General features: G+C 40.8%; 2 protein-coding genes and 1 long non-coding RNA gene across 7 annotated transcripts in view; 2 read left to right on the top strand and 1 right to left on the bottom strand.

The window, feature by feature from the left end:
• The first annotated feature begins 19786 nt into the window (after window positions 1–19786).
• NPEPPS (aminopeptidase puromycin sensitive) lies at window positions 19787–104967 on the top strand. Of its 4 annotated transcripts, none has more exons than XM_032871414.1 (23): window positions 19787–19846; window positions 34186–34270; window positions 62893–62970; window positions 72172–72293; window positions 76579–76686; window positions 77887–78087; window positions 78536–78632; window positions 78744–78777; window positions 79627–79741; window positions 81834–81998; window positions 82838–82942; window positions 83373–83433; window positions 85845–85954; window positions 86855–86918; window positions 88627–88766; window positions 90310–90444; window positions 91829–92048; window positions 96294–96436; window positions 96886–96942; window positions 100625–100732; window positions 101238–101393; window positions 101706–101753; window positions 104082–104967. In XM_032871414.1, the coding sequence occupies exons 2-23, from the start codon at window positions 34213–34215 to the stop codon at window positions 104232–104234; spliced, it is 2478 nt and encodes an 825-aa protein (XP_032727305.1). In that variant the 5' UTR covers window positions 19787–19846; window positions 34186–34212; the 3' UTR covers window positions 104235–104967. The 4 variants fall into 4 exon arrangements, with proteins under 4 accessions (XP_032727305.1, XP_032727304.1, XP_032727306.1 ...); XM_032871413.1 differs by lacking the exon at window positions 19787–19846 and adding an exon at window positions 24391–24726; XM_032871415.1 differs by lacking the exon at window positions 19787–19846 and adding an exon at window positions 36844–36964 and having other exon boundaries at window positions 34184–34270.
• Window positions 104968–108124: 3157 nt separating this feature from the next.
• Window positions 108125–136288, bottom strand: LOC116875756. The gene is made up of 3 exons (XR_004384274.1): window positions 135689–136288; window positions 119208–119295; window positions 108125–108496 (listed from the first exon to the last, which is right to left on the bottom strand). It is a non-coding gene; the product is annotated as an uncharacterized LOC116875756 (long non-coding RNA).
• Window positions 136289–136460: 172 nt separating this feature from the next.
• KPNB1 (karyopherin subunit beta 1) overlaps window positions 136461–140617 on the top strand; it is a 25619-nt gene continuing 21462 nt past the window's right edge. Inside the window, exons 1-3 of one of the 2 annotated variants that reach the window (XM_032871411.1) lie at window positions 136461–136803; window positions 136906–136964; window positions 139136–139318. In XM_032871411.1, the coding sequence (XP_032727302.1) occupies window positions 136764–136803; window positions 136906–136964; window positions 139136–139318 (282 nt within the window). In that variant the 5' untranslated portion in view covers window positions 136461–136763. The remainder of the gene's footprint in view (window positions 136804–136905; window positions 136965–139135; window positions 139319–140617) is intronic. The other variant, XM_032871412.1, reaches the window with a different exon arrangement.

Below are 140617 nucleotides of genomic sequence, written 5' to 3'. Positions count from 1 at the left end.
CTGCTAGCTGTTCTTTCTCATCCATTCTTCCACTCATCCCTGCTGCTGAGGACAAAGGCCGTTTCCTTTACCTTTTTCTGCCTTCCTCAGACTCCTTATTTCTAAAGGTATATGTAAGAAGAGATATTGCTCATTGGGTGCAGCCAGAAAAGAAGTCCATGTCGCCTGCTGTTCAAGCCGGGTCTAGAATTAATCCCTTGCCTCTTGCTCCCCTTTCACTCCAGCTGGCTAAATCAAGCAATAATCCTAAAAGGGAATTTCAGGCTATTTGTGACATGCCCTGCTCCCTTCCCCCTCCCCTCTGCCCCCGCCACGTGCCACGTTCAGGGAGGAGAGGGCAAAGCCCCTGGATCAGAGTAATCTGTTTCTAACCCACTTCCATGCCCAGGGATTACCTCTGCAGGAGGAAGGAGACAGAAATAACACCTTAGCATTGGAAACGCCCCAGGGGGGCCACCTGGAGGGCTGTAACCATGGGGTTCAGGGCTTGGAAGCCTATCCTCTTGTGCTGGGGCACCCTGGGAAAGGGTCCACAAATCTGAAAAGCAGTGCCTTGAGTAATGTTTGGCAATAATTGGGATCTATAAACGTGTAGAACAAAAGAACACAAAGTGTACAGATTGCAGGCAGGAAGTAAATTGTGGGCAAAAGCAATTCTTTGATTATACATACGACCTCATATCCTTATATGCACACCGACTTATGGCTAAAATCAATCAAACCACAAATAGAGGAGTGTGATAAAGCACAAAGAGTTCTGGGTTGAGAGGCAGGAGACAAGGATGTAGTCCCTTCATTGCTGACATTGACTTCCCCTGTGGCCTCAGGCAAGTCACTTTGTGTCTCGGATCACTAGTTTTGCCCACTATCAAGTAGGCTCTTTCTAGAGCTGTAAAAGCTGAATCCCATGTGATGTGTACTGAGCTCCTATTAATCATACAAAGGCCTGAGTTCATGTATATATCAGCAAGGACTCCCTTTAGAGCCCCTTGTGAACCAAGGGCTCAGAACCCCTCCCTTCCAGCCTGTGTTCTTTTTTCTGCGCCTCACAGACCCTGACAATAGAAACATGTATCTTCCATTCTTCTGGGACGCTCTCCAGGGACTGAATGAGGGCTCTCCTCCCAGCAGTTCCGGGTTGAAACCAGGAAAGCTGTGTGAATGCAGAAAACTTCCACTAGAGGGTATCAAGGCTGCACTGAGACCTCAGGCTGCAGGGAGGCCTAGCGATCCTAACCATTCCAGGATTTTCAAATACCTCCACTCAAAGATTTAGAGATCTCTGCTCATTGTTCCTTACCTGGTCTGCTCCTGCCTGCTCCTTGGAAGGCTTAAGAAGTCTCTACCTTTGGTATCATTTTGATTTGATTTGATGTCAAATCAAAGGCAGCTTGAGGTAGTGGAATCCATGAGGGCTCTGGCAATGGATACAGACCTGGACCCACTACTTTCAAACTCGGTGTACCCATCTGTGAAATGGGGATCATAGACCTGACCTCATCAGGTTGCTGTGAGCCCTGAGTGAACTCATACAGGGAAGGGTGACCGGTATAGACAGTAGGTGACTAACACTGCTCTCATCCTGGAGGAGTTCTAAGAATTGCCACAAACTGGAAAAGGTGCTGAGGAAAGAGAAATGGATTTGTCAGAGCTGAGTACCTCCAAACGAGAAATATCCATTTTGTTTGGAGGCTTAGCAGGTTTCCAGGCGGGTGCTGCTGGGTCCTCCTCAGGCTTAGCCCTCAGTCCTGTTCTAAACTACATCCCCCCATCCCCCATGTCACCCAGCCACGGTACCCTTTTTGGCTTCACCTCTGAGACAAAAGTCTCTTGCACTCTGCCCTGTGTTTTGATTTTGTTTTAAAGATTTTATTTATTTACTTGACAGACAAAGATCACAAGTAGGCAGAGAGAGGAGGGGAAGCAGGCTCCCTGCTGAGCAGAGAGCCCTATGCGGGGCTCAATCCCAGGAAGCTGGGATCATGACCTGAGCCAAAGGCAGGGGCTTTAACCCACTGAGCCACCCAGGTGCCCCATGCCCTGTGTTTTCTGAAGTATCCCTTCTCCACCTGGTTCTCTTCTTCCCTTGTCCTCTCTTTTCTCCCATAGTCCCTTGTAGGGTGGAACGTGCCATCTGTTTCTGGGTCAGAGCCGAAGTCTGGGAAAGAGGGAGGGAAGAGGCCTGTCAGGGCTTGCGTGTCAGGAGACACGTTACAGCTGCAGGGCAAACCAGGGTGAAACCACAAGCCAGAGGCTTCAGGGCAGGCAGCCGGAGGCCCGCCCCTCAGCAACTCTCTCATCTGTCTCACCCAGAGCTTTCCTGGCAGGAGTGGGAGAGGTTGGTATCGAGTCCTTGAGCCCTGACTCATTCCCTGACCTAGCTGGGTGTTACCCAGTTATCTCCAAATCTCTCACCAGAAGCCTTCCTTAGCAAGAGCACCGTGTCATCCCAGAAGGCAGAAGAGACAGAAGAGGAAAGCAGACCACCTACCTCCTTCATCCCGGTCTGGGGACCCGCCAAACAAAGAAGAGGTTTTGGGTCCTCGTGGCTTTATGTTGTAGCACCCAGGAGGCTACACTGGTTACAAAATGAATCAAATCATCGTATATTGCTATACGAAGTGGTTGGCTATTTTCCAGATTGTTTTTCTAGAAACAATCATGCTTCGCTTTCTCAAGAAAGAAGAAAAGTGTTCTTTGATTTTATTCGGACAGCGACAGGGGCTGGGGAGAAGGGGCCTGGAACGCTGAGGCAGGGAGTGACTGGTCATTATCTACATAGTGAGTCAGGGGCCCATCTAGGGACTGAAGTCAGGTTGCCTACCTCACCCCAAATTCCATTCTCTTTCCCTCGGCCTAGTTACCGATGGCCTATGGCAATGTTCTGGGCTTTCTGGACTTTATGGGAGTTCTTATGACCCCCAAATTCACGAGGGTTCAATAGGAAATCGATTATAATGTGCTTCTGGGCTTCATACGTGTCCCTTTCAATATCTGTCCCGTGGAAATGTGAGCTAGATTTGTTGTTTCCTCCACAGATTGTTGGAAACACTTTTAGTTATCTAAGATTCGAAGAAGACCAACGCAGTTGTCTGTGTGAGGTTACATCTCAAGACCGAAGATTCCATTTTTAAATCTTTTTTTTTTTTGGTATTCAGATCCTAATATCCTTGTGAATCACTGTGCCAGTGGATGTTGGACATTATTTTCTTACCCTCCCCTTTAGTCAAAGATCCCAATCTCTCCCTAACTAGGGTCATGCTTCCTAAAGACATTAGCTGGTTTCCAAGAAAGCAGATTTTAGCTCTATCCCTTGGCAGAGAGAATGGAGTCATTGCATACAGGCCAGAACATTCTGCCAGAGCTCCCCATCTGGAAGAAAAGAGAAAAAGAGTTTCAGAGTTTCCATAAGGGCTGCCTACAGGGAGGAAGGGAGAGTGCGCCATAGGGAGGGAAGAAGAAAGCTACAGGGTTATAACCCCAAGCTCCATAGTCTCAATATCAGATCTTCAAGCCTAAAATCCTGGCCCAGCAGAACCACACCTACCCCCTCTTCCTCACCCTTAGCCAGGATTTATTTTCCTTCCCATTCCTGTATCTTTCATGTGTGGTTATCTGTCCTGGCTGTCCCACCTCAGAATTTTCCCTTTATTCTTTGTTCTTGATGCACCTCCCCCCTCCAATTTTGTGCTCTCCCGTATGGATGACTCAGAATGCAATGTGGCCAGGGTGCTCAGGAATCTGGTGCACTGTCCCTATACTGTGGGGACTAGCTAGAGAGGTTGGAGACTCAGGCTGGATCACGGAGCATCTCCCACAAAAATACAGAAATTCTGCATATCCCCAATAGACTGTCACCCGGCTCCACCTCGGCTCTCTCAGTGACAGGGAACCCAGAATTGGGCAAGGCAGTTAATTCTCCTCTCGATCATCTGATTGTGACAAATGCCTTTCTATATTGATGTTATATTTGCTCCCCCTTTTCACCCAACGACTCTCATGGGCTCTCTGCTACATTAGAAAATGAGGCTACATCCTCTTCTACTTAGGTTGATTCACATGAAATTGCCATTTTTATAGATTAAAATGGTTGAACATTGTCAATTTCCTATTGTTAGCCTTATACTTGACAAAGTAAGCTTTTTGAGGACAGCTTTTTTTTTTTTTTAAGATTTTATTTATTTATTTGACAGAGAGAGACACAGTGAGAGAGGGAACACAAGCAGGGGGAGTGGTGGAGGGAGAAGTAGGCTTTTCACAGAGCAGGGAGCCTGATGCGGGGCTTGATCCCAGAACCCTGGGATCATAACCAGAGCCAAAGGCAGACAACGACTGAGCCACACAGGCACCCCAGGGACAGGTATTATTTTTCCACATATCTAATATCTCTGAACTCCACTAATTCTTCCTCCCCTGGTAAAGTTACCGGATTCTTCTCCAATCTGTTCTCTAAGTGGGCATACACTAGTTCATTGATGTCTTTTTCCATATGGGGCACCCAGAACCGTGCAATTTAATACACAATAAGACGGTTACCTGTCTTGATAGGACACTGTGTTTTTTTCATGAAACTGTGACTACCTTGGGTTTGGTGAGTCCTAAACCTTTTTCACATAAAATGCTGTCAAGCCAGTACCACTACTTCCTGTACTATTGATTTTGTTTTTTTTTAAAACCTAAATGTAGGTCTTCACTTGATCCCTGTCAAATTTCATCTTGTCAATGTTGGCTCTTTGCTCCAGTCTGTCAAGATGATTTTAAATCTCACTGCTATCATCCATCCTATTAATTATCTTTCCCAGCTAGATCATCATGCAAGTTATTGATTTTTTAAAATGTTTAATAGGACAGAGAGGGCTCTTTTTGTTGATATCAATCTTTTAATCAATATCCTTTGAGTTCAGTATCCTTTGAAAGGCTAGTTAAAAATCTACATAACTGATTATCTACCCACAACTCCCTTGTCTCATTTGCTTAGCCCCATCTTCCTGCTCCTTTACTAGCTTTATCTGATCTTCCCCTGGCCCATTAAGCCCACCAAACCCACCGAGGCACCACACAACTACGAATTTCTATATGGATAGTCACAAGCACTAGCTGTTTTTTAAAGGAATCCTCAAAGACCTTCCCTCTTGCTAATCCCCCAACTGCTGTCATGGGGCTTGTTCCTCCATGCAACTCTTAAGGCTTTGTGATTCCTAATCTTCATCACCCCCATCAGCCCCTCCAAACATGATCGAGCCCAACTCGGGGCTCAATCCCCACCAGGAGATCAAGACCTGAGCTGAAACCAAGAGTTGGACACTTAACTGACTGAGCTAGCCCAGCTGAACATTTTTAAGGCTCTTAACACACATTGCCCAACCGACCTCCAGAAATGTACTGATTTCTGTATATTCCTCTAGAAATGTATATTCCTCTAGGAATATAGATAGTCTAGAATATAGACTCTAGTAAATGTATATTTCTCAAGAATATAGACTCTAGTTTGGACTTTGGCTTCTCTCATTGGCTTCTGGGTCCTTCCCCTCTGCCTACAATAGAACTGTCTTTTTTAGCTTGGGTATTATTCCGTGAATAGTATTATAACCTTGCCTTGACCTTTGTAGTGACTACATAATATTCCATTTCGTAGATACACTATGTTGATAGGCCCTTAGGTGGTTCTCAAGCTTTTGGTATCACAAACAAAGAGGCCATGAATCTGTTTGCAAGTGCTAAGGTCTATCCTTTGACCCTTTGACCTTTGACCCTTTTGAAGGGTCAAAAGAAATGTACATTTTAATTTAGATAGTACCAAATTGCTCTCCAAGGAGTTGTACCATTTTACTTTCATGGTGGTTTAGATCCCAGCAACATCAGGAATTTCGAATTAAATATGCCCATTCTTAAAAGATGTCTTGGTATTAGTGAAAATTTGAAGTTGCTTTTAATTTTCCCCTTCTCTCTCATTTCTCCTCTTTACGCTCTCCTGTGATTGCTCCCCTACCCTGAAATCCAAATTCTTCTCAATCATTTGTGCAAAGTAATTCTTCTATCTCCAGACCCCACTACTTAACTCTGCCCCAGCCCTGTATTTGCACACGCAAACCTCAACAGGGTAAACTTGTTACCATCCAAAGCCATCCTCCCTAGGCATAACAATATCGGGCACTAACATGTTAAACTATTTAATCCTTTCAACAACTGTATGATGCAGGTGTTATTATGATCCCTACTTCATGGGTGAGAAAATTGAGGTATAGAGAAGTTAAGTAGCTTTTCTAAGGTCACACCGTTTAAAAAGTGCAAAAACTGTTCGAACCTAGATGGTAGACCTCTGGAGATCATGCTCTTAACCCCTGCATACATATAGATACGCTCTTGGGAGATTAGTCCTATTTAGGTCCTCATCAAATTCTAACCTTTCTTAGCAATGCCCGTGATACAATTCAGGCTCTGGTATTTACCCTGATCCCTATCTAGCTCACAGCCTGTTCTATTAGCAGCTGTGCCCTGGAAAAAACAAGTTTCGGGACTGCTTGACTTCGCCTGCAGCAGAGGAAAAAGTATGGGGTGGGATCGCAGGCAGAAGGGGACACCAGTCAAGACCTTTCCCTTTGCAGAGGTGTGGCTGACCCCGTTAGGGTCTCTGGGTGGGTCTCCCCAGACAGGAAGGGAGCAGTTGGCTTAGTGAGTCTCATTTTCCCTGGAACTCGGCACACTGGGAAATTCAGGAAATGCCTAAGGCCAATTTAAGCAAGTTCCATCCAACAATCCTTCATTGAGTCCCAACAATGGGCCAGGCACCATGGTGTGTTTGGGTACAACATAAATGAGTCACATGCTTTGGAGGTGAAGATAAGCTTCCATTGCCAGTTACTTCCGTGTGAGAAGTACCTCAGTACTAAGGACCTGAGTGTATTGTCTAGAGTGAGAGAGGACAAGAAGTGAAAGGGAAAGTATGGACAAGGCGCTTGTCCCTGGGAGTTTTGATTTTAAGAAAACAATCCTAGATGAGGAAAAGAAATACGAACTCGGTCTCAATAAGGATTTCTGACAGGAGGGAAGCACCTCCATGAGTACTGAGTTCTTCAAACGCAGGTGAGGTCAAATACCTTGCCAGTTTATCTGGAATGGTGTGGGGTGGGTGGCGGTGGGGGGAGGGCGGGGGAATGAAGGCATGAGGGCAAGGGGCAATGGGGGGGGAAAGTTCCAAGGTCCATAATAACGTGGGGGAGGGGTTATATGAAATGTGAATTCCTGCTTTTTCTTGGCAGTTTTTCTGGAAATTGTGATGACAGCTAGTGGAACAATTACCAAAATCGCCAGTGACTATGGCCATTTCTCTGCGTCCAGGTGGCTGGCTGTCACCTGAGCCATTCCCGATGGCAGGCTGCTACAGATTCTTTATAAATTTTCTCCTGCTTATTTAGTAAAGTGAGGGTATTATTGACCTTTTTTTTTAAGAGGTAAAAGGTGGGAAGGAGGAGAGAGGTTCATTTTCCAAGAGCAATGAATAATCCAAGTCACATCCTCTACACGAGTCAGGTGGCTTCTGGGAGGAGGATGAAAAGCTCGGGAATGAGAGACTCAGCCAGCAGAGAGACCCAGTTTCTGGTTTCACCAACCGACTGAATGCTTTGGAAATTCAAAACTGATCTGCACATCCAGTTTCTCTTTGGCGCTGTGGGAATAATAAATTCTTGTCTCTCAGTGATATTGTGAACAAAGGAAAGAAAGGAACGACAGATAAACATTTAAAGGCCTCAGGAAGTAGTACTCTGCAGAGAGATATTTTATTGTTTTTAATAATTTCTCAGATTGTTTCGGAAAAGTAAAATGTCCGTGGCTTATAGGCTATTTTTTAAATGGATGCTGAGTGTTGCTAAGGGGCCTCTCTTGAGCAACTTCCTCCTCTTAATTGGAACAGAAATTCTGGACCTTGACAGATACATAGCAGGGCCAAAATAGAACTGAGCTGTTCTACAACTTCTGGTTCTCAACAGACTCCACTTAAGTGGCTGGTTCCGTCTGCAAAGTTAAATCGTTATAACAAGGGCCAGTTCTAAGGAAGAGGATGCTTATGAAGATATGGATAACATAGAAAAGGCAAGGAAAAAATCCACTGATGAACTGCAAGTGGTCATAAAACCTGGAAACCGGCAAATATACATAATAAAAGGCTTATAGATATCGCAATCCATGCTATGTTCAATAACATTACATCATATGGTCAATGTCCCTCGTTAGGAACGCTTCGTTCAATGCGATGGGTGGGTCCACAGGGCTTGCAGGACTAATTGAGGTTCTATCAGTGCTTGAAATGAGTCTGTGATGCCTTGTCTTGTGTAACTGACCTTTGATTTTCATTTTCACGGAATAACCTACAAACCCCAGAAGAAGCAATCAAGGAGATTTGATCTGTTAAAAGTAAGCCAGGCTTTATGGCTATCTTGCAGCTGCCACAGAGAAGAACATAGAGAACAGTAAAGAACAGTAAAGCAAGGAAAATGGTAAAGAGTCTAGAGAATGATAGAGGGTAAAAGTAGAAACACAGAATGTGACCATGGAAACAAAACTGGGGTGGGGAGGGGCGGATATCCCAACCCAGGGAACAGAGAGACAAAGAGAGAGAGAAACATCCTCTGGAAAATAAGGCAGCATATCAAGGGGAAAGGAAAGGACAGTGAGAAGGACAGAAAGGCAGGTCAGAAAGGAAAAAGAATTCCTTTTTTTTTTCTTTTTTTGGTAGTAATTTAGGATTTACTTTTGTAAAAGCAAGTTGACAAATATTAAAATGTTATACCTACCTTTTGAACATCATAATATAAATATAAAACACAAAACATCCAATGTTAAACACTGATCTCCCATGCCTGACTTGGATTTAGATATTGAGTATACGATATTTTGCAGAAAGAAACTTTGAAAATTTTCTCAATGCTTGCAATATGTATTACTATTAAGGAGAATTTCCTAGACCTCACAAACTGTTAGATGCAGCCCTCATTAGCCAAAGCTGGTAGATGGGAGCATACTAACTTTTTCTACAGAAAATTAATAGAAAAATGTAATTTAAGACCTAGAAAGAACTTGGGGTACCTGACTGGCTTAGTTGCTGGAGTGTGCAACTCTTGATCTCAGGGTTGTGAGTTCGAGCCCCACGTTGGGGACGACTTAAAAATAAAATCTTGAAAGGGGCGCCTGGGTGGCTCAGTGGGTTAAAGCCTCTGCCTTCGGCTCAGGTCATGATCCCAGGGTCCTGGGATTGAGCCCTCTACTTTTGGCTCAGGTCATGATCCCAGGGTCCTGGGATCAAGCCCCGTATTGGGCTCTCTGCTCAGCAGGGAGCCTGCATCCTCCTTCTCTCTCTCTGCCTACCTCTCTGCCTACTTATGATCTCTGTCAAATAAATAAATATTTTTTTTAAATCTTGAAAAAAGAGAGAAAAAGAAAGAACTTTAAGATTTTGTTTTATGGGGCGCCTGGGTGGCTCAGTGGGTTAAGCCGCTGCCTTCAGCTCAGGTCATGATCTCAGAGTCCTGGGATCGAGCCCCGCATCGGGCTCTCTGCTCAGCAGGGAGCCTGCTTCCTCCTCTCTCTGCCTGCCTCTCTGCCTGCTTGTGATCTCTCTGTCAAATAAATAAATAAAATCTTAAAAAAAAAAAGATTTTGTTTTATTTGTTTATTTGAGGGAGAGAGAGAGAGACTGAGAGAGACCACAAGCAGGGCAGACGAAGAGGGACAAGTAGACTCCCAGCTGAACAGGGAGCCCGACATGGAGCTTGATCCCAGGACTCTCGGATCATGACCAGAGCCAAAGACAGATGCCCAACCAACTAAGCCACCCAAGGGCCCCTAGAAAGAACTTTAAAGATGATCCAGTCCAACACTTAATTTTACGATTGAAGAAACTAAGGCTTTGAGAGGTTGTAGAGACAGATAAAGAATTTGGGTGGCACTGCTGGAAAACCGGAAGATTCTGATGGCCATCAAGAGAAAATAAGTTCTGTTCATAAGTTTTTAATACTTAACCCACTGAGCCACCCAGGCATCCAGTTTTTAATATTCAAATGGAACAGGTGATAAAAACTCGTCTGCTCTTCTGGGGCCAAGTTATGCACCATGTGTTAGGGAAGAGTGAGATGGGAATCCGAGCTCTAGTCTTTTCTTGTGCCAGCCATTCTTTGGGTTGAATTCTATCAGCCCTGGAGTTTACAGAAAAAGATCACGAAAAGTGGAGGAGAAAAGAGTGCCGGTTCAAAGTCAAGCAAACTTGGGTTCTTGCCCTGGTTCTGCCAGTCACCAGCCGCTGAGATCCCAGGCAAGTTAATCCACGCACTTCTCAGTTTTCAAAAATGAGAATAGTAACATCTGCTTCATGTGATACTTGGGGGTGGAAGTGACAGAATAGAGTATGAGGTGCACAACAATTCCCCAAAGCAATAAAAATGGCCAATAGGAAAAAAAAATTCTTCCTCAAGTGCACTTCAAAGAAATGCAAAATAAAGAGCGAGGAGGTACCATTTTCATCTACCAAATTGGCACAGATGAAAAGAAAACAGAGCTAATAACACTCTGGGGGTGTGGAAGCAGATACTCTCATATAACACTGGAAGGGGTATAAATCAGTACATTTCTGGAGGTCGGTTGGGCTATGTGTATTAAGAGCCTTAAAAATGTTCAGCTGGGCTGGCTCCATTGGTTAAGTGTCCAATTCTTGGTTTCAGCTCAGGTCTTGATCTCCTGGTGGGGATCAAGCCCCGAGTTGGGCTCTACGCTCAGCATGGAGTCTGCTTGCGATTCTTCCCCTCTCCCTTTGTCCCCCCACCCCCACTCTCTCACTCTCTCAAATAAATAAATAAAATATTTTTTAAAATATTCACACTCTGGGGGGCACCTGGCTGACTTGTTCAAAACAGTATGTGACTCTTGATCTCGGGGTCAGGAGTCAAGCCCCACTTCGAGTGTAGAGATTACTACAAAAAATAGATGAACATAAAATAAAATAAAAATAGATGAAATCCTTTAAAAAATGGTCGTGCTCTTTGATTTAGGGTTTTACTCTAGGCATTTAGTCTAAGCAAACAATCACGTGTTGTGGGAGTTATAGCTATCTATAAGTTTGCTCATATGGGTGCTTTATATGTAAGGAAAAAAATACAGTAAGGATGAGTTTTCACAACTTTCCTCTATCCCACATGGCAAGAAGAATGTTTTGCTGCTAGATGAGTAAAATGAGGGTCCTGGGGAAAATTAGATACAGCTTTAATTTAATTGACATTTGAGAAGGTAGATATTCACAGAAACATGACAGGAATCCTCTCTGAACATTTTGGGGGTGGGGAGGAAGAGATGATGGGAAAAGGAAGGAAGGGAAGGGGGAAGCAGGAGAAAAGGGGCTGGTTGAGAGAAGTTTCAAACCATCAACCTCTGCATAAGGTATTAAGAGAAAGAAGGATTTTGAGAAGTGCTATGTCTTATTAACACAATCTGGTTTCATTTTGTCTTTTCTTTTTTTTAAAGATTTACTTATTTTTGGGACAGCTGGGTGGCTCAGTTGGTTAAGCATCAATTCCTGGTTTCAGCTCAGGTAATGGTGTCAGGGTTGTGAGACTGAGCCTTTCAATCTCTAGCCCTAGTTATAATAGCCCCAAATTGGAAATAACCCAATGTCTATCAATAAGAGAAGGGATAAATATATTATAGTCCTATAATGCTACTCAGAAATATAAAGGAATGAACCACTGATACATACAACACATGTAGGCACCACGTTCTGCATGGAGTCTGCTTGGGATTCTTTCCCTCTTCCTCTCCCTCCCTCCAACTTGTGCCCTCTCTCTCTCTCAAATAAATAAATAAAATCCTTAAGAAAAAGGATTTTATTTTGAAGTAATCTCTACGTCCAATGTGGGGCTCAAACTCTAAAAGCCCAAGATTAAGAGTCATGAGTTTTACCAATTGAGCTAACCAGGTGCCTCTCCTTTTTGTTTTCTTATTGCTCATCTAAAATTTCTGAATTCACTATGCTGATCAAGTAATTTTATATGCAGAAACTCCCTCACCGTAAACTTTGCTTTTGAAAGTGAGTAGCACAAGAACTACCCGGCTTCTAGAAAAAAATACAGAAAAATATCTTTGCAATCTTGAGAGAGGCAAAGATTTCTTGGCAGAATACTGAAAACAGTAACCATAAAAGAAAAAACTAAAAAATTGGACTTCATAAAAATTAAAAATGTCTCTTCATCAAAAGATACCTCATGTTCTTAAATGAGTAGACGGGATGCCTGGGTGGCTCAGTTGGTTGAGCATCTGCATTCAGTTCAGGTCATGATCTCCAGGTCCTGGGATGGAGCCCCATGTTGGCTCCCTGCTCAGTGGGGAGTCTGCTTCTCCCTCTGTTCCTCCCCACCCCGCTTGTGCTCTCTTTCTCACTCTCTCTCTTTCAAATAAATAAATAAAATCTTAAGAAAAAGAAGAAATGAGTAGACAAGTGAGAGACTGGGAAAAAATATTCATAGTGTATATACTTGACCAAGGATTCATACCCAGATAATATAAGGAATGCTTATAAATCAACAACAAAATATGAACTACCGAATTAAAAAATGGGCAAAACACGTAAGTAAACACCTCTCAAAAAAAAAGAAATATAGGGGTGCCTGGGTGGCTCAGTGGGTTAAAGCCTCTGCGTTTGGCTCAGGTCATGATATCTAGGTCCTGGGATGGAGCCCCCATGTTGGCTCCTTGCTCAGCGGGGAGCCTACTTCGCACCCCCCACCCCGCCTTCTACCTGCCCTCTGTCTGTTAAATAAATAAATAAAATCTTAAAAAAAAGAAAAGAAACATAAATGGCCAATTAGCCATGAAGGGGTGCTTGTGGTAAACACTACGATATATCACCCAGATTTTCCTTGGGGATTAAACAATTTATTCCTCAGCTGTTAAAAAGGCTGCCAACAGACAGCCATTGACTACCAGTCCATCTCAATGCTTGATTGCCTTAGTTGAAGAGTCCTGATCTGCCTAAGGTCACTCCTTTACATGGTGGCGTGCATAGAGTGACTAATCATCCCGGCCCTTGCTCAAACTCAAAATATTTTTAAAGGGTCATCCCAGTTTCAGTGCTTCTATAGGGTTAGCTGAAGCCTCGGAGACTACATCAGAGCTCAGCTTTTCCTCTGTCCAATCATACTTTTTTCTTCCATGTCACAGGGGTTGAGCCCAAGTACACTCCAGAAAAAAACCTCCTGCTAACTAATCTCCCTCTCAGAGTCTGCTTCCAAGGTAACCCAACCTATGACAATGCTCAACACAGTAATCATCAGGAAAATGCAAATGAAAACCATAAGGAGATGCCATTTCACATCAGCCCAAAGGGCTTTGAAGAAAGACTGATGACACCAAATGCTGGTGAAGATGTGGAAAAACTGGAGCTCTCATACACTGGTGGTGAGGGTACAAAATTGTACCCTCATGTTGGAGAATTGTTTGGCAGCTTCTAAGAAGGTCAAATACACATCTAACCTATGACCCGGCAATTCCATCCTTAACCATCCTTACCCAAGAGAAATGAAGATATATAACCAAAAAATTGTACAAGAATGCTCATAGCTAGCCCTAGTTATAATAACCCCAAATTGGAAATAACCCAACGTCTATCAATAAGAGAAGGGATAAATATATTATAGTTCTATAATGCTACTCAGAAATATAAAGGAATGAACCATTGATATAACACATGTAGATCAAAAACATTAGGTTGTATAAAAGAAGCCAGAAGTGTGTGTATGCGTGCACACACACACACCCCAAACACATACTGACTGGTTCCATTGATACGAAGTACAACAATAGGCAAAACAAATCTGTGGTGACAGAAACCAGGAAGTAGTTGCTTGGGTGAACTGGGGACAGAGATGGGGATTGACCGAAAAGGGCCATGAGGAAACTTTCTAGGGTGATGAAAAGATTCTGTGCCTTATTTTGAGTGGTGGTTACATAGAGGTTACAATTGTCAGTAGGCACTGACCTGCAAGTTTAGAATTATTTACCCATTTTATTGTATGTAAATTTTACTTCAGTAAAAGCTTTTATACACTGAGAGGAGCGTGCGCACACACACACACACACACAATCAATAAATGTTTAATAAGCAAGTAGAGATGATTTTTCTAAAGACCCAAATTATTATTAATTACAGAAAAGATTTCCTTCTGCTAGGTTATGGTACAATGTGAGAGTCTCTTGGGATACTCCTTGATTAAAATCTTGTGAATATTTATTCTTCACAGTGGGTTTTTTTCCCTCCACCATTAAAATGGTTAAGCTTTGATAACTACAGGAGTGGCAGAATTGGGTCTATAATGTCTGCCTGCATCATTTGCAGGTGAGTGGAAACACTAAAAGTGTATCAAGATAGTAACAGTGGTGAGAGAAAGAAGTCAGAAACCATCACCGGTTTCCCAGGCTTGTAGATCAGCATTTGGCTGCCATTCTACACAGTCCTGCCAACACCACTCTCAAAGCAATTTCTCTTACAAAATATGGCACAATCCCCACCCTATTTTGAACATGGGTATTTAATCTCAGAAAAAGTATTTAAAGTATTTGAAATGTTTGAAGAGGCAAGCTGATTTTTGATGGAGTTCGTTGGTATGAACCTATCCTGTTTTCCACGAAGGTTAATACCTCAGGGTACACGGAAATTAGAAGGGAGAGAGAGAATCCGTTTGGGGGTTTCAGAGCCTAAAAAACAAAACAAAACAAAAAAAACCCAAAACACTAAACATGACAGAATGCCAATCAACTCTCAAGAAAAAAAGATTTTTGCAAACACACAGAGCTATTTTAAAATTCCCTTTTATAAAATCAAACAGTTCAAAAGCCTTTGGTGGCCATCTTTAAAATCTGAAAGTAGACTACTTGGTGGATTTGCCAGATTTAGCAAATAAAAATACAGGATGTTCAATTAAATTTGACTTTCAGATGAAACAATGAATAGCGTTCAGTATAAGCATTCCCTCCAAATATTGTATATTTTTAGTATGAGCATGTCTCACGAAATATCTGAGACAGATTTATACTAAAAAAAACTATGTATTATCTGAAAATCAAATTTAACTAGGCATCCTATATTTTCTCTGGCAGCCCTAGCCCTCGGGAACGCTACTGCTCTGCAGAACAAGATACCCAACCTGGCTGGGGCTAATGTGTCTTCAGGGTTCCTACATGGAATTCCAAGGTTAGTAGTTGTGGGAAAAGGAGAACTGAATCTTTCTTGTGCTCCTGGATCTCTACTCTCTCTGTCCCACTGAAAAATACTGCTAAAAGCATTTAAACGTCTTTCCAATTATTTAAAGCCGTAATGAACTAGTTGTACTAAATACAGCCTGTATTTGCTATTGGGGCTGTACGGTTTGTTTGCGTAGGGGCTGAGAGCCTAGGATTAACCCTATGGATGTGCAAAACCAGAGAACTCATTTGCTAGGTTCGCTTTTCCGAGTGAGCAATGAACAGACCTGACTTTGTAAAGCGATTTGAAGACTTCAAAATTGCTGCATGAAAATATCTTTTTCTAAGGAAGTTATTCCTCCACTCCTTTCACACTGTTTTGGTTTATAAGACTAGTTCTGTGTCTGAGAGTTCTCATATATTATGCTTCCAAGGTGGAAGCCTGCTTCTGATGGAGGCTGGAGTACTAGTACTCCAGAGGTGGGGTGAAAACAGCAACATTGCTGAGTCTGTTTTAAACACTTGGGGCGCCTAGGTGGCTCAGTGGGTTAAAGCCTCTGCTTTCGGCTCAGGTCATGATCGATCCCAGGGTCCTTGGATCGAGCCCCACATCTGGCTGTCTGCTCAGCAGGGAGCCTGCTTCCTCCTCTCTCTTCTGCCTACTTGTGATCTGTCTGTCAAATAAATAAATTTAAAAAAAAATCTTTAAACACTTATGGAGGGATGCTTAGGTGGCTCAGTCGGTTAAGTGGCCGCCTCCAGCTCAAGTCATGATCCCAAGGTCCTGGGATGGAGTTCTGCTGCATTAGGCTCCCTGCTCCTCAGGGAGGCTTCTTCTCCCTCTCCCACTCCCCCTGCTTGTGTTCCCTCTCTTGCTGTGTGTCTTTCAAATAAAGAAATAAAATCTTGAAAAAAACATTGAAAATCCTCATCTTAATTAATTAATTAATTAATTAAAATAAATGCTCATGGAGAAAGCATTCTTTTCAGCCTCAGCTTATGCTTGACAGCACAGGATTCTGTTACCGTCATTTGAGCTACCTCGTTATTCTAGCAATCAGATCTTTCTGTCTCCTTCCTGTCACCCGGCCTTGACACCAGCTCTCAAGTGCCCTCTTCTCCTTGACTCCCAGACACACAATTCTTTCTTTTTCTTTAAACTCCAATGCCAGAATATTGGAATTTCTAGGACAGTTACATGGCTATAACAACAGTAGAGAATATGTGAAATCAGGACAGTCCTGTAAAATCTAGGACCTGTGATCTCCCTAATATTTCAACACTTGTCCTCTGACAGTTACCCATGATGACAAGGATATTTGGCAAGGAGACAGGACCGACAGTCAGAAATGCTTCTTGTTGTGGCTTTAAAATCACGGTTTTGCAGGTAACCTTGGGAAAATATTACTGCACCTCTCTCTGTCCTGTGCCAGTTTCTGAACCTCTTTTATTTGAAGCCCCCTCTACCAATAATTAAAAAAAAAAAAAAAAGAACAGAGCAGAAAGGAACTCATCTCCAACTTAATTTGCCTATCCTTGAAATTTAAGGTCAAATACTAGTGTTCGTAACCTGGTTTACTAGGTTTCTCTGTCCCTTTACCATGAATGGGGAGAAGCTATGGAAAACAAAAGTCTTAAAGATTTCACCATTTTATTTCCTTGTTTAGGAGAATGAAACTTGTGCCTGCTTTCAAGACAACTAATTTGTAAACTTCAAATCTGAATCTGGCCTGGCTAGAACCCACAGTATTCTAAATCCTGGAAAAAATTAAAAGGGGCTTATAAATTTTTTAAAAAGATTTTATTTACTTATTTGACAGAGAGAGAGATCACAAGTAGGCAGAGAGGAAGGCGGGGGTGGGGGGGAAGCAGGATCCCTGCTGAGCAGAGAGCCCGACACGGGGCTCGATCTCAGGACCCTGAGCTGAAGGCAGAGGCTTAACCCACTGAGCCACCCAGGAACCCCAAAAGGGGCTTATAAATTAAAGTGATTTACCGCCTCAGACAGTAAGAACAGTCTTTCTGTGAGGTAGTGACTTGTTTTCCTGCCCTGCAAGTTCTCATTTCCTTTGATCCTGTTACCGCCCCTCCATATAGTGATGTCCTCTTAAATTGACGTAAGACAGTCATCAATCACTTTAGCAAAAGTACACAGGGCTAAACAAAGATGTCTTGTTTTGGCATCTCTTGTCACTAAGACACATCAGGAGAGGACACAGCAAGAGTTCAGGGCTTCTTGCTGCAGAGTTCCTAAAATTGTGGTCTCTATGTCATAGTTAATGCACGTTCAGGACAGGACAAATAGAAATCTTTCTTGAATGTTTGAATTGTGCCTTGTTGCCTAAAGAGTTTTGTCCTTTTTTTTTTTTTTGGCCTGCCCTAATTCCTGATGTCAGGTCCCTAGGGTATCTGCTATGTCTCATTCTCAGTGAATGTATATTTTATACAGTGTGATCGCACTTTGAGCTAAAATAGATCATATCTAGAAATCCGCTGGTATGGCTTCCCAGGATGAAAGAATATGAGCAGTTTGAATGCCTTTGTGTCTCTTTGGCTTCTTCCTGAGTCAATCCACAATACAGAAATGTCACCATATAGATTTTATTTGGGGAGGAAAAAAAAAAAAAGGCACCATATCCCCAAAGGCTAGTCTCCACGCTGAGACTATTTTCCCAGAAAATACAGAACATCTGAAAATGGAAGAGGCTTAGATACACGCCTTACAGTCTCTGCTGTTCCTCGTTTATTGGGGACAAGATAACTTTCAGTTCAGTTCTGTGCATAAGCAGGCCACAAGCCAATTTCTAGCTCTCCCTATACTTCTCAAGAGTTTATTAATCTTGGTTCCTATGCAAATTCTGTAGGAAGGCTGGCAGCAGCAGATTTTTTTTTTATCCTCACTCATTTAAGATATGTGGCTGAAACTCCAAAGCAAATCGCTCTCATAAAATCTCACTCTACAGGATGTGAGTCCCCCATATTGGCAGGTCTTAATGTCTTGGGTCTCTTCCCCTTAATCTAGGGAAAGACAGAGGTTGAGATTATTAATCTCTTTGGTAGGCATGGCATCAGGTATTGAGTGAGGATGAAGCCTGACGTCCATTGTTTTTGTCAGGGATTTGAAAAGCAAACAGAATTAGAGCCAAGGGTGGAGAAACTGAGGCTGACTGATGCCAGGCTGCTCAGACTTCTAACCCTCTTGGCTACTCCACCGGTCTCGTTCAACGTGAGCCCTCACTTACTTTTCTAGATGTGCAGTCAAGGCAACAACATTGCTAAGTCAATTCTGGTGTGCCAGCTCCAGAACACTCCAACCTTTAAAGACTTGGGATTCCATGAGAAATGTTGTTGCAGCATTCCAGAGACCCACGCATCATCAGTCCCAGACATATGCATTCTTGCCTGAGGCAGAGGGTGTCGGTTTCACAAACTCATAATCCTGCCGGACTGGTGGCTAACCCTTCCTAAGAGTACACCGCCAGAGAAGCTCATCGCAATAAAGACCGCCAACAGAGGGCTTGGGTTTAGTCATGTAGCTGTCAGTCATTTGGGATTGGTAACTAATCCTGGAGTAGTGCTTGGGGAAAAGGAAGTAGAAGTAGGGGAGGGGGGGTGGGCGGAGCTAGGAAAGAGGTAAGGTAGGTGGAAATGTATGACTTTTTCAACTTCCTGATGGAAAGATACCAAGAGAAATAGAACTCTTTCTGACTCTGAGGACCTTTTTTTTTCTTTTTGGCCACATTTGGATGGACATAATGTCCTATTGCTACCGACACTTATTTGTATCGTTGACCCTTGAACAACACAGGTTTGAACTGTGTGGGTACACTTATACATGGATTTTTTTTTCCCAATAAATACAGTACTGTAAGTGTATTTCCTCTTCCTTATGGTTTTCTTAACATTTCCTTTTCTCTAGCTTTAGTGTAAAACTGTAGTATGTAATATAGACAACAGGCAAAATACATGTTGATCGACTTTGGTATCAGTAAGGCTTCCAGTCAATGGTAAGCTATTAGTAGTTAAGTTTGGGGGGAATTGAAAGTTACATGCAGATTTGTAACTCACAGGAGTCTGTGGCTCAGTCCCTGCATTGTTCAAGAGTCAGCTGTATTTGGGGGCGCCTGGGTGGCTCAGTTGGTTGAGCGACTGCCTTCAGCTCGGGGCATGATCCTGGAGTATCAGGATCAAGTCCCACATCGTGCTCCCTGCTCAGCAAGGAGTCTGCTTCTCCTGCTGACCTCTCCTCTCTCATGTTCTCTCTCTCTCTCTCTCAAGTAAATAAATAAAATCTTGAGGAAAAAAAAGAGTCAGCTGTATTTAGATCCATATGCAGACACACACACACACATCACCTTTTATATATAGTATCCGTCAGTATCATATTCACTTTTTTAAAATATAGTATACATTTTAAAACATATGGAATTAATCTGCTTTCCCTTCGTGGAAAACACAGGAGAGGCAGGCAACATTCCGTCTACTCCCCACTTTTCCAACAGTCATTCCAACAGCCATTTTAAGTTACAAAGAGTCAAAGCTGGGATCTCATGGGATCAGCCTCCTATGGATTGCTTTCTAGCTTTCTGTGTCCCTGGTTTTCGGAACCCCCCACTATCATCAGCAGTTAAGACTCACATTAGTGAAATTACAGTTATAATTTCCATGCTTGAAATTGACATCGAAGGCCATAATTTCTACGTCAGGGAGGCTATATATTAACAGCTATGCTTAGTTTTGATCTAATACGGTGGGTTTTGTAATGGTCTCCCAAATTCGTCCACATCTTTCTCTTCCCTTTTCAATGTTCCACAGCCAGGATGTGTTTCCCTCCTCCATGAATATTTTGGCTTTCTGTCCCAATTCCTTTATATTCTCTTTGCTTCAAAACATCTCTTTCAACGATTTACATTTGTTCTACATATCCTTTACTCCAACTCTTTATCTAGCACTCCTGCTATGAAGTCCATTCTGACACTAAGAACATGAAAGCCTTCTTTTAGAAATTCCTGAACCACAGGTCACATAATTTTTTTTGAGGAAAGTGTGCACTATGCACTTAACTGATTTACAAATGGGGAAAGCACAGAAAGGAAATTATAAGATTTGTTCTAGGCCATAGATAAAGTTAGTGGTAAGATTGGGACTGTGTCCTCAGACTCTGAGACTAGTTAGTGCCTAAAACCTTAAAACAAAAGTACCTAAGATTAGAAAGACTTTATTTTTTTAAGATTTCTTTATTTAAGTAATCTCTGTACCCAACGTGGGGCTCCAACTCACAACCCTGAGATCAAGAGTCACATGCTCTACTGATTGAGCCAGCCAGGTGACCCTAGAATGACTTTAATTAGTTTTTACTTTCTTAACTTTTTATTGAAGTATGCGATTTGCATAGGATTTTGAATTTAGATTTTCAAGGGCTTCGTGAAACAGAGAAGCCTAGAAATCTGTTAGAAGTAAGACTAATGACCTTGAGACATTACTCAATCCCCCCCATTCCCTTTTTATTTTATTTTTAAAAGATTTTATTTATTTATTTGCCAGATAGAGATCACAAGTAGGCAGAGAGGCAGGCGGGTGGGGGAGGGGGGAAGCAGTCTCCCTGCTGAGCAGAGATCCCGATGTTGGGCTCGATTCCAGAACCCTGGGATCATGACCGGAGCCGAAGGCAGAGGCTTTAACCTGCTGAGCCACCCAGGTGCCCTCCTTTTTTATTTTAAAGACTTACTTATTTGAGAGAGAGAGAGAACACATGCAGGTGCACATAGGAGAGGGGCAGAGGGAGAGTCTCTCAAGTGGACTCTTAAGCTGACTTGGGGCTCGATCTCATGATCCTGAGATCATGACCTGAGCCAGTCCTTAAAGGACTGTGCCATCCAGTGGGGGTGCACACTGCACCCCCACCCCCACCTCCTTTTGAAGCATCATGGAGGGAAATGAATTTCCAAGAAACCTGGGTTTTTCATTTCAGTTATTCCAGAAAAGACTGCCTGGAGCATATCTGATCGCTAGCCAGTCTTCTTTTTGAGAACTGTACCTACAACCTTCCGTTCCCCAATCCAAATCTATAGGTAGTAGGTCTGAGTCCATTCCTGACTTGCTGCATTGGAAAGTCCTGGGTCATGGGACTAGGGATAGGGCCAAGTAAGTTCCTTTTTTCCTCAGCAGGGGGACATCTACTGCTGTTATGAAGTCTATGGCCTTTGTGATTGTTATTTGCTTTTTTTTTTTTTTTAAGTAGGCTCCTTGACCAATGCAGGGTTTGAACTCACAATCCTGAGATTGAGAGTTGCATGCTCTACTGACTGAATCAGGCAGCTGCCTCTAGGTCTTCTTTTTGTTTTTTAAACCATTTCTGGGATTTTATTAAAAAAAAAAAAAAAGGTTACCCCTAGTCTTATGTTCACATAATTTCTCTGTGGGACACATACCTTGTACATAAAGAAAAGGCTGCAGACTGGGTAAAATATTTTCTTGGTCAATGGGTTAGCTGGGTCAATAACTGAGATGTACTTGGATCAGGGCTCTGTTCCGACAGTTATAAAGGAATTAGAAGTACGTCTTAAAAAGAAATCCATAAAAAACAAATTAAAAGTATAATTACAGGGGGGGCACCCGGGTGGCTCAGTCGGTTAAGTGTCTCCCTCCAGCTCAGGTCATGATCCCAGGGTCCTGGGATCATGCCCCATATGGGGCTCCCAGCAGGGAGCCAGCTTTTCCTTCTCCTTCTGCCTTCTACTTCCCCAGCTTGTGCTTTCTCTCTCTGTCAAACGAATAAATAAAATCTTTTTTTTTTTAAAAAGTATAATTACAGAACAAGTACAAATAAATCAGCCAAAACCAGTACTTGGGAACCGACAGGAAAGGATTGGAGTTGAGTAGAGTTAGTCAATGAGGACTTTCTGGAAAAGGTGAGTTTTGAAGGAAGGGGATAAGGAGGATATCCAAGAGGATAAGGAGGTCTTTCCAGCAATAATGCATGACAACAGTAGAGAAGAGAAAATGAGCAAACTGTAAGGGCCAAATGGCGAACAGGTTAGCTTTCTAAGACAGGACAATCTATGTTAAAGGGTAAAAAAAAAAAGTCTAAGGACAGTTTACGGAGTGCCTTAAATGGTTATAAATCAAATACGCTTTAACAGACAAGACGGAGCCTTATGGGTGCTTGTATAATGAGAATAACTCTGTAAGAAGCCGAGATACAGATGGACTGGAATAAAACAAAACTGAGAGAGGGGCGCCTGGGTGGCTCAGTGGGTTAAGCCGCTGCCTTCGGCTCAGGTCACGATCTCAGGTCATGATCTCAGGGTCCTGGGATCGAGCCCCGCATCGGGCTCTCTGCTCAGCAGGAGCTTGCTTCCTCCTCTCTCTCTGCCTGCCTCTCTGCCTGCTTGTGATCTCTCTCTGTCAAATAAATAAATAAAATCTTAAAAAAAAAAAACCTGAGAGAAAAATAGGGAAGCTGCTGCAAAATTTTTCAGGAGAGGGGAAAAAAAAAAAAGGCTGGGTCCTGATGCCAGCTCTGCCATTTATTAGCTGTATGATCCTGGGCAAGTCACTGAATCTATGTGTGCTTGTTTTCTCATCTGTAAAATGGGAATAATGGTGTATGCCTAAAAGAGCTGTTGAGAGGATTAAATGAATTAAAATATGAAAAGTGTCTAGTAAGCACTCAATACATTATTATTCAAATATTAATTTGATTGACATATTATTAAAATTCTTATTTCTATGACCTAAAAGTGGTCTGCATGTAACAAAAGCCTCCATCTCACATCTTAGTTTGAAAGGATTGCCGTTGTTCAGTGTGTCCTAAAGAGGTATGCAGGATTCAGAGGACTAGAAGGGAGGCCCAGTGTCCAAGACAACAGCCACTGGTCTCACATGGCAACTGAGCACCAGAAATGTGGCTAGTCAGAATTGAGATGTGCTATGAATGTAAAATACACACTGGAATACCAAAAAAAAAAAAAAATACACACTGGATTTCAGAGCCTTGGTACAGAAAAAAAATCTCATTTTTCATTTGATTGCACGTTGAAATGATACTTTGGATATGTTACATTAAATATGATGTATCAATTTCACTTGTTTCCTTTTTTTATGTTGTACTAGAAAATTTAAAGTTACTTGGTTGGCTTGATTATGTTTCTGTTGTACAGTGCTGGTCCAGTATATCATTCAGCATTGAGTTTTGGAAATTCAAAGGTTCTACATGAGAAGGTCTATAAAGGAATATGGGGATTATGGATAAATCTCTTGCCCTTGACACTTTAAGAAATATAAATATGTAGTACATATTTATATATAATTAGAACACATTTATGTTAAAATGTATATAACCCCAACTCGTGAGTTATCTACAGCACTGACGGAAGGAACCACAGCTAGTTTAAAGAGGCCATAATTGGTAAAGGTCTTTTAGTTCAAAAAAACAGAAATAAAGATGTAACGGGAAAAAGGTGAAGCATACCTTATTTTGAACATTAAATTATGGAAACAAAAATCTTCCTAACTTCTGAAATCACTACCTCAAAGGTTCAGATCGCACTGGTTTAAGAAACCTGGATTATTAAGGGTTTTCTGACAAATCTTTTCATAACCATCTCCTGAAGTTGCTACTTAAAATAGGAATAATTACTGCCAAAGAGCCTCCAGTCAGGGCTTTCTGCTGATCTGGAGGTAAAAGTCCAATGTGGGATTTCGCTCTGAATTGATATTTTAACATTTTACCCTGACTCGTACCGGCCAGTTGCACAAGCTTCAACTTCAAAATACTGCTGGGGGTTGGAGGGGGTCCTCACACGCCTTCCCTCTGCTTCTCAAACCCTTCTGGGGTCCTTCCCGCCCGCCAGGAGTCGGCACTCCCCAGTGGCGCTGACAGGTGCAGCGCCGCGAGCCGCCTCCCGCCCCCAGCACGCGCCCGCGACCCCGCACCCTCTCCCCAAGCGGGCCGCGCCCTCACCGCTCCGCCCCCAATCCCGGCGCGCGCGCGCACACCGGCGGGGCGCGCCCGGCCGGCGGGGCCGCGCACGCAGCTGCCGCCGCCACCGCCTCCTTCCCTCCCTGCAGGCCCTCCTCCCCTGCCCTCCCCTCCGCCCCCTTCCCCGTAGGCAGCCAGCCCGCCCGCACAGCCTCCCTCCCGGCCCCGAGCGCTCCGGCTGGGTCTCTCCCCCGCCCCCGCCCCCCTACCCCCCCAGGCTCCCGGGTCGCTCTCCTCAGGCGGTCGCCCGCACTCGGTGGATGTGGCTGGCAGCCGCCGCCCCCTCCCTCGCTCGCCGCCTGCTCTTCCTCGGCCCTCCGCCTCCTCCCCTCCTCCTTCTCCTCCTCAGCCGCTCTTCTCGCCGCCGCCGCCGCCGCCTCCACAGCCTGGGCCTCGCCGCGATGCCGGAGAAGAGGCCCTTCGAGCGGCTGCCTGCCGATGTCTCCCCCATCAACTACAGCCTTTGCCTCAAGCCTGACTTGCTGGACTTCACCTTCGAGGGCAAGCTGGAGGCCGCCGCCCAGGTACGGCGACCCTCGGGCGCCGGGGGCGAGCTTCGGGGCAAGCAGTTAGGCCGCGGGCTGGGCGAGGGCGGGCGGGCCGGCCGGCCTGGACGCTGCAGGCCTGGGGTTGGCGAGGCCGGCTCGGGGACAGGCGCGCCCCTCTGGGGCTGCCGCGGGGCGCCCGGGCCGATGTGCTCTGTCCTGCTGGGCTGGGGCCCGGGCCGCGCTGCGGGGAGCAGCGAGGGAGCTGGCGGGCCCTGCCCGAGGGCCCCCCCATCCCCGCAGCCGCAGCGAGCACACCTGTGCGGGGCTTCCCCTCCCCGACCACCCGGCCCTTCCGGGCTTGGTAGTGTTCTGGGCGAGGCTGGAGGCTGTAGGAGGAGGCCAGAGGGGTCATCGGAGTCCACGCTCTTGTCTCAGCCTCCTGACTCAGTTCTTTTCTCTGGTTCTCCCTACGCCCCACGGAGGACACATTGGAAGGGGGCGGTCATCTGGGACTCCGGCCGCCGCGCGTTAGCGAGGAGGGGAGATTCTAGAAGGGGGGAGAGGGTGAGAAGGAGAATGCTAATCCCAGGCAGCCTTGCTGAGTTCTCCCCGCCTGCTCCGGCCCAGGGGCTGGGTTTCCAAGATGATCCGCCCCCTCCCCCTTCCCCTCAAGTGACAGTGCAGCAGTGACTTTGTTCTCTCCTAACCTCTAGAGAAGCTGAAGGAGGACCCCATCTCTGCTTTTCCTCCCCTCTTCCTAGCTTTGCTGCCTGTGAAGCAGGTGGATTTATTGTTACAGCGATGGTTGCTTAGCAGTACTCTTCTCTGAAAGAAGCTGCTAGTTTTAGCATACCACTGTTGAAAATATTCCATTACTCTTCATTGCAGTTTTTGGTGAATCATGCTCCCCCCCCCAACGTTATCTGAAGTATTGTTTGATTTCGGAGACTATTAGTACTGATGCCCTACAAAGGTCCCAAACAATAGACATTTGTGACATACCTTGTTATATGATGTATTATGTGAAGTCTGATGAAAAATGGGAACTATTTAGTAGTTATTTTTCAAGAGAAGAGTGGTAAATATATTGTGTCTTTTTCTACTGTAGTCAGAGAGGAAAAACCAGTAGGCCTCAACCTTAAAGACAGGGTGGATAGAGCAGTAAAATGAAAGAAACGTATAGTGTTGGAATGAATTGAAAGTTTGAAGTTGTCTTTGAAAGCTGAGTACTCAGATTGAAATTATGTCTGAAAGTGTAGAATTAAAAAGTATACTGTCATATATGGAGTGCTTGTGTGAAAACAGGAGGGCCCTAGGGTCCGGCTGCATCACAAGGCAAAACTTACTTACCCCTTGGAAAGTCAAGTGATTTAAAAATTTCCCATTAAGAATGTGAATCAGAATGAGTGTATCTTCAGTCTAAATTAGGATTTGAGAGGGTTATTTCGTAGACTGTTTGTTTAAGCCAAGTGACTAGAGTGTTTGATATATATTGGCAGGGGGCAGATGGGAGGGATTGTGAACAGTAGTGTGTCTTGTGACTTGGCAAACCTTGGGGAAGAAGGACCTGTGATGAATGAGTTCGCATTATGTGAAAAGACTAAGATGTGAAAAAAAATAATTTATTTATTTACCTCATTAGCTGGTGTTACCGGTTCATAATTTTGAGAAATATCTATTTAGGGAAAAATTGCAGGAAAAAAAATTGTCAATAAAGATTTTTAAGTGATTATTAGGAAGTGACGGTTTTATTTAAGTGTTAGGACAGAGCAAGAGGCAATGACATGCTTCTCCTTCCTCCTTTTCTCCTTGTTTTTCCAAAGTGATGAGAAATATGTGGAAGGCTGCTTCGGGCCATTGAGGGAGCACATGGTAATGTACTAGACATGAACAGGGAATTGTTAATTTGGTGTAAGGAAATAAATCTTTTTTAGTAACAGGAGCTTTTCAAAGCAGTTGTTTCCAGAAATTCTTTTCAGGCTAGAGGGCAACACAAATGAAAGATGGTAGTAGAGTGAATTCTAACAGGTTTTATTAAAGAATGATTGCACTTTTTAATTGTACACATTGCCACCTTTGGAAGAATAAAGGAATTCAGGTTGGTGAAAAGTTAACATTACTAAAAAAGCATATATTCATATTTTTGAGATCCATGATTTGGAGCAGTAAGTCTAAACTGTGGCATTATAAGGTATCTTATTGTGGAAATCTAAAAATGTGGACAGGATTGTATCTCTAGAAATCTAGATTTATAACTGGTATTGGGTCAGTTTCCTAACAGTTGGAATCATATTACACAAAGTATACAAATTGCTTGGTTGCTTGAGTTGCAAAATTTTATGATAAGCCCAGAGTATTTGTACAGGTTACATATTAGAAACTTAGTGGATTTTTAACCTGGTCTGGGGTGTGGACTCCTGGGGAAGGTGAAGAAATTAGTCAGTGTGCACTGACTTTATAAGTAGTTGTCTTTTACATAAGTGTGTGTGGTCTAGGTCAGCAGGTTTTGCAAAAGTGCTACCATGGGCCTAGAGAAATGGGGCATTGCCACCCCTCCTGTGCACTCCCCCCTTTACATCAGGATATTTGAGAGCAATGGATTTTTGTAGCTATTTTGAATTCTGATACTCTTGCTTTGTGGATAATTAGTTAAAAAATAGATAAGGTTTATGTAAGTGGCTACAATGCCTTGTTATGAGTGCATTGTGGTTTATACAGTAATTGGACTTTCTCTTATGGAAATATTTAGCCTGAGCCAAAGAAATTAACTTCATCCTTCAAGGCCAGAAGTCAGGATATAGTAGACAATCCCTGGCCTTTGCCAACAAAATATTCATGTTGGTGATGACTAAATTGGCACTTAGAGGAGAGTTACAGATATAGTAGTTTGTTTGGCAGGCTAAAACTTGGCACCTAAATGGATGTTATTGTCAATCCTGTGTTATGGAATTTTCTGCCCAAATTTTGCATATTTTCTTTCTGTTTTTATTTATTTATTTATTTTTTAAGATTTATTTGTTTATTGGAGAGTGGGTAGTGTAAGTGTGCAGGGTTAGAGGGAGTGAGAGAGAGAAACTTGAGCAGATTCTGCACTGAACGTGGAGCCCCACATGGGATCGATCTCCTGACCCCAAGATCATGACTTGAACGGAAATCAAGAACCCATGCTTAACTGACTGAGCCACCTAGGCACCCCTTGAGTATTTTCTATGCAGTCATTTTGGTTGTTTTTTTATTACTTAAAGAAGTGGTAAAATTAATAATTTGTGCCACATTTTGCTAGATCACTACATGGTCTTGAGAAATTAAATTTGAAAGATTGATGATAAATTGAACTTGTTTAGATCTTCTATTGTTTCTTGAAATGTATGTATGATGAAACACCTCAATATAAGAAGCTTTTATATGTTAAGCTTTATCTACTATCATCTGGCAATGAATTTTCCAGTGAATTTTCCAGATAAATGAATCTTACCCTTTGAGGCACTTAGACTTTAAAAAATATTTACTGATTTGGATGGAAATATTCCAAAAATGTATTATTTTTTTAAACTCTAGTTCCTTACAATCGAGTCTTGTTTCTTTTCTTCTTTTTAAAAATACTGGACATCATTCTGGATATCTGTCATTGATACCTATAACCACAGATTACCCCAAACTGGGCACTATAATTTGTTAGTTTCATATTTGTTTGTTTTTCTTACTGTTGGGTGATTACTTCTTGCTGCTTATTGTGCTTTGTTGCTGCCTATTGTGCAATTTATTCCCTCTTCTGTCTTACTGAGCTTGATCTGAAGAGGTCTAAGTAACCAGAAAAAAGCTTGTGTGGCCTTAAAAAGAAATTTCTAAGTGTGGGTTTGACGGACTCTCTTCTGAGTGAAGGGAATGAGCTTTATTGTATGGACTTTGTATCATCTATTCTGGCTTTTAAACAGGCTCTTTTTTCTTTTTCTTTTTTTAACTTCCTGGTTCTGGATAATTGATATTGTCCATCAATACAGTCTGGACAAATGTGATCTTGAGTAGTAAATTATGAAGCTTCTCTGAACTTTGCTACATAAATGAGCCTGTTCTTATTGTAAAGTAGATCTTATTCTAATCTGTATGTGAGTCAGTGGCAAAGGACTGAGTCTTTTGATAGCTCTCTTGTTAACTGAGATTAATTCTCCAGATCTTAGAGATACAGTTTTGAACATCATTTAAGTATGTAGCTCATAGTTTATTTGGCCACTTGTAATCACTTTAAAAATTTACTTTAAATTAGGAAATACTTTAGAAATACAGAAAAGTAACCCACCACACAGATTTAGCATATATTAAAGTTTTCCCCCATTTGCTTCAGACTGCGCCTGATGTTTTTTGGGAAATAAAATGTCACAGATACCACTGAAGTCCATTTCCATCTCTTCCTACCCCCACTCCCAGAGGTAACTTCTCTGTAGGTAGGTGAGTATTATGCCTATATATGTAGTTTTACTGTGTATGTAAGTAGCCATAAGCAATAAACAGCAATGTTCTGTATGTTTAACATTTTTACATTTGGGGTGCTACATTTGACTTTCTGCATCTTGCTCTTTTCAGTGTCTCTTTTGTTAGAAAACTTGGCTCAGTTTGTGTTTACTAATTAATTGCTCCTTATTGTCTCTAGAAATTACAGCCCTATTCCACAAAGACAATGATTATTTCAAAATTTTAACGATGAAGTTGCTTGTAAGGCAAAGTGACTCAGGCTTCAGACTGGTGTTTGGAGTTGTCACACTGGAGATTTCCTTTTACTAAAATCTGAGGGCTTTGGTAATCACAGAAAAGCTTCTTGGGTCTTATAGTACCTGTAAGATGTATTTCTGAGTGATCATAATAAAGACTCATTCAGGGGAAAAAAAAAAATCTCACATTGCTGCCTTCCTAACTCATAGGAAACTTCCATTGTAAAATTGTTACCAGCGGTCAAGCTGCCTCTTCAATAGAGCCATTACTTGGTGTTTGGTTGAGTTGCAGTGCAGTCTGTACGGGCTCTGAGAGGACTTAACCCTGGGTTTGAAACAAGGAAAGGAAACACTGTGTTCCATTCTTTAGTAGCATCAAATGGAGATGTTGAAAGTGAGCTTGTTATCTACAAGATATATATATGCCTACTTTAACATTTTGCTTCTATTTTAAGCTTGCAAACTGTGAAGATCTTAATGCTGAAATTCCTTTGAATTATTACCTGTATTTTTGGTAGTGGAAAGTATCCCTAATGGTGATGTTAGATGTGAGAATTCATGTACTGAATCATCAGGTCAGTGCTATTGTGGGGAAAACATAAAAAAGAGCAGTGTTACAGTGTGGCACTGAAGTACTTAAATCTATGTAGGTATTTAAAATCTGTACATGTATGCTGACCTCCGAAGTACTATATAATGTAGCACAAAGCTTTGAAATTTTCCTGTCATTCTGATAGACACTTTATAAACTGTTAGGTGAATGCTGTTAGATGATATTTGGAGGAACATCTTTATGATTACAGCACATTTAATCTTGGTCTCTGTGTATGCCTTTTTTTTTTTTTTTTAAGTAAACTCTGTGCCCAGTGTGGGGCTTGAACTCACAACCCTGAGATCAAGAGTTGCATGCTTTACCGCCTGAGGTAGCCACATGCCCCTCTGTGTGTGTGTCTTAATAACAATATCTATTAACTGATTACTGTGAATCAGGTACTAAGTACTAAAACAAACACTTTCTATCCTGTTTAAAGGACATGGTTAAGATGAGGCAGAGTATACAGTGAGATTTTTAAAAATTTGAGTAGCGTTCTATTACTAAGATAAGTATTTTTATTCCTTTGGTTCTTCCCTCCCACCCTTCCAGAAATGGCAGCGTCTTGGAAAAAAAAAATTATTAGCTATTCAACAAGCAGCTTAACTCAGTAGTATAAACAGGTGGGTTTCCCCTAAATACAGGAGGAATTAGAATGTACTTGTAAATGGATGTTGTAGACTGTGCCTTTCCAAAGTATGCAAACTCTTTCCCTCAGAATGTTAAGTAGTAGTGAGGTGAATGTCAATTGGCGTATGTAGTGTTGTACAGCTCTCTTGACATTGGCAGATTAACTGCTTAAATTCCCTGTAGATGTTGTTGGATGAAAATATGCTCGCCTCAATAGAGATGAAGATGTGTAACTAAACTGCTGTTATTATCCTGTTGGCATAAACTTCAAACTCTGGAAGGTTTTTATTCATTTTTACTTTTTGGAGATACCTCCCTGCAGCCCACCCCAGCCTCATTAAGTGCTTCATTTCTCTGTGTTGCTGAATTTTTTAAAAGTGAATTTATAAATAGGCACAGGGATCTTTTTTGCTTTATTTGTTCAAATGCAGTGCTATAAATGGCCAGTTGGGACAGAAAGGTTTTGTTACTATTTAGGAATGTTCTTGATGAAATAAACGGTGTGAAGGAATATTACCACTTACAAAAATTATTTGTTTATTTATATATTTAAAGATTAGTTTAATTTATTTTTTAATTAAAGATTTTATTTTTAAGTAATCTCTGTATGTAACATGGGGCTGGAACTCACAACCCCAAGATCAAGAGTTGCATGCTCTATGGACTGAGCCAGCCAGGTGCTCCTGCCACTTAAAAAAAAATTTTTTTAAGTTCATTGAATTACATTTTTGTTTAGAAACAGAAAGATTTATGAAAAAGGATTTTTTTTTTTTTTTTAAACTAAGCTCTACACCCAGTGTGGGGCTTGAACTCATATCCCCAAAATCAAGAGTCTCATGCTCTACCAACTGACCTAGCAAGTCTCTGAAAAGGATTGTTTTTTAATGAGCCAAAATAGTTTCACATTATATGTTAGCAATTTTTACAGGCTTACTAATATGTATCTGTAACTTAGGTAATTTTAGTTTGAGATTAATCGTGTTTATTTATTGGTTATTAATAAAATGATTACTCTTTGGTATAGCTTTTTCATATAGACATTATATTACTCTTGTGTCCTTACCTGGTTCTGTGTTCTGTTAGTGATCTCGAGGCAGTATTGACCTACTGTGGGTTTTGTTTGGACTGCACAGTGTTCTTGCAAATTTTGTGTTAGTTGCCATCAGTTACAATTTGGGAGATCGTACATGAAATCTGAAATTTGTGGCTTTTTTTTTTTTTTTTTTTAAATATCTTTCTGTCCAGTGTGGGGCTCGACTCAGACCCAGAGATCAAGAGTTGCACATGCCCTACCAAAAGAGCCAAGTAGGAACCCCTGTGGGGTTTGTTTTTGTTTTTTTGTAGTTGGAAGATCTGTCAATATGGAGTTTGCTTTTCAATATAGCAGTAATTGGTTAGCTCCAAGAAATGACTACTTCCCCTTCCTTTATCCATAGCCTTCACCTGGCCTACTCTACTCACCTGCTTGGCTGGCCTCTGTAGACATTTGTTTGTGATTTAGGGCATCTGTACTTTTGTTATTTTATTTTTAGATTTTATTTATTTATTTGAGAGGGAAAGAGGGTGTGTCTGCCCGTGAGCAGGGAGGGACTGAGGGGGAGGGAGAGGCTGAAGGGGATAGAAAAACTATTTTCTTCAAAACTGCCACATTCAGATCTAGAAAGATCTGAAGCGCACTCCACCTTGAGTAGGGGAGCCCCATGTAGGGCTCCATCTCACAACCATGAGAGCATGACCTGAACTGAAACCAATGAAACCAATAACCGAATGAGCCACCCAGGAGCCCCAGATTTTTGTTATTTTAAATTCAGACCATTCAAATGAATGGTCTGAAAATGAATCTGAGGTTCTGTTTAAATGCAGCAAGTATATAAAATCAAGTCTACAACCAAATAGAAAAGTGGGCAAGGGTTATAAATGAACAATTTGCAGAGAAAAAGCAATGGCTAAAAAAAAAAGGGGGGGAGAAAGAAACTAAGTAGAGAAGATGCTTACTTAACCAGTGCTACTATTAATCAGGAAAATTCTAATTAAAGCAATGGTGGAATAGAATTTAATACCCATCAGATTGTCAAAGATATTTTAAGTTTTTTAGAGGATGATGAACATGGTATTTCCTTTTTTTTTTTTTTAAAGATTTTATTTATTTATTTGACAGAGATCACAAGTAGGCAGAGAGGCAGGCGAGAGAGAGAGGGAAGCAGACTCCCCGCCGGGCAGAGAGCCCAATGCAGGGCTTGATCCCAGGACCCTGAGATCATGACCTGAGTCTGAGGCAGGGGCTTAACCCACTGAGCCACCCAGGCACCCTGAACATGGTATTTCTTCACTCTTTGCTCATGGGAGTGTTAATTGAAACTACTCTAGAGCATAATTGGGATATTCTTGGTAAAGAAAAATATGCATAAGAAAACATGGACCAAGATATTTGTTACAGTACTATTTTAAAAAACAAAAAAAGTGGAAACAATCTAACTTCCTTTAGGAAGGAAATGGATAAATAACTGGTTTATTTTTATAATGGAATACTATATAGGAGTTAAAATTAATGAATTAGATCTATATCTGTCTACATTTACCCATCTCAGAAACAATGTTAAATGAAAAAAGCAGGTGCAAAGGTATTTGTATAAAACTAAAAACATTGCTTACTGATCTTTATATATGTAGCAGAAGTACTGTATATACATGATAAAGAGCTACATTAGCCTTAGGAGGTGGTTATCTCCATGTAATGAGGAAGCGAGGATGGAGCTTTCATTATATCTATATTTTATTGGGGGGGATCTGAAGTAAGTAAGACAAAATCTTAAAAAGTTTATTTAATCTTGGTGGTGAGTCATTAGTGTCTGTTATATCCAAAATGTTACTTTGATAAGAGAAAAAAATTTAAAGAGTGTCTTATGAAGTTTTTTTTTTTTTTAAAGATTTTATTTATTTAATTGACAGATAGGTAGAACACAAGTAGGCAGAGAGGCAGGCAGAGGGAGAGGGAGAAACAGGCTCTCCGCTGAGCAGGGAACCCGATGTGGGACTCGATCCCAGAACCTTGGGATCATGACCTGAGCTGAAGGCAGCCGCTTAACCAACTGAGCCACCCAGGCGCCCCTCTTACGAAGTTTTGACATGATTTATGATACCACTTTTCTTCCTCTATCCTTAAAGAAGGTCTTATGATGGGTTTGATGTGTAGGTTGAAATACATAATTAATTGCAACATACAAGAAATGTTTCCTAATTAATTTTTAATTTGGAAAGTTTTAATTGTTTTAAATAAAAGCTTAAGTAGGAAAAAATGCTTTTATTTAGCTCATTGGTCAGATGCTTAAAGTCTAAAATACTTAAGTGTTTATGGTTGCTTTTAATATAATTCGGAAAACGTGAATTGCCTTAGATTACTTAAAACTACTAATTTATTTTTACCATTGAGGTATAAATACTCAGTCTAGGTTTTAGTGATGTCTGGGCTTAAAAAAATGCCCTGTGCCATACATTAGGCCAAGATGAAGATGTACATGTTATTAATCTTGGCTATTCTGACACCGCTGGTTTTTCTTTTCCCCTTAGGTGAGGCAGGCAACCAATCAGATTGTGATGAATTGTGCTGATATTGACATTATTACAGCTTCATATGCACCAGAGGGAGATGAAGGTAAGAGCTGTTTTCCATTTAATTTGCTGTCTCTCTGTGTGTGTCATGTATGTGTGGTGGCATATACATTTTCAGATTAAAGTAGCAGTGTTTGTTACTTTAGAAATAGGAAATATTTTTAGATGTTCGTGGGAAATATTTTAATAATCTGTACTATGAGATAAAGGAGATGCCACATTCTAATTCTACTTCAAACATTAACATATTTTGTAACCCTAGGCAGATTACATTTCCATAAATGTAAAATGAATATAATACCATGCATATAAAGCTAAAGAGTTATTTTTTTTAATTAATTTATTTATTTTAGAGAGAGAGAGAGAGAGAGAGAGAGAGCTTGAGTGGGAGGGGCAGAGAGAATCCCAAGTATACTCTGCACTGACCGTGGAGCCCGACTCAGGGCTTGATCCCACGACCCTGAGGTCACAACCTGAGCTGAAACCAAGAGTCACTCGCCCAACTGACCACACCACCAAGGCACCCAAAACTGAAGAGATATTTTTAAAATAAGTGCTTTGAACATGAAAGACTGGTTTATCAAGGTGGCTTAGTTCATATGTGGTTTTCTTAAAGATTTTTTTTTTCCCTCTTGAATAGTAGATTGAAATTGGAATAATGAATTTTATTCACAATTGAGAGAAAAATATTTGTCCTGCGGGATGGAATGTGGAGGTTAGAAGCTAGATGACCAAGTTAGTTACAAAGTAAGAAAATGTTAAAAGGAAATATATAGAATGCCTGGGAACTCAATTAGCATCTTCAAAATGAGAACTATTTTAGACCTTGTAATTGTAACAATGAATTAAATTGAGTAGTCTGTTTTGGCCTGAAATCTTATTCCCACATAAGCTCCATTTTAAAAAGTTGTCATGTTTGGCATGAAGTCACAAGTGTATTAATACTGGAACTGAAGTGCTTTTTACTTTTGACAGAATGATCTTTTGGTTAGTCTTCACTACTATGAGACTTCTGTTAGAAAATTTTTGGTTTGCTATCAGGGTGCCTGGCTGGCTCAGCTAGTAGAGCATGCAGCTCTTGATCTCAGGGTTGTGAGTTCAAGCCCCACTTGGCATGTAGAGCTTACTTTAAAAAAAAAAAAAAAGGAAAGAAAAGAAAAAATCTTTTCATTTGATATCAAATAAGTTAAGAATTTGGCCTTTTAGTTCACATTTTTTATTGCTCTTACCCCTCTCCTTTACACTGAAAAGAAGCATACAAGTAATATTTTAAGGCCGAGCTGTATTTATTTCATGAATTTTTCTTAAATTATCTTGTCCATAGAATCACCCCCCCCCAAAAAAAAAGTAGCAGTTGAGCAGAGTATTGCCAAGAAGTACTTATTGTTCGATTGTTTGTAAATGAGATCAAATTGCTGTGATTTTAAGCTAGAGGAACAGATCCTTCAAATGGACTTCGGATGAGTGCCAACATTAAAAAATTGTTTGGGTAAATGAGAGAGGGGTTATTTAATTTCTTTATCTGTGAAGAAAAATGTAAGCATTTTAGCCAAGCGTATCAAGGCAAGCTTGCTCTGTTGTAGGTAGAGAACATTTAAATTTGATGTAGTTTTAAAATGGTGCCACTATAGATAGGAAGAGATTGTAAAATATACTCACACCCTCCAGTTGGCATGGTTTCAGCTCAGGTTTGTTTTTATCTTCCTCTACTAAAATGCCAGGGAAGAATTCAGAGAACTCAAATGCTTTGAGTATGCATAACTGAATGGTGCCAAGCTCCTAATAGTTAGAATAGCAGTGTTTGTGTTCTAAGAGGGTCAGAAGAGAAAAGAAAGCTTGTAGAAGTGAAGGGGATTTGGAGAGAGATTCAGATAAAACATTACTCTTTCTTAGGTACATAAAATATTTTCTTCAAAACTAGCTAAAGGGTATTTTTCAACTCATTTCTCCTACAGCAATGGGAAAAACCTAGAGTCATGTGTAAGCTCGTCTAATTTGAGAGTATAAGAGAATGGGAAATTGTATTAATGTGGCATTTTAAGGTTTCAGTCAGAAACAGTTTGGCCTTCCAGATACATACACAGTGTAATTTTATCCTTGGGCATAGTAGCATTTCTTGATTTTTACTGTATGGAAGAGTACAACATGTTGTTCTTTAGAAATTAGTAGTTGCAAATTTGATTACCAGCTCCTTCCAGGGTGGTATGGTTTGACAGGGGAATAACTGAGTCAATAGGAAAGGTACCATTTTTTAACTCGGCTGATCTCCTTTAGTACAGTACCTATTAATAGTTATGATTGCCTTCTGTAAGACCGAGTTACATATGTGTAGCCACTAAATCTTGGTACTTTACAGTAAAATCAGAAAGTCGTTCGAAGGCATGAAATTGTTGCTTCTTTGTGTAAATTTTTAATTGATGAAAAAGAAGCTGTCTTGTGGTTTGTGCAGTGACCCAGAAAGACCTATTGGCGTGTGTCTCTTTAAACTAAGGCACTGCCTTTTCAACAAAAATAACTTATTTTAAAACCTAATTGAGATCTTTGTAATATTTAAAAAATGAGAACTCAGTAAGAAAAACGGCTGAAAACTGTTTTTTTACTGTTCTGCACTTCAAGGGTTGGTGAAATCACTAGCACTTAAGCCCCAGTGCAAGGAGTGCACCTCCCTACACAGTGAGTGCAGGGGTTAGTATTGTCACCAGCTTCCGCAGGAGTGCCTGAACTCAGGTCCTGACAGGTAACGAGACTTTTAATTTATCATTAATAGATGGCTTGGGCATAACCACACGGACATTGATCACTTGAAAGTTTTGTATTAACTTTTCCCTTAGTATACTCTCTTAGGTATGTTTGTAGCATTAGCTGTGTAAGGAAGAAATTTTCCCTGTTCCATTCAAAGTTCTGATTCTAGCCTCAGATCCACCAGCATCACTCTGCCTTATCCATGCAAGGCATGTAAATCTTAACACGTTTCTTCTTGAAGCAGAGGTACATTTTTCAGTGTGCAGATGAGTGCATGTATGTGTTTAATGAGAGGATGAAGCAGCTAGTCAGAAATACTGCCAAATAGTAACAATTTTGAGCAAAACTATTAACTTGAGAAAAAGGAATCGTTCTCACACTCAATCAGAGGCCTTTATCATGAGCTTCAGTAGGCCTTTATAAGCCCATCAGTGATCTATATTCTGTCTTCATGCAGTTAAGTGTAGATTAGGAATAGCAATAAACCACCATCTCTTTGCAAGAGTTGTTTTTGTCATCATTCTGAAAATACATGCATGACTAATTAAGTGCTAGCTCTGAAATGTGGAAAATTGAAAGAGAAGAGGAAATACCCGTTTCTGATACAAATGTATTGGAATATGATGCAGAATTTCATAAGGAAATTTTAAATGAAAGGAATCAAAGTATAAGTTTAGTAATACAAAAACAATATAGGGTAGGGGGCCTCAAACCAAAGTTATGGTTGGGATTAAGGAAATTACAAACACGAGTGAATTGGACTGGATGTAGCAAAGCGAGAATGTTGGGACAGAGGCCAGACCAAAGAAAGTATTAAAGAATACTTAAATGTATTCAGATTTTAAAGAACTTTTCAGGCCAACATTTTTTTGGGCTATAGTGACATCTGTTGAATTTGCAACCTACCAGGGAACTGTGTGTTATGCATATTTTTTATCACTTGGACATGAAGATAGGACTTGAGCATAGCTGTCTCGTTAAAAAGAGCAAAAAGCCCGGGGCGCCTGGGTGGCTCAGTGGGTTAAGCCGCTGCCTTCGGCTCGGGTCATGATCTCAGGATCCTGGGATCGAGCCCCGCATTGGGCTCTCTGCTCAGCGGGGAGCCTGCTTCCTCCTCTCTCTCTGTCTGCCTCTCTGCCTGCTTGTGATCTCTCTCTGTCAGATAAATAAATAAAATCTTAAAAAAAAAAAAAAGAGCAAAAAGCCTTTTGAGAGTTTTCTAGATTCTTAATTGAAACTGGCATATAATATGCTATATTACTATTTAATATATTTAGCAGATTATTTTAGTTTGCTGTACATGTTCCAGTATATCCTTTTAAAAATTCAGAATACCTCTTTTCAGGAAGCTTTTAAAGTTTTTTGGGCACTACAGTGGCCTTATTTCTGAGCTCTTGTTTTTATTTTGCCTCCACTTTATTTACAAGTTCTGAGTATATTGAGTTTTGGGGATTTCAAACATAAAGTCTATTATGTGCTATTGTTCTTCGTGTTAATGCATGAGCTAACCACTACTCCGGGCTATATTGAGGAACCAGGTGTTTTCCCAGGTCTTTGGTAACTTTCAGGGCATTCTGTTTTCTGAGTTAAATGGTGATTTTAGGGGCACCTGGGTGGCTCAGTTGGTTAAGTGTCTGCCTTCGGCTCAAGTTATAATCCCAGGATATTGGGATTGAGCCCCATGTCAGGTTCCTTGCTCAGCGGGAGCCTGCTTCCCCCTCTGCCTACTCCCCCTGCTGTGTGCACTCTCTCTCTCCCTCTCTCAGTCAAATAAATAAGACTCTTTTTAAAAAATGCTGATTCTATTTTTCCTACTAATAAACTTTATTTTTCAGAGCAGTTTGGAGTAAAAAGTACAGAGATTTCCTCCGTATTCCTTGTCCCACCCACCCTTCTCTTCCCTCATTATCAATATCCTGAACCAAAGTGGTACAATTGTTACAGTCAGTGAAACTTACCTTGGCACCTCATTAACAAAGTCCATAGTTTACATTAGGGTTCACGCTTGGTGTTATACATGCTGTGGGTTTTGTTTTGTTTGTTTTTTATTTTATTTATTTATTTGACAGAGAGGTTCAGTGAGAGAGGGAACACAAGCAGGGATTGTGGGAGAGAGAGAAGCAGGCTCCCTGCTGAGCAGTGAGCCTGATGCGGGGCTGGATGCCAGGACCCTGGGATCAGGACCTGAGTTGAAGGCAGACGCTTAATGACTGAGCCACACAGACACCCCTGCATATAAAGTTTAGAATCAGTTTTTCAGTATCCATGAAATAACTTTCTGGGATTTTTATTGGGATTGGGATTGAATCTATAGATCAAGTTGGGAGGAACTGATGTCTTGACAATATGGAATCTTAACCCATGAACATGGATTATCTCTCCATTTATTTAGTTCTTTAATATCTATTATGAGAATTTAGTAGTTTTTCTCCTGGATCTTACATATATTTTGTTAGATTTATACCTAAGTATTTTGTTTTTGAGTATGATAATGTAAATGATAAAGAGTTTTCAATTTCAAATACCACTTATTCATTGCTGGTATGTAGAAAAGTGATTGATTTATATATATTTATCTTATATCCTGCAACCTTATTATAATTGCTCATTAGTTCCAGGAGTTTTTTTGCTGATTCCTTTGAATTTTCTACATGACCACATCTTCTGTGAACAAGGACAGTTTTATTTCTACTATCCCAATATGTATACCTTTTATTTCCTTTTCTCATCTTATTACATTAGCTAGGACTTTTCAGTACAATGTTGAAAAGCAGTGGTGAGACATCTTTGCTTTGTTCCTCATCTTAGCTGAAAAGCTTGGACTTTCTCACCATGAAATATGATGTTAGTCGTAGGGTTTTTGTAGATGTTCTATCTCAAGTTGAAGAAATTCATCTTTATTCCTACTTTGCTGAGAGATTTTATCATGAATGGGTATTGGATTTTGTTAGATGCTTTTTCTGCATCTTCTGATAGTTGTGTGATATTTCTACTTTAGACTGTTGACGTGATGAAGTATGTTGATTGATTTTTGTGTGTTGAAACTGCCTTGCATAATAGGATAAATCCCACTTGGTCATGGCATATAATTAATACTTTTTATATATTGTTGTATTCGATTTGCTAATATTTTGTTGAGGATTTTTGTATTTATGTTAATAAGAGACGCTGGTCTATAGTTTTCTTATGTGTCTTTTGTTTTGATAGTAGGGTAATGCAGGCTTCATAAAATGAATTAGGAAGTATTCTTTCTGCTTCAGTGCTCTGGAACAGATTGGATTGTAGAAAATACATACCATTTCTTACTTAAATGTTTGGTAGAATTCACAAGTGAACCTGTCTGAGCCTATGCTTCCTGTCTTGGAAGATCATTATTGATTCAGTTTCTTCTTTTTTTTTTTTTTTTAAATTTTTAAAGACTTATTTATTTATTTTAGAGAGCATGTGCTTATGAGTGGGTGGGGAAGGGGCAGAGAGAGAATCTAAAGCAGACTCCCCATTGAATGTGGAGCCCAATATAGGGCTTGAACTCACCATCCTAAGATGACCTGAGCTGAAACCAGGAGTCAGACACTCAACCAACTGAAGCACCCAGGCGCCCTGATTCAACTTCCTTAAAAGATACATAGCTATTTAGATGATCTCTTTTCTTCTTCTTTTAGTTTTAGTAGATTGTGTTTTAGTAGATTGTGTGTTTCAAGGAATTGGTCCATTTGATTGAGGTTTTTAGATTTGGGGCAGAGATTTATTTATAATATTCCTGTATTATTTTTAAATTTAATTTAACTTATTCATTTTTTTGAGTGGGGGGAGAGGCAGAATGAGAGGGACTCTTAAGCAGGCTCCATGCCCAGCACAGAGCCCAATACAGGGCTATTATCATGACCCTGAGATCCTGACCTGAACCAAAATCAAGAATTGGTGGCTTAACTGACTAAGCCACGCAGGTGCCCCTCCTGTATCATTTTTTTAATGTCCATGGGATCTGTAGTGATGTTCTCTCTTTCAGTTCTTTTCTTTAAAAAAGAAAAAAAAAAGATTTATTTTCTTTAGAGAGAGAAAGGGGACGGGAGGGGCAGAGGGGAAGGGAGAGAGAGAGAGACTCCCAAGCAGACTCCATGCTGAGTATGGAGCCTGGTGTGGACCTGGATCCCATGACTTTGAGACATGACCTGAGCGAAAACCAAGAGTCAGGAGGTTTAACTGACTGAGCCATCTAGGCTCCTGATTTTAGTAATTGTTTTTTCTCCCTTTTCTCTTAACCTGGCTTGAGGCTTATTGATTTTGTTGATTTTTTTTTTTTTCCCCCAAAGAATCAACTTTTGTTTTTGTTGGGTTTTTTTTTTTTTTTTTAGATTTTATTTATTGATTTATTTGACAGAGAGAGACAGCGAGAGAGGGAACACAGGCCGGGAGAGTGGGAGAAGTAAAAGCAGGCTTCCTACTGAGCAGGGAGCCTGACGAGGGGCTCAATTCCAGGACCCTGGGATCATGACCTGAGCCAAAAGTAGCCCCTTAACCAACTGAGCCAACCAAGCACCCCTGCTCTAATTTTAATTATTTTTTTTCCAGTGCCTTATTTTGGATTTAATTTGTTCTTTTTCTAGTTTCCTAAGATGGAAGCTTAGATAATTTATTTGATTTATTTTTAATTTTGAAGTAAGCTCTATGCCCTGTGGGGCTAGATCTTAAGCTCTACTGATTGAGCCAGCCAGGTACCCCTAGATGATTGATTTTGTGGTATAGGGTTGCAGTACTGTAAATTTCCCTATAAACACCGCTCTCCCTGAATCTCACAAACTTTGCAAGTTGTATTTTCATTTTCATTTAGTTGAAAATATTTAAAGATTTCTCTTGAGGGTTCTTCTTTGACCTATGTGTTATTTAGAAGTATTATAGGGGCGCCTGGGTGGCTCAGTGGGTTAAAGCCTCTGCCTTCCGCTTGGGTTATGGTCCTGGGGTCCTGGGATCGAGCCCCACATTGGGCTCTCCGCTCAGCAGGGAGTCTGCTTCCCTTCCTCTCTCTCGGCCTACTTGTGATCTCTGTCAAATAAAGAAATAAAATCTTAAAAAAAAAAAGAAGTATTATAATTATTTAATGTCTAATTGTTTGAGGATTTTTCCAGCTGTAGTTCTGTTACTGATTTCTAGTTTAATTCCTTTGTGGTCAGAGAGCAGACATTTTATGATTTCTTTCTTTTTTTTTTTTTTTTTAATTAGTTCAAGTGTGTCTGTGATCAAGAATATGGTCTGTCTTGGTGAATGGTCCAAATGAGCTTGAGTAAAATGTGTAACACAAGCTGTTGTTTGATGAAATCATCAAGAGATCCCCAATTGGTTGGTGGTGCTATTGAGTTCAAATATATCCTTACGGATTTCTGCTGCTGAATCTGTTTATTTCTGATAGAAGGCTGTTAAAGTCTCCAGCTCTAATAGTAGATTCATCTGTTCCTCCTTGCCATTCTGTCAGTTTTTGCCTCATGTATTTTGATGCTTTATTATTAGATGCATCCACATTAAGAATTGTTACGTCTTGGGGCGCCTGGGTGGCTCAGTGGGTTAAAGCCTCTGCCTTCGGCTCAGGTCATGATCCCAGGGTCTTGGGATCGAGCCCCCCGTCAGGCTCTCTGCTCAGCAGGGAGTCTGCTTCCTCCTCTCTCTGACTGCCTCTCTGCCTACTTGTAATCTCTGTCAAATAAATAAATAAAATCTTAAAAAAAAAAAAAGAATTGTTATGTCTTGCTGGAGTATTGCCCCCCTTCTCATTATGTAACGTTCCTTTTAACTTCTCTTGCTTTAAAGTCAGCTCTGTCTGAAATTAATGCAGCTACTCCCACTTTCTTTTGATTAGTGTTAGTATATCTTTTTCTGTTCCTTTACTTTTAATCTGCAAAGGTTTTTTTAATGGTTGCCCTAGAGTTTGCAATATATATTTATAATTAATCCAGTCACTCTCGGATAATACCATAATGCTTCACAAATAGTACCAAGTACCTTATAATAACAAAATATGACCAGTTTCTTCCTGCCATCCCTTGTTTCATTGCTGTCATTCATTTCACTTATGCATAAACATACACAGAAGCCAACATAATCAAATACATTGTTACTATTAATACTTAAAAACAGTTACCTTTTAGATAAATTAAAAATAACAAACATAAACATTTTTATTTTACCTTCTTTTATTCATTCTCTGATGCTCTCTTTATGTAGATCCAAGTTTCTAATCTGTGTCATTTTCCTTTTCTCTAAAGAACTTCTTTTAACATATCTTGCAAAAGCATATCTACTTGCAACAAATTCCCCCAATTTTTCTTTGTCTGACAAAAGTCTATTTCTCCCTACTTAAAAAAAAAATGTATTTTATTTATTTATTTATCTATCTGAGGGAGAGAACATGAGCAGGCAGAGGAGCAGAGTGGGAGGGAGGGGAAAAAATCTTAAACAGATTACACATTGAGCATGGAGCCCCATGTGGGGCTATGTCTTACAACCCTGAGATCATGACCTGAGCCGAGCCGAGAGTTGGACGCTTAACAACTGAGCCACCCATGTGTTCCTCTCCCCATTTTTTTTTTTTTTTGAAGACTTAATGTTTTCAGAGCAGTTTAGGTTCACAGCAAGATTGAGAGGAACATTCTCTTTCACTTTTGAAAGATCAATTTGAAGGATACAGAATTCTAGTTAGTTTTTCTTTCTCAGCCCTTTAAATATTTCATTCCATTGTCTTCTTGCTTGCGTGGTTTCTGAGAAGTTGAATTTAATTCTTATCTTGCTCTTCGATAAAGTGTTTTTTCCCTCTGGCTTCTTTCAAGACTTTTTCTTTATGTTTGATTTTTCCAGAGTTTGAATATGGTATGCTTACGTTTGGAGTTTTTGGCATTTATCCTACTTGGTTTTCTCTGAGCTTCCTGGATCTGTGGTTTGGTGTCTGACGTTAATTTGGGGGCATTCTTAGCCATCTGCTCCAAATACTGCTTCTCTTCCTTTCTTTTTCTTGTCCTTCTGGTCATCCCGTTGTGTATATGTTATACTTCTTGTAGTTTTCCCACAGTTCTTGGATATTTTGTTCTGGTCCCTCCCACCCCCCAGTCTCCCCCCCGCCCCCCAGTTTTGGAGGTTTCTTTTGTCATGTCTGCAAGCTCAGAGATTGTTTGTACAGCCTTGAGCGGTCTAACAATTAGTGCATGAAAGGCATTCTACATTTCTGTTACTGTGCTTTTAATTTCTGTCGTTTTTTAAAATTCTTTTTTAGAATCTCTCTCTACTTGCATTATCAATCCCTTCTTGATGTGTCTATTTTCTCATTTAAGATCTTAGCATATTAATCATAGTTTTAAAAATCTAGTCTGAGAGTTACAACATTCCCACCATAACTGGCTCTGGTTTTGATGCTTGTTTAGTGTCTCCAAATTGCATTTTCTGCCTTTTAGTATGCTTTCCGGTATTTTTTGAGAAGCAGACATGATGTACTGGATAAAAGGAACTACAGTAAAATAGGCCTTTAATAATGCTATGGTGAGGTGAAGGGGTAAGGGGAGTATGTATGAATCTCTTACTAGGTCTCAATCTTTTGGTGTCTCTGGTCTGTGAACTTCACCAGTACTTTCAGGTTTTCTCCCCCACTGGTGGGACAGGATGGCTGGTGGCGCTGGAGTTTGTTCTTTCCCTTTCCCCAAGTAGGTTAGGCTCTGACAAAACCCAGCAGGTTAAGCTCTGGTAAAATAGTTTTTCTTGAAGGCAGGTTTTGTTGAGAACAGAACGCCCTATCGTATTTCAGAATACTCCTTTTTCTCTCCTCCTGCCAGAAGCATGAGGGGATTTTTCTCTGATATTCACTGTTAGGACCTGGTAACTCTCAGAGGTAAAACTCACAAGACTTTTGGGGGAGTCCCCCCATGACCGGTTCTCCTGGAATTTTTACTTATTTTTTAAAAGACTTTATTTATTTGACTGAAAGAGAGTACATGCACATGTACACAAGCAGGGGGAGCGGCAGGCAGAGGGAGGAGGAGGCTCCCCCCTGAGCAGGGAGCCTGATATAGGGACTCCATCCCAGGACCCTGAGATCATGACCTGAGCCGCAGGCAGATGCTTAACTGACTGAGCCACCCAGGGGCCCCATCTCCTGGAATTTTTAACTTTCAGACTTGTCCACACTGAGCCTCCTGCCCTTCACCAGGTACTGCCCAGTTCTTCCTACCCCAGCAGTGGTTGCTAGAGGTAGTTTTTGCTTGTGGGTTTTTGCTCAAGTAAGTTATGATTCTTTGTATCTGCTAACAGTGGTTTATCTTGTGACCTCACGTCTCTGACAGATCTAAGGAGAGTTGTTGATTTTTCAGTTTTAGCTTTTTACTTGTTGGTAGGATGGAGTGGCAACTTCTGAACTTATTATATGCAAGACCAGAAATTCTGGCAATTTTATTTTTATTTCCAATATAAAAGGTTGTGTTTTAAAAATATACAAGCAATCTGTGCCCTTTTTGTGGGCATATGCTTTCAATTCTTTGGGTAGATAATTGGGAATACAATGGCTGCATCATATGGTAAATGGAGAATTTTTTTTTTTAAGATTTTATTTATTTATTTGAGAGAGAGACAGTGAGAGAGAGCATGAGCGAGGAGAAGGTCAGAGAGAGAAGCAGACTCCCCGTGGAGCTGGGAGCCCGATGTGGGACTCGATCCCGGGACTCCAGGATCATGACCCGAGCTGAAGGCAGTCATCCAACCAACTGAGCCACCCAGGCGTCCCTAAATGGAGAATTTTTAAAGAAACTACCAGTTTTCTAAAGTGGTTGTACCATTTTCTTTTCTTTTCTTTTTTTTTTTTTAAGATTTTATTTATTTATTCGACAGAGAGAGAGATATCACAAGTAGGCAGAGAGGCAGGCAGAGGGGGAGGGGAAGCAGGCTCCCTGCCGAGCAGAGAGCCGATGCGGGGCTCAATCCCATGACCCTGGGATCATGACCTGAGCTGAACCCAGAGGCCTCAACCCACTGAGACACCCAGGCGCCCCGTACCATTTTATTTTCTCATTAACTGTGTTTGAGAGTTCCAGTTGCTCCATATCCTTGTTATTTTTAAATGCTAACACTTTTTAATTTTAACTATTCAAGTGATTATCTAATGGTATCTTGTTATGGTTTTAATTTACATTTCCCTAATAGCTAATGATGTCAAACATCTTTTCATGCCCTTATTTATTTACCATCCTTATCTCTTCTTTGGTCAACTGTCTATTCAGAACCTTTGCCATTTGTCTGGGGGGTTTGTTTATCTTCTTAGTGCATTTTAAGAGTTCTATATATGTTCCAGATACAAGCGTTTGTTGGTCAAATAGTTTTGCAAATACTCTCTCCCAGTGTTGTGGCTTGCCTTTTCATTTTTGTTAGTGGTTTTTTTTTTTTTTTTGATGAATATAAGTTTTCAATTTCAGTGAATTCCAATTTATGCATGTCTGTATGTATGTATGCAAACTCTACTCTGAATGTGGGGCACAACCCTGAGATCAAATGTTACATGTTCTATTGACTGAGCCAGCCGAGCACCTTGATGAATTCTATTGATTGAATTTTTCTTTTATTGTCATATATTTTTCAAAGATTTCATTTATTTATTTGTCAGTGAGAGAGAGGAGAGAGTACAAGCAGGGGGAGTAGCAGGCAGAGGGAGAAGTAGGCTCCCTGCTGAGCAAGGAGCTAGATGAGGGACTCCATCCTAGGACCCTGGGATCAAGACCTGAGCCAAAGGCAGACACTTAACTGACTGAGCCATCCATGCGTTTCCTAGTCTTTTTTTTTTTTTTAAGATTTTATTTATTTGACAGAGATCACAAGTAGGCAGAGAGATAGGCAGAGAGAGAGAGGGAAGCAGGCTCCCTGCTGAGCAGAGAGCCCGATGCGGGGCTCAATCCCAGGACCCTGAGATCATGACCTGAGCCGAAGGCAGAGGCTTGAACCCACTGAGCCACCCAGGCGCCCCCCTAGTCATTTTTTTGTGACCCATTTAAGATGTTACAAAATTTAAGAACATTGAGAATATTTTCTGTGTTTTCTTCTAGAAGTTTTATAATTTAATTTTTTACAGTTAGGCCTTTGATCTATTTTGAGATAAATTTTGTATATGGTATGAGATATAAGGGTAGAGGTTCTGTGCGTTTCTTAATAATTTATTTACTGTTGTATAGCTGTTCACTTTTTCTAGAGCCATGTGTTAAAAAGATTACTCTTGGGGCGTCTGGGTGGCTCAGTCATTAAGTGTCTGCCTTCAGCTTAGGTCATGATTTCAGGGTCCTGGGATTGAGTCACTCAGTGGGCTCCTTGTTCAGCGGGAAGCCTGTTTCTCCCTCTTCCACTCCCCCTGCTTGAGTTCCCTCTCTTGCTGTGTCTCTCTCTGTCAAATAAATAAATAAAATCTTTTAAAGAAATAAAAAATAAAAAGATAACTCTTCCCCTATTGAACTTCTGCACTCTCTGTTCTGTTCTAAGTCTTGAAATTAGGTAATATAAGTCCTCTATCTTTGTTCTTTTTAAAAAATGATTTTGCCTATTCTGGGTCCCTTTAATTTTCATATGAATTTTAGGATCAGCTTGTCAAGTCCTACAATAAAACCTGCTGGTATTGTTACAGGTATTGCACTGACTCCATTGGGGAGAGCAAATTGAACCTTCTCATTCATGAAGAATATATATTTTTCTACTTACTCAGATCTTTCTTAATTTGTCTCAGATTGAGGGGTTTCTACTTAACTTTAGCTCGTTCCAGAGAAAAATTTAATTCTCTGTTTCCTTAGGGGAGAGGACAGACAGAAAACAGCCAAATCAGTTTTTCTTTTAATTGTGGTAAAATGCATATAATGTAAGATGGTAACATGTAATTTACCATCATAACCATTTATAATTGTATGGTTCATTGGTACATATTCACATTATTGAGCTACTATCACTACCACCCATCTGTAGAACTCTTCATCTTAGAAAACCGAACTCTGTATCCATTAAAATAACTAATTCATCCCTCTGCCCCTGGCAACCATCATTCTACACCATTATACTCCATTTTGTTTCTATGAATTTGGCTATTCTAGATATCTCATTTAAGTGGAATCATACAGTATTTGCCATTTTATAATTGACTTGTTTCATTTAGCATAATGTTCAAGATCATCGATGTTGTAGCTTGTTTCAGAATTTCTCTTTTAAGGCTGGATAATATTCCATTGTATGTATATACCACATTTTGTTTATCCATTTGCATGTCAGTGAAACTTTTTTTTTTTTTAAGGGTACAGTTATTTATTTTAGAGAAAGAGCATGCACTACAAATAGGCAGGGGCAGAGGCCAAGGAAGAGAGAGAGAGAGAATCTCAAGCAGACCCTACTGAGCACGGAGCCCAACACAGGGCTCAGTCCCATGACCCTGAGATCACAACTGAACCGAAACCAAGAGTTGGACACTTAACCGGCTGTACTACCTAGGCTTTCTCGGTTGTTTCCGCCTTTTAAGTGTTGTTAGTAATGCTGCTGTCAACATGGGTGTCCTAATATCTCCTTGAGACTATTTCACTTCATTTGAATATATACCCGAAATGGAATGGCTGGATCATATGGTTTGTTTTATTTTTAATTTTTTGAAGAATCACCATACTTTTTATCTGTGGCAGCTGCACCTTTTTACATTCCCATCAATTGTACAGAAGGGTACCAGTTTCTCCACATCTGTTACATCTTGTTATTTTCTTCTATTGTTAGTAGCCTTCCTAATAGGGATGAAGTGGTGTCTCCTCGTGGCTTGGATTTGTATTTACCTAATGATTAGTGATTTTTCCATGAGCTTATTGGCCATTTATATATCTTAGGAAAAATATCTAAGTCCTTTGTCCATTTTTTAAAAAGATTTATTTATTGGGGTGCCTGGGTGGCTCAGTGGGTTAAAGCCTCTGCCTTCGGCTCGGGTCATGATCCTGGGGTCCTGGGATCAAGCCCCACGTCGGGCTCTCTGATTGGCGGGGAGCCTGCTTCCTCCTTTCTCTCTCTCTGCCTGCCTCTCTGCCTACATATGATCTCTATCTGTCAAATAAATAAGTAAAATCTTAAAAAAAAAAGGGATTTTATTTATTTATTTATTTTAGAGAGAGGAAGTATGTGCATGTATGCAGTGGGAAGGAAGGAGAGACGGCGGTGGGGGGGGGGGAAACAGACTTCCTGCTGAGCATGGAGCTCAGTATGGCGCTTGATCCCAGGACCCTGAAATCATGACCTGGCTGAAATCAAGAGTCAGATGCTTAACTGACTGAGCTACCGAGGCATCCCATTACCCATATTTTAATTGGGTTTTTTGCTTTTTTATTGTTGAGTATAGGAGTTCTTAATATATTCTGGATATATTACCAGTACCACACTTTTTTTTATTATTTTACCTTTGTAATCAGGAAATGTGAAACTTTGTTCTTTTCTCAAGATTATTTTGGCTCTGGGAGCACCTGGGTGGCTCAATTGATAAGTGTCTGCCTTTGGCTCAAGTCGTAATGCTGGGGACCTGGGATCGAGCTCCTCATCGTGTCCCTGCTTGGTGGGGTCCTCCTGCTGCTGCTGCTCCCCCTACTTGTGCTCTCTCTCTATCAAATAAATGAAAACAATCTTTAAAAAAAAAAAAAGATTGTTTTGGCTCTAAAGTGACTTCTGAGATTCTATATGAACTTTCGGTGGACTTTTAAATTTCTGCAAAAAACATTGTTGGGTTTTTGAGTGGGATTGTACCGAATCTATAGATTGCTTTGGATATTATGAACTTTTTCTTAAGTTTTTAAAAATTTTTAAAGATTTTATTTATTTATTTGAGAGAGAGAGAGAGTGAGAAGCAAGCATGAGTGGGGTGAGGGGCAGAGGGAGAGACTGTCAAGCAGACTCCTTGCAGGGCATGGAGCCTGACTCAGGGCTCAGTCTCATAACCCATGAGATCATGACCTGAGCTGAAACCAAGATTGGATGCAGATGATGGATCCATCCACAAGCCCTAAGTTTTAAAACATTTTTTAAGTAATCTCTGCACCCAATGTGGGGCTCAAACCCAGAACTCTGAGATCAAGAGTTGCATGTTCTGCCAAATGAGCCAGCTGGGCTGCCCTGCCCCATGGATATTATGAACCTCTTTTTTTTTTTTTTTTAAAGATTTTATTTATTTATTTGTCAGAGAGAGAGGGAGAGAGAGCGAGCACAGGCAGACAGAATGGCAGGCAGAGGCAGAGGGAGAAGCAGGCTCCCCGCCAAGCAAGGAGCCCGATGTGGGACTCGATCCCAGGACGCTGGGATCATGACCCGAGCCGAAGGCAGCTGCTTAACCAACTGAGCCACCCAGGCGTCCCGGATATTATGAACCTCTTAATACTGACTTCTAATCCATAAACAAATGATGTCTTTCTTTTTCTTTTTTTTTTTTTTAAGATTTTATTTATTTATTTGACAGATAGAGATCACAAGTAGGCAGAGAGGCAGGCAGAGAGAGAGAGGGGGAAGCAGGCTCCCTGCTGAGCAGGGAGCCTGATGTGGGGCTCGATCCCATGACTCTGAGATCATGACCTGAGCCAAAGGCAGAGGCTTAACCCACTGAGCCACCCAGGTGCCCCCAAAGGATGTCTTTCTATTTGTTGTTTGTTTCTATCTTCTTTAACTTCTTTCAACAACATTTTTTAGTTTTCAGTGTACAAGTCTTTCACTTCCATAGTTAAATTTGTTCCTGAGTATGTTATATTATTTTTGATGTTATTGCAAATGGAATGGTTTTGTTAATTTCCTTTTGAAGTTGTTCATTTTTAGTGTATAGAAACGCAACTGATTTCTGTACATTGATTTTGTATCCTACAACTTTGCTGAATTCATTTATTCTAACAATTTGGCAGGGGGGAACCTTGAGATTTTCCTACATACAAGATTTTGGTATTTTGTCTGTGAACAGAGATAACTTACTTTTCCTTTGCAGTCTGAATGCTTTTTATTTCTCTTTCTTGCCTAATTACTCTGACTAAAACTTCTAGTACTATGTGATTAGAAGTGGCAAAAGCAGGCATCCTGTTTTATTCCTGATCTGAAGGAGAAAGCTTTCATTCTTTCATTAAGTGAGATCGTCTTGATCAGGTTGAATCTGTTTGTTTTTTCCAAGCTGTTCTTATTCCTGGTTTGTAGTTTGGTCAAGGGTGTTTACTAAGGTTTTCCCTTCCTTTCTGGGCCCTGAAATCCAGTATTTAGTTCCCTCCCATCATAAAACTGCTGAAATCTAGGAGTCAGCAAATTCTTGAAGGAAAAGTCAGAAAATGTCTTGAATGAAGAATATTAGACTTTATCTGTCATTCCATTTTTCTGGGATGTTGGCCATTTGAATCCTGGCAGCTTTGGTAGCCTGAATTCCAATTTTTGTGTCATCAGCCCCGCAAGACAACTACAAGCTTTATGATTATTCTTTCTTCATTAGCCTCTGTGTTCTGCTTTGAAGTCAGAAAATGCAGCAAGGGAATAAGGAACCATAAACATAGAGCTGATCTTTTTGTGATTCCCATTCAAACACTTAAATTTTTTTTTATCTGGTTTTTATAATTGTTCTGATACCACCTAAGCTGTCATAGCCAGAAGCAGAAATCTAGATGCATCATTTAAAAATGTGAAACATATGGGGCGCCTGGGTGGCACAGTGGGTTAAGCCTCTGCCTTCGGCTCAGGTCATGATCTCAGGGACCTGGGATCAAGCCCTGCATTGGGCTCTCTGCTCAACAGGGAGCCTGCTTCCCTCTCTCTCTCTGCCTGCCTCTCTGCCCAATTGTGATATCTATCTCTAGTCAAATAAATAAGCAAAATCTTAAAAAAAAAAAAAAAGTGTGAAACATAATTGGGGCCTGGCTAGCTCAGTCCATTGAGTGTGCAACTCTTGATCTTGGGGTTGTGAGTTCAAGTACCATGTTGGACGTAGAGCTTACTTTAAAAAAAAAAGGTGAAACATAATTCATTATGAGATCTGTAGTAGAAAATGTTATTTCATTCAACTGTTTGTAGGTATGACAGTTACTGGCCTTAAACCAGATACACATTATCATTAACAGGTATTTAGAGGATGGTTTAATGATCTGAAGAGTGTTATTAAAGCTTAAAATACTTTTGTAAACATTTTATAGGAATTCTTTTTAATATGTGAAGAATTATAAAACAGTTACAGGTTATCTTCATTGCATGGTATTTAATATATTGTTTTGCTTATTTTTTTTTAATTATAAAAGAAATACATGTTTGTTGTCATAAAATCAAGCAGAAGAAGTCTGATGTGGGGCCTAATCTTATGACCCTGAGACCATGACCTGAGCTGAAATCAAGAGTTGGACCCTTAACCAGACTGAGCCACCCAGGCACCCCGGCTATTGTATTATCTTAAAATAAGAGAACAATTAAGTGTGCTGTATCAGTTGACTCTTCCTTTTATGAATACTTTCTTTGTAGCTTGTGATACTGTTTGATAGCATTTTACCCAGAATAGAACTTCTTTCAAAATTGGAGTCAGTCCTCACAAATCCTGTTGTTGCTTTATCAGTGAAGTCTATGTAATATTCTAAATCTTTGTTGTTATTTCAACAGTCTTCAAGGTGTCTTCACCAGGAATAGATTCTGTCTCAAGAAACCACTTTCTTTGCTTATCTGTAAAAAGGAACTCTTCAGCTGTTCACATTTCATCATGAGGTTATAGTAGTTCAGTCATATCTTCAGGAACCTCTTCTAGTTCTTTTGCTATTTACATCACATCTGCGTTCAGAACATATACAACATTTATAAAGTTTGTAGTCTTATATGGGCACAGTTCATGGTACCCCAAAACAATTACCATGGTAACATCAGAGATCATTGTAACAAATAAAATGATAAGAAGTTCAGAAATACTTAGGGAATTATCAAAATGTGATACAGAAACATGAAATGAGCAAATGCCTTTGGGGAAAAATGGCACCGGTAGACTTGTTCGACACAGGGTTGCCACAAACCTTCAATTTGTAAAGAAAACACATTATCTGTGAAGCACAATAAAATGAGATATACCTGTATATGATTTCAGTCATTTGGGATTTAAGACTTGCTTTTGGTTTATGGCCTAAGTTATGGTCATTTTTTAAATGCTTGTGTGTGCTTGAAAAGAGTGTGATTTTATAATTGTTGGATGTAATGTTTACATATATAATACATATGTCTTACTAAATCAAGTTTGTTAATTCTGTTTAAATCTTTATTTTTACTGATTTTTTTCCTGCTTGTTTTATGAGTTATTGGTTAGTGTTTGCATGTCACATTTTTTTCAAATTCTTTACCTTTAACCTCTCTGAATTATTATGTTGTAGGTATAGCTCATGTAAACAGCTCATTGTACTCTTTTTACTTTTAGTTCTAATCTGGAAATCTTTGTCTTCTAAATAAAGCATCTTATCCATTTATATTTAATATAATTGTTGTTACCTGTCTTTAAATCTACTGTATTTTATATGCTTTCTCAGTCTTTTAATTATAAAGGTTTTTTATTTTATGTTTATGGTTTTTATTTATTTATTTTTAAAGATTTTATTTATTTATTTGAGAGAGACAGTGAGAGAGAACATGAGCGAGGAGAAGGTCAGAGGGAGAAGCAGACTCCCCATGGAGCTGGGAGCCCGATGTGGGACTCGATCCCGGGACTCCGGGGTCATGACCTGAGCCGAAGGCAGTCGTCCAACCAACTGAGCCACCCAGGCGTCCCTTTATTTTTTTTTTTAAGAGAGGGAGAGGAAGGGTGGGGCAGAGGGAGAGAGAGAGAATCTTTTTTTTTTTTTTCTTAAAGATTTTATTTATCCACCTGACAGAGAAAGAGATCACAAGTAGGCAGAGAGGTAGGCAGAGAGAAAGGGGCAAGCAGGCTCCCTGCTGAGCAGAGATCCCGATGCGGGCCTCGATCCCAGGACATGAGATCATGACCTGAGCCCAAGGCAGAGGTCCAACCCACTGAGCCACCCAGATGCCCAGAGAGAGAGAATCTTAAGCAGGCTCAACACCCAGCACAGAGCCCGATGTGAGGCTTAGCCTCACAACCCTAAGATCATGAGTCTGATGCTTATCTGACTGAGCCACCCAGGTGCCCCTTAATTAGAAGTGCTTTAAGCTATTTTTGTTGTTGTTGTTGTTTTGGGTATATGTCAGTATCCTAAGAATTACAACAGCCATCTCTGACTTCAGAAAATCCAGTGTCAATTGATCATTTTACATCTCTCCTGAATACTACAAAGATCTTAGGAGCATGTAATCTCCATGTATCTCCATTGGATTTACATGCTGTCATTGTGTTATAGTTTAATTTTCTTCTATATATTTTGTTATTTTCGAATTTTATTTTATTTTTATTTTTTCAAGATTTCATTTATTTGAGGGGGGCATGAATGGGGTGAGGAGCAGAGGGAAAGGGAAAAGGAGAAGTAGACTTCCCTCTGAGCAAAGAGCCCAACGTGGGTCTCGATCCCAGGACCCCAGGATCATGATCTGGGCTGAAGGCAGATGCTTAACGGACTGAGCCTCCCAGGGGCCCCTATTTTTATTTGTTTTTTTTTTTTTTTTAAGTCACAAGATGTTATTATTGTGTTATATAGTATAATGTTTATTTAGCTTTACCCAAATACTTGCTGTTTTTGTTGTTCTTCATTCCAGCAGTCCTTCTAGAATCATTCTCTTTCATGTTTGAAGAATACATTTTGTACTGTTTAGTATGACTCTTTTGACAGCAGAGTCTCTGTTTTTGTTTCATAAATTGAGTCCGGATACAGGCCTCAATACCAGAACCCTGGGATTATGACTGAACTGAAGGCAGACAGTTAGCCAACTGAGCAACCCAGGCATCCCTAGATAAAGGTCTTTTAAGACATAAAAAGCATGGGCATCTGGGTGGCTCAATCGGTTAAGCATCTGCCTTCAGCTCAGGTCATGATCCTGGGGTCCTGGGATGGAGCCCCACACTAGAGACCTAACCAAGAGTGTCAATAAACCTTGCCAATAAACCACACTCGGAAAACGCAGAGCTGGAATACATATTCATTTGATTTATTTGATAAATAGGCTTGCTATAACAATTTGACCAAGATCTCAAAAGAAGTTATCTTTAAAAAAGATTTTTTAACATTTAAAAAGTTTTCATAGTTAATATATACATAATGTCAAATTCAAAGGGTGGGGCGCCTGGGTGGCTCAGTTGTTAAGTGTCTGCCTTCAGCTCAGGTCCTGATCCGAGGGTCCTGGGATTGAGCCCCACATCGGGCTCCTTGCTCCGCAGGAGGTCTGCATATCCCTCTCCGACTCCCCCTGCTTGTGTTCCCTCTCTCGCTGTGTCTCTCTCTGTCAAATCAGTACATAAACTCTTTTAAAAAAAATTCAAAGGGTACCAGTGACATTGAGGCTCCTTTCTTCCCTCAATAAAGGAGGTAAAGTTACCAGTTTCATATGTATCCTTCCTCAGATGTTCTATGCATTCACAGACTTGTATATATTTATATATGTACATATGTATAGTGTTTGTGTGTGTGCTTACAAATGATAGCATAGTGTATACATAGGACATAGGTTTTTTTACCTATAATCAAAATTATATCTTAATTTTTAAAAAACGACATTTAAAACTCAATTTAAGGGTCTATCTTGTTATGAAATTTGTAGGTCTGTATTATCATGAGTAAACTTTTATTATCAAAGTTTATCTGTTTGCAGTAGTTTTGAGTATAAGATTTTTCTTGTCACAAATTTATACATACTTTGGTTATATTCAAATTTTGCTTTTGTTGGGTATACTACTAACATACACACACATGCATATACCGTAATGTGTGTATTTATATCCATAGAATTAAAAATGCCAATTATATTTAAAATAATTTTTTTTTAATTTTTATTTTATTTATTTGATAGACCAAGATCACAAGTATGCAGAGAGTCAGGCAGAGAGAGAGAGAGAGGGAGGAGGAAGCAGGCTCCCCGCAGAGCAGAGAGCCCGGTGCGGGGCTCGATCCCAGGACCCTGAGATCATGACCTGAGCCAAAGGCAGAGGCTTTAACCCACTGAGCCACCCAGGCACCCCTAAAATAATTTTTTAAAAGATTTTATTTATTTATTTGACAGAGAGAGATCACAAGCAGGCAGAGAGGCAGGCGAGGTGGGGGGAGAAGCAGGCTGAGCAAAGAGCCCGATGCGGGGCTTGATCTCAGGACCCTGAGACCATGACCTGAGCCGAAGGCAGATATTTAACCCACTGAGCCACCCAGGCGCCCCATGAGAATGTTGTATAATCTTCAAATGACTAAGAAGTAGGTAATGATTTTAATTTTATAGCTGTGAAAACAGAGACTCAGACTGCTAAAATAATCATATATTCTTTCCTATTCTCTCATTTAAAAAATATATTTTTAAAAGATTATATTTATTTACTTGTCAGAGAGTGCCAGAGGGAACACACAAGCAGGGGGAGCGGGAGTCAGAGGGAGAAGCAGGCTCCTCATTGAGCAAGGAGGGGATTGTGAGACTTGATCCTAAGACCCTGGGATCATGACCTGAACCCAAGGCAGATGCTTAACCAATGGAGCTACCCAGGGATTCCCTAAAATATATATATATGCATAAAAATATTTTGAAGATTATATTTATTTATTTGAGAGAGAGAGTGGGCATGTGCTCGTGCATGTGTTAGGGTTGAGGGCAGAGGGAGAAACAGACTTCCCGCTGAACAGGGAGCCTGATGCAGAGCTCGATCTCAGAACCCTGGGATCATGAACTGAGTTGAAGGCAGACACCTAACCAACTGAGCTACCCAGGCGCCCCTCTTTGAACAGTTTAATAGTTCCACAGTGAACAGTATCTTCTAAAGTATCAGATAGATCCCATTTTGAATCTGTGTACTGTGTTGTAGCTGGGAAATTTTATCCCTAGCCATAAGTCCCCATTTATATAACATTAGTAAAGGTGGTATTTCGTTAGTATATCTAATATGGCCAGTATTGATGATCTTCATGACACTATCACTTAATGTAGTGCTTTTTGAAGTGATTCATTCATTCTGCTAATATTTGACTGAACATGATATGTCAGAAACCATTCTAGCATTGGAGGTAGAGGACAAAATCAAATATCAACATTCCAGATACATTTATTTGATTTGGAAAGAGAGACAGTATAACAAATATGTAAAATTGTGATAAGTGCTCAAAACCACAGTAAGAGGATGTGGAGTGAGGATTGTTCTTCAAGGTGATTAAACAGATATCTAAAGAAGTGACTGTCATAAAATTTGTAGATATTTGAGGAAAGAACCTTCTTAGCAGCTGTAGAAACCCTGAAGTTGGAGAATGCCTGCATTTGGCCAAAAACCAAACAAAAAATGCCCAACATCGTTTGTCATCAGGGAAATGCAAATTAAAATCACAATGATATACTACCACATACCAACAAGAATGGATAAATCTAAAGGGATTAAAAACAAAAATGTTATCAAGGGTACAGAATAACTACAACTCATATTTTGCTGCCGGTATCTTTATTGTTCCTCAAACTCTGCAGGCCATTTGTGAGATTGTTTGAGTATTCTGCCCGTATTTTAATAAAATTGTCCTTTTATCATAGAGTTTTAGAAGTTTTTAGGTGTATTCTCTGTAAAATATTTTCTCTTGATCTTTGATTTGCCTATTCATTTTCTTCACAGTGTCTTTCAATAATCACAAGTTTTATTTTAATTTTTTAAGATTTTTTACTTATTTATTTGACAGAGAGTCAGACACAGCAAAAGACAGCACACAGGCAGGGGGAGTGAGAGAGGGAGAAGCAGTCTTACCGCTGAGCAGGGAGCCCGGTGCAGAGCTCAATCCCTGGACCCCAGGATCACGACTTGAGCCAAAGGCAGCCGCTGAACAACTGAGTCAGCCAGGTGCCCCTAATCACAAGTTGTAACTATTAATGAAATCCTTTGGTCCTCTCTAAAATATTTACCAACCTCAAGGAGACCTGGCTTTTCATTCTGAATATTTTGGGACTTCATTAAAGTCTTTGATCTAACAGATTACCCTGGCTGCTGTGTGAAGAATAGATTATAAAGCAGCAAGAGCAGAAACAGAATAGTTAAGAGGCTACTATAGTGATCTAGAAAGAAATAGTGGTACATTCGACTGGGGTTGTAGTGATGGGGGCATTGAAAAATCTGGAGTTAAAGATATAGGCTACTGAATTTGCTGATTTGGAATGTGTTATGAGAGACAGTCATGGAGGGAAGCAGTTAGGATGATTCTGTATTTCTTGTTTGAGAAATTCTGTATTTCTGGTTTGTGCCATTTACAGAATATCCGAAGCTACAATTGACCAAGGTTATTTTAAAATCTAATGTATGTTTGTCCAGTAGTATGTTGTTCAACATGAAGTAATTGGAAAAAAAAATTTTTTTTAATAAAGTAATTGGAAGGGTGTCCTATAATACAAGAAACTTAAGAAATTCAAATATATGATTATGGGGCACCTGAGTGGCTCAGTTGATTAAGTATCTGACTCTTGGTTTTGGCTCAGGTTGTGATCTCCTGGTCATGGGATCAAGCCCTAAGACAGGCTCTGTGCTTAGTCCAGAATCAGCTTGATCCTCTTCCTCCCCCTCTGTCCCTCTCCCTGCTCAGGTGTGCACTCATGCTGTCTCTCTATCTCAAATTTAAAAAAAAAAAAAGAAACAAAGAAATATATGATTACTACCCTCTTTTCTAAGAGAGAATTTTAGAGGAAATTTTACTCTTTTTTTATATACATGTAATAGAGTTGATCTGCATATTTGGAATCATGTGCTAGAATGGAATCTAGCAATAACAATACTTGATTGTTTAAATTTAAAAACTGCTATTCTCATGGGGCTCCTGGGTGGCTCAGTTGGTTACGTGACTGCCTTCAGCTCAGGTCCTGATCCTGGAGTCCCAGGATCGAGTCCCGCATCAGGATCCCTGCTCACGGGGGAGTCTGCTTCTCCCTCTGGCCTTTCCCCTCTCATGCTCTCTCTCTCTCATTCTCTCTGTCTCTCTCAAATAAAAAAATAAAATAAAATAAAAATTATATTTAAAAAAAACTGCTATTCTTGAGGCACCTGGCTCACTCAGTTGGTGGAGCATGTGAGGTGTTTGTTTTGTTTTATTTTTTAAAGATTTTATTTATATATTTATTTAGAGCACACGTGAGCATGAGCAGGAGGAGAGGGAGAGAGAGAATCCTGGGTAGTCTGTGCTGAATATGAAGCTCGAGGCAGGGCTCGATCTCAGAACCCTGAGATCATGACCTGAGCCAAAATCAGGAGTCAGATGCTTAACAGACTGAGCCACCCAGGTACCCCACATGTGACTCTAGATCTCAGGGTCATGAGTTCAAGCTCCACATTGGGCATGGAACCTACTTAAAAAATAAAATAAAATAACAATAGGGGCTCCTGGGTGGCTCAGTTGGTTAAGCATCTGCCTTCTGCTCAGGTCATGATCTGGGATTGAGTCCTGCATTGGGCTTTCTCTCAGTGGGGAGTCTGCTTCTCTCTCTCTCCCTCTCATTCTGTGTGCTCTCTCTCACTTTTTCAAATAAATAATAAAAATAAAAAAGTAAAAATTGCTATTCATTTGGCTTTTTATCTTCATTACCAACTTGAGGACTTTTTGTGCATTTATAAAAACAAGTTAGTTTTAATAATCCTTTATGGAGATAGTCTTTGATCATAGACCATAATGCTATTTTATATCTTTGTCAGAAAAGTACATTCTTACTCATTAAGGTGATTCTTAGCTTCCCTGTAGGCTTAAGTATGATTCTTTAAAGATTTTTTTTTTTTTTATTTGACAGACAGATCACAAGTAGGCAGAGAGGCAGGCAGAGAGAGAGAGGAGGAGGAGGCAGGCTCCCCACTGAGCAGAGAGCCCGATGTGGGACTCGATCCCAGGACCCTGAGATCATGACCTGAGCTGAAGGCAGAGGTTTTAACCACTGAGCCACCCAAGTGCCCCTAGGCTTAAGTATGATTCTATATGGGAATCAAGTTAAAGCAAATCTTGAGTTTTTGCCAGTAAAAGTCATTGTTTCAATTGTGATTTCACCAGTGTTCTATATATGCCAAGTTATGAGTTTCTTTTCAAATTTATAGGAGCTAGTTTATGATAGTAGAAAGAATTTTGGAATAGGAAGGGAACTGAATTCTAGTCCAGCTGTGTGAATTTAGGCAAATCATTAACTTTGGATATCTCATTTTTTTCATTTGTAAAATGAGGAATAATTTATTAAAGTTCTTTTAAAATCTGAAATTATAGTTTCTTATTGGTTTTATAAAGATTTAGGTTTATAAAGATCTTTGAACCATAATTGTATTAGAAACATTGAAAATTCAATCTTAGGGTGATTCATAAAAAGAAATGAATTGTGGGCATCTTGCATGGCTCATAGAATGTTATTAAATCTGAATCACTGTTACCCATATCAAATTTAAGTCCATGACTAATAAAGCTACCTTTCTCTCTTAATAGTTTCATTGAGATATAATTCACATACCATAAAATTCACTCATTTGAAGTATACAGTTCAGGGGTCACCTGGGTGGCTCAGTTGGTTAAATGTCTGCCTTTGGCTCAGATCATGATCTCAGGGTCCTGGGATTGAGCCTCCTGTTGGGTTCCCTATTCAGCAGGGAGTCTACTTCCCCTCTGCCCCTCCCCAGTCGTGCTTGTACTCTCTCTCTCAAATGAATAAATAAATTTTTTTTTAAAAAGTGTACAAATCAGGGCATCTGGATGTCTCTGTTAGTTAGTGTCTGACTCTTGGTTTTGGCTCAGGTCATGATGTCAGGGTTGTGAGACAGAGCCCCAAGTTGGGCTCTATGCTTAGCCTGGAGTCTGCTTGAGATTCTCTCCCTCTCTCACTGCATGTGTGCATGTGCTCATGCGCTATTTGTCTCTCTCTCTCTCTCTCAAATCTTAAAAAAAAAAAAATAAGTGTACAATTCAGTGGTTTCTAGTATATTCACAGAGTTGTGTAGCCATCACCAGGATCAGTTTTTTTGTTTTTGTTTTTGTTTTTTTAAGATTTTATTTATTTATTTGACAGAGATCACAAGTAGGCAGAGAGGTAGGCAGAGAGAGGGGGAAGCAGGCTCCCTGTTGAGCAGAGAGCCTGATGTGGGGCTTGATCCCAGGACCCTGGGATCATGACCTGAGCTGAAGGCAGAGGCTTTAACCCACTGAGCCACCCAGGCGCCCCGCAGGATCACTTTTTATCATTTTCATTACCCCATAAAGAAAATACCTTTCACCTCAAACTTCCAGCCCTAAGCAACCACTAATATACTTTCTGTCTTATAGATTTGCCTATTCTGAACATATCTGATAAATATGTGGCCCTTTTTGTCTGGTTTCTTTCACTTGATATATTTTCAAGGTTTATCCATATTGTAGTATATATCAACACTTGGTATTCCTTTTCTTTGTCAAGCAGTATTCCATTGTATACCACATTTTATCTGTTCATCATTTGATGGACATTTGGGTTGTTTCCACTTTTTGGCTATTATGAATAATGCTCCTATGAACATCTGTGTATAAGTTTTTGACATACATTTTTATTTCTCTTGGATTTATATATCCCCACTAAGAGTGGGATTTCTGGACCCTCTGATAAGTCCATTTAATAATCATTTGAGGAACTTCCTGGGCTGTTTTCCTAAGTGGCTGTACCATTCAGCATTCCTACCAGCCTCTACACTCCTACCAGCCATGTATGAGGGTTCCAATGTCTTTACATCCTCCCTTACACTTAGCATTATCTGTCTTTCTGATTGTAGTCATCTAAGTGGGTATGAAGTGGTGTCTCCTTGTGGTTTGATTTCCATTTCGCTGATGGTTCAGGATGTTGAGCATCTACTCATTTGCGTATTAAGGCTAGCTCTTTCCCTGAAGTGTATGCTGAGCTTTCTGAAGTATCAAATAAGCAATGTCTTCTCACTCCTACTAGAAAGTAAATTGAAGCCTAATTTAACCCACACATCTGTTTTCACCTTTATTTCTGTAAAATGTAACAATGAATTTTATTGGAAATAAGGATGATCTGTATTTTAGTTGGAATTGTTACCTGTCTTTAGTTGGGGAACAGAACTTTCATTGATACAGCTTTAACACTGAAATCTCGGCAATTTGCTCAGTCTTTCAAGTGTTCATGAGTAAAACTGCAACTTAGAAAGCAAAAAAGATAGGAATGAAGCATGTCTGGGAATCTGGTAGAAAATTTATAGTAGCCCTATTTCCCTTGTATCATAGAAGTTTTATGGGAAAAAAAAGTTTTGTGAATTAATAACAGCACATATAAATGTGTTTCAGGAGCACATTTAATTTAGGATGTGGACTAAAACAGGTTGGTTTGAAATGACACTTTTGTTAATAGAAACTTAATTTGTTCAATTAAGAATATTTAGTTTTAGGGGCACCTAGCTGGCTTAGTTGGTAGAGCATGTGACTCTTGATCTCAGGGTCTTGAGTTGAAGCCCCATGTTGGACTTGGAGCTTACTTGAAAAAAGTGTGGGGGATGCTTGGGTGTCTCAGTCAGTTAAGTGTCTGCCTTTGGCTCAGGTCGTGATCCCAAGGTCCTGGGATGGAGCCCTGCATTGGACTCCTGCTCAGTGGAGAGCCTCTTCTCTCTCTCTCCCTCTGCTATTCCCCCTGCTTGTACTCTCTCCCTCCCTCTCCCTTTATCAAATAAATAAATAAAATCTTAAGAAAAAAAAAAAGGAATATTTAGTTTTAGTAGAGATTTTGCCCTGAAAAATATTAATTGCTATAGTCTGGATTTTGTTTTAGTCCAGTCAGATTTTTGAACTAATTTTTTTTTGTTTTTAATTTCTGTTCCAGAAATACATGCTACAGGATTTAACTATCAGAATGAAGATGAAAAAGTCACCTTGTCTTTTCCTAGTACTCTCCAAACAGGTAAGAGTTGTGGCTTTTGTAAAATCCCCTGATGAATAGTGACACCTTATTTCTTCCAAAGAAATTTGTTGTATACCTTTTTTTCCTCAATTTAAGCAGATTAAATATTAAGACAGAGCTTTTGAAAGAGGTTCATTGCAGCTTTTGGGCCACCAGGAAGAAAGACCAAAACTAATGATCATTCTACCCTAGAACATAATGCATTGTTTTTTACCTTTTCAGTCTCACCTTTCTAAAAATACAGTTACACAGCTCTGTCTTCCAGTAATTGAGGCCTCATCTCTGAGATGAATGTCCCACAGTTGATTTTGATGTAGAAAAGTATAGTGAGGGCATGGAAGGAAAGATTTGTTGATAAAACACTATTATTAGGTAGGGGTGCCTGGGTTGGCTCAGTTGGTTTTGTTCACTCTTCATCTCTGCTCAGGTCTTGATCTCAGGATCGTGAGTTTTTAAGCCTGGCCCTGGGCTCCACACTGGGTGTGGCACCTCCTTAAAAAATCATCATCATCATAATCCAGATTCTGTTATTAGGTATAAAAAGCACAAAGGAGGGGCGCCTGGGTGGCTCAGTGGGTTAAGCCGCTGCCTTCGGCTCAGGTCATGATCCCAGGGTCCTGGGATCGAGCCCCACATCGGGCTCTCTGCTCAGCGGGGAGCCTGCTTCCTCCTCTCTCTCTGTCTGCCTCTCTGCCTACTTGTGATCTCTGTCTGTCAAATAAATAAATAAAATCTTTAAAAAAAAAATAAAAAAAAGCACAAAGGAAAAAGGAAGACTTTCTGAGCTTAATATAGTGTAAGAAATTATATACAAATCAGTTGGTAAAGCACTAAGACTTTGATTAATGATCAATTGAAAAGCAACAAGTGGAGTGCATTTGTCATGATGAGCACCAGATGATGTATGAAAGTGTTGAATCACTATATAGTACACCAGAAACTAATACAAAACCATGTGTTAACTAATTGGAATTAAAATAAAAAGTTAAAAAGTAAGAGGGAATTTGTATGAAAAAAATGCAAATGACTAAAACATGTGACAAGATATTTGGCTCTCTCATAATGAGAAATATGAAAACAGCAGTTACTGATACATCAGTTTTTGCCTGTTTTGTATCAGTGACTACCTTGATAGTACTGGTGGGACTGTAAATCCATGCAGTGTACTTGGAAGGCAGTCTGGCATTATGTATCAGAAGCCTAAACAAGGGCACCTGGGTGGCTTAGTGGGTTAGGCCTCTTTTTTCGTCTTGGGTCATGATCTCAGGGTCCTGGGATCGAGCCCTACATCAGGCTCTCTGCTCAGCAGGGAGCCTGCTTCTGCCTGCCTCTCTGCCTACTTGTGATCTCTCTCTCTCTGTCAAATGAATAAATAAAATCTTAAAAAAAAAAAAAAAGCCTAAACATATTCATGGTTTTGACCCAGCAATTCTGATAATAGGAATATATCCTAAAGAAAAATCATAAATGCAAGAAATGCTTTATGCCTAGAAATGTCTATTGAGACATTACTTAAGGTAGTAAAAAATTAGAATGAATGTATTTGTTCAGCACTGAGGGAGTAATTATGACATCAGTATGGTGGCATATATATAGCAACTAAAAGTGAGCTTAATGAATTCTTAACATTGTGAAGTGCTTATTATAATGTAAAATTGAAAAACAGAATACAAAATTACATATACAGGGTGATGAATCATATCTCTAAAATGATGCAAATAAAATGATACGTCTGGTTTTTGACATAATTGATGGTTTTTATTCTTATTTATACATTTTTTAGTTTCCATAATTTCTATACTGGTAATATATTGCCTTAATAGGATCTTTAGAAAAATTTTAAATTGGAGTTTTATTTTTTGGTTCAGTGCTCTTACATTTTGCCTTTTTCTAACTAGGATTTCTTGGATGAAATTATTATAAAAATAAATGTTTTGCCATGAACATGTATTAAAAGATACCAAAGAATATAACATAAAAATTAAGATTTCTGTTTTTTTTTACATCTTCCACTTCCATTGTTTTGTGAATATATCCAGAAATATCTTGTGTGTATATATAAGTATACACATAATTTTTTTAAAAGATTTCTTATTTATTTGACAGATGGAAATCACAAGTAGGCAGAGAGAGAGGAGGAAGCAGGCTCCCCGCTGAGTGGAGAGCCTGACGCAGGGCTTGATCCCAGGACCCTGGGATCATGACCTGAGCTGAAGGCAGAGGCTTTAACCCACTGAGCCACCCAGGCGCCCCAGTATACACATAATTTTAATCCACGAGTGGGATCGCAAATCTCAGTGGATTACAACAAATATTTCCTGCTCACACCTGGCCCTGAGGACTCCTGCAGCCTGTCTCCACCTTTGCTTAAGAGCTCTGCTCAGCTCACAGCTCTTCTCATTCCAGGACCGGTAGTGAGCAGCTACTATCTGCAGCATGCTGTTCTCTCCATGGCAGAGGGCAAAAGCTCAGGGATGGGAACAGAGACAAACCACACAGATACATTTCAGGCTTCTGCATGGATGGTGGTATACTTGATGTCCGTGCACATTTCATTGGCCAAAGCAGATAGCATGGCCAAGCCCAAAGTCACTGTGGCAACAATTACCAGAGATTTGATTAAACTTCTACTATGAAAACTAGAGTAAAAAGCCTAACAATAATAGAAATATAGGAACTTGTTAAAAGCAAAGACAAAGGAAAAGAAAGTCTCAAAAAGGAATAGAAAGTCTCAAAAAAAACCCCACATAAAACAAATTAATACCCTTAGAAATACTGTTAATATCACATTCATTAAACAATAACAAGTTGGTTAAGCGTCCAACTCTTGATTTCTGCTCAGGTCATGATAACAAGGTCATGAGAGGGAGCATGGTCTCCATCCTTAAGATTGTCTCTCTTGCCCTCTGCTCCTCCCCCTACCATTTGTCCACTCTCTCTCTCTTAAAAAAAAAAAAAAAAAAAAAAAAAACCAAATAAAAAGAACAGGACAGATCACTATCAAACAGAAAGAATTAGAGCAAGAAAACTTCCAGAAATTATAATACAACAGTAATGAAAAAGCTGATAGGAGTTTTTGAAGATGAAATAGAGGAATCTTACACATGGTAGGAAAATTTGAGGACCAGTCTAGCAGAGCCAACATCCATCTAGTAAAAGAGAGGACAGAGAAAATGAGAAGAGAAAGTTATTAAAGATCCAAAAGAAGAACATTTTCTTGAGGTGATTTCTGAGGTGATTGGGAACTTCAGTTTGAAAAGATACACCACTAAAAAAAGAAGAAGAAAAAGAAAGAAAACAAGAAAAGGTATACCACTGAGAAGGGCTAACTCAATAAATGTAAAAACTCCCATACAAATTTTAGAACTTCCGGGGATAAAAGTGAGGCTCTCAAGAGGCACCTGGGTGGCTCAGTCAGTTAAGCATCTGACTCTTAATTTTATCTCAGGTCATGATCTCAGGGTTGTGGGGATTGAGCCTAGTGGAGTCAGGCTCCACACTCAGTGCAGAGTCTGCTTGGGATTCTCTCACTTCTTCTCCCTCTACCCCTACCCCTGCTCGTACTTGCTCTTGAATGAATGAATAAAGTGAGGCTCTCTAATAAGAGTTTCTTCCCAAGGACAGGGGGTTGGGAGGAAGGAGGGAAGGCTAGCAGATTACCTTCAAAGTTCAGGGAGCAGAATAGCAGTAGTAGTAGACTGAGAGGTGGGTGGGGGGATAAAATGGGTGAAAGGGAGTGGGAGTACAGGCTTCCCATTACGGAATGAGTAAATCAGGGATTAGAGGTACAGCATAAGGAACATAGTGGTATCATAATAGCGTTGTATGGTAACAGGTGGTAGCTACACTTATGGTGAGCGTAGCAAAGGGTATAGAGTTGTCAGATCACTACGTTGAATACCTGAAACTAATGTAACACTGTCTATCAACAATATTTGAATGAATTTTTTAAAAAGGAATAGCAGATTAACCAAAGGGAACAGTGGAAACTAGACTCTACTGAAGCCATTCCTTCAAAATTCTGTGTATCTGATTTTCAGCCTAGAATTGATTCTGTGCTTTTAGCCAAATTGTGAATTTAAAGAGGTAGAATAGGAGTGCAGGGAGCCTGATGCAGGGCCTCAGTCCCAGGACCCTAAGATCATGACCTGAGCCAAAGGCAGATGCTTAATGACTGAGGCACCCAGACATCCTAGGAGCAAAAAAATTTTAAAGCAGGTTTTTGAAATCATCCCAGAGTATACATAAACTGTGTGTGTGTGTGTGTGTAGAGAGTAGATTCATCTGTTTAGCATTAGGAAATATGACAAATTATTAAGTCAAAATTTCAAGATATTAGATTTATCAAAAGAAGCTGGAATGTAGGGGCACCTGGGTGGCTCAGTGGGTTAAGCCTCTGCCTTCTGCTCAGGTCATGATCTCAGGGTCCTGGGATCGAGCCCCACATCAGGCTCTCTGCTCAGCAGGGAGCCTGCTTCCCCGCCTCTCTCTGCCTGCCTCTCCGCCTACTTGTGATCTCTGTCTGTCAAATAAATAAATAAAATCTTAAAAAAAAAAAAAAAAAGAAGCTGGAATGCATTTGCTAGAATGCTTGAGCAGGTAAGAACAGACAGAAACCCCTAGAAGGTGCATGTGTGATATATGTATACATATCTCTATACATGCATATGTATAAATGTGTGCAGGTATAATACATGCATGTTTCTATGACTGCTTAATCTGTGCCAATTAATCTGTACTGTTTTATGTGTATCATAAATACTAATTTGTTCATCCTTTTTGAGATAGTTTGTTACCTGCATTTTATAGATAAACCAAGGTACAAAGGTAGTTTAATTTAATAACTTGCCCAAGGTCAATAGGTATTAGGTGCCAGAGTCTGGATTTCAAACCAAAGCAGTTTAATCCAAAGTCTATACTTCAAACCATCATATTATGCTTTTTATTTTTTAATTAAATATTATAAAAATACAATACATGGTTTAAAAATCAAATGACATACAGTGGAAATAGTGTTTGCCATCCTAGCCCTTTCTTCCTCTCTGAGCTCTTCTTAGAAGCAACCAGTTTCCTATGTATCCTTTTAAAACTATTCGATGGTTTTGTAAGCATTTCTGCATATACTGTTTTAAGAACACAGAAACTAGCATGCCATCTGTCATATTCTGCACCCTTCTTTCCCCCTTACACGTGTGTGTGTGTGTGTGTGTGTGTGTATGTGTGTGTGTGTGTAAATAAAAGAGGTCGGGGGCACCTGAGTGGCACAGTTGGTTGAGCATCTGACTCTTGGTTTCAGCTTACATTGTGATCTCAGGGTTATGGGATTGACCCCTACCTTGGGCTCCATGCTCAATGGGGGGATCTGCTTGGGATTCTCTCCCTGTATCCCTCCCCCACTCTCTCTCAATCTTTCTAAATAATAAATAAATAAGTCTTTTTTTTTTTTTTTAAAAAGGGTCAGCTATCAGTATATAAGAGCTTTGTCATTCTTGATGAGGACTATTTACAGCAGACATGGTAAATCGTGAAGTCATTTCTAAGGTCAGAGAAGGTTATGACCTTTTGTATACTGGAATTCAGCAGAGTTTGGGAGATTTTTAGTTAATACAACAGTATAAAAAAGTAACTGATGTAAGTATTAGAATTAGAAATTATCTTATTTGAGGGGCACCTGGGTCGCTCAGTTGTTGGGCTCTTGATTTCTGCGCAGATCATGATATTGGGGTTGTGAAATGGAGCCCTGAATTGGGCTTCATGCTGAGCATGGAGTCTGCTTGTCCCTGTCCCTCTGCTCCTCCCCTTTCTCATGCTCGCTTGTTCATTTGCTCTCTCAAATAAATAAATAAATAAATAGAATCTTTTTTAAAAAATGACATTATCTGAGGTGCCTGTGGCTCAGTTGTTGAGCGTCTGCCTTCAGCTCAGTTCATGATCCCAGGGTCCTGGGATCGAGCCCCACATTGGGCTCCCTGCTCAGCCGGAAGCCTGCTTCTCCCTCTCCTACTCCCTCTGCCTGTGTTCCTTCTCTCACTGTCTCTCTCTGTCAAAGAAATAAATACAATCTTTAATTTAAAAAAAAGAAATTATCCTATTTGAGATTGAGACTAATACTGAGTATTGAACATCTGTAACTATCTGCTTGAAAATCTTCAGCTTTTACATTTTCCCACTATTCTCTGGAGCACAATTACCTTTGTTTTTTCAAGTTTTGGTAAGCTGTACAAGCATTCTGTCTTCTGGTAAGGGAATAAATCTGGAGCATGTATTGAAAGGACCTTAGTAATCTTTGTGTTTAGCCTCACCAGACTTAACAGTCATGCCAGCTATTTCATAGCTAAGCAAAACATTTTCTTTTCTGAATTGGCATGTTCTAGAATAGTGGTGAAATTATCGTGATCATTGTAAGCTGACAACAACTTCATAATCTTCTGTTAAGGATCCTACAGAGTGGTGTTTATTTGGAGAAACATAGGTGATACTGACATTTCTAAGAGTGAAAAACAGGATCACAGGAAACAGTGACACAAAGGCAGAGACCTTTATTTACTCTTTCTATACAAATTAATCTGTCTTTAATTTTTTTTGGTATTTAGTAGGCTCATTAAATTTTTATTGAAGTTTTTCAAGATCTAGTTCAGGTTTTACAACAATTATACTCTCCTAAGCTTTAAAGAAATAAGGCTTTTGGTAGAAGTTGCAGTTTTCCAGTTGTTGAATTTATAAATGAGCTTATTATATGTTTTAAAAGGTTTATCATCCCAAGCAGATAAATATTGTGTATAATGGATATTGAAATAAGGTGTCTAATGTGAGGAAGCAATGTAAATTATGTGGGCAAACAGGTATAAGATTAGACAGTCTGGCAATCAGTTCTTCAGTATGGTGTAAATTTGATAAGTTGACATTTATTAAGCCTTTTTTCTCCTGTTTTTGCCCTATAACGCTACTATATTACTAGAAAATATTTTGTAATTAGTATAATTGTATAATATAACACTAGTTACATTTATTATGATTTTTTAAAACTTTAACTTGTGTTTTGTTTGAATTTCAGGTAATAACCTTTTCCAATACTTTGTATTTTGTTTAGTATGCCACTTTTTTGGAAGTGGCCACTATCAGTATCTTGTTATGGTTTGATGGCCTTGGAGATTTAAAACCAAGTAAAAGTGTAAGCAGCCTTTCTTATTTAGTTACGAGTTTTAAATCCCATTATTCCAAGTAGGAAGAGGCAAAAGTAGATTACCCGTGGAGTATGAGTTATAGAAAAGAAATCTTAACATGTTAGTTGACTAGTGAAAACAGACTGGCCAGTTCCATCTATGGAATTGCAACATAAAATTCCAACAAATACTTCTTTTTAAATGCAGTGAGTTTTTACAATGTACTAGATATTCCTTGTAAACTTTATTAATGTATATATATCTGCTTTTCTAAAGATTACTGAATTCCTAAAGAAAATAGGGAGAAATTTTATAGTTGAATTCTTTAGTATCAATCATTAAGAATTCTTTCACATTCTTTTACTGTATTCTTACTTACTGTTCCAGTAATCTGTCATTCTCTTTAAGAGAGTATTCATTGTCCCCTCTAGACAGAAGGTCTGATTTTTAAAAAATAAGATTCACACACATTTATTCAAATGAGCTTCAATTTTTTTCCCCCCAGCATGATTACATTAAGAATATGGCACTTCGGGGTGTCTGGCTGGCTCAGACAGCAGAACATGCAACTCTCGATCTTGGGGTTGTGAGTTCAGGCCGTAGGTTGAGCACAATAAAAAAAAGAATACGGCGCTTTGTTTAGTGATGATGACTTCACAGCAGAGGCCTGAAATTTTCTCTTGAAGTTACTTTCAGAACAAGTTTGAAGCACATGTGAAAATCGTTTTAATTACTTAATTGACATACTTAATAAACAACAGCATTTTATCTAGAAACAGTTTGCAGTTTGTCATTCACTTTTTCTGTAGACTTGGACTCTTCATGACTTTTGGACCTTTTCAAAAAGGTCAGTTCTGTTTTGGAAGGTGGCGATCTGACTGAGAACATCCAAAAGGATATGTCAGAAAGAGAGGGACTTAAGAACATTTTGAACAATGTCAGCGTCATTGCTCTATGGCATTCCAAAATGACAGTTTGAAACATTAGGATATAAAAGTTTTGGAATGATTGCCTAATTACTTTATAGTCATACTGTGTCTTTGATTTGTTAGATTTCCATGCTGTAGATCCTGTTATAAATAGGCATTTTTAAAAGAATCAATTAAAAGTCAACATTTTTCTGTTGGCTTTTTGGGGAGATTTAATTTGTGAAATGTAGAAGGGGATTATTGTTTTGTCATGCATCTGAATTTAGTAGATGACTGATAGATATTATCATCTCTTTGCTGTTATTGAAAGAAGGTATATATATTCACAAAACTCCCATTTTGTCTAATTTGGTTTTGCCCTTATACAACAGTAGAATATACATTCATGTTGCATTTTATTTGCATTTAGTAATTATTGGATAAATGTATTTCTTTAATATTATTTCAAATGATTGAGGTGACTGTAAGAGTTTTTAATGCCTTTTTGTCAGCCAAATCATTGATCTTCCCTATATAGTTCCTTTCAAAAGTATGGAATCAATGTTCTATTTGGATTGAACAGATAGGTTTTTTGTCTTAAATTGGCATGAAGTCCTCTAAATGGACCAATTTATGTGGCATCATTGGCAAAGAACATGAATTTTGGATTAAACAGGCCTAAATTTTTTATCTCATTCTTGCTATTTAATAATCAGGTGACATCAAGCAAGTTACTTAATTTTCAGCCTCAGTTTCCTCATCTGAAAAAATGGAGACTATACTACTTCCAAGTTTCTAAATATTTTTAAGGCTCCATGCACAGTAGCATGTCGTAAATTTAATAATAAATGTTCATTTCCTTTCCTGTTTTTATCTTTATGGATGGGTGATTAGAGATTAAGTTAATAAAGTTATAGAATTTTCTAAACAGTCACCCTAAACATGATATTAAGGTTCACTTTAGGAATAGTTTACCATTTTTCAGTAAATACTAGATTCTGTCCATTGCCAGAAGTGTTTGAGAAAGGAAAAAAAATGATTTGAATATAAGTTAGTATCTTAAGGACATATTTTTGATAACTTGTACTTAATATCTGTATTTAAGTGCTTTCATTCATCTTCAATCACAGGTACGGGAACCTTAAAGATAGATTTTGTTGGAGAGCTGAATGACAAAATGAAAGGTTTTTATAGAAGTAAATATACTACCCCTTCTGGAGAGGTGCGCTATGCTGCTGTCACACAGTTTGAGGTATGGTATTCTTCTCTAAAATGCTGTGATCTTAAAGTAGATATTCTGACAAAGTTCTGTTCCATTATTTGCGTGATTATTTCAGGGTAGGTGCCTTTGGCCATGATTATATTCATGATTTTGGAATTTTCATTGTATACTCATCCAGTTATCTCCATTATAGAGGGACAGAATTAGAGATGTAGGATGGAGAATGGACACGCACACACACACACAACGGCTTTACTATTTTATAGGAGAAGCCACAGGAATCAAATACTAAGAAGATAATTTTAATTAAAAGTACATCGTATAAAAGCAATTCAGGTATTGAAATTCTGTTACATATGTTTGTATAAATGTGTATGTATGTATGTAACAAAATATGTATGTGACAAAATTATATATGCATGTATGTGTATATACATGTATGTATACATCTGCATACATGCATATATGTAGCAGAATTTCAGTGCCTGAATTGCTTTTATACTGTGTACCTTTCTTAATTAAAATTATGCTCTTAGTATTTGACACCTGTGACTTATCCTACCAAATTAATGGCAATGTTGTATAGCATTCCTTTGCTTCTTTGAAATGTTCTATTTGTTTATCTTACTATATTATCTGCACTTTCTTTGATTTTTATTTATCATGTATATTAAAATTACATAACTTGTTTTGAATTTGTTAGTGGTACTTTTAAGCAGTAAATCTAATTAATTTTAGTCCTGTACATTTCAATGTGGATGATGAAATAGCTGATCATATCTGTTTTTATGTTTCTGCCTATATCTCTGTGTTGTTTGTTTTGCACACCTAAAGTTTTGGATTGGGGTGCCTGGTTGGCTCAATTGGTTAAGCGTCTACCTTTGACTCGGGTCATGATCCTGGGGTCAGGGAGCCCACTTCTCCCTCTGCCAGCAGCTGCCCCTGCTTGTGCTCTCTCTCTATTTCTAGCTCTCTCTCTCAAATAAATAAATACAGTCCTTTTTAAAAAAATAAAGTTTCAGATCTAGTTTACTACTAACTAAATAAATAAAATAATAAATAAATTATATTTATTATAAATAAATAATAATATTATTTAAATAAATAATAAAATTTAAAAAAAAATTCCCATAACTATTTAGGTTTAATTCTGTGTTTCAGTTATTTCAATGCTTATCTTTAGCCCTTTACGCACTTCTGCATCCTTCAATGGTTGCCTGGAGTATTTCTCCAATAAAATATTTTTAAGGGAGCGTATGTAGATAGTATACTTCCAGAGTCTCTGCACAACTGAAAATCTTTCATTTGCTTAATACATGACCAGTTTTAATGGGTGTATAATAGATTTGTTGAGGGCGGGGGAAAGGAGGAGCAGCAGCCCCTAACATTCAAAAGTTGTGCCAGCATTCCCAGCTAGTCCATGTTGATTTCCTTTTCGACGTAACAGCATCATAGCGCACCACCCTCAGGTAGGGTTACTCTGAGACTATGATAAAGGGAAACAAAACAAGGGTGCTTCATAATTTCATCTAAGGACAGACAAAAGCAGGGCCACTGTGCTATCCATGAAATAGTGACCAGGTCCCTTTCCTAGTAAAAATGAGTGACTACTACTTCTTTCTCAGTGTCAGTTTTATTCTTGCTCTAGTCTGCCCTCTCTGTAGGTGAGATCTGTTGAGATGCCCACCCACAGAATTCCTCAACTTTCTGACAGCACCCAGTTTACAGTGAATCTAAATCCTCCCCCCAATTCACCAGGCCAAATCCGGAATACACATATGATAGCTTGTTTCTCATACACCCCAGGGTTCCCCTTACTGTGAGTTTTCCCTTGCTACAATGAGTAACGAACCCAACTTCTCAACTGTAAGAGCAGTATATACAGTTGGGTTATAGTTTTTCTCTTTCAAAGGTATATAAATGTTGTTCCATAGTCTTTCATATCTCATCTTGTCAAGGGGAAGAATCAGACTGGAATATCTTTTTTTCCCTTGTAGAATAACATTGTTTTGTTTTGCTTTGCTTTGCTTTCTTCCTAATTGCTTGTTAAATTATTTCCTTGTACTTAAAAATTAAAAAATTTTTTACCAGGTGTTCACTTTTCATGAACTTTACATAGTAATTGGTGAACCCTATTGATGTTCAGATTTAGATCTTCAGTGTAGCCCAGTTTTCTCCTCTTATGTATTACATTCACTGTGGTGTGTGCTCTTTCATAATAGGTTTATATCTGATGTCTGTCTCTCAGATGAAGTTTCTGTATTAGAAACTTTTTTTAGAAACTTTTAGATCTTGTTATCTGTGTTACTCATTTAATTTCCTAGTATAAATTCATTTCTCTACTGCTGCTGCTCCTAAGTTCAGTTTTTCTGTGCTATCTTTTCTTTCCTTACACTCTACTTACTTTTCAGATGTCTTATTTATTCTTTGAATGAATTCATCATTTACTTAACTTCTTTGAGAGTGCAGTTAGCCATCTAGCATTTTCCTTAGAGAAACTTTTTTCCAGAAGTATGTGCTTCCTATACCTCTGTACAATTTATTCCTTCTTTTCATGATACAGAATCTTGTAATTGGTTTGTTTTTTTTACTTTATTCTGTTTTATTAAAGTTTCTTTCTCTTATAACTGGTATTCTGCAAAGACTAAACTTTATTTTGCTTTAACAAGGTTGCTCTTTCTTAAAAAACAAGTTTCCTCTTTATTTTTAAAGAAAAAAATGAGTTCTCATTAAGTAGGTCAAGTGGTGACAGTTTTATGTGTTCTATATGGAAATGCCATTAAATGGATACCCTGGGACCTGTGAGTGGCTCATTCAGTTAAGCATCTGCCTTCAGCTCAGGTCATTATCCCAGGATCATGGGATCAAGTCCCACATCAGGCTTCTTGTTCAGCAGGGAGCCTGCTTCTCCCTCTGCCTGCCATTCACCCTGCTTATGCTTGTGTGCGCTCACGCTCGCTCTCTGACAAATAAAATCTTTAAAAATAAATAAATAATAAAAAGAAAAATGATGGGTACTTCGGTGGCTCAGTTGTTAAGTGTCCAGTTCCTAATTTTAGCTCAAGTCATGATCTCAGATTCATGAGATTGAGCCCCAAGTTGGGCTCTGTGCTGGGCGGGGAGCCTGCTTAAGATTATCTGTCTTGGGCCCCTGGGTGGCTCAGTCAGTTAAAGTGTCTGTCTTAGGCTCAGGTCATGATCTTAGGGTCCTGGGATTGAGTCCCACATCGGGCTCTCTGCTCAACGGGGAGTCTGCTTCTCTCTCACACTCTCCCTTTGTGTTCTCTCTCAAATAAATAAATAAAAACTTTAAAAAAGAAAAGATTCTCTCCCTCTCCCTCTGCCCCTTCTCCCCTTAAAAAACAAAAACAAAAACAAAAACAAAAACAAAAAAACAAAGACAAAGAATGACCTGCTTAGAATTGATAAGAGCATCTGTCTTTATTCCTGTTATCATTTCAGATGAAGAATAAAGCACAATAGAGATTCTGGAAATACTTTTGTTTTTGAAATAAAAGCCAGAGAGGCAATCTGTCCTATTTTCTCAGCTCTAAATTCTTACAGTATACTTGTTGACCTTCCTGTGCTCTGTGTTTTGAACATTACTACTGAAACCATTAACATTGGATTTTTGAATTGTTGGAATGTTCTGTTAAAAATTTAGGGGCCTCTGGGTGGCTCAGTTAGTTAAGCATCTGCCTTTGGTGCAGGTCATGATCCCAGGGTCCTGGGATCGATCCCCACATCTCCCTTTCCTCCTCCTCCTGGTCGTGCGCTCTCTCTCTCTCTCTCTCTCTCTCTAGTAAAAAAATCTTTAAATATATATATATTGGGGCGCCTGGGTGGCTCAGTGGGTTAAAGCCTCTGCCTTCAGCTCGGGTCATGGCCCCAGGGTCCTGGGATTGAGCCCCACATCGGGCTCCCTTCTCGGCGGAGAGCCTGCTTCCCCTTCTCTCTGCCTGCCTCTCTGCCTACTTGTGATCTCTCTCTCTCTGTCAAATAAATAAATAAAATCTTTAAAAATATATATATATATTATTCTAAATTATTCTAATACTATAGATTATTAAGATCTGTAGCAGACCTAATTCCTGGGTTATTGCTTGTTTTTGTTTGTTTTTGCATTGTTGCTGTGGCAGGGATAACAGGCCCCATGTTATCTGTAGTCACTGCCTGGTGTGTTGCTGGCATGGAGTAAAAAGTAAATATTTAAACAAGTGAAGGAATGGATGATAAAAAGATGATGACAGTTACTTCATAAAACAGTCGGTTAGGTTAATTCAGTAATATTCATATTTCATTTTCCTTTTTTAAGGCTACTGATGCCCGGAGGGCTTTTCCTTGCTGGGATGAGCCTGCCATCAAAGCAACTTTTGATATCTCATTGGTCGTTCCTAAAGACAGAGTAGCTTTATCAAACATGGTATGTATGTATGTAAGTATATTGAAAATTTGAACAAGTGTTTAGAATATTTAGTTTGCTGGTTAGATGTAATAGCATGAAACCACCTAGCACAGTGCTTGATACATAACAGGAGCACAGATGTTCATCATCTTTATGTCCAGTAAGCCCTCTTTTTTAAAATTCCCTTATTTGGAGTTTCCTTCCTCATGGAAGAAATTTCTTAAAATTTGGAAAACTAAAAACATGATGAATTTAATAAATATTGCCTGAAAAAAAATTTGACTTTCTTATCAAATGCCAAAAGATACAGCCATATGTGAAATGTGTTTAGGTTTCTGGTTGATTGTATTCTTAGAATATGCTCTCTTCACTGATGTCATTATCTCTTTCATAAACAGAGTAAGCATTTACTTCTTGAAATGTATTGTTTAACACAGAGAGTACCCAACAGCCAGTCATAAGACTCTGGGAACTTGGAAAAGCCTACTTTGAAAATAACTGGTTTCTGCCTCCTTTATGGTGGAGAGAATTCCATAGAGAGAATGCCGTTCTCTTCTCAAATATTTCTAAAAAGGAGGCTAATATATTAAACTGAAATATTATTTTACAGTTTAGTATGAATGAATTTATCACATCTGTTCTTGAATAAGACTTCCTTGGAAGAAAGAATAGAGAGGTCTTGAAAAAGTGGAGAGCCTGAATAGGAAAAAAAAAAAAAAAAAAAGCAGAGGGGGGTGGAGGTTGGTAACAGCACAGAGAAATTAGGAACTCTATTGGTAAAGTAGAGATTCCTCCACAAATTTGCTTAGAGGCAGCCTTGGTATAGAGAATGTTCTAAATTTAGATATCTGTACCCTTTGAAATGTAGATTTCACAATTACCGTTTATTAATAATTATTGCCTTCTATCCTTATTTCACTTGGAAAGTGTTGAGGTCTTACTTAAAACATCCCAGTGCCTGGCATATAGTAGGTATTCAAGAAAAGTTGCTGCTTTTCTCTCATAGATTCCTGGTAGTTTTAACACTTCAGCCCCCAACTTCTTAGTGTTTCCTTCTTAATAGGAGAGATTTTGATAGCATAAAAGCAGTGGATGAATTGGGATAGATAAGTAAGCCGTGCTGGAAAGGAGGAGGGAGAAGCTGCACATATTTTTGGCTAGTATTTGCTTTAAGATATTTAATGTAAATCTGTTTAAATTTTCTTTTCTTTTTTAAAGAATGTAATTGATCGGAAACCATACCCTGATGATGAAAATGTAGTGGAAGTGAAGTTTGCCCGCACACCTGTCATGTCTACATATTTGGTGGCATTTGTTGTGGGTGAATATGACTTTGTAGAAACAAGGTCAAAAGACGGTGTGTGTGTCCGTGTTTACACCCCTGTTGGCAAAGCAGAGCAAGGAAAATTTGCGTTAGAGGTAAATGTACTTGAAGAGGATTGTTCCAACAGTCCATAACTCCAGGTTGGGGAATTTACATTTCTGATCAATTATTAGTACAATTATTTATAATTTAGTCTGAAATTTGTTGTGTACTTTGGTTTTATTTTTAATAGAATTTTGAAGCTACCAACCTTGGTGTCACATTAGCATTTTATAAGATAATGATTAAGAGAATATTAGAGTGGAATTTATTTATCCACAGAGTGGGTGGGAAAAGATGTAATGTATTTTTCATACCAATATATTATAAATGGCTTAAAGTTTGGCCAACATAACAAAAGCCAAAGACTTGGAGGTAGGGTTCCCCAGGGTTGGTTTCTAGTAACTTGAGATGCTTTGGCTTGCAACAGGATTCCTTTGTGGATTTCTATATGAATTACGATAAAATATTTATCAGATGGTTCTTTTGTTTATGCTTTTGTAGGTTGCTGCTAAAACCCTGCCTTTTTATAAGGACTACTTCAATGTTCCTTATCCTCTACCTAAAATTGATCTCATTGCTATTGCAGACTTTGCAGCTGGTAAAGTAAATTTCATTTTATTGCTGAATTGTAATAACTTTTTTGAATTTTGTGATTTTGAGGAAGAAGTATGTACATATATCAATAAATGTTTATATTTATTTTATGAAGGTGCCATGGAGAACTGGGGCCTTGTTACTTATAGGTATGTTAATGATTCATTACCCTGCCTTATCTTTTCAGTCACTCATTTTGTAAGAGCTTCACTCCTAATCACAGTTGAGTAGCTTCTGCTTTATGATCTGCTGTAAATTTTCCTACCTCCCCCACTTCTGCACACATTTCAGGAACGCAGATGAACACCCTCTGGTGCTACTATCAAATTGTAAGATTTTAAAGTGAGCATCTGGCATTAGTAACATTTTTAGATCTATTTTTGGCTGAGTTTCTCATTTTGGTGCCTCCTCTTCCTCCCAGGAGTTTCATAGTTATTTTTCCAGCTTGAAGAATGATCTCTGCTTTAATGTTTTCTAGCTAAGTTTTTACTTATCTGTCACCACAATACAAACATGTGGGTTGTATAATTTTTAAAGCAGGATCTGTAAACAAGTTTTTGCCCCGCCTTCTTTGATGAGTTAAGTTTTGGACAGCCTGCTCAGTGTTCTTGTTGGGACTGTGGAATGCATCTTCCCCCCGTTTGCCACTCCCCTTCGTTTAGTGGGAGGACTGTCTACTCTGTCTGTCTAGCACAATAATCCCTAATCCTTTAGACAATGTTTTTTTTAAAACTTTCAGACAACTGTCCTATTTACAAACTGATGATTAAACTTGTGTCTCATCTTTGATCTTCTGTTGTATGAATTCTGTTGGAATAGTCCTTAATCTTCCCAGAACTTTTTCTATTCTGTGCACTCTGAAGAAATGTTTTTTTTGATATCTCTAAAGCCTAACTTGACCATCTTATTTACTGTTTGACTCTCCCTCCCCCATTTGTGTATGCCTCCTTTTATTGTAATACTTAACATTGTTTAAAAAAGGTTTTTTTTAAACACAGGGAGACTGCATTGCTTATTGATCCAAAAAACTCCTGTTCCTCATCACGCCAGTGGGTTGCTCTGGTTGTGGGACATGAACTCGCCCATCAATGGTTTGGAAATCTTGTTACTATGGTATTTAATATTTTTAAGTGCTCAAATATATTTATCTTCATCCTGCTGCACATTATTTTGGCTACATAGTATTTCAGGTTTGACTGGAACATAGTACTAAAAAATGAATGAGAGAAAATCTTTATTTTAGAAAGTCTGCTCAGCAGTGTTTATCAGAATATCTTTGTCAATCAAAAGAATGTGGACAGTCTTTATTCAACATAAAGTATTTCCTAAAGTGTTGTAGAATTTGCCTGCAAATGGTGAAGTCATAATACTATGGTGAGAGAAAGAGACGACTCTTAGGTTCAGAGATTCCAGGCTAACTGTAGTTTCTTGAACATACTTATTATGTAGTTAAGTAGCTGAAAAATAACCTGAACATAATCCATTAGGTTGCAATGTTTTTAGGAGTCAGTTTTCTCATTGCTTAAAATGTTAAGTTGAAATTTGATAGAAATGAAACCAGGGATTAACTGTTAAGTATAATAAAATTTTCAGCTGTCCCATTGAAATTATTGTTTATTATGTTTGCAGTGAATGATATGTGTTCTCAAGTCTTGACCTTTCCCTCTCACTCCAAATAAGTACTCTCTATGTTGGCTAGTTGTGTTAGAACTTGGGAGCAGAGTTTAATGAGTGAACTAGAAGTACCCCTGCAAGGAAAGAACTGGAGGTTCTGGAGCCAGCCAAATTCCCTGATAGCATTTTAGGCTGCCAAAGAGCAGAACCTGACTTGGATGTTAGTTGAGTCCATATGTCACAGGAATAAGCAAGACAGTAAGACATTTAGCAACCATTACATGTCTGAAACAGTTTTTAAAGAACGCCAGCCCTTGAAATTAAACCATTTCCTTTTGCTCTAGATGTTTAAATTTTTACTTAGGGGTGAAAAAAAGTTTTGAAATATAATTTCATGTGGAATTAAGTATGCTGGTACGTGTATTCCAACATGTACAGAAATATTCTCTTCTCCAAATGCAGCAAGTTCGTTGCTACAAATTTTTTGTTAGTTTTGAGCAGTCTTTATTTTTTATTATTTTATTTTTGAACTACCAGCAATAAATTTTAGTAGGAAAAATGTGCACATTCTCATATAGCTTTTAAATAACTTTTTACTGAATTTGAGTGACCTTATAGTTACTAGATGTCAGTTGTTTCTTTAACTGAAATTTAAGGGCTCATGATAAGTTGGTGAGTAACTAGCTCTGTACCAGCTTATCCTCTTGGAAGCTACTAGTTAAGTAAGTGTACAAACCACTTAGACAGATAGGCTTTCATCACTTAATGTTGAAAATATTTGATCTTTTCAGAATTTTAAATGCCTTTTTTCTTTTCACCATTACATTAGTCCTTTACATATATCTTGGATTCTTATATTGCTTTCTTTTTGTAAGAGATTTAATCAACTTTAATGAAACTTAGAATAAAATCTCTTTCTAAAAAGTTGATTTTTTTTTTTAACGTTGGTTTTAGTCTTTGACTCATTGATATTCTTTGTCCATTTTACTGTTAAATTTTATTAGCAGGTAAGAATTTTATAATCTATAAGTACTTAAACACCGTTCATTACTGAACTACTTATTGCCATGAAACTTCTGTTAATTTTACCTAATCTTTGTATAAGCAGTACTGCTTTTCTATTTATCTAGAAAGTTTTAACTTGTCAGTCAGTCATTATGGAAATCTTTTCCAGTTTTCCTTGTCTGGTTCTGGTAGCTTTCTGGTTTATTCAACTAAATTTTACCTGACCATATATACAGTCTCTTGCCTACATTTATCTGTTCTCTTCCTCTTTTCCATATAAGGGCTTTCTCCCCTCACTCCCTCCCTTTTCCTTCCATTTTTTTCCTAGCTTTGGCAATAAAGAGTTACTTAGCTATGTTTTGAAATGTCCCTTAGGCCTAATGCCAAAATCACCAGTTGGCCTTCCTTAGCATCTCTTTTAAGCATCTTTTCTGTTTAGAGATGTGAGTTACTTACTGAATGTTTTTCCCTGAATTTTGGCTTATTAAAAGTTGTAGAGTGTAGTGGGAGGGACATGTGAGTTTTTTAAATTAGTGGAATGATAAAAATTTTGTTTTCTTTATACATTTATTTCTTTTATTTTTAGGAATGGTGGACTCATCTTTGGTTAAATGAAGGCTTTGCATCATGGATTGAATATTTGTGTGTAGACCACTGCTTCCCAGAGTATGATATCTGGACTCAGTTTGTATCTGCCGATTACACCCGTGCCCAGGAGCTTGATGCTTTAGATAACAGCCATCCTATTGAAGTGAGTCATACTTTTCAACCATTGTCCTTTGCTCTCATTTCTAAAGAAATAAGTAATTTTTTATAGAGATACTTAGGAGCCTGAAAAGAAAAGAAAATTGCATGGACAGTTCACTTGTTTTTTTTAGTTCATGTTTTCAGTCTTGAAATCTCACAAGACTTAATATATTATTATGTTTCTTTTTAAGGTAGGCAGCGTAAGAATTTTATCTTTGTGGAGGCAAGTGCTATATACCCATAAGCATTCATTAAATACATTTTTATTGACTAGTGTGGGAGAACCATGCCTGTTGGGCAGTATGCACAAGAGAACATTATGATTCTGTTGTTTATTTCAAAGAAAACTCTGAACATATTCTTTTATTGTTGTCATTGTCTGTTTTTATATATATTTTATTTCTTTCGACTTAGCCTGTCCTTATTTTGGCTAGTTTAGATGGACAAATTTTGCCTCCAAAGAACTAGACTTACAGTCTACTTTGGCATATTTAACCAGGCTCCTATGTAATTGTAAGCCATTACAGTTGCAAGAAATCAAATGTTTCTCATCTCTCCCTTCCTCCCTCTCCCAGTTCCCCAATAAAAAGATCCATGGTGATTTGCCTCTCGGCAAAGCCAAGCCAAGACTTGCAGAGATGATGGGGATCATGTTCTATGCTCCACTTTATTACTGTTAGTTACTATACTCTTTTTAAGGGTCATCATTATGTATTCATGAGTGAGCTAAAGGCGGAAGAGTGTCTTATGAGTTAGGAGGGTTTTCCTAGAAAGCTTTTTATGTCATTCGGTATTAGAGGCTCTTCGTTTCCTGTCATAACCCTGAATCACACTGTCTGCCAGGTCAATGTGGGCCATCCGGCTGAAGTTGATGAGATATTTGACGCTATATCATATAGCAAAGGTGCATCTGTCATCCGAATGCTCCATGACTACATTGGGGATAAGGTAAAAAAGCCATTTTAAAAAGTCTTCCATCCTTTTATGGTGAAATCACAGTGTTTTGAATGGAAAAAAAAGTGTCTACATTTATTTAGATTAAGTTCCTAAGTAATTTTTCTAGACTCTGGAAGGATATTACCCTGATCTGGCTTATCTTCTTTTCTTTTTAATATTGACTCTTACGGTCTCTTAGATGAATGATGTATAAATGTGTTTGGGGGATGTGTGGGAGGCTGGTATAAAAGTTAAAAACAGACATGCAAGGCAAAGAGGATGCATACTTAAGTAAAAGACAGTAGACATTATGACAGATAGTTTTTCAGTAAGTCTGACACTCAGCTGATTTGAGTAAGTTAGCTTTTGAGTACTAATATGCAAATACACTATAAATTCCAAGGTCTTAATCTCCTGGATTTTAAAAATTGTGTTTTCTCAGGACTTTAAGAAAGGAATGAACATGTATTTAACCAAGTTCCAACAAAAGAATGCTGCCACAGGTAATCTTTAAGAGCTTGAGATAGCAGTGAAGAGGAGGTGTTGGCACTCTATCCAGAGTGGGACATTTCCATTTTTTCCAAATGCTTAACCTTCCTTGTGATAGATAGGAAACAAAGTTGACCTGTTTGGTGCCATGTGTTATGTGATGGATCAGCATGAATCAGAACCTGTTATCCTACCGGTCCCCCTCCAGGACTCTGCTCTCCGTAGCTCAATGTCCTGATACCTTAGAGAGTCTGAAGAGTTCAGTTCTTACCAGAGTTCTTACCAGAACTTGTTCTTTTTGGTGGCTCATTGGGGGTTTTTTTGGCCTAAGTTGACCATTGGCCATTAAAATTGCTGCAAATTAACCATTTTTTAGGGAACTTATGAAACTAGTTCAGTGAGTTTGAGTGAAGGTTTAAGATTTTTAAGTGGTTTAGAGTGTATAGTGGTCTGATATTTACTGTGTATGGGAGCCAAAAGAAAGAATAAAGGTATGAGTTGATTGAAGATAAAAAAAGAGCCAGAGTTGGAGTTTTGAGTTCTTCAGTGAACAAAAATAGTTCAAAAGCAAGATTTGTGTAATGTCACTAATACCTTATAGAATGACAGAAGTTCAGAGAGGGCTGGCCATGGGCTTTTTCTGAGGTTTGTGACCTATGAATTTAAAAATACAGTATATCTGCTTCTTGTTCAGGACATGATGTAGGCCTGACACTCTCCCCTCCCACCTCCCCAACCTCCCACCGTAAATTTCCATCTCAGCTTATAAAAGAGAGAGGCATTCCATTCCTTAAAGCAGAGCTACAGGGAAATGTGCTCCTGTAAGTTTTCTGAGTCTTTAGCATGCATACATGGAATACCTGAGGACAGAACCTTATAGTGCTTAAGCTGTAACATACACGCCATGACCCAGGGTCTGCGGAAGTGATTGTAGTTCATTTGGTCTGGGGAGAGACCGGAGGATCTGCCTAACAAGCTTCCGGGCAAAGCCAGTGCCTTTGGTTGAGACGCCACCCTTTGCACAGCGAGGCCTACCTTGTACCGTTTCTTGGTTTGCTGGTGTTACGAAGGACAGTTGGTAGTTCAGACACAGTGCAACCCCCATCCATGGTTTTGATTGTCTCTCCTTACTCCCCTTTGCTTAATCCATGCCTTCATGATCTCTCTTCTGAACTCCATAGTTGCCTACCAGCTTAGTACTTCTTGCCTGCCCCATTCTCTTCAGTTTTCTCTCTCACTCTGAGGCTGCCCAGGGTCATCTTTCTAAATCAAGTCTCTGACTGCCTCACCTGCTGATTAAAAACACTTGCGATACTTTACTCCCCTGCACAGTAGAGCCCCACGGGGTCCTGGCCGCTAGCCCCGCCTGCTGTCTCAGCCTCACTGCCTACTGCTCCCACACCTGGGCCTCTGTCTTCTGCTTACTGAACGTTTGCTGTTGCTGATATTTTCTGTCTTTTCTTAATACTTTCTTCTTTGTACATAGGCCATGTATTCTGTCTACCTGGATTGCCCTTTTCCCTTTGTCAGTCTAATGAACAACTCCTCTTCAAAATGCAGACGAAAAGCCCAACTCTCATGAAGCCTTTATTTTTTTGGATTTTTCTTGAAAGGCTTTTCCTCTGTTCATGTCCTCCTTCTAGTGTGTATTACAGTGTATCACTTTTTTGTTTACTTGACCATCAGTGCTGTTTGACCGTGTGAGTTTTACTGCAGCCTCAGAGCACTGAGTATTTTTTAACCTCTGTTAATCGAATGGGTATAATGGTTTTATATGAATTATTTAGGGGTGATCTTGAATATGTTTCCATTTCTTCTTGTTTGAATTCACCTGTTTATCTTTTATTTATTATAATTTTTGATTTTTTTTTTTAAAGTAAATTCTAGGCCCAAGGTGGGGTTCGAACTCATGACCCTGAGATCAAGAGTTCCATGGCCCACCAACTGAGCCAGCCAGGCACCCCTATAATTTGTGATTTTTTTTTTAGTACATTGGAACAATTAAGGACATCTTAGACTTTAAGACCAGTTTTTGTAATAGAGTTTATTTAATGTGGAAATGAGGGGACATTAATTTGACCTCCTGTTTGTCTCCTGAACCTGAAAGAACCAAAGAATTGGTTAGCAAAGGGGCGCCTGGGTGGCTCAGTGGGTTAAAGCCTCTGTCTTCGGCTCGGGTCATGATCTCAGGGTCCTGGGATCGAGCCCCACATCAGGCTCTCTGCTCAGCAGGGAGCCTGCTTCTCTTCCTCTTCTCTCTGCCTGCCTCTCTGTCTACTTGTAATCTCTGTCAAATAAATAAATAACATCTTAAAAAAAAATTGGTTAGCAATGTGATGTCGGGAGTTACAAAAAATTTTTGGTTTGTTTAGAAAAACAAAAATGTAAGCATTTTAGATTTTCATTGTTTGTGTTCATCTTCTAGAGGATCTCTGGGAAAGTTTAGAGAATGCCAGTGGTAAACCTATAGCAGCGGTGATGAACACCTGGACTAAACAGATGGGATTCCCCCTCATTTATGTGGAAGCAGAGCAGGTAACCTTACAACAGACCCTCCAGTTCCCTCGCTGCTGCGTGGAATGAAATTCAGTCAGTGTCATCAGGTTTGCTTTTCTGTATGTTAGTATTCTAGGTAACATTGAACCCAGCCCTTGCATTGTTTCCTTGGCGATATATTATCTCTGACCGTTTGTCTCCCACGTCATTAAAATCATACATACTTACAGGAGAAAACAAACTGTTGTCTACTTTCACTGTCCCCAAGGAAAACTCTGTAAACTTGTTGATGTGTTCTTTTTTTTTTTTTTTTTAAGCTTATTTATTTATTTAATCTCTATTCCCCATGTGGGGCTTGAACTCACGACCCTGAGATCAAGAGTTGCTTGCTCTTCTGACTGAGCCAGCCAGGCACCCCATGGTGTAAATCTAAAATGAACAAGTGGGGTTTCTTCCAGGACTGCAGAGTTGGTTTAAGCTCAGCCTTTGAACCAAGCTGTGTGCTTCTTCATGTTTATTGGTCACTCTGAAAATTTGAATTCCTGACAGGCTAATCTAAGGTTGCCACTTTTTAGAAGTGGAAGTGGAAGAGTCTGAAGACATAACCTCCCTCTATAAAGATTAAAACAGCTTGCTGTACTGTTATTTATTATGTATCTTTGTGGAAGTGGTAATAGTTTTAAGTTCTTGTCTGCGTGTAAATCCCTTCTTACGTAGAACATGGCCTTTTATTTAAAGTACTGTTATTTTGAGGCCTAAATGAGAAGTGATGTCTTCTCCCATTATGTAGTGTCATCATCTTCATCACTGTTGCAGTTTGAGACACTTGGCTGTCCTGGTTTCACCTTCTGTTTTGTCACAGAAGTGTTGTCCCCACCAAAAAAAAAAAAAAAAAAAAAAGTCAATACTACTATTTTAGCTTTTGTTTTCCTTCTTTAGGTAGAAGATGACAGATTATTGAGGTTGTCCCAAAGGAAGTTCTGTGCCAGTGGACCATATGTTGGTAAGCAAGTGGCTATAAGTGGGAGCTGATAAATGAATTTGAATACCATATGAGTAGTGTTACAATTAATAGGAAATAATCCATTTTTCAATATTTTTAATAGAATTAAAAATAAGGGAAAAAATAAGGAAATGGTAATAAAATAAAAAAAAATCTAGGAAATCAAAAAAGATTCATGAGATGTTTGTAGTGTTTTGATAGTCTTTGATTTTTGAAATTCCCTGTTTCTGTGTATTATTGGAACCTATAAGGAATAAATTAGGAACACCCAAGAAGTAATGTCTCTAGCCTTCATTCCTAAAAGAAGCCTTGGTGCACACTTGTATGGGTAGCTAATTTTTTTTTAAACTCTTGGGCATACTAAGTAAGTGAACAAGTAAATAAATAAAGCCCAGTCATTATTTAGCATTATTATGTACCAGTTACTGTGCTAAGCAGTATAGCTTAGTAGTACTTAGAAGTACTGATCCTTCTTTTATAGTCTCAGCAACCCCATTAGGTAGATAGTATTATTTCCTTTTTATAAATGAGGGACCTGAGGCAAAGCTGGGTTAGTTAAGTGGCCCAAGGTCACCTATCTAATGAGTTAAAGAGTAGGAATTCAAACAAAATAGTTGGATTACATGAGTTTATACCTTTAACCACCACTCGACTCTGGTTTTTCAAATATTTCTACAGGTCGTTGATTCTTTTGCTCAGAAAATTAGAATTGTTTCTCTGCACCTTTCTCACCTCCTTTAAAATAACATTTCTTAATAAGGGGAGATGTATATCAGAATCACCAATACGTTTTTATGCTCCACTCTCCAAAATATGGTACACTCTACTAGGGTTAAGAGGTACAGCCTTCCATCCTTACCTTGCTTAGCATTTAGAATTACTCTTTAAATAACTATGTCTGACAAGTTAGATGACAGGTTTATTATCCAAAATAAATCCTAAAGTGTTACATTTTCTGTTTGCTGCCTCATAACAGTCTGCATGGTAGGACTGACAGGATTTGCAGTTTTTTCAAACACTCTGTGACCAGTATGGGTAGTAATAAAACCTGAACTATCCCAACATTAGAAGACAATTCTGATTTGTCATTTAGCCTAATAGCATAAAGTATATAACTTATTAATAGTTTACATTAATGCAGTGGGCAGTGACTCTAGTCTGTTCAGTATCTTAATTCAGAGTCTGTTTTGCTATCTGATACCCCTTAAAAAAGCTTTGACTTTTAGCTATCACTTTTTAGTGGTGGAATCTATCAGCTCCAGGGATTGTCGTGTCTATCACAGAAATAAAATCAACCCTTCAGTGTTTCAGCAGTATATATACCTGCACCTTAGAATGTTTTTAAATGCTATGTGAGAGCTTTTACCTACTCGAAATTTCTCTTAACAGTAAAATCATTACTGTCTCTATTGCTCTGTAAAGGGAAAGTGGCAAATTAAAATCACTGTATTTGTGATACTACAACTGAATAAACTGTTCTCTTTTTTTTAGGCTATTGTGATTTTGTTAATAAATCCTCTCTTCCTTTATACTAGTATTATTCAGGTTGTGGAAGAGTTTATGAACCATTGAACCATTGAACTGTTGGCTTAACAGTTAGACTCAAGTTCATGTGTAGGACACCTGTCCTCTCTCTCCACCTTACCTTCTTTTTCTTCCAGTGACAAACTATATCTCAAGTTTCCTATTCATTCTTCTCTTGCTTAAGGAGAAGACTGTCCCCAGTGGATGGTTCCTATCACGATCTCTACTAGCGAAGATCCCAACCATGCCAAACTGAAAATTCTGATGGACAAGCCAGAGATGAACGTGGTTTTGAAAAATGTCAAACCGGACCAGTGGGTAAAGGTGAGTCTAGAAATGGCCTCTTTTTATCTAACCTAAATTGATTGATTTCTCTCACTCCCCTTATGCATTTTATGGCTGGCTCTAAATTCTGCGTTAGTTTAGACTAGGACTTGCAAAGACAGAAATTTAGGGCCAGTTTTCAAATAATATGGTCTAGATATCTTCCCTTATGTCAGTTAAGGAAGTGATAGATAAGCAGATATTAAAAGATGGGATCAAAGGGGGAAAAATCGTAGATTATGTGGAAAGTCACATTAACCAAAAGATTTGTAGTCTTGCAGCTTCCAACTGCACTGTCATTGTGATGAGATGTTAACTTCGATGATATGTTGTCATTGGAAATGTACAGCTATAATCAAGTGAGCTCAGACATATAATAATAAGTTTGTGTCACTGAAATGTGAAATCCTGTAACTGATGTTGGGAAACCATTTCACAAAAAATAACAGTTGGTAAAGATGATTTTTCATTATCCTGTACTCTGCACTATTCATAATGAAAGTATCTACTAGACTTTTCACCCAGTTATAGGTTCCTAATAGGAATTATATGTTGTCTCAGACTTCTTTGCTTTTCTGAAAAGAACCATTTTTCCCTTTGTTCTAATACATATTTTACTTACTGGAATAGTGTATTACCACCATTTGAGATTATATCTGGAAGATGATGTAGCTGTATGAAATTTTTCTTACAAATGAGAAAAACATATGTATGCAGTGATTGTAATTTTGTAAATAAAGGTATTATTCCTGTAATGAAAGGTAAAGGGAATCAATAAAACAGCAGTTGTATTATTGTGAGGTGATTTAAAAAAAAAATACTTATATATAAATAGAAAAATATTTATATCTTATGCTATTATTTTACCTTCGAAGTGTTTTGTATATAAGTATTATCAGAAATATTTTTCCCTAGGGCTAATAATATATTATATGTTAATAAAAAATCTTTTAAAAAAAGAAATATTTTTGCCTATTGGTAAATAGCTTATAGAGAATAATGACAGTCCGTGATTACCTCACTCCACAAATCATGTGAAATTACCTTTTAAGTCTCCTTAATTCTTTAAAATCTAGGACCTGAGCATTTTTATTCTGTTGAGAGTCTGGCTGAGTAAATGAGTGTAAAGGCTTAGTCCTCCTCAGATATTCCACAGTCCATGCACTCTTACATACAGTAAATATTTTCTGTAAACTTAAAACCGTCCACTGCGAGTGGATAGAAACTGGCCCATGTGACTCCCATCCTCCCTACCATCCAGCTCAGTTTGGAGCCTGAAGTGGAGCTCAGTCTCCTGACCCTGAGATCATGACCTGAACTGAGATCAAGAGTCAGACAGCTTAACCAACTGAACCACCCAGGCGCCCTGACAACCGATTTCTATCTTTACATGTTGTTTCATGTTCATCCCTGCCTGCATATGTGAGCTTTGTTGTTTTTGCTCAGATAAACAAAACCCAGAACACTTTTCACACCTGCTAAAGATTGTTTAAAAAAAAAAAGCAACTGTTTAATTAATAATGCCCATTGGGTGTCTTTTCAGTTAAACCTGGGGACAGTTGGATTTTATCGGACCCAGTATAGCTCAGCCATGCTGGAAAGTTTATTACCAGGCATTCGTGACCTTTCTCTGCCCCCTGTGGATCGACTTGGATTACAGAATGACCTCTTCTCCTTGGTGAGCCTCCCTCAAGTAGTATGATGGATTTTGTTGATTAAAGGATTTTGTTTTTCCTGGAGTGTCTGACTGAAACATAATTAGAAGAATATGGTTCTTCCTGAAGGTTGAACACCTTTTGGGACTAGAACAAATGACTAATTATTAATTAACAAGACAAGATTAAACACATCTAATTTACCAGAAACAAATCCCATCTCACTACTCCTAAGGCAGGTTTTGCAACTAAAACTATCCTTTGTAAGGCAGAAATTCTTCTTGGTAGAAATAGGTATGAGCCTTGAAGAAATTTCCCTACCGATGTGTTGGGTTTTTTTAAATAATTAATTTAGAGTGATTTATGTGTTCTAAAATAGTGATTGTATTTCTCTGGAAACATCTAGTATTTTTTAACATTCCATTGCTACTCAAATATAATAATAGCCCATTAGCTTTAGAATTATGTTATATTTGGCTTTGTTCCAGAAAGGATTTAAATCAGCAATTAGTAGTATTATCTTTATGACTCCAACATAGGTTAGATAATTGCCAGATGTCTGTGATAAAATTGTCAGATTCCTCCTAGTGTTCCTTTAAATTGGACTTGAAATTTTCCCTCCCCTCTGCAGTAACTGGTTTTGGATTCCTCCCTTGTATAAACACAGATTAGCATTGGTGCACACAACCTCACATCTGCTGATCTCATTGCTGAGAGACCTGTCCCAGGAGAGTGCTGTGTTTGTGCAGTTGGCTGCTGTAACAGAAGTTCTTTTTCCTAGCTCTGTTAGTTAATTCTGAAAGGACTCTGAATTTGTAGTGCCTTCCAGTTTTCCTTCTTTTAGAAATGAGTGAAGGACAGGCTGACGTTGACACAGTCTGCAGGTCCAATTTTGAAAGAGCCTCTGTCAAAAGCCAAAGCCCTGACTATTTTTGCATCTTTTCTGAAAGTCTGAGAATTTTTAAAATAAAAAGAAAACCAAGGCCCAGACACTGGATAGAAACAGAAGTTGTTTTCTTTCTTGCTTTCTTTTTTTCTTCTTTCTTGCTTTCTTTCGTTTTGAAGTGTAGTTGATACACGATGTTACATGAGTTTCAGGTGTGCAGCGTACTGATTCCACAAGTCTGTGCCTTGTGCTGCGCTCACTGCACGTGTAGCCACCATCTGTCACCAGACCAAGTGTGCTTCCTTACTTGGCTCTTTTATAAATAGCAAAAAAAAGTAAATAAGGAATGTTGTCATGATAGCATTTTTATTTAAATAATCCCCTGAATTTATATAGCCTCATTTCCTTTAAACCAGAGACATGACTGACTAGCAGTAGATAATGCTGAAAATGCATGCTTATATTTTTTTGTTTAGTTTTTGTTTGAAGACTAGATTAATTTATGTTTTTTCCTATCCCAGGCTCGAGCTGGAATCATTAGCACTGTAGAGGTTCTAAAAGTCATGGAGGCTTTTGTGAATGAGCCCAATTATACTGTGTGGAGCGACCTGAGCTGTAACCTGGGGATTCTCTCAACTCTCTTGTCCCACACAGACTTCTATGAGGAAATCCAGGAGTTTGTGAAAGATGTCTTTTCACCTATAGGGGAGAGACTGGGCTGGGACCCCAAACCTGGAGAAGGTAATGGGTGTGCTGAATGGGGAAGTAATGGAGGAGAAATTGATCCTTTTTTACTCAGCTGTTGTTAACAGTATCAGTAACGTTTTTGTATCTGCTGGATGTTACTATGTATTCAGCTCACCAGAAATTAATTTAAGTTTATTGGTGAAATTACATGGGCTGCAAAGTAAAAACAGTGGTGGCTATGTGTATTCACGGCTAAATATGATTTGTAAACAAATCAAATGATGGAAATAGAAATCTTTTACAGAGTTCCAAAGGCCTATCTATAATCAAGGAAAGCTAAAGGGAATTTTGGATTATTTTATTTATTATTACCCTAAATTCCAGGCACCTTATATGTACAACTTGTAAAGACAGTGAGAGACAGTACCTGAACTAAGGAAGTTATTTACTTTCTCCATGTGTTCTCTCCTCTGATTATTTCTGTAATCACATATTTACTCTTTTGCTGTCCTGTACATGTTGGGAATGGTGGGTGATCTAAAGGCTTTATATATAATTATTTTCTACCATCTGCAAATAACTAAAGATGGTATTTCCCTCCCGAGCAATCTTGTCCCGGAGGGGGTCTTTTGCAGTAAGAGCAGCAGTAACAATTACCTAGAGCTCTGTGTTTTCCCTTCATTGATTCAGCAAATACTTTTGCACCTAGTAAATAACCAGGTTCTATTCTGGGAGCTGGTGGTACAGCAGTGAAGAAAGCATTGCCCTGTGTGGCTTACTTCCAGTGGGAGGCACAGCAAATCATTAAATACATGATATTTTAGGTGGCAGCGGCATCATGAAGAAAAATCCAGATAGGTGAGGTAGCCAAAGAGGAGGAGGCCGGTAGCTCATCGAGTGGTCAGAGCAGCCATCCCTCGTGATGAGGTGATGTGTGTACATAAGCAGACACCTCTGAGAGAGAGCTGGGAGGCCATCCAGAGGGAAAGGGTCCAGCAGGGAACAGCCAGTGCGGAAGGCCTGCAGCAGGAGCATGCTTGGGTCCTTGTGATAACAGGACAGAGTAGTGAGGGAGACAGGGAGCGGGAAGCGGTTCAGCTCCTGTAGGACCTATGGGAGCTCGTACACTATTTTGGATTTTCACAGTTTAGTGGTATGAGAAGTGAACTTGAGAGCTGAAGCAGAACATGACTGGATATACTCTGCTTTGTGGAAACCAGACCGGAGTTGGGAGCCCAGAGAAAGGAGCAGGGAGACAGGTTACAGAGTGCAGTTGAGGCGCTGGTTGCAGCTTGCACTTGTAAGTGGTAAATTCTGTGGTTGTTCTGAAGGCAGAACTGAATCTGTTTGGTGGTGAACTGGCTGCGGTGGAGTGAGAGGAGCCGCCACATTCTGGCCTTGAGACTGAAGGAGTGAAGTTGCCATCTGCAGGAATGGGGAAGACTGCCACAGCAGCAGGCTGGGGGCAATCAGGAGTTGGGTTTTAGACATGAGAAATGTGAGGTCCTTTTAAACATCCTGGTGGAGAGTATCATACCTAGTGGTCTAGGCCAAATAAATCCACTTAGTTCATAGATGGTATATATAGCCACGAAACTAGAGATCATGCAGGGCTGGAATGTAGGTGGAGAGAAGAATAGTCTGAGGACTAGGTCTTAGGCTAGGCTAGGATTTGGAGATTGGGTGGAAGAGGAGGTATCAGCTGGGGAGACTCACTGACCAGTGAGGTGAGAGAGTCAGGAGCAAGGAGATGTCCCAGACAGCTTAAGAAGCAGCGCAGACGGAGGGGTGCCTGGGTGGCTCAGTTGGTTACATGACTGCCTTCGGCTCAGGTCATGATCCTGGAGTCCCAGAATCGAGTCCCACATCAGGCTCCCTGCTCAGTGGGGAATCTGCTTCTCTCTGACCTTACCCTGTCTTGTGCACACTCTCTGTCTCTCTCTCAAATAAATAAAATCTTAAAAAAAAAAAAAAAAAGCAGTACAGTTAGAGAGTTATCCACCATGACAGATGCTGCTCTGAGTCAGGCAAGGTAAAGAATTGGTGATTACCTTGGCAAATTTTGTGGAGTGGTGGTGGTTTGGGTTCTCCAGACTGGGAGTAGGGGAAGAGGAGACAACACACTTAGACAGCTTTTTAAAGGAGTTTTTGCTGAAAGGGGGTAGTCTGGAGAGAGCTAGGTGAGTGGAGACACTTTTTTTTTTTTTTTAACAAAGTGGGAGATTTTATAACATGTTTTTGTGCTGATGACAGTGATGGAATAGTAACAGAAAAATTCATGGTGTGAAGAGAGGGGAGTAATTGCCAGAGCGATGGCCAAGTGATGGAGGGAAGTCAGATCCAGTGGAGGACTGGCTTTAGTCAGGAACAGAGATCCCAGAAACAAGACAGGAGAGGGTATGTGGAGACAGTTATAGGCAAATTAGCGGATGTTGTCTTTCTTTGTCAATGGTGATAATGTGTAAAACTTTTTGGGCTCAAACAGAGCTTTATGAAATAAGGAGAATGTCTTTCTTTAACTTTCTACGTTTATAGCTGGAAGGGCCAAACAGCAAAATAACAAAACATTGCCTTGCAAGTCAGTACCGGAGCCAGAATTACAAATTGGTTCTTCACTGATGTCCTCTTGTGTTATCTATTGATCTCCTGTGGTTTTCTTAAACTTACTTTTTACCGAGGTACAATTTAGGTGTAGCAAGGTACACAGTGTAAATGTTACAGTTCCCTGACTTTTGACAAATGCGGACACCAAAGGAGGTTGCCTCAGGGCCTCTTCCCGGTCAGTCCCTGCCACTCAGGTGTCCCCTGCCCGTCCCCTGCAGGCAAACACTGTTCTGCCTTCTTTCACCCTAGGTTAATATTACCTCTTCTAGAACTTTATATCAATGGAATGCTAATATATATTCTGTTCTTCTATCTGGCTTCTCTCGCTCAGTATCATACTTAAGATACATCCAGTGTGTTCATTCCTTTTTATTGCTTAGTGGTATTCACTGTGTGAATAAGCCACGACTTAACCTGTCCATTTTGGTATTGCAATCCGTCATTGCTGGTGTTAACTTTCTTTTTTTGAGATATAATCAATATATCATAAAACGGACCTCTTAAAAGTATACAACTTAGTCTTTTTTAATTTGTTCACAAGGTTACACAACTATCCCCATATCTAATTCCAGAACAATTTCTTTAGCCTTAAAAGAAACTCCCTACCCATTGGCAGTCACTTCCCGTTTCCTGGCAACCTCCGTCCCTGGCAACTACTAATCTCCTTTCTGTCTCTATGGATTTGCCTGCTCTGGGCATTTCTTATGTGTGGACTCCTACCCCACGTAGCCTTCTGTGTCTCGCGTTTTTCACGTAGCAGAATGTTTCAAAGGTACGTCCATTTTGCATTGTCTGTCAGTGCTGCATTCCTCTCACAGCTGAGTAATATGCTATCGTTCGGGCGTACCACACTCTGTGTTTTCATCACTTGATGGATGTTCGGATTCGTACTGGACAGCTGTGAATACTGCTGTGAACATGTGTGTAAACAAGTTTTTGTGTGGACATAATGCTTCCATTTCTCTCGGGTATATGCCTAAAGGTGGAATGATGGCTGGATCATACGGTGACTCTCTGTGTAACCTCTTTAGGAATTGCCAGCTTGTCTTTCAAAGTGGCCACACATTTTACACCCCACCAGCAATGTATGAGGGTTCTAATTTCTCCGCACCCTTAACAGTGCTTGTTATTGTCTGTCTGTCTTCAGTCATCCTAGTGGGTGTAAAGTGGCAGCTCACTGTGGTTTCGATTTGTGTTTCCCTAATCACCAATATTGAGCCTCTCCTTATGTGCTTATTGCACGTTTACATATCTTTGGAGTCCATAGATCCGTCAGAAGTCGATTTTTAAATCTAAGATTTCAATTTATTATACACAGCATACTAGTTCTGTATGTGATCTTTCTCTGAATCTTGGGTCAAAACCGCGTGATCTAAGCCTGTTCCTCCTCTTCCTTTCACATACGGTCCTTAGCAGTGTACTCTCCTAGATGGAGTAAACACTTAATAAATTCAGATCGTTGACATTTGTAGACAAAGTCAGCAAATTTATTTGTTTAGCTAATCTGTTTAGCACTTCATTTCACTCTTGTGATTTGAGTAATGTAAATCAGGTGTTCTCTCAAGTACTAAGGTAATTGATTGTGTTTGTTCAAGATGGTAGATATAGTATAACACAATTACAGGATAGCCAGGTAGCATACTTGTGAAAGCAGGATTTTTAAGCAGTTCCGTGTCTCTTTTACTTCTTAATCAGGTCATCTAGACGCACTCCTGAGGGGCTTGGTTCTGGGAAAACTAGGAAAAGCAGGACATAAGGCAACGTTAGAAGAAGCCCGTCGTCGGTTTAAGGACCACGTAGAAGGGAAACAGATTCTCTCCGCTGATCTGAGGAGTCCTGTACGTTTTCATGATGAATAACCTTGATCTTTAAGTGACTGCATCATTCTGTGTATACTGCGGAATGTGTAATGGGAACCAAAAATGACCTAAGTACTGACCCACAAATCATGTCTGATTCTGATTTAATGGGTGCATTCAGTGTTCTGTAGCCAGCGTGTCCTTTGTCTAACATTTCTCAGGCCAGACTCTGGTGCTGAAAGGTGATGATCAGCGCACATTTCCCCGAGGGAGTGGGTGTGTGCTGCTGTTACTCACCACGCGGCGCTGTCTGCCTTGCTGCTTCTCAGTGTGGGCTCTAAGCTCTTTGCCACAATTTGTATGTAACATCCACACACAGCTATTTATAAATTGTTTGATTCGCCTTATGTCTTTTCTTAACATTGGACTGTTTGGAAGAAGATACATTTAATCAGATGCCTTCTTTTTTGTTCCTGTGTTCTCTGTAGGTCTATCTGACTGTTCTGAAGCATGGTGATGGCACTACCTTAGACATTATGCTAAAGGTGAGTAAATTTGGGAAGGGCTCCCATTTTCTGCTCTTTAACACGGATTGACACAGAGACTATGCGTGTTGTTAGGTGGTTAAAAGTCTGGGCAAAAGACATACGTGCAGATATGCATACTGCAGACGGGCAGATACTAAGAAACTATGGGAGGAGCGCCTGGGTGGCTTAGTCAACTCTTGATTTCAGCTCAGGTCATGATCTCAGGGTCATTAGATGGAGCTCCGTGTCGGGCTGAGCACTTGGCAGGGAGTCTGCTTAGGATTCTCTCTCTCCCTCAGCGCCACCCCCCACATGCATGTGCACATACGCTTTCTCTTTCTCGCTCTTAAAAAGAAAAACCTTGGGAGAAATACATAATGTCTTTTCATGTATACTACCAATACAGTGCCAAAAGTCATCTAACTTCACTTCTTTTTTTTTATTCATAAGTTTATGCACCTTAAATATAAAAACTGAAATGTTCATTTTGATTAACATGTCAGGTTCTTAAAAATTTTCCCTTCAGTGTAAAGTTACTAGGGTATTTCCCAAGGTTTATGTCTGTGCTTGGAAAGGGGATAGATGGGGCGCCTTGGTGGCTCAGTCAGCTAAGTGTCTGCCTTCGGCTCAGGTCATGATCCCAGGGTCCTGAGATCAAGCACTGCATCAAGCTCCCTGCTCAGCGGGGAGTCTGCTTCTCCTTCTCCTTGCTGCTCCCCCTGCTTGTGCTCTCTCTCTCTCCTGTAAAGTAAATAAAAAGTAAATAATAAAATCCTTTAAAGAGAGAAAGTGGATAGATGATCACTTATCTCAAGGATTTGAGCTATACCAGTGCTCCATTTATGAATGGACAGGAAATTGACTGACCTGCCTGCTGCCTCTGTAGTTTTCCCAGGGTGGTTGGCATATAATTAAACTCAAATACTAATACTGTGGAACAAATGCTGCCTAAGTCCCTGTCCATGTAGTTATCAATCTAAGAAATAACTGGACTATTCTGATTGCATCAGTGGTAGAGGGAGCTGAATCTATTACCATCAAATAAAATGTGCAAAGTGTGTGTAAATACCCAAATTACCTGTCAGACCTATAAAGCCCATTCATTTAAAGACCCGCACTTAAGGAGGGGAACAACAAAAACAGGAATGAAATGTGCTTATTACTTTCATCCTTAATGGATTAAGAACATTTCTGATCCCAAGTGGATCAGAATTGCAAATCTAATTTCTAGTATTTAGTTTTAAACAAATCCTATTTAAATGACTAAACTATTTTGAAAAATAGAAACTTTAAGAAACTCAAAATGTGCCACTTTACTGATCTTGTGCAAGAGTTTCCTTTCTAATAATAGGAAAGTTATACTTTGGGTTGGTCGTTTCTCATTCTTAATAGTCTGTGAACCTGTGCGCTATAAATCATGTATTTCTTTGTAGATGAAATCAGGTATTTGTGGGTTTTGTCTTTTCCATAAAAGTATGGAACAAAAATCAGGGGTTCTGGAATTCTCGTGACAGATAACCTGGGCATTTTCATGTCGTGGAATACTTTAAAGAACTTAACACTACTATGTATATTTTAGTAAGTGTTTGCATCTGTTAATACAAGGGAGCTGACTGTAGTTCTGCTTTACTATAAGCAGAGCTCTAATGAAGACCAAATTAAGTTTCTTCAAGTAACCAGTTGATGGGAGATGAGGAGGATTGTTTTCTGTTGGTAATTTAGGAATAATGAGGCAGGATTAAAAAAAAAAGAACCAAACTTTTATTTCAAAGTGTATTTGGAATGTGGTGTTATGGTGCCATCTAGTGGTCAAGTGTAACAGGTTTTCCTTGGGGAAAACAATGCTTCCTGCAAGCCAGAGTTCAGACTTTGAGTATTGGAGCTGAAAAGGACCTTTAGAAATTATCTGTCCATCCCACTCATTTTACAACTGGGGAAACTGAGATCCAGAAGGGTTAAGGACTTAGTCAAGATCACACAGCTAGTTAGAGGCAAAACTAGGACTAGAACCCAGATCTCCTGACTTCCTATTTATTTTACCACATTGCTGCTCAAGAGTCCAAAGGAAAGGAAGGGGAAACTGGGACCTGTGATGGGGTCTGCAGACACTGGTCAGTATAGAATCTTCAGTGGGAGAGATGATCAGCAGAATCTATAAATTAAGTTGTCTTGGAGAGGTATCTCATACACCTTTGTAATTCTAATTATTTACATGTATAATGTTTTGCTTCTGATGATTAAAAAAAGACTTGGTATAGTCACTGTGGAAGATTTAGAGGCTATAAAAGTATAAAGAAAATAAAATTACCTGTAATTTAAATATTTTTTAAAGGTCACAAAATAGCAGCTATAAGGGGGTCTTATTTCTGATTAGTAATATACATATCAATACTTTAATTTTTTGTCTTTTTTTTTTTAAGGTTTTATTTATTTACTTGACAGAGATCACAAGTAGGCAGAGAGAGAGGGGAGGAAGCAGGCTCCCCACAAGCAGAGAGCTCAATGCAGGGCTTGATCCCAGGACCCCGGGACCATGACCTGAGCCGAGGGCAGAGGCTTTAACCTACTGAGCCACCCAGGCGCCCCTTCTTTTTTTTTTTTTTTCCCCTAAAGATTTTATTCACTTATTTGAGAGAGAAAGAGAGAATATGAGTGAGGGTGAGGGGTAGAAGGAGAGAGAAGCAGACTTCCCGCTGAGCAGGGAGCCTGATGTGGGGCTCGATCTCAGGACCCTGAGATTATGACCTGAGCTGAAGGCAGGCATTCAACCATCTGAGCCACCCAGCTGCCCCGATAATTTAATTTGTTTTTTTATGCCTCTCTATTTTCCCAATTTTCTGTGTTCAACATGTGCTGATTTTGCAGTTAAAAATGTGATGATAGGGGTGCCTGGATGGCTCAGCGGGTTAAGCCGCTGCCTTCAGCTCAGGTCATGATCCCACGGTCCTGGGATCGAGCCCCACATCCGGCTCTTTGCTCAGCAGGGAGCCTGCTTCTCTCTCTGCCTCTCCCTGCCACTCTGCCTGCTTGTGCTCGCTCTCTCGCTCTCTGACAAATAAATAAATAAAATCTTTAAAAAAAAATGTGATGATACAGAATCCCACTGATCAGAGACTCATGAATTAATATTAACATTTATTGGGGTGCCTGGGTGGCTCAGTTGGTGAAGTGACTGCCTTCGGCTCGGGTCATGATCCTGGAGTCCCAGGATAGAGTCCCAAATTGGGCTCCCTGCTCAGCGGGGAGTCTGCTTCTCCCTCTGACCTTCCCCCCTCTCATGCTCTCTCTCTCATTCTCTCTCTCTCAAATAAATAAGTAAATAAAGTCCTTTTTTTAAATTAACGTTTACTTTTTCCTGTTAGAAATTAAATGGATGACCTTCAATCGTATTAGTGATGATTAGTTTATTCATCTAACACAGAACATTAGTCAGACATATATCCCTCAGACCTTGATGTTAAACTGCTCAGAACTGATGACAAGCCATTCACATAGTACAGACTTACATAGTGACTTACTGTATTGGCATATGAAAAATGTAGTGCCTGAACATCTTAAAAGGTATTTCCTTTTGTTAATTTAATACTGTGCAATCTCAGTCAGCGAGAATGTAGAGCAAAAAGTTTGGGGGAGAAGCTCACACAAGCATATGCATAACTTCTAGGGGAGAGTTAACTATATCTTTATTTTTTCATTGTAGCTTCACAAACAAGCAGATATGCAGGAAGAGAAAAACCGAATTGAAAGGGTCCTTGGGGCTACTCTTTCACCTGAATTGATTCAAAAAGTCCTCACGTTTGCACTTTCAGTAAGTTACAACAAAAACTGCCTACAGAGGGAATTGTAACCCACTGATCTGTGGCAAGTGTCTTTAATTCAGTTTCTTCTTGATCTGCTTTAACCCTAAACTGAGGCTTCCTCTTAGTCTGGGGAAATGGAATGGGCTTTTGCTACTGACCTGTATACCACCCCATAACGGTGAGAATCAGAATAGTTGGAGGCAGAAATAAACTGGAAAGCATAATTATCCCAGTACCTACCTTCTGTCTCTTCCTTTCTTAACCCTGGAGGAACCTAAGCAAGTATCTTTTGTGCAGCCTGTCTGTACAGGTCTCAATGCCTCATTCTCAATTTGGCTCATCTTTAGGTTAAACATTCTTCTCTTTGCCAGAAGCTTCTGGTGCCAGTTATTCCTAAAACAAGGAATGAGGGTCTTCAGTGTGATTGCTTGGGTACCTCAAAAGTATCTGCCCTTTCTAGCACCAGAAGATGTTTTGAGTACAGTAGATTTTTAGTTCCCTTTCTATTTTTAGGAAGAGGTACGTCCACAGGACACTGTGTCAGTAATTGGTGGAGTGGCTGGAGGCAGCAAGCATGGAAGGAAGGCTGCTTGGAAATTTATAAAAGACAACTGGGAAGAACTTTATAATCGATACCAGGGAGGATTCTTAATATCCAGACTAATAAAGGTGTGTGAAGATTTTTATTTTGAGTACCTTATTCATCGTAGATGTTATTTAAGGACATCCATGATTCACTAGGTCTGTAGACGATGGTCTTTGCTCTTTAAGAGTTTCTTAAAAAAAAAAAAAAGAAAAAAGAAAAGAAAGTTTCTTTAAATAGTTATTAGCTTTATTAAAGGGCTTGTCCTTCACCCATCATGCATCCTCTAGAATATTCTGAAGTTGGGAGAGAATAGAATGGCTCATTTTTAGGATAAATGGAATTTTGTTCCTAGCCTCTTTTAGTTGCATTTACTGTTTAACCTGTTGTTTTTTCAGCTGTCAGTTGAGGGATTTGCAGTTGACAAAATGGCTGGAGAGGTTAAGGTAAGCAAAGTGCTATTTACTTTTTACTTTTCAAGGTAGTAAGTAAAAACTAATAAGCCACATTGTAATCATACAGTGCAGGTAATGGGGTAATGCTGTATTTATCCTTGTTTTTGCTTGGAAAAAGACTGTTTGGGTTGTGTCTTTAATGCTTGAAGAATTTGGGGTTGGAATCATCTTTGAGGGCGTTGAAATATGGTTGAAAAAACATGGAACTTGGAATCAGTCAGTCCGAGTAGAAAACCATCCCTTGCCCTGATTAGCTATGTGATTTCAAGCATGTTTTTAACCCCATGATCTCCCTGTGTTTCCTTATCCATAAAATGGGGTGATAATAAGATTGTTATTTAGAGTAACTAACATCACCAGTAACAGACTGGAATGGAGTGGTAGGTCCTTGATAATTTTTTCCTTTCTAATAACCTTTGTAATCTGTCATATGCACAGGGAGAGAAGATGGCTATGTAGGGACTGTCCTCTTAGCCTTTACGAAGGATAATAATCAGTTAAGTGGTAAAGTTCAGCATTTGGGGAACAAATCTACACTGATGAGGAAAATCTTAACTTTAAGCCTTCCGTTGCCTTTAATTGTGAAGTACTTTTGAAATGTCATTTTCATCTTCCTCTTGTTGAAGGCAATGGGGTTATGAGATGTAAATTTAGAAGTTCTGAGAGCTATAGTGCTGTTTCATTCATTCTGGAAACCATTCTAGGAATAAGATTTTAAGAATTCAGAGCTTGAGAAAACACTGAGAGACTTGATCTCTGCCTTCATTTAGTTTACATTGTATATTGTAAAGGATATAAGTGCTCTGAAGGAGAGGTACACACACTGGGTTTGGAGGGGAAGGGCAGTGAGTGGCTGCGCTGAGGCTGGTAAGATAGGTAGAGGCCAGACCATGGAGAGCCCTATAGCCTGTATGAAAATTTTCCTAAAAGCGGGAAGCCCTTGAATTGCCTATAAACAGAGTGAGTTGATGTGATTTGTGTGATAAAAATTTCAGCCTGGCTACAGTGCGGAGAAAGTGTGGGTTGGCGAAGAGAAGATGTTGGGATGCTAACTGTCCAAGCAAGAATGATAAAGTAGCTTGGGGGAGATGGAGTAATGAAATTCAGGGGGCTTGATTTTGTTAATCTTTGGTTCAACAAATATTTTCTGAGTGGCTTCTCTGTGTTGTGGACATACCTGGCAGAGGAAGAAGGAAGAGTAGAGGATAATTCCCAGGTTTCTAATATGTAAATGGTAGTGCTGTTTGTGGAGATGCAATGAGGGGAAGTCTTGTATCTTACTCAGGCCCTAAAGAGCCTTGGAGCAGGAGCCATTGTATGTAAACAAAATAAGGTTATTGATTTCTAAAAGTTCTAGACTTAATCTGATGAATTAGTCATTCTCCCTTATACACTGTGATGATGAGTTCAAAGTAAAGACCCCCATCCTTTCGCTGGTTGGTATTTAAGAGGTGCTTTGTTTTCATTTTTTTTTTTAAGTTTTTATTTATTTATCTCAGAGAGAGAGACAGAGTGAGTGAGAGTGAGTGAAGGAGGGGCAGAGGGAGAGAGAGGATCCCAAGCAGACACCCCACTGACCATGGAGCCTGACACGGGGCTTGAACCCAGGACCCTGAGATCATGATGACCTGAGCTGAAATCAAGAGTCAGACACTTAACCGACTAAGCCACCCAGGTGCCCCAAGAGTTGCTTTGTTTTCTGTGAATCTTGGCATACTTCATTAGAAAATAGTTTATTGCATCTTTAATCAATAAGCTTTGTAATAAATTACAACAAACTCAGAAATAGTCTTGTATGAAAAATGTGAGTCTATCAAAGCTTCATGGTTTTATCATCCTTCGCAGTTTAATCTCTATTAGAAGCAGCCAGAATGTGTTTTGAGTCCTTAAGGACCCTGCCTGCCAACTATTACGTTAACAGTTTATATGGGGTTTTCTTGAATCTTCTGGAGTAAATATTTTCTCATAAATGAGAAAACAGAAGAGTTTGTTTAACGAAAAGTCATAGGTTAATACATGATCCAGCCTAGATTTGAATCCCAAGCCTAATTCCAGCGCCCACACTAGAAGAAAGGCCATAGGTTCTATCTCTTCATTAACTTTGGATTCGATTTTAAGCGTGTATTTGGAGAAGAATTCCTGAATGCAAGTCTAAGGAGCTGCTGGTTTTCTTTTAGCCTGGGAGTGGCAGTGGTAAATTTTCATGATTGAAGCTTTTGAATCCTTTACAGAAGAGTGGTATTTTTTCCTGAGCTGTGATACTGTTACCTTCTTACTATTGCTGGTACTGATCCTACACTCCGGGTTGTTTTACGCCAGGCTTTCTTCGAGAGTCACCCCGCTCCGTCAGCTGAGCGTACCATCCAGCAGTGCTGTGAGAATATCCTGCTGAATGCGGCTTGGCTAAAGCGAGATGCTGAGAGCATTCACCAGTACCTCCTTCAGCGAAAGTCCTCGCCCCCTACAGCGTGAGCCCAGCGCGCCACCGCTGCTGCGGTCCTGCTGCTTGGCTGTGGGGGGGCGGGGGGAGGTGGGGCTACTGAACAGCTGATTCACATGCAGAGAATTTGGAGTCTTCTTTCAAACCAGTGGGGGTTGGACAATGAATGTAGTTAACTGGTTCCTGCTCACACTCCAGAATTAAATTCTATTGAAAAAGGAAAATCAGCAATTCAGCAAAAAAATAAAAAAATAAAAATAAAAAATAAAAATGTAAATATGATAGTAATAAAATAGAGCATAACGAAACTGTGAAACTTCCTGAAGCCTTGTCAGTGGTTAAAAGTATTTAACACTCTCCTCTTAATGACAGATGTTCTGTTTTTATAACCTACCAAAAGGAAACTAGAGGCTTCTGGGGGAAGAAGATTTTTTGTGAAGTGGGTTCTGCAAGCAGCCTACAAGCCGAGGGTAGTGTCCATTGCTGGGAATGGTTAAACGTGAAAGGCTGATAGCTGGTATAACATAGAATCTGTGCATAATTCCAAGTGTTTTTTTGGTTTTTTTGGGTTTGTTAGGCTTTTTTTGTTTGGTTTGTTTTGGGTTTTTTTGTTTTTGTTTTGTTTTTTGGGTTTTTTTGGCATGGGGACTGATCGGGAAGATATATTTTCCTGCATAACTCAATCTAAACCAAGGATCATAATTTTCCTCCATGCCTTCCCTTCTGTGTGACCCCACCCCTGGCCAAAAGGAAAAAAAAAAAAAAAGTATAAAAAAAACCACCAAACCTAACCTGGTCTGGGTTTTTTCTTCCTCTTAGTTCTACCCCCAACCTTCATCCCCGGTGTCCTTCTTAGAGATAAAGAAATAATAAGGAAACATCTTTTATAGCCACATTAAATAAGAGAAACTGATATACATTATTTTTTTTCTTTCTTTTTTAAGACAACTTTTAAGAGCCCTGAGATGCATATAGGTGACACATAGAAAAGAAAGGGTTTTCAGCCAGACCATCCTGAAGGAGTTATTCTGCTAAAAAACAAACAAACAAAATGTTCGTAGTTGTCCAACAGGCCAACGGTTAAACCTCTTCATGACAGTATCAACACTGCCTTCTCCCGGTTCACCGTGGACGTGGAAGAAGTCAGTGGCCACCACCCGGGGCTGTGTATTAGTGGTGACTGGGTAGAACAGCAAAGATCGTAAGCCTGTGTGTGCCACTCTTTGCTTTAACAGTGTATTCTACTAATAAGCCTCACCTGCCTGACCCAGTGAGTTTTAACTACATCTCATTGCTTTCCTCTGCCCTTACCTTTTTTCCTACTTTCTTTTCCCTCTTCTTTTTATTTTTCCTTTTTAAAAATATTTGTTTTGTGTTATTAACAGGAATTTCATATTTGGTGTGGCTTGACTGTATTTCAGAAGGTCATCAGATTGTGAGACTGCTTCCTTGAAACATTTTTGTGCTATTGTTTTAAAAAAATAATAATTAAAAAACAGTTGGCGTTAATAAAAATGTCAATGTGAAATTGATGTCCTGATTTCTTTTATTCTCTTTCATAAGAAACTATAAACTTTCCTGTCATTCACTAGGATTATAAGAAGTTTTACAACCAGAGGATTTTCTGAGCCTAAGAAAATCCAATTTCTGAATTGCTTAATGAGTGATACCTAAAGAGAAAAATCCTAAGATTCTTTCTAAATTCCTTCTGGATGCTCAGAAATCTTGTGGAGATCCTTAGAGTTAGCATTCAGGAGTTAACTGGAGACTTACCAGTTCCCGTTTATCGAGGCTTTCCTGTCTAGGGGCGACACTCATAGCTGCGCTAGAGGCCATCTAGGCATGTGCTTAAGGCACCAGCAGAGCAGGGACACCAGAAAGTCTGAGAAAAGAAATCTGCTTTTAATAATAACTCAAGGGAGGGGCGCCTGGGTGGCTCAGTGGGTTAAACCTCTGCCTTCAGCTCCGGTCATGATCTCAGGGTCCTGGGATCGAGCCCCGCATCGGGCTCTCTGCTCGGCGGGGAGCCTGCTTCCCCCTCTCTCTCTGCCTGCCTCTCTGCCTACTTGTGATCTCTCTCTGTCAAATAAATAAATCTTTAAAAATAATAATAATAATAACTCAAGGGGCACTGGGCTGGCTCAGTCAGTAGATCGTGTGGCTCTTGATCTCTAGGTTGTGAGTTCAAGCCCCATGTTGGTTTTGGAGCCTGCTTAAAACAAAAACAAAAAATTCCAAAGTTTGTAACTGAAAGTTCTAGAAAGAAGGTATTTCAGTTTCAGCATATGTGCAAGTTTTGTGTTCAGTGGTTTAGTAGCTGGAATTTTGCTGGGGCAGAAGTGGTGCAGGAGATCTTCCATGTCCCCTTCAGAGCTGCTCTCCATCCTGTTCTGTCTGCATTCACAGGCTCCCTTGCCCTCTGACTTTGGGTTGTATTGACCCAATTTGTAATACCTTCAATATCAAGAATGGTCAGGGTATTTATTCCCCAGGTCCCAGAAGTTGTCTGTCACTCTACCAAAGACCATGACGCCAGTTAGGCAGCCCTCTTGAGCTTCTAGCTTCTTCACTTTACCCCTTCAAATCTAGGGATAGAAAGAACTGGTCCCTTACTAGCTCTAGATTACTCCATTATTCCTTGTTGGTTTGCCTGAACTTTGCCATGTCTTTGTAAGTAGTCAAGTTACGCAGTTCAAGTGTGTTCTCTATTTTCCACCAATATCTTAATGATTCTGGCACTGGAGTCCTGATGATTTGGGTCTCTAAAGGTCTTAATTCAGCCTTTTCGGTGTCAGATGTTTTATTTTATTGTTTGTCTTCCAAATAGCTCCCTATCAGGTAATATACTCATTTTACAGGTGAGAAAGGAGGCTCAAAAAAATTAGGTAAAGTAGTTATACAACAAATAGCTTGCTTGGTCAGCCCAAGCTCACTGGTCTCTAAAAACCTGTATTGTTCTTGCTAATTGTCATGTCTCCACAGTTAGAAGATCATGCAGTCAGACTGGATCCAGGCAACAGTTTTAAATATATTGAATGAATTTTCTTTAACCCTAAGACTTTTCGGTTAAAGATTTAATAGAAATCAGAAAGTTGGAAAAGAAGAAAAATGTGGGGCACCTGGCTGGTTCAGTCGAGCATGCAACTCCTGATCTCAGGGTTGTGAATTCAAGCTCCTTATAGAGCTTGCTTTACTTTTTTTTTTTTTTTTAAGATTTTATTTATTTATGAGAGAGAGAGAGAGAGCGAGCACAGGCAGACAGAATGGTAGGCAGAGGCAGAGGGAGAAGCAGGCTCCCTGCCGAGCAAGGAGCCCGATGTGGGACTCGATCCCAGGATGCTGGGATCATGACCTGAGCTGAAGGCAGCTGCTTAACCAACTGAGCCACCCAGGCATCCCATAGAGCTTGCTTTAAACAAAAAAAAAAAAAAAGTATTTTCAAAAAAGGGGGCGCATGAATGGGTTGATATTTCCTATAGAGAATTTTGTTATTTTTTATTAATTGGAAGCAGTAAAGGTTTTTGGAATACTACATGGTGGTGGGTGAATTCTTAAATTTCCAGTTACCAGGATGGGTTTTAGGATGCAAGGAACCCTTTGAAATTATTTGTTAAAGAATGTATCTCTGTAGTGTGCAATTTAGGGGGTATGAGAGGGGTTCTGTAGCTTTAAAAGAGTTCTTTCAGTTCTAGTAGCCAAACAGGTCCTAGAATGTTATCAGAAAGACTTGGAGCCACCTCTGTAGGGTGAGTGATTATTTTTCTTAGGGCAGAAAATAAAAGCAAGCTTCTGATCATCTATTTATAACATTGAGTCTGTACTTACAGACAACCTCATTTCTGACCGAATAATAGATTACCTGGGGAGAAATGAATCTCCTCTTGCTATGTACTGGTTTCAGGCTCTCAGTGTTGTTGTTGTTAATTTTTTATAACACTATCTTCTCTTATGATAGTACAAAAAACCCAAGATGGACTGTGCCTTCTTGTACCACCGCCAGTTGACACAGACTGGTCAAGGTGTTTGTTTTCAAACACAAGCATAAGCAATAGGAGACCCTGGTGTTACTAACACATGAGGCCAAGCAACTGTTTTCCCTCGGAAATCAAACTAGAAGATGGGTGGTTCCACCAGTACTTGTGATGGCAAATGGGATTGAGGGCAGAGTCAGGGGAAGGAGAGTCGACTGGGTTGTAAGTGCTACTTGGAAAAAGGTCTGGTTGCCCCTGTAGTTCTCTTGGTGGCATCCAGTGGCTGTAGCTTTCACCATTGAATTTCTGATTCCAGCATTGGGCTAGAATTAGCAACAGAGGAGAAACATAGCTTACTGTTAATCTGTGCTTTCTCCGGGAAGTGGCCAGCAGCTGACAGTAGACACACTATACACCAATTACGGTGACTACCAGGAAGAAAAAAAAAAATAATTTAATCTTAACCATAGTTTGACCATACGAGTATGGTCCTCTGAGACACCTGCCTCCCCTCCACCCCCAACCAACTCTAACTTTTATCATTAATTTGACAAATTGTGTAGGTATATTACATCAGACTACAGTTTCAGTCCACTCTATTAGGGGGCTGATCATCTGCTTTGTATTATATATGCTAATCTTGTGGATATTCTCAGTGTTATCGCTACTATTTAGACTTCTACTAAGGAAGTTAAGAATAAGAAAACTAAATATTGAATGGCTAATGACTTAATAGAATCTCAAGAACACAGAAAGCAAGATAATAAAGGGGCGATGGAGACACAGTTTATAAGAAAAAGTACAAAAGATTTAAAATAGTTGGCATGAATGAGGATAGATGAGATGACTATTGTTTTCCTAAGATTTTTTTTTTTTAAGATTTTATTTATTGCTTTGAGAGAGAGGGAGAAGAAGAAGCAGACTCCCTGGGGCTCGATCCCAAGACCCTGGGATCATGATCTGAGCCAAAGAAGGCAGACGCTTAACCAACTGAGCCACTTGGGCGCCCCTTAAGACAGAGAAAGCATGAGTGGGAGGGGCAGAGGGAGGAGAGAGTTTCTCCAGCAGAGAAGTTAATACTGTGGCCTTTGGGGCACCTGGGTGTCTCAGTGGGTTAAAGCCTCTGCCTTCAGCTCAGGTCATGATCCCAGGGTCCTGGGATCGAGCCCCACATCGGGTTCTCTGCTCAGCAAGGAGCCTGTTTCCCTGGCTCTCTCTCTGCCTGCCTCTCTGCCTACTTGTGATCTCTGTCTGTCAAATAAAAAAATAAAATATTTTAAAAAAATACTGTGGCCTTTAAGAGTATAAAGAAGTACCTTCTCTCACTTTGTTCTTTTTTTCTTGTTTTCTACCCCCTTCACCACCACTCTTTGGGGCTTCTGGCAACCACCAATCTGTTCTGTTTCAATGAGCTTGTTTTTTTTTGTTTTTTGTTTTTTTGTGTTTTTTTTTAAGATTTCATGTTTAAGAGAAATCATTGTCTTTCTCAGTCTGGTTTGTTTCACTTAGCATAATGCCCTTGAGGTCCATCCATGTTGTTGCAAATGGCAAGATTTCATCCTTTTTTATAGTTGAGTCATATTCGTGTGTGTGTGTGTGTGTGTGTGTGTGTTTGTCTACATGCTATAATTTCTTTATTCATCCATCCATCGAGGGACACAGGTTGTTTTCATGTCTTGGTTATTGTAAATAATGCTGCAATGAACAAGGGAGTACATATATCTTTTTGAGTTAGTGTTTTCATTTTCTTCAGATAAACACCCAAAAGTAGGCAGAGAGGCAGGCAGAGGGAGAAGAGGAAGCAGGCTCCCTGCTGAGCAGAGAGCCCGACCTGGGGCTCGATCCCAGGACCCTGAGATCATGACCTGAGCGGAAGGCAGAGGCTTAAACCACTGAGCCACCCAGGTGCCCCCGCATATCTTTGAAAAAATGTCTACTCAGATCTTATGTCCATTTTTAATTTGATTATTTGTGGGGTGTTTTTGCTATTGAGTTGGGTGAGTTCTTTATGTATTTTGGATATTAGCCCCTTATAAATACATGATTTGCAGATATTTTCTCCCATTCAGTAAAGTTTGCCTTTTCGTTTTGTTGGTTTCCTTTGCTGTACAGAAGCTTTTTTTTTTTCCTTTAAAGATTTTATTTATTTATTTAACTGAGACACAGCAAGAGAGGGGAACACAAGCAGGGGGAGCAGCAGGCAGAAGGAGAGGGAGAAGCAGGCTTCCCACAGAGCAGGACTGAGCTAGATTGAGCGCCCTGGGATCACGACGTGAGCTGAAGTCAGCCGTTTAGCCACTGAGCCACCCAGGGGCGCCCAGAAGCTTTTTAATATGATGTAGTCTCATTTATTTTTGCTTTTGTTGCTTTTACTTTTGGTGTCAGGTTAAAAAAAACATTGCCAGGACCTATGCCAAACAGTTTTCTTCTAGGAGTTTTATGGTTATACTCAAGTCTTTAATCTACTTTTATGGTGAAAGATAGTGGTCACGTTTCAGTCTTTTGTACGCGGCTCCCCATTTTCCCAGCACGGTTTATTCCCTGTTGTATATTCTTAACTCCTTTGTCATAAATTAATTGACCATATATAAATGGGTTTATTTCTGGGCTCTCTATCCTGTTTCATTGATCTATGTGTCTGTTTTTATGCCAATACCATGTTGTTTCAATTATCAGAGCTTTGTAGTATAGTCTGAAATCAGGGAGTATGAGGCCTCCAGCTTTGTTGTTCTTTCTCAAGATGGCTTTGGCCATTCAGGCTTTCTGACTTCATTCCCCGAACAGTAATAGAACATACAGGTGATTTCTGTGTAGCCAACAGAACAGTACATGACTTACCTAAGACAGCACAGCTACCAAATCTGGTCTGCTCTCCCTGCCCCTGCTGACACTGTTCTTCTCAGGAAATGCAATCTTCTAGAGCTGTGTGTCCAAGTACAGTAGCCGCTAACCATATGTAGCTATTTAAGTTTAAATTCAAATATATTAAAAATTAAATTCTGCATTTCAAGTGCTCATTAGCCACATACGGCTAGTGGCCACTATACTGGGCAACACCAGGTACACATCCTAGTCCACTGAAGGAAGTTCTGTTGGACCACTCTATCAACACCAAGGGTGTGCAAGTGTATTTTTTGTTTATGGTAGAAAATAGTTACATGATATATGTTCTTCTTTACCAGCCTCATTGTAACATTGCTCTTCGTCTAGGAACATTGTATCCGTAACCCCTGTCCACCTGGGGATGCTTGGATGGCTCAGTTGGTCAAGAGTCTCTGCCCCTTGCCCTCCCCACTCGTGTTCTCCCTCTCTCAGATGAATGAGTAAAAATCTTTTTAAAAATTTAAAAATTAGGGGCGCCTGGGTGGTTCAGTGGGTTAAGCCTCTGCATTCGGCTCAGGTCATGATCTCAGGGTCCTGGGAGGGCACTCAACATCGGGCTCTCTGCTCAGCAGGGAACCTGCTTCCCCCCTCTCTCTGCCTGACTCTCTGCCTACTTGTGATATCTCTCTCTCTCCGTCAAATAAATAAATCTTTAGAAAAAAAATTTAAAAATTAAAAAAATACAAATGTATTGCATAATCATTTTTTATATTTTGAAGGGGAAAAGAAAGTGACTATCTTCTTCTTATAAACCTGCCTCCCAAAGACAATCCTGATTACAGATGAGTTTGGGAAATATTCTTCCACTTATGTTTTTACACTCTAGTTTTTGCACTTAATTATTTTTAGTAATGAAGAGGGGTCGTGCCCCTTTTGCTTGTTCCCCTTTGTAACAGATGCCACGAATTTTCAGTCTTTGCCTTAGGAAGCTAAGTGTGCCAGGCTCTAACCTGTGACCCATGATGTCATGCTCTCAGTCCTGAGGAGATGACTCGAGAATAAACAGTTGGCAAATGCATACCTTGAGAAGCATTTCTTCTTTGTTTAGATTCACCGATTCATGCGTGTTTTCCAGCCCACATGCCTGGCAGGAAATGCCCATTTGGTGGAGCACACACATTCAAGGAATGTGGCTTTAAGCTCCACACTCAGTTAGTTTAATAATAAATTCACTCAGTGTTCCTTCCTCACCGGAGATGAGAACGACACTGTGCTGGGGAGTAACATTTGCAACCCGCGTGTTTGGTTCCAAATTGTGGTGGTGATCACCATGAACTGGATTTTGTAAATTCTGCGGTGATGGATGTCACAAGTACTTGGGTGAGGAGAGATGGCGCTGGCTCGGGGAGGTAAGGGGGGCGGGGGAGGAAAAGAAGAAAAAAGTGCCCTTTCTCACAGTTTGCAACCCGCAGGCTGTACGGTCCTGCTTCTAGCAAATACATGTGCCGTCCATCTAGAAACAACCCACGTGTGCACCTAAGTCAAGGTGACCCCTGAGAGGGGACTAGTCTGGGCACCTTCAAATGCCCCTACCATTTGGGATCAACACTGGACCACCCCGAATACGATGGTGGGCAGAGGTTCTCGTCCGTATGTGAGCGTCAGGGAAAGAACACAAGGTGAGAACAGCACCAGCCTGCCCGCCCTTCCTTCCTCCTTTCCTTCCTTCTTTCCTACCTTCCTTCCTCCCTCCCTCCCTTTCCTTCTTTCCCTCCTTCCCTTTCCTTCTTTCTCTCTCCATTTCTTCCTTTCTTCCCCTTCCTTCCTTCCTTCCTTCCTTCCTTCTTTCCTTCCTTTCTTCCTTTGATTTTGTCAGAGAGAGATAGTGCACAAGCAGGGGGAGCAGCAGGCAGAGGGAGAAGCAGGCTCCCTGCTGAGCAAGGAGCCTGACATGGGACTCCATCCGAAGACCCTGGGATCACGACCTGAGCAGAAGGCAGATTCCCAATGGACTGAGCCTCCCAGGCACCCAGCACCGGCCTTTTCTAGTAATTATCAAATAATACAGTGACATTGTGTTCTAACCTCACAACCTGCTATGTGATATGGGAGGTGTGCTTTTTTTTTTTTTTAAGCAGGCTCCAGCACAGAGCCCAGCGTGGGGCTTGAACCCATGGTGCTGAGATCAAGAGTCAGACGCTCAACTCACTGAACCACTCAGGCATCCCAAGGGAGGTATGCATTTTGATCACTAATCAAATCAGGGGATCAATGAAATCCCCTGAAATATTAGTGAAATTGGTTACGGAAATATCAGAAGAAGCCTGTCAGAAAAACCTGAGAGGACTGGGCTGAAGGGCGGTAATCAAGGCAAGATTCTGATGCATTCTTTCCATGGCTGTGGAATCCAGACATCAGGCAGCGGTTACAAAAGCTTTCAGGTATGAAAGGATATGGTGCTAGGCACTGAGGCTACAGAATCTAATAAGGCAGATTTGGTCTCTGCCTCATAGAGCTTATAGTCTAGCAAGAACAAGAAACAGTGAATGAGGGGCACCTGGGTGGCTCAGTCAAGCGTCTGCCTTCAGCTCAGGTCATGAGCCCAGGGTCCTGGGATCAAGTCCCACCTGCTCAGTGGGGACCTGCTTCTCCCTCTGCCTCTGGTGTTCCCCTTGCTTATGTTCTCTCGCTCAGCCAAATAAAATAAAATCTTAAAAAAAAGAAAACAAAAGAAAAAGAAATAGTGCGTGCGTACTCCTAAGGGTGATGAGTCCTTGAAACAGTAAGGGCAGGGCGGTGTAAGAGGCCATTACTAGGGAATCCCATGTTGCCTGGATGTCCAAGAAAGGCTCCCATGAAGAAATGAGGTTAAACGGAGGCCTGGAAGATGAGTAGTTGCTGGCCAGGCAAAGAGGAGAGGGGAAAATGTTCTAGGCAGAAGAAATAGCATGTGTGATGAGCATGAAAAGAACCTGACCCATTTGGGGTGCCTGGGTGGCTCAGTGGGTTAAAGCCTCTGCCTTCGGCTAGGATCATGGTCTCAGACTTCTGGGATCAAGCCCCGCATCGGGCTCTCTGCTCAGCAGGGAGCCTGCTTCCTCCTCTCTCTGCCTGCCTCTCTGCCTATTTGTGATCTCTCTCTCTGTCAAATAAATAAATAAAATCTTTTTTAAAAAAGGGAAAGAAAGAACCTGACCTATTTAAGGAACCAAAGGAAATCCAGAATAGCTGGAACAAAGAGAACTCTTGGAAAAGTGGTGGAAGAGAAGCCTGGAGAGGCAGACCAGGGCCAGACTAGAGAGGGACTCAGGCCACATTAAAGATCCCACTCCAGGGCGCCTGGCCGGCTCCGTCAGTAGAAGGTGTGGCTCTTGATCTCGGAGTCATGAGTTCCAGCCCCACAATGGGCACACAGATTACTTCAAAAAAAAAAAAAAAAAAAAAAGGAGGAGGAGGAGGAATAGGAAAATTCTATACTTTAGGTAAAGGTTAATGGGAAACCATGAGTTTCTGCATCGGTGCAATGAGAATGATAATACTCCTGGAGTCACCAGGGAACAAAATGAGAATACAAGGGAAAGGTCTTTAGTGCTGTAGGAAAACTATATAATATCGTTAGTGGTAATAATATGCTGTGCCGCCTTCTTGAGTAATAGAAGTAATAGTTCAAGTCCCCTTCTACGTGGGGATAGGAAATAGTCCATAAAACCCTGACTTACTCAAGGGAACTGATGGAGGGGCACCTGGGTGGCTCAGTAGGTTAAGTGTCTCCCTTCGGCTCAGGCCATGATCCTGGAGTCCTGGGATCGAACCCTGCATCGGGCTCCCTACTCAGCCAGGAGCCTGCTTCTCCCTCTCCCTCTGCCTGCTCTTCCCCATGCTTGTGCTTTCTCTCTCTGTCAAATAAATAAATAAAATATTTTAAAAAATTAAAAAGGGAACTGATGGAAAGGTCAGAAGTTTATTTTGGTTGAAATTTCCAGCATGAGGTTCCAGAAGCCCAGGGATGAGCTCAGTTGTTTGGAGCAGGATCACACCATTTATGGCCGTGTGTATTCCCCAACTCCATACCAACTCCCCAGCACCACTCCCAGGAAGGATCGGTGTGCCACCTCCTCATGCCCACCAGAGGAGAACCACTTGGACACCCTTTCTTCTTGATTTCTTCCCATCAGGACTTGGGCCCAGCATCTGCTTAGGTCAGCTTTTGTAGAAACTGCCCTCGTTCAAAAACATTACACTCCTCTGAGCTGTTCATGGCAAAATAGTGATCCCAGTTAGCACACAGATTACATTTTAGGAAAATTTCAACACCTTTCCAAATCTGGGACGTTTTATTCCTGTAAACTAGGTACAACAGAACCTTGGGACAGAGGCAAAACCCGGGGTTCACCTCTCCAGCATGACCAGCACTGACAGACCACCATGGAGGACTTACTGGTTCCTGTGGTGCCATTTCCTCTCTGCTTGAAATTAATCAACTATTATGCAGGTACAGAAGGGCAACATCTTAACTACCACCCCAGTGCGGAAGGATAGAGTTTCAGCAGGTGATTGACAACCCATTACCACAACCAGCTCTGGTTGAACAAACCAGACACAATTCTTCCCCAGAGTAACTGATGACCATAAATGCTCCACAGTCCTACACACCAGAGGTTGCAAACTTGTATTTTCTCCTTGACCAATATAATGCCTTTTAAATCTTTTTGAAAATGTAAATGCCAGTTTTTAAAAAACACAATATTTGGGGCGCCTGGGTGGCTCAGTTGATTGGGCGTCTGCCTTCAAGTCAGGTCACGATCTTGGGGTCCTGGGATGAGCCCTGCGTGGGGCTCCCTGCCTAGTGGGGAGTCTGCTTCTCCCTCTCCCTTTGCTCTCCCCCGGCCCCAGCTCTCTTTCTCTCAAATAAGTAAAATCTTTATAAATAAATAAATAAATATCACAACATTTTACATAAAAATCCAGTTTTCCATCTTATCTTGAATAATCAAAAGATCTGGCAAATTGTCGGAGGCTGAGGACTGAGTTAAGACCAGCCTCTTAGACCACAGTCCCCAGTCTGCCTCCACGCCTCAGGAAAGTGGAGGGACGGGCCCAGAATTTCTGAGCTTGTGTACCCACTCCCATTTGGACCAAGTATTATGAGCTTCATTATCCCTCCTTTGTGACCCGTTCATATGTAAAGAGCCTACTCCGAACATAACTTAAGGACAATATAACTTAAGGAACGTGTAGGTGATAAAACAAGCTTTGGTCCCTCCAGGCCATCTCTGATGGCTCTTAGGTGATTATTTGCAGCTACTTCTGGAGGGTAAGGATGAAAAGCTTCCTTCCATCAAAGACTTAGGTTAGGTCACTCTATTGGCTCCCCTTTTCCATTCTGGCTCATCTCTTCCTTCGTTCATTCGTTCATTCATTCATTCCTTCATTCCTTCATTTAAGACTCAGAACTTTTTTTTTAATACTTACGAAGGTGGTAAGGTAGTGTTCTCAAATCATTTTTAGATGGAGAATTTTTTTTTTAAATGCATTACTGGGGGGCGCCTGGATGGCTCAGTGGGTTAAAGCCTCTGCCTTCGGCTCAGGTCATGATCCCAGAGTCCTGGAATCAGGCCCCGCATTGGGCTCTCTGCTAGGCGGGGAGCCTGTTTCCCCCTCTCTCTCTCTGCCTGCCTCTCTGCCTACTTGTGATCTGTCTGTCAAATAAATAATAAAATCTTTAAAAAAAAAAGCATTACTGGGAGTCCCCATGGCTGCTGGAGGAGAGAGGTGCCTCATGCTTAGGGGACTGGTAGCCCTCCGAGAAGGCGAGGTGTCCTGACTACTTTGCCCAGAGCGAGCAATGGAAGAAGTTGCAGAGGGAGAGCTAGCAGCGGGAGGTTAAGCGGCTGCCTGGTGGTCCCAACCCTGTGGCTGTGTCCCCACCTCCTGCCCCCACCCGGAAGGAAGGGGATTCACCCCACTTGTGGTGGCACATGGTGACCAGGCCCCAGGGGCAGCGCATGTCCACGGAGAGGAAGACACCTCACCAGTCAGACACGCTGGCAAGGGAAATAAGGGAATAAGTTCCACAACATATACACACTTGCTTTAATAAAAATAACTCGGCATGGGATAGATTAATTAATTAGCTAATTAATTAATTATGCATTACTGGAATTGCACTTTGCGGTACATACCCAAAAGAATTGAATGAGATACGTACACACCCACGGTCATTCCTGACAGCGTTATTCCCAATAGCCCAGTGTCTACTGAGGATAGACGGATAAACATAAAATGCGGGGGCGCCTGGGTGGCTCAGTGGGTTAAGCCTCTGCCTTCAGCTCAGGTCATGATCTCAGGGTCCTGGGATCGAGCCCCTCGATGGGCTCTCTGCTCAACAGGGAGCCTGCTTCCCCCTTCTCTCTCTGCCTGCCTCTCTGCCTGCTTGTGATCTGTCAAATAAATAAATAAAATCTTTAAAAAAAAAACATAAAATGCGGTATATATGTAACAATGGAATATTATTCAGCTTTAAAAATGAAGGAAATTCTGGGGCGCCTGGATAGTTCAGTGGGTTAAAGCCTCTGCCTCCAGCTCAGGTCATGATCTCAGGGTCCTGGGATCAAGCCCCACATCGGGCTCTCTGCTCAGCGGGACGCCTGCTTGTCCCTCTCTCTCTGCCTGCCTCTCTACCTACTTGTGATCTCTGTCTGTCAAATAAATAAATAAAATCTTTTTTAAAAAATGAAGGAAATTGTGACACAGGCAACAGCATACATGAACCTGGAGGACATTATGCTAAGTGACACTGGCCAATCACACAAAAGAAACATATACTGTATGATTCCATTCACATCAGGAATCTAGTGACAGAAAGCGGGCTGGTGCTTGCCAGGGGCTGGGGTGAGGAGAAAATGGGGAGTGGTTGTTCAGCAGATACAGAATTTCAGTTTTGCAAGATTAAAAAGTTCTGAAGAAAAAAAAAGGAGGAAAGTTCTGAAGAGCTGTTGCACGACAGTGCGAATATTTTTTAACACTACTGAGCTACATTCTTGAAAATGGATAAGATGATAATTTTTTTTAACCACGATTAAATTTTTAAAAATGCATCCCTAGAGGGGGCGCCTGGGAGGCTCATTTGGTCAAGCCTCTGACTCTCGATTTCAGCTCAGGTCATGATCTCAGGGTGGTGAGCTTGAGTCCCACACGGGGCCCTGTACTGGGGATGGAGCCTGCTTGGGATTCTCTCTCTCCTTCTCCCTCGGCCCCTCCCCCCACAAATAAATAAAATCTGGGGTGAAAAATGCATCACTGGGGGGATGAGCCAAATGGGTGAAGGGGAATGAGAGATACAGGCTTCCTGTTATAGAATAAGTCACCGCCGGGACTGAAAGGTACAGCACAGGGAACACAGTCAGTGGTATTGTAATAGCGTGGTGTTGGGGACAGATGATGGTGGCACTCGTGGTTGGCACAGACCCTAACGTACAGACTTATGGAATCACTATACTTGTTACACCGGAAACTACTGCAACATTGTGTGTCAGTTACAATTTTTTAAAAAAAATTACATAAAACAATAAAAAATAAAGATCAATCTATTAAAATTAATTAATACTTAAATTGCATCACTGGGTGTCAGGAGACATAGGTTCTACTAGAGGCTTCAACGCTGACTTCTATGACCTCAAGCAAAAGGCACTCACTAGAACTCAGACCCTTTTTTGCAAACGGGAGGGTAGAAGAGATGGTAATAAAAACACCAGCCTGGGGCGCCTGGATGGCTCAGTGGGTTAAAGCCTCTGCCTTCGGCTCGGGTCATGATTCCAGGGTCCTAGGATCGAGCCCCGCATCGGGCTCTCTGCTCACCGGGGAGCCTGCTTCCTCCTCTCTCTCTGCCTGCCTCTCTGCCTACCTGTGATCTCTGTCAAATAAATAAATAAAATCTTTAAAAAAAAAAAAAGAAAGAAAGAAAGCAAGAAAGCCAAAGTCTGTGTTAGGGGCCAGGACCTTACGGAGGAAAGAACAAGAGGTTGTCCTCAAATCCCTCACAGTCTAGTGGAAAAATAAAAAACAAAACTAGAAAAACATTTGCAATATAATTTGTTAAGGGTCACTCTAATGTATGCTGAAGGCAAATATATATGATTTACCTTCCCTATAATGGGATGAACGTTGGGTATAAACAGGGATGTGTTGTTTGGATAAATCAAAAGGTCTTACCTTAAGGCGTGTCTGGCTGGCTCATTGGATAGAGCTGGAGATGCTCGACTTTCCAAGTGTGAGGTCAAGCCTCATGCTGGGCATAGAGCTTACTCAAAAATAAAACAAAACAAAAAACAGTTCTTAAATGGGTTAGTAGCATATACATTTAAAGCTTCAGACAATCTTTTCCAAGTGTTTAGTTTTAAAAAAGAAAAAAAAAAGTGTATGTATACTTTTGTCCACAGCCTTTTCCTTAGACCCAATTTCCTGATAGCCATTTTGATTCAACAATTTAATTTGTGAATGTACTCATTTGCTAATTACCTGGGACAAAGAGAGTTCCTGCTGGCGGGCAGGCAGCCCCCACCCCTCCCTCGCTCAGGCTGGGGTTGGTGGAGATCAATATACTCTGTTTACATAATTATGCCGTCACAATTACTATTCACAGCCAAGCTCTCCAGTCTACTATGATTAAGCTTCGTTTCTTTTTCAGGCCCTTCCCCACTTTTTTTTTTTTAACTTTCTTGGAGTTAATTATTAATAAAAACAAATTCATTTTTATTTGCTCAGTGTTCCATGTCCTTGTAACGAATTCATCCTCCACCATCACTAAAGGTATAAATTTTTCTTCTATTATTTCATCTTATTTCTTGGAGACATCCTTTCCGGGCCCTTCTGTCTTCCTGTCCCAGTCTTAACTGATTACTCGCTAGGCCTGCTGCCAATCCATCTGTCACCCTGGAATGTCCCTCCAGCATCATCTTGGGGATTCTCTTCATGTCTCACCTATGTTGAATTGTCTGTTTCCAGGATCACATGTCTTCCTGTTTCTTGGGGTTTTTTTTTTCTCTCATTTTGGTGTACCACATCCTCCAAGAGGTTTCCTGAGAAAGAGTCCATGGGTAGGAAGTAAAGTTTTTAAGATTTCACATGTCTGAAAGTGTGCATACTTTCCTGAATTCAGAATGTGACTGATTTGTAAAACTACAGGTCGCAAATAATAAGCAAGTTTTCCTCCACTGGCATCCAGCATGGCTGAGGAGAAGGATGGCCCCATTCTGATGGCTGTTCCTTCGAACATGACGTGGTTTTTATCTCTGGGAGGTTTGGATAACCTTTCTGTGTTTACTCACTGATCTGAATTGTCATGATTTCTTTTCCTCCATTATGTTGGGCACTCAGTGGGCCCCTCATTCTGGAGATCTAGGCCATTCAGTTCTGCAATAATTTCTTGAATTATTTCTTCCATGCTTTCCCTCCATTGTTCTCCATAACTGTTCTGAGTTGCATATTAGTCCTCCTGGGCTACCTCTAGCTTTTAAAAAATTCTTTCATGCCCATTTTTCTTTTTACTTTCTTTCCTTAAGTAGGCTATGTGCCCAGCGTGGAGCCCAACATGCGGCTTGAACCCATGACCCTGAGATCAAGACCTGAGCTGAGATCAAGAGTGGGATGCTTAACCGACTGAGCCACCCGGCCACCGCTGATGCCTGTTTTCTGACTTTTTTTTTTTTTTAGGTTATTTCCTAAATTTTATCTTCCAACACTTTGATTGAAGTTACTGGTTTTCATATTTTTAGATCTGTTTTATTCCCTTATGTTCTTTTTAGATAACCTTCTGTTCTTGTTTCATGGATGCAACATCTCCTTATCTGAGAATATTTATCTTTTTTTTTTTTTAAGATTTTATTTATTTGGGGCACCTGGGTAGCTCAGTGGGTTGAGCCTCTGCCTTCAGCTCAGGTCATGATCTCAGGGTCCTGCATTGGGAGGGATGAAGGAGAAGACTCCCTGCTGCGACTTGATCCTAGGACCCAGAGATGATGACCTGAGCCGAAGGCAGACACTTAACCTACTGAGCCACCCAGGTGCCCTTTTTTAAGTTTAGATTTTGTTTTGTTCTGTTTTCTGTGCCATTACTGTATTCTCCCATTTCCCTTATCTTATTTCTTTGTTTGGTTTTTGTCTTTCATGTCAGAGTTTCTACAATTACCTAATGGTTCATGCCAGTCCATTCATGATTGAGACTGAGCTACTAAAATTGTCTGAAAGTTTGGTGTTCATGAAACAGGGCTTCTCGGTTGGTGAGCATTCCCATAGTGAGCTGATTTTCACAGGGGACTCTAAGCTCCTAGCATCTGTATCGGGTTGCATGGTGGCCCCCAAAAGACACATCTACATCCTAATCCCTACAACCTGAGAATATGACCTTGTTTGGAAAAACAATTTTTGCAAATATAAGTTAAGGATTTTGAGATAAGACTATCCTGGATTATCAGGGTGGGCCCTAAGTCCCATAAGAAACATCTATGAGAGACCCTGAGAGGAGAAAGGCACATGATGATGGATGCATTTACACACTAAGGAACATCTGGAGCCAGAGGCTGGAAGAGACAAGGACAGGAACAGGCCCTCAAGCCTCCAGAGGGAACACGGCTCTGCTTGCTACCTTGCTTTCAAACTTCTGGCCTCCAGAACTGGGAAAGGATAAGTTTCTTTCGTTTTGAGCCACCAAGTTCTTGGTAATTTTCTACAGAAGCCCTAGGAAACAAATACAGTATCCGTGGGTGTTTTCTCCCAGGCTTGTCAGTTTTCCCAAACAAAAATCCTCCAATCTACTTGTTGTGAGGTATTAGCTCAGTTGGGAGAATCTTAGGGCCAAGGGGACGAGGGGACCAGGAGGTCTCAACCGTTTGGTATTATGTTGTCTTTACCTAATTCCTTATGTTTCAGTACGATACAATACTTTGTCATCCACAGTTCAGAGTTTTTCTAGATTAACCTTTCAAGAAGGTGTATTAATCTTTTTCTTTTTTTTTTTTTACTTTATGTATTTCCTGATGCTTTGGCATCTTGGGACCTTGCTGATTCTGAAAAGACTGCCCCTTCCAGGCTAGCCAATTCTTCAAGATCGTAAACTTTTCTCCCTTCAGTGCCCCCTTTTATCCACAGACCCACCAAACCAAAGCCCTTCCCTCGACTACCTACTTCACTACTTCCCTCAAGGGTTGCTATTCCTCTGCCCTCATCACTCCAAGGCCAGTTAGCAGACAATCAGAGACAGTCCCTACACCCCAGGGTCCACTGAAATTGTTAAACTAGCCAACCCTAAACCTGTTGACCCTATCTCACCTGTTCCTGTGTTAACCACAATACAGCCTCTGGCTGAGACGTGTATCCGTACAATAGAATACAATGGAAAGGAACGAGCTATTGGTAACACACAGCAGCACTGATGAAGCTAGCGACAGGAGAGTCCGTGATGCATTTTATTTATATAGAGCTCTGAAAAAAAACACAAAAAACAAAAACACTACACAATAAAATGTCAGAAAGACTGTGGTTGCAGGATGAAAGGTTGACTGCCAAGGGCAGAAGGAGTGGCACTGGCAAACTGGTTCTCAAAAAGGAAAAAAGCAAACCCTGATTAATGGCACTTTACTGGTATCTTCAGTGGAAACACTTCCACCATTGCCAATTTTGAGCTACTTATGCCATGTCACTAAACCTGTGGTTTTGAGAAGAGATGTACGTAATTTGGCTCTCCCAAGCGGATACTCGGGTATTAGCCAGCTTTGACACACCATACAGTAAGGAACAAAGACGATGAAAATGTTCTGTATTTTGGGCACCTGGGTGGCTCAGTCAGTTGGGCATCTGCCTTCAGCTCAGGTCATGATCTCAGGGTCCTGGGATTGAGCCCCGTGTCAGGCTCCCCGCTAAGTGGGGAGCCTTCTTCTCCATCTTCTCCCCACTTGTGCTCTTCTTGCTATCTCTGTCTCTCTCTCAAATAAATAAATAAAATCTTTTTTTTAACCTTAAAAAAAATGTATTGGTGGGAGCATGGGTGTACACACTTGCTGAAACATATCAGAGTGTACCCTGAGAATGGGTGCAGTTTATTGCATGTAAATTACGCTTCAAGAAATTGATTATAACTTTTCAAATAAAATATTAATAACAACCAAAATGCCCACAAAAAGAGACTGGTTAGGATGCCGCCACTCAAACAACTTAGAAGATCTTAGCAACATGGCAAAATGCTTTGCTGTATCATGTTTTGTAAAAAGGCAGAACAGGAAATGTTATTTTTATCATGTGTTTGCCTATGCAAATTCTGTAGGCAGATGGATAATGTCCGGCCTTTTTTTTTTTTTTTTTTTTTTTTTTTTTTAATTAGTTGATTTTTGTGTGTGTGCATTTAAAAGCAGTAGAGAGAAAAATGGTTGAGAACCCAGAATCCCCACCGGACTGCCTGGGTTAGGATTCAAATTCCGGGTGTCATTTCCTTGGGTGACCTCTTGGAGACTTAGTTTCTTTCTTTTTTTAAAGATTTTATTTATTTATTTGGAAGAGAGAGAGAGAGAGAGAGAAAGAGAGAGAGAGAACGCACGCATGCGCACACGAGTGGGGGAGGGGGAGGGGCAGAAGGAAAGAGAATCCTAAGCAGGCTCCATGCTCAGTGTGGAGCCTGATGCGGGGCTCAATCTCAGGACCCTGAGACCACGACCTGAGCGGAAATCAAGAATCCAGCACTTAACTGACTGAGCCCCGCCGGACAGCGCTTGGAGCCTTAGTTTCTTGACTGTAGAAAGGGTGTAATAATGGTACTTATCTCCTAGGGTTGTCATGAGGATTAAATGAGTTAATATAGGTGAAGAGCTTAGAACAAGGAAAATAGAAAGGGCTTTATAAATATTAGCTGTTATTTTCATGAGGCAATGATCCTGTCTGGACAATAAAAATGCTATGTGCTGTGCATTTTAGGGAGTACAGGAATTTATAAGACATGGACTGTGACCTCAGGGAGCTACAGCAGTGTTTCCGAACAACGGGGTTGGAGGGGGCAATTTTTGCCATCAGAGGACATCAAGCAAGGTCTGGAGATACCTGTGATTGCCATGACTCAAGAAGGGAGTGGTCCTAGCATCTCGTGGGTGGAAGCCAGGGATGCTACTAAGAAATCCTGCAACGCACAGAACAGCTCTCCCCTACCCAGCAAATAAGTGTTTGCCCCAATGTAACAACAGGGCCAAGTGTGAGAAACCTTGGGTTATGCTATAACAGGGGAAAAAGATAGATGTGTGCAAACAAAACATGCATACAAATGTGGGATGATAGAAAAAATATATATATTGGTCTCTGCCCCTAGATCTTGGCCCAGAGCTCCTAAAACCATTGCGAATTCCTAAGTGATAGGAGCACTCGGAGCATCTTTTGTTCTAATGAGGTACTTCTGGGCTCATGGATTGAAACCATGTCAGAAAGACCAAGCCATCATAAGAAGCTTAGAGTTTTCAGCCCTGCCACCCCCCCCCCACCGCCGCCCCGCTTCAGAGGGGGAGGGGCTGGAAAGGGAGCTAATGATTGATCATGCCTACATGAGGATCCCTCTACAGAAGTCCCAAGAGTAGGGGGCTTGGGGAGCTTCCAGGTGGGTAAACAATCCATGAACCACGGGGACAGAAGCTCCTGCACTCGGGACCCTCCCTGTGTACTTCTTCACTGGGCTGTCCGTCTGTATCCTTTGCCATATCCTTTGATACTGGCTAATGTATGCCTTTCCCTGAATTCTGTGAGCTGCTCTGGCAAAGCGATTGAACCCTAGGAGGGGGTTCGGGGGACCTCTGATTTGTAGGTCTTGGAGACCCACCACTTGCAGCTGGCTTCTGAAGTGGAGTGGGGACAGTCTCGTGGGACTGAACCCTTATCCTGTGCGATCTGCCGCTGTCTGCAAGTAGACAGGGTCAGAATTGAGTCAAATTGTAGAAGCCAGCTGGTGTCAGAGTATTGCTGGGGGTGGGGGCGGGGGGTAAGACCCATGTGATGGGGGTATGACCCATAGCTGGAGTCAGAAGTCTGTGTGTGGGGGCACCTGGGTGGCTCAGTGGGTTGAGCCTCTGCCTTCAGCTCAGGTCATGATCTCGGGGTCCTGGGATCAAGCTCCACATCGGGCTCTCTGCTTGGCAGGGAGCCTGCTTCCTCCTCTCTCTCTCTCTCGACCTGCCTCTCTGCCTACTTGTGATCTCTGTCTGTCAAATAAATAAAAATAAAATAAAAAAAAGTCTGTGTGTGGCAGTCGTGTGAGAATAAAGACACACAGAAGAGAAGAGCTGGGTTTTCCCCCCAGCAACAAAGCAGATCATCCAGATTGAGGATGTACTCAAATAAAGAAAAGAAGAACAGAAAGATGAGAAGAGTCTAGGCCCAGAATATGGGATTCCCCGTAACACCTGGCCAGGAAGAGAAGCCTCGGTGAGCTCTGGGGTTGGTGGGCATACTTCGGTGATCTTCAATTTTTCACTTATTCTTTTGGCCTTTTAACGGCTTAAGTCAGAGTTAGAAGGCCTCATTGAATTTCGCATTACACTCTCTGTGTCAAAACCCATTCAGAGCCAGTTCAAATACATTTATTTTATTTTTTAAAGATTTTATTTATTTATTTGACAGAGATCACAAGTACGCAGAGAAACAGGCAGAGAGAGAGTAGGAAGCAGGCTCCCTGCTGAGCAGAGAACCCGATGCAGGCCTCGATCCCAGGACTCCGGGATCATGACCTGGGCTGAAGGCAGAGGCTTAACCCACTGAGCCACCCAGGCACCCCTTCAAATACATTTATTTCATACTATTTTTTAATGCAACCCGAAAAAAGAGTTGAACCAATTTAAAAATCTTTGAAGTCCATTTTTAGGCGGTGACAAAAAATGTTACATAGTAATGTTTTGGTTCTCAACTGAGACGGAAAAATATGGCAGTGTTTTCATGGTGGGTATAATCTGGGATTATAGGTGATTTTTGCTTCTTACCTCTCGATGCATTTCAAAAAATCCCCATTGAGGACCATGTATTACTTTGGTAATCAAAAAGAACAAAGCAAGGGAACAAAGGAAGACTGAAGAAATGGAAGGAGAAAGTGGCTGAGGGTGTCTGGTGTGCCCACAAACAGGGGAGGGGGCAGGGAGAAGGCTGATTAAATAATGTGCTCCACTTGCCACACTTCCCTCAGGGGCCCTCCTGACTCAAGGTTCATGAAGCTTTTATCTCCACATTCACGCCTTTCTCCTTCTTCCTTCCTTGTCCCCAGTACTGAGTCCGTTTCTGCCTGGGGGAGGGTGAGGGGCACACCTGGGTGGCTCGGTTGGTTAAGCATCTGACTCTTGATTTCAGCTCAGGTTATGATCTCAGGGTCCTGGGATTGAGACCCAAGCTGGGCTCGCTGCTCAGTGCAGAGTCTGCTTGAGATAGTCTCTCTCCCTCTGCCCTCCCCCCAGTTGCTCTCTCTCTAAAAAATAATAAATACATCTTTTAAAAAAGTATCACCTATTTTCAGAAACTGTTTATAGCAGCTTGATTGGGGCAGATGCTGCAGGGGCCTTGCCCGTTGGCTTACACTTACTTCTTCCAACTTTCTCCCTACCCCTGGGGCATCTGGGTGGCTCGGTCAGTTAAGCCAGAACTCTTGATTTCAGCTCTGGTCATGTGAGATGAACGTGATAACCCCTACGCTACGGAAACGGGCCTCAGCTCTGGTCATGATCTCAGGGTTGGGAGATGGAGCGGCGCTGGGTTCCATACTGGTCTCTGTGCTGGGCATGGAGCCTGCTTAGGATTCTCTCTCTCTCCCTCTGCCCTAACCCCCTTCCCCACCCTGCTTACGTGCATGCATGCTCTCCCTTAATCAAAACAAAACAAAAACACTTTCTCCCTATCCCTTTTCCTTGATTTTAAAAAATGAATTTTATTTAAAGATTTTATTTATTTACTTGAGAGAGAGAGAGAAAGCATGAGAGGGGAGAGGGTTAGAGGGAGAAGCAGACTCCCCACTGAGCAGGGAGGCCAATGTGGGACTCAATCCTGGGACTCCAGGATCATGACCTGAGCTGAAAGCAGTTGCTCAACCAACTGAGCCACCCAGGCACCCCTAAAAACAAATTTTAAAGATTTTTTTTTCTCATTAAAAAACATTACATCTGTTCACTGAAGAAAAACTGGAATAAACCGAGAAGAATCTGAAAAGAATATAAAAGTCATCTCGAGTACTACCATCCAGAGACGTCTGTTATTAACATTGGGTCTATACATTCGCAGTCTTTCCTATTCAGGCAATATACAGAGAGAACATAGCCTTCTCTTCTTTGAACAAAACAGGACATCTATACTCAATGTGCAAAACTTTTTTATTGACGTATATCATACCTATAGTCAAGTGCCTAAAATGCATGAATCTTTAGGGTACAGCTTGATGAATTTTTAATATAAATACCGGTGATATAACTTGCTGTCTATACTTGGCAATCTATTGGGAACATTTTCTACATGATTAGATGATCTTCTGGTTTGTTAATGGCTAACTACCATTATAACAGTCGCCATACCAACAGATCATGACTTGTGGAATCCATCTATTATTGGTGATGATTTAGCTTGTTTGTTATTCTTGCATTTGTTTCCTGTTGCTGCTCTAACAAATTATTCTAAGCAGGGCCTTAAAGCAACACAAATTATCCTCTTATGGTTCTAGAAGAAGCATATGTTTCTTCTAGATGCTGTAGGAGAGAAGCTGCTCCTTGCCTCTTGCAGCTTCTTGGGGCTGCCCACATTCTTTGGCTCTTGGCTCATCACACTGGCCTCTACTGTCTTCGCTTCACCTTCCCTGATTCATCCTCCTGCCTCCCTCTTCTAAAGACCGTTGTGATGACATTAGGTCCACCCAGATGATCCAGGAAGATCTCCCCCCTCTCAAAAATTTTTAATTTAATCACCTCTGCAGGGTCCCTTTTGGCACATCAAGTAACACATTCTCAGATTAGTATGTGGACATCCTTGGGGGAACGTTATTCAGACCGTTATAGCTATAAACAGTCCATTAACCCATTTCTTTTCCTACCTCTGGTCTTCCTTCTCTTCTCCCTCTTATTTTATTGCCTGCTAGTTTGGAAACCCACTTCCATTCCCCAAATCTTTTGCTTTTGTCTTTATACAACGTCCTTCAAGACATAATTTTACTCTTAGGATCTCAATGATTGTTTAGGATCTCAATGATCTGTTGACCTCTACTTCTTTGTTGTTGTTGTTGTTGATTTCCAACTTCTTACTCTGGAAGCACCAACCTTTCCCCAAAGTCCCAATCAAAAGTGTCTAGTCTCCCAAATGGTGTTAGGAAAATTGGATAGCCACATGCAGAAGAATGAAACTGGACCATTTCCTTACACCACCACAAAAATAGACTTAAAATGGATGAAAGACCTCAATGTGAGACAGGAATCCGTCAAAATCCTTGAGGAGAACATAGGCAGCAACCTCTTCTACCTCAGCCACAGCAACTTTCTTCCTAGAAACATCGCCAAAGGCAAGGGAAGCAAGGGCAAAAATGAACTATTGGGACTTCATCAAGATCAAAAGCTTTCGCACAGCAAAGGAAACAGTCAACAAAACCAAAAGACAACCGACAGAATGGGAGAAGATATTTGAAAATGGCATATCAGATAAAGGACTAGTATCCAACATCTATAAAGAACTTATCAAGCTCAACACCAAAAGAATAATCCAATCAAGAAATGGGCAGAAGACATGAACAGACATTTCTGCAAAGAAGACATCCAAATGGCCAAAAGACACATGAAAAAGTGCTCAACATCACTTGGCATCAGGGAAATACAATGAAAGCCACAGTGAGATACCACCTCACACCAGTCAGAATGGCTAAAATTAACAAGTCAGGAAATGACAGGTGTTGGCGAGGATGCAGAGAAAGGGGAACCCCCCTACACTCTTGGTGGGAATGCAAGCCGGTGCAGCCACTCTGGAAAACAGTACAGAGGTTCCTCAAAAAGTTGAAAATAGAGCTACCCTACAACCCAGCAATCACACTACTGGGTATTTACCCTAAATATACAAATGTAGTGATCCAAAGGGGCATATGCACCTGAATGTTTATAGCAGCAATGTCCACAATTAGCCAAAACTATGGAAAGAGCCTAGATGTCTACCAACAGATGAATGGATAAAGAAGATGTGATATATATATATGTATGTGTGTGTGTGTGTGTGTACACACACAAAGGAATACTATGCAGCCATCAAAAGAAATGAAATCTTGCCATTTTCAACGATGTGGATGGAACTAGAGGCTATTATGCTGAGCGAAGTAAGTCAATCAGAGAAAGACAATTATCATATGAACTCCCTGATGAGGAATTTGACTAACAAGACAGAAGATCACAGGGGAAGGGAAGGAAAATGAAACAAGACAAAACCAGACAGAGAGAGACAAACCATAAGAGACTCTTAATCTCAGGAAACAAACTGAGGGTTGCTGAAGGGGAGAGGGGGTGGGAGGGATGGGGTGGCTGGGTGGTGGACATTGGAGAGGATATGTGCTATGGTGAGCACTGTGAATTGTGTAAGACTAAGGAATCACAGACCTGTACCCCTGAAACAAATAATACATTACATGTTAATAAGAGTGTCTAGTCCCTTGGATGTCTTGTGACCTTAAAAAATTATCATTTTTAAAACTGGATTGGTGGGGCGCCCGGGTGGCTCAGTAGGTTAAAGCCTCTGCCTTTGGCTCAGGTTGTGATCCCAGGGTCCTGGGATCAAGCCCCATGTTGGGCTCTCTGCTGGGTAGGGAGCCTGCTTCCCTTTCTCTCTGCCTACTTGTGATCTCTGTCTGTCAAATAAATAAAATCTTTAAAAAATAAATAAATAAAACTGGATTGGTGACCCCTCCCTGCAACATCTACCCAACCTCACTGCACCAACTCAGCTTCCATACCTGACCTAGTTTTTAAAATGACCCACTCTCATTCAAGCTGGAGGCTGAGGCCTCACCTTCTAGCCTTCCTCTCCTCTGTATCTAATCAGCCACTAACTCCCATCAATTACTTTGTGATTCAGCATTCTTCTAATAGGGCCACCTAGTATGCTGACTGTTGCTAGACTGTGTCGTCAGAAGCCTTCCTCCTATCCAAACATAGTACTTGTAGGGGTGAATTATCTTCTCCAGGAAGCCCTCTGTGACTGCCCCTTCCTAGGATACCATCTTCTGCTCCACAGGAAGTAATCCATAATTAAGTATCCACTATGTGCTCAGCTTTTACAGGCACTGAAAAATTTAATCCATATACATATTCAATTTTTCATACATACATACATTGAAAATCCATATATATGGATTAAATTTTTCAATGTATGTATGTATGTATACACACGTATATATATATACATACATATATATACATATATGCTTCTCCCTCTCCTTCTGTGATCTCTCGCAAATAAATAAAAATCTTTATTTTTGATACTATGTTTTTTAGAAGATTTTATTTATTTATTTGACAAAGAGAGAGATCAAAAGCAGGCAGAGAGGCAGGCAGAGAGGGGAAAGCACGCTCCCTGCTGAGCAGAGAGCCTGACGCGGGGGTCGATCCCAGGACCCTGAGATCATGACCTGAGCTGAAGGCAGAGGCTTAACCTACTGAGCCACCCAGAAGCCCGAAAAATATCTTTTTTTTTTTTTTTTAAGATTTTATTTATTTGAGTGAGCAAGAGAGCATGAGGCATGGGGGAAGAGCAGAGGGAGAAGCAGACTCCCCGCTGAGCAGGAAGCCAGATATGGGGCTCCACCCCAGGACCCTGAGGTCATGACCTGAGCTGAAGGCAGACGCTTAACTGACTGAGCCACCCAGGCACCCCATCAAATAAATAAAAATGTTTTTAAAAAATGTTGTGGGGGGGCGCCTGGGTGGCTCAGTGGGTTAAAGCTTCTGCCTTCGGCTCGGGTCATGATCTCAGGGTCCTGGGATCGAGCCCCCCATCGGGTTCTCTGCTCAGCAGAGAGCCTGCTTCCTCCTCTCTCTCTCTGCTTGCTTGTGCTCTCTCTCTGTCAAATAAATGAATAAATAAAATCTTTAAAAAAAAATGTTGTGGGTTGTTCACCCACAACATTATTTAAAAACATTTTTATTTATTTGATGGGGCGTCTGGGTGGCTCAGTGGGTTAAAGCCTCTGCCTTCAGCTCAGGTCATGATCTCAGAGTCCTGGGATCGAGCCCCACATCGGGCTCTGCTCAGCAGGGAGCCTGCTTCCTCCTCTCTCTCTGCCTGCCTCTCTGCCTACTTGTAAACTCTGTCTGTCAAATAAATAAATAAAATCTTAAAAAAAAAAATTTTTTTTTAAAATGTTGTGGGTTGTTCAAAGGCTAGCCTGAGGGGCACTGTGAGCTGTGCCATGACAAGAGTTCGAAGAACACCAATACCAGTAATGACAGCTGGCACCTACCAAACTCCCATTAAATGCCAGGCCCTCACTGTTCTAAAAGATGTTCATGTATTAACTTCCTAGGACTTCTCAGTAACCATTTGAAGCACAGTCAGAACACAATTTCCAGGGCCCCTTGTTCAAAAATTATTAAGAACTTCATACGGTGACAACAGAGCATTAAACCAAGGAAGGAGCCAGCCCTCCTAAGCACAGGGGTGACTGTACAGGTCTCGTACCCATAAGCCAACCCAGGTTAAGACTCTTATCACCACCTTGCATATGAGGAGACTGAGACACAGAGGCCTCAAATAAACCTTCCCAAGATAACATAATTAGTAAACAGAGTCAACCTTGGCTGGAGAAGGCTTCCTGGCAATTTTTAATCTTTTCCACTCCTCCAAGGTTCAGCTCAAAGCCTCCCTTGCCTACTAAGTGTTCTCATAGCTAACCCAGGAACCACCTGTCTCTTCCTCCTCTGAGAATTTAGCTCCATGACAGCATTTGGTTCAAACCCTTCTGACGGCCATTATCATAGTCCCGTGTTATACCTGAGATGCCCGGGAAGAGGAGAGTCCCAAAACGAAGGTAGTCAAGTGAACAAATTAACAAGAGAACCATATTGAAGACAGAGAGGGACAAAGAGGGGATTCCAGTTGGGGGACAGGCCTAGCACAGTGATGAACTACTTCTGGGAGATAGAGCCACAGGGCCGGCTTGACTGGACCAAAGGTACCCGTGGGTACCAATATGGACAACACTGGAAGAGAGAGTGAGGTAAATTACAAAGCACCTTTAACACAACTAGACAGTCACTCCTCATAGGCCACAAGGACACGTTACGTGCTTAGTTACTGCTTCATTCATTTTACAAATATCCGAGCACCTGCTATGGTGTGAGGCACAATTTTAAGGAACAAATAAGATGAACAAGGTCTTGCTCCTGTGGACCACCATTCTAGTGGGGGTGGGGACAGACAGCACCGACAGATCACTGCCGGTACTGAGGAGTTCTGATCATCAGCAAATAGGGCACAACCAGCACCTGTGGAACCTGCCTTAGGTGGGCTGATCAGAGAATGGTTCTCTGAAGAAGTGACATCAGAACTAAGAGAGGAATGGGAAGGAACAAATGGCGAAGAGTGACCCGGGCGGAAGGGACAGCCAATACCAAGGTCCTGAGACTCAAATCGAGGTGGCTAGAGCCCAGTGAGCACAGGGAAGGACTGCAGGGGGGCAAGGAGGATTATTTTATGATGACAGCATTTCTGCCCCAAGGACTGAGGAGGAAAGAGTAGGAAGTCTCAGCTGCTTTTCTGCAAATGATCTCTTCCTTTTTCCCCCCAAGATTTTGTTTTTATTTTAGTGAGAGTGTGTGCACATGTGCACAAGCGGGAGGGAGGGGTGGTGCAAAGGGAGAGGGAGAATCCTCAAGCCAACTCCCTGCTGAGCGCAGAGCCCAACATGGGGCCCAATCTCAGCACCCCGAGATCACGACCTGAGCTGAAATCAAGTTGGACACTTAACTGAGCCATGCAGGAGCCCCTCAAATGATCCCTTTTCTGAATTACTTGGAAGGAGTGTGGTGTGGAGAGTCAGGAAAAAGGCAACGAAGTTTGTCCCATTACTAAGCAGGGGGGCACTCGGATCTCCAGACATGATAATTCACCTCCCTTCCTCCTCAGCCCCAAGGAAGCCAAGGTCTTACCCATCTTGGGTCCGTTGGCTTTGCTCAGGAGGAAAGGGCATCAGGTCACACGCTGACTGCTTCTCCCTTGGCAGTGGATCTTCTCACTCATGTGCCCTGTGGGATGGGTGACTGGGTGGGGAGACGCCAGCAGGTGCCGTCCCTTCATAAACACACTTGCTTCAAAGACGCCGGTGAGCGTCTCCCAGCGCGGGACGCTTGCAGTGAGCGCCCCACAGACAGGCTCCCATTTGTGCTCAGATCACCCAGTGCTGGGACAGAGATTCTCCCATTTTACAGATCCAAAAGGTTAAGTAACTTGTTCCAGATCATACAGCAGGAAGGGGCAGAGTAAGAACGAAACCCAGTTTTTCTCTTTAATTTCAGAATTTATCCACTGGACTTGAGTATTCTTGACATTCAAAAAGTTAGAGAGAATAACATCTTCAAACACATGGACATCATCCACAGCTCAAGAAATACAACTTGAAGCCCATGTGCCTGTGCATTCTACCAAACCATGTGGCCTCCAATTCCTCCTACCTGGGAAACACTGCAAGGGCATCACATCACCCTCCATTGCATAGTGCAGGCCAGAAATCTAGTAGGCATGAGTGCCACCTCCTTTTTGTTCCCATTAATTACCAGGTTCAATTAATTTTGATACCTATTCTTATTTCCACTATTACTTCTACCTCTCTCCTCTCTCCATGTATCCTCTCTTACGTAGAATATTGCAACGGCCTCCTAACTGGTTTCCCTGCATCTCCTTTGCCCTGTTTCCAGTCTAATCTCCACATTATCACCACCAATCTTAAGACCTTTGAGTCGCTGCCTTTGCTCTTAGAATATAGACAAAATCACATGCATGGTACACAAAGTCTCATATGCTCTTTCTCCTACTCAACATTCCAACTTTACCTCAATCCCTTCTTCTCTGGGCTTTGGGGCTACTAGCCCTCTTGCTGTTCCTTATAATCCCCATGCTCCCTCCCATCACAGGACCTTTACACATGCTGTTCCTCCCTTCTCCACCTGAATAACTCTTCCTTTTCTCAGGTAAATTTTCCCTGAGCCCCCGACTGGGTCAGGCTTTGGCATCTGTCACTTTTACATTTACTTGTGAGATTAATCAATTAAAATCTTTCTTTCCTAATAGGCCAAAGACCAAGAACCACTCACTTAGTACAAAATACATGCTTAATAGATAACAGCCAATATATATATGGCATATATAACATGTCAGGCAGTGTTCCTAGCACTTCCCATGTATTAACTCATTTTAAGATTTCCCAAAAGCCTTAGATGAAGTAGGTACAATTTCTAGCCCCATTTTCCATGTAAGCAAAGGAAGTCATACAAGCTAAGAAGTGGCACGACTGGGATATGAAAGCAGGCAGTCTGTTTCGGAGTCTGTGTGTCATCACTGAATGCAGGCTAGTGTTGAGTGCTTCTGAAAGGGACTAGATAGCACCATCATTAACCTTAGCTCAACTGAAATTAAAAAAAAATCATTTCACTTGGGTTTTGGCAAGGATCTTATGTTTGACTGGAACGTTGCTGCACAACATATTCTCTTCCCAGCATTTTATTCCAGGTCCTTAAAAAATCCATTTGCCCTCCCTGGTACTATCATGTGGAGCAAACCGCTGGGGGGCGGGAGGAAGCTGGGTTGGAGTGAGGCAGCATTGTGGATCATTTGTAGCATGGGGAGTCCACATAAGGGCAACTCAAAAGATTTCCATGGATGTCGTCTTACTTAATCTTCACCGATTCCAGATAACTTACACACATAAGGCTGCTCTCCCTGAGCTCATAGGTGAGGCAAAAGGTTGGGGTCAGGCGGGCTGCTAAGCCATAGGACACCAAGCAGTCACAGGATGGGTGAGAATGGTCCCCACACTTTAAGATGCAGAACTGCAAAGACTTCCTAACAAAGAAAGGATTGAGGGTAGCTAGCCAACCTTTCCTAATTCTTGGGTGGAACCTCTGAGCAAGGACAGAGTCTTTCTAGGTCTTCCCAGTAGGGCTAGAGTAATTACTTTGCAAACTCAAGAGATACGGTAAAGAGCTCTCTCAACTAGTTACATCCCATTAACTCTAACTCAATATGGTGAAAACATAGTAATTCAGGAAATTCTTCGTCAGAAACCCATGTATCAATCTCAAAGGTCAATGTATGCACACTTTCTTTATCTGCATTTTGCTACAGAAAGGCTTTCATTAATTTCTTGCAGGATTTGAACTAAAAAAGGCTAAGAGCTAACAATCCTTTATGCCTGCAAACACATTCTCTCCGATTCAAGAGTGTGCCTTTATAGAGGCACCTTCGCAGGCTGAAAACATTTCTATTCCTTCAAACAGCTGGTAGCTAAGGATGGGGGCATCCAGGATGCCCATCCCACCTTAGTTAGGCCTCAAAACTGCATTAGCATTCACCTCCTCGAGGGGGAGGGAAGCTGCGTGTAAGACCAAGGGCAGTCAGGGGAGCTTAAGGCCAGTCCTGAGCAGGCCACTAACCGACTGTGTAATCTTGGACAAGTCGCATACCCTCTCTGGGCTTCAGTTTCCACACCTGCAAACTGGAAGTTGCACCGCATGGTCTTCAAGGTCCTTCCCAGCTGAGAGCCTGGTACGAAGTAGGCCTGGCCATGAGAGCAGCTTCCTGTGGGCGCGGTGCAAGGCTTTAACGGTCCCCCCTCCCCCGCTAGGGCCCGCGAAACCCTCCTCAACACGCCCCTTGAAGTGACGGCGCTTTCCCAACCGCAGCCCGAACACGGCTCCGCCCCTTCCCGGGGGCGTCCCATCGTGCCCCGCGCTAGGTTCCTGAAGCGGCAGGGCGCCTCCCGCCTTTCCGCGGCCGCGACCCCGAACTCCTCTCCCCAGTTCTCCCGGGCGCCCTATCCTATCAACGTCTGGTGTCCCAGCCAATCACGCGGGCCCTGAGTCTCGCCTTTGGTCCACCCTCCTCCCAGCGCTCAGCCGGTCTGCGCTCAAGGCCTTTACCAGGCCAATCCAATCAGCGGCCGGCTCTCGCCTGCCCCACCCCAATCTCCCTCCCCCCGACCAATCCGCGCGCCTCTTTCTGCTGCCCGCCCAGCCAACCCGGGCCTCGAAACCAGCGGGCGAATGGGCGCAGGGCGGCCCTTCAATGCTGACCGCCTGGCCAATTGAGGATTCCGCGTGGCCACGGCGGCAGCCAATCGACATGGAGCGCGGTGCCGCCGCGGAGAGGTCCGGCCCGAATATCCCTCCGCCTTCCTCCCTCCCTCTCTCTCCCTCCCTGCGAGCCGCCGTTCACTTACCGCCTCCTTTCCTTCTTTCTCCCTCCGCCACCCGAGCACCAGCCGCGCTCTGAGCTACCCCCGGGGTACCTCCCCCGCCGCCAGAGGAGCAGCTGCCGCCGCCGCCAGCAACAAATTAGGAGGGAGGAAGGAAGGAAAAGAGGAAGGAAAGGGAGCCGGGGCGACTACCAAGAGGGAGCCGGTGAATGGGCTTGTGGTGACCCCCGCCCCCCACCCCACCCTCCCTTCCCACCCGACCCCCAACCCCCATCCCCAGTTAGAGCCGCCGCCCGAGAGGCCGGACCGTCGTCTTAGGAGGAGTCCCCGCCACCACCTCCGCCATGGAGCTGATCACCATCCTCGAGAAGACCGTGTCTCCCGGTAGGACGCGGGGGCTGGGGGTCGGGCTGAGGTGACCGGGTGGGGGGAGGGGAAGCCCTGGCCCCTCTGACCCTGTCCCCTTCCCACTTTCCTTCCCCCTAGATCGGCTGGAACTGGAAGCGGCGCAGAAGTTCTTGGAGCGTGCGGCCGTGGAAAACCTGGTGCGTGCCACCCTGCCGTGCCCCATCCCGCCTTCCACCCATCCCCTGCGTGCGGGCCTTCCCGCCCTCCTGGAGGCCCAGGCCTCGGGAACCCACCCCGCCCCATCCCGTCCCCCTCCCCCCCACCCCGGTCCAACCTAACCCCGCCATCGGGAAGCCGGTGGGTGTGTCCCGCCCCGGGCCCCGGCAGCTGGCCAATGGCGCGGCGCGCCGGGGTGACTGCCGCCCAATCGCCGCGCGGCCTGAGGGCGGCGGTGCAGCGGGAGGGAGAAAGAGGGAGGGAAGGGAAGTTAGGTTGCGCGGCGCTGCGTGTTCAGCAAGGGTGGGGGTGGGGGAGCCGGGCCTAGGGGCCATGTGGAAGCTCGGAGCCCAGCTGCCCGCCCTGTTCTGACCCGGGCCGGCTTCTCCTTCCTGTCCCGTGGCCCCTGTGATTCTCTCCACCTACTTCCCAGAGTCTACCCTTTCCTTTGCCCCTTGGTACTGTGCTCATGGCCAGGCCTGGCACCCGAATACCTCCTACCCCACTCCGGCAATATTCCTCCCGTTCCTTCCTGGGTATTCCTCTTTGGGTTATTTATTTTTTGGTGGGGGTTGGTTGGGGGTTTTTTGTTTTTACTTCGATGGGTAGAGACTGAATTTGTACCCATATAACCGGCTGAGGCTCATCCTTGATCGGGCCTGTTCCCAGATGAATTCACAGAGGAAAGTTCCTCGTTTGCATATTTAAGGGGTACAGAAAAAATGAAGAGAAGTCCACTAGACTGGACCTCTGTATAAAAATGTGGGCTGGATTGGTTGAAACAGCCCGTGTGCCAATAACGTTTCCCTTTGATGTCCCTCTTATTGCGGGGGATGGGGAGCAGATGGAAGGGTGGAGGATGCTTGACATCTTTTAAAGGTAATAGGTAATAAGCCTAAATAACATTGTAACCCAACATGTCCCTTTGTAATCTAGACGAAATACAAGCACAAAAGTGACACTGCTTATTTTATACAAGCTGTCTTAAATGACTTCCCTTTTTATTGCGCTCTTAGGTGCTAGCTTTTACTACTTTTTATTCTTAAGTTTCCATAGAAAGGATTTTTTCTGGTAACATAGACCAATAATACTTCCATTTGGGGTTTATTTCTGTTTCTGCTTCTGCTCATTTACAAGAAGCCTTTTATCCTGTTCCTAACATTTAACTTCTTTGTGGCATTGCTAACATTCCTTAGTGGTACATAATTAATAAAACTTTTAAGATTTATCTTAATGGGATTGCAGGACTTGTTAGTGGTAAGAAACTATCTGCTTTGGGTTTTTCCTGTTAACTTCCGTTTGGACAGAGCTTTCTGCAGGAAAGAGAAATGTGTCTTAAAATTTTTAAACAGAGGGAGTAGTTTTGGGGACCTGGGCATTATGAAAGGTTGAGAAAGCTTTTCAGAAACGCACTATGCTCAGTGGACAGTCCCAAGTTCAAAATGTGTAGGAGCCTTTAGTGTGTTAACTGTTGACTGTTAAATGTAAAATCTTTTTTCTTGGCAAATTTGTCTTGGCATTTATCTCTTCACTTTTTCCCTGTTCCTAAATATTATCAAAATTATAAGTAACTCTTTTTTCATTGTCCTCTCTCGTTGAACACTTAAAGCTAAAAGAGAAGACTAGCTTCCTAAATCCATGTTTCAGGTTTGTAAGTATTTACCTCTGTTATCCAAGATTACCTGCCTGCATGAGATCAAAAGTCGCCCTGAATATTAATCTTTTTGGACTAAGATATCTTAAATTTAGGGAAACAATTTTACATTCTATCCTGTCTTCACATATTCATTCATTTAACAAGTATCTGTTGAGTGTCAGGCATTGTTAAATAGAAGACTCCTCTGACTACTAGATTGTCGAGCTTTATTTTAGGGTGATCTAATGTGAAGATTTGAGCACTAAGAATGATGTTGATAGGAAAATCTGTACCTCGATAAATGCTGAGGCTGCGTGAGTTGATGGGTGACTGACGTGTACCATGTAACACATTTTATAGGAGTCTTGAAGTAGGTATTGTAGCATTTTATGAGATGTTATGATATATCCTGAAGAATTTCAGTCTCCCCCAGTGTCTTGGTGCTCTGTAAGCTGTCTTCAGTTGGTAAAATTCCCAGGTGATACTTTAATTCACATATGCATCTTCTCTTAATAGCCCACTTTCCTTGTGGAACTGTCCAGAGTGCTGGCAAATCCGGGAAACAGTCAGGTTGCCAGAGTTGCAGCTGGTCTACAAATCAAGAACTCTTTGACATCCAAAGATCCAGATATCAAGGCACAGTATCAGCAGAGGTGGCTTGCAATTGATGCTAATGCTCGACGGGAAGTGAAGAATTATGTAAGTAACTTTATCTCCTTTTGTTCATGTCAGCCTCTGGGAATAAGAAACCTCACCGTCCACCCACCCACCCACCCCATTCTTTCCTCCTGGACCCCCTACAAGAAACATCTTGGTCAGTTTTTCGGTCATTTACATGGGATAGAGGTGACGGTGTAATAGGTTTCTGAGACTTAAGCTTCACTTGAAGATAAAGGTAGTATTTGATTTAAATTTTCTTTCTCAGTTTGGCTTGTCTGTACGGTGCTGTCATTTCCCATTAATGAGTGTGTTGGAATTCTTTTCAGAAAGTAAAGTAAACAGCAGTTTGGGCACCTTTAACTGGATGCCAGAATTTGTAGGATGTGGTGAATCGACATAGTATACGCATTGGTGGTTCCCAAACTTGAACTCTGAGACTCACTGAGGGAATTTGCTAACAATAATATATTTCCAAGCTCCCGTCAGAGATTCTGTTTTGTTGGAGTGAGACTCGGGAATTATATTTTAGATGTTCCTGTCTTCCTAAGTGATTTTTTTGTGTTTTTTTTCCATAGTCATCCAGTCCCTGCTCCTGCTGAACTTGTGCTATAGATAATTTTCAGTGTTTGGTGGTTTAGGCATGGCACTATGTGAAGTTCAAAGGGGGGAATTAAATAATCTCTTGGGCCTTTTAAGCCCAAAGAGTTTGTGAAATAAGAATTTGAAGTTAATGATGCTTTTATCTACTTAGTAAATTATGTAAAACTTCGTTTGGAAGCATCTGGCTTTTAATCAGGATCTTTAAGGAGTGGATTGATGAGTGTTGAGGAAAATTGAATGTCCCTTGCTCTGCATCATGGAGGTCTTGTGACTTTGTTGTTGAGCTAAAATCCATAATTCTAGCTGCAGCAAAAGATAACTCAGAATATACGGACAGATGTCTTTCCCACCCCCCAGTTAGCGAGGTTTTTTAGTGGTCTGTCTTATGTGGATAAGGCACAGAAAATGGTAATACACGCAATTAGCCCTTGGTATTTGAGGAGAAGTCGGTGGGGGAGGGGGTCCTAAATGTGTACTTGCACTTGTCGTCATATTTGCTATTCCCTGGTTCGAGGTATCAGCGTTAGGTAAATTTGTGTGCCTTAAGGCAACAATATCTCTTTTAAGTTATATACCCCTTGTCTTTCTAGTCTTGCACGAAGGTACTCATGACTGTGGGAACTAGGTTATGAAAGCCAACTTATTTTGAATCTTTTTTGGAATATGTGGAGCTATTTCTGTCCACATCGGGTCTGCTTATGTAATAACATTTTAATCTTCCCTTCAGTAATTTGATAT

The sequence above is a fragment of the Lontra canadensis genome, unplaced genomic scaffold (assembly GCF_010015895.1).
Source record: "Lontra canadensis isolate GAN:19392208 unplaced genomic scaffold, GSC_riverotter_1.0 scaffold43, whole genome shotgun sequence".
Lineage (NCBI taxonomy): Eukaryota > Metazoa > Chordata > Mammalia > Carnivora > Mustelidae > Lontra > Lontra canadensis.
Note: the sequence above shows the minus strand (reverse complement) of the source record. Positions and strands in the feature narration are given on the sequence as shown.

Coding starts and splice junctions, on each gene's coding strand:
- NPEPPS (XM_032871413.1), top strand. CDS start 24,463: ATGTGGCTGGCAGCCGCCGCCCCCTCCCTCGCTCGCCGCCTGCTCTTC. Junction 85,955..86,854: donor TTTATGTGGAAGCAGAGCAG/GTAACCTTACAA, acceptor TTCCTTCTTTAG/GTAGAAGATGACAGATTATT. Junction 92,049..96,293: donor GGACCCCAAACCTGGAGAAG/GTAATGGGTGTG, acceptor CTTCTTAATCAG/GTCATCTAGACGCACTCCTG.